At 55.7% G+C, this 129493-nt stretch overlaps 38 protein-coding genes across 38 annotated transcripts in view; 21 read left to right on the top strand and 17 right to left on the bottom strand.

The window, feature by feature from the left end:
- Positions 1 to 449, top strand: part of B0T15DRAFT_253067 (peptidase S8/S53 domain-containing protein) — a 2593-nt gene extending 2144 nt beyond the window's left edge. Inside the window, exon 2 of the mRNA XM_062863206.1 lies at positions 1 to 449. This exon is cut by the window's left edge and continues 782 nt beyond it. Coding sequence (XP_062720565.1) covers positions 1 to 150 — 150 coding nt within the window. The 3' untranslated portion in view covers positions 151 to 449.
- Positions 450 to 471: 22 nt separating this feature from the next.
- Positions 472 to 1600, top strand: B0T15DRAFT_419157 (uncharacterized protein). The gene is made up of 2 exons (XM_062865524.1): positions 472 to 782; positions 874 to 1600. Exons 1-2 carry the CDS (start codon positions 670 to 672, stop codon positions 1199 to 1201), a joined length of 441 nt encoding a protein of 146 aa, XP_062720564.1. The 5' UTR covers positions 472 to 669; the 3' UTR covers positions 1202 to 1600.
- A 217-nt stretch (positions 1601 to 1817) lies between these two features.
- B0T15DRAFT_558784 (uncharacterized protein) lies at positions 1818 to 3497 on the top strand (the record flags this gene model as incomplete). Its single annotated transcript, XM_062870485.1, has 4 exons — positions 1818 to 2348; positions 2384 to 2459; positions 3195 to 3258; positions 3424 to 3497. Exons 1-4 carry the CDS (start codon positions 1915 to 1917, stop codon positions 3495 to 3497), a joined length of 648 nt encoding a protein of 215 aa, XP_062720563.1. The 5' UTR covers positions 1818 to 1914.
- A 6855-nt stretch (positions 3498 to 10352) lies between these two features.
- On the top strand, positions 10353 to 10975 carry B0T15DRAFT_495219 (uncharacterized protein; the record flags this gene model as incomplete). The annotated part of the gene is made up of 4 exons (XM_062867083.1): positions 10353 to 10365; positions 10445 to 10554; positions 10668 to 10757; positions 10787 to 10975. 4 exons carry the CDS (start codon positions 10353 to 10355, stop codon positions 10973 to 10975), a joined length of 402 nt encoding a protein of 133 aa, XP_062720562.1.
- A 2117-nt stretch (positions 10976 to 13092) lies between these two features.
- B0T15DRAFT_486297 (general substrate transporter) lies at positions 13093 to 14986 on the top strand (the record flags this gene model as incomplete). The annotated part of the gene is made up of 4 exons (XM_062866345.1): positions 13093 to 13109; positions 13166 to 13414; positions 13480 to 14507; positions 14580 to 14986. 4 exons carry the CDS (start codon positions 13093 to 13095, stop codon positions 14984 to 14986), a joined length of 1701 nt encoding a protein of 566 aa, XP_062720561.1.
- Positions 14987 to 17733: 2747 nt separating this feature from the next.
- B0T15DRAFT_400428 (uncharacterized protein) lies at positions 17734 to 20721 on the bottom strand (the record flags this gene model as incomplete). The annotated part of the gene is made up of 2 exons (XM_062865059.1): positions 17734 to 20542; positions 20618 to 20721. The coding sequence occupies 2 exons, from the start codon at positions 20719 to 20721 to the stop codon at positions 17734 to 17736; spliced, it is 2913 nt and encodes a 970-aa protein (XP_062720560.1).
- Positions 20722 to 22597: 1876 nt separating this feature from the next.
- B0T15DRAFT_252969 (Dip2/Utp12 family-domain-containing protein) lies at positions 22598 to 24048 on the top strand. The gene has a single exon (XM_062863205.1). The coding sequence runs from the start codon at positions 22687 to 22689 to the stop codon at positions 23920 to 23922; it is 1236 nt and encodes a 411-aa protein (XP_062720559.1). The 5' UTR covers positions 22598 to 22686; the 3' UTR covers positions 23923 to 24048.
- Positions 24049 to 26807: 2759 nt separating this feature from the next.
- On the top strand, positions 26808 to 28284 carry B0T15DRAFT_537571 (uncharacterized protein). Its single transcript, XM_062869630.1, has 3 exons — positions 26808 to 27365; positions 27516 to 27903; positions 28002 to 28284. Exons 1-3 carry the CDS (start codon positions 27206 to 27208, stop codon positions 28186 to 28188), a joined length of 735 nt encoding a protein of 244 aa, XP_062720558.1. The 5' UTR covers positions 26808 to 27205; the 3' UTR covers positions 28189 to 28284.
- Positions 28285 to 32236: 3952 nt separating this feature from the next.
- Positions 32237 to 33078, bottom strand: B0T15DRAFT_537564 (uncharacterized protein). The gene is made up of 2 exons (XM_062869629.1): positions 32681 to 33078; positions 32237 to 32628 (listed from the first exon to the last, which is right to left on the bottom strand). The coding sequence occupies exons 1-2, from the start codon at positions 32953 to 32955 to the stop codon at positions 32589 to 32591; spliced, it is 315 nt and encodes a 104-aa protein (XP_062720557.1). The 5' UTR covers positions 32956 to 33078; the 3' UTR covers positions 32237 to 32588.
- Positions 33079 to 34333: 1255 nt separating this feature from the next.
- Positions 34334 to 35850, bottom strand: B0T15DRAFT_537561 (uncharacterized protein). The gene has a single exon (XM_062869628.1). The coding sequence runs from the start codon at positions 35741 to 35743 to the stop codon at positions 34379 to 34381; it is 1365 nt and encodes a 454-aa protein (XP_062720556.1). The 5' UTR covers positions 35744 to 35850; the 3' UTR covers positions 34334 to 34378.
- Positions 35851 to 41320: 5470 nt separating this feature from the next.
- Positions 41321 to 42216, top strand: B0T15DRAFT_495212 (uncharacterized protein; the record flags this gene model as incomplete). Its single annotated transcript, XM_062867082.1, has 2 exons — positions 41321 to 41680; positions 41779 to 42216. 2 exons carry the CDS (start codon positions 41321 to 41323, stop codon positions 42214 to 42216), a joined length of 798 nt encoding a protein of 265 aa, XP_062720555.1.
- A 483-nt stretch (positions 42217 to 42699) lies between these two features.
- B0T15DRAFT_252848 (inorganic pyrophosphatase) lies at positions 42700 to 44212 on the bottom strand. Its single transcript, XM_062863204.1, has 5 exons — positions 43885 to 44212; positions 43677 to 43796; positions 43202 to 43545; positions 43045 to 43128; positions 42700 to 42985 (listed from the first exon to the last, which is right to left on the bottom strand). The coding sequence occupies exons 1-5, from the start codon at positions 44101 to 44103 to the stop codon at positions 42790 to 42792; spliced, it is 963 nt and encodes a 320-aa protein (XP_062720554.1). The 5' UTR covers positions 44104 to 44212; the 3' UTR covers positions 42700 to 42789.
- Positions 44213 to 44950: 738 nt separating this feature from the next.
- On the top strand, positions 44951 to 47145 carry B0T15DRAFT_537550 (uncharacterized protein). The gene is made up of 3 exons (XM_062869627.1): positions 44951 to 46155; positions 46220 to 46415; positions 46484 to 47145. Exons 1-3 carry the CDS (start codon positions 45302 to 45304, stop codon positions 46997 to 46999), a joined length of 1566 nt encoding a protein of 521 aa, XP_062720553.1. The 5' UTR covers positions 44951 to 45301; the 3' UTR covers positions 47000 to 47145.
- Positions 47146 to 47271: 126 nt separating this feature from the next.
- On the bottom strand, positions 47272 to 48069 carry B0T15DRAFT_558763 (uncharacterized protein; the record flags this gene model as incomplete). Its single annotated transcript, XM_062870484.1, has 1 exon — positions 47272 to 48069. The coding sequence occupies one exon, from the start codon at positions 48067 to 48069 to the stop codon at positions 47272 to 47274; it is 798 nt and encodes a 265-aa protein (XP_062720552.1).
- A 4014-nt stretch (positions 48070 to 52083) lies between these two features.
- Positions 52084 to 54026, top strand: B0T15DRAFT_537544 (permease for cytosine/purines, uracil, thiamine, allantoin-domain-containing protein). Its single transcript, XM_062869626.1, has one exon. It carries the CDS (start codon positions 52306 to 52308, stop codon positions 53878 to 53880), a length of 1575 nt encoding a protein of 524 aa, XP_062720551.1. The 5' UTR covers positions 52084 to 52305; the 3' UTR covers positions 53881 to 54026.
- Positions 54027 to 54444: 418 nt separating this feature from the next.
- On the bottom strand, positions 54445 to 55147 carry B0T15DRAFT_252826 (uncharacterized protein). The gene is made up of 2 exons (XM_062863203.1): positions 54632 to 55147; positions 54445 to 54556 (listed from the first exon to the last, which is right to left on the bottom strand). The coding sequence occupies exon 1, from the start codon at positions 55054 to 55056 to the stop codon at positions 54655 to 54657; it is 402 nt and encodes a 133-aa protein (XP_062720550.1). The 5' UTR covers positions 55057 to 55147; the 3' UTR covers positions 54445 to 54556; positions 54632 to 54654.
- Positions 55148 to 55623: 476 nt separating this feature from the next.
- On the top strand, positions 55624 to 58306 carry B0T15DRAFT_419132 (uncharacterized protein). Its single transcript, XM_062865523.1, has 3 exons — positions 55624 to 55869; positions 55947 to 56641; positions 56736 to 58306. The coding sequence occupies exons 1-3, from the start codon at positions 55746 to 55748 to the stop codon at positions 58083 to 58085; spliced, it is 2169 nt and encodes a 722-aa protein (XP_062720549.1). The 5' UTR covers positions 55624 to 55745; the 3' UTR covers positions 58086 to 58306.
- Positions 58307 to 58935: 629 nt separating this feature from the next.
- B0T15DRAFT_252813 (CLN3 protein-domain-containing protein) lies at positions 58936 to 60682 on the bottom strand. The gene is made up of 2 exons (XM_062863202.1): positions 60377 to 60682; positions 58936 to 60303 (listed from the first exon to the last, which is right to left on the bottom strand). Exons 1-2 carry the CDS (start codon positions 60513 to 60515, stop codon positions 59027 to 59029), a joined length of 1416 nt encoding a protein of 471 aa, XP_062720548.1. The 5' UTR covers positions 60516 to 60682; the 3' UTR covers positions 58936 to 59026.
- An 8210-nt stretch (positions 60683 to 68892) lies between these two features.
- B0T15DRAFT_537528 (NmrA family protein) lies at positions 68893 to 70751 on the top strand. The gene is made up of 4 exons (XM_062869625.1): positions 68893 to 69050; positions 69129 to 69381; positions 69449 to 69943; positions 70034 to 70751. The coding sequence occupies exons 2-4, from the start codon at positions 69315 to 69317 to the stop codon at positions 70531 to 70533; spliced, it is 1062 nt and encodes a 353-aa protein (XP_062720547.1). The 5' UTR covers positions 68893 to 69050; positions 69129 to 69314; the 3' UTR covers positions 70534 to 70751.
- A 2945-nt stretch (positions 70752 to 73696) lies between these two features.
- On the top strand, positions 73697 to 76037 carry B0T15DRAFT_252683 (uncharacterized protein). The gene has a single exon (XM_062863200.1). The coding sequence runs from the start codon at positions 73816 to 73818 to the stop codon at positions 75859 to 75861; it is 2046 nt and encodes a 681-aa protein (XP_062720546.1). The 5' UTR covers positions 73697 to 73815; the 3' UTR covers positions 75862 to 76037.
- A 2013-nt stretch (positions 76038 to 78050) lies between these two features.
- B0T15DRAFT_558738 (uncharacterized protein) lies at positions 78051 to 80283 on the top strand (the record flags this gene model as incomplete). Its single annotated transcript, XM_062870483.1, has 5 exons — positions 78051 to 78092; positions 78139 to 78345; positions 78413 to 78772; positions 78834 to 79177; positions 79232 to 80283. The coding sequence occupies 5 exons, from the start codon at positions 78051 to 78053 to the stop codon at positions 80265 to 80267; spliced, it is 1989 nt and encodes a 662-aa protein (XP_062720545.1). The 3' UTR covers positions 80268 to 80283.
- A 289-nt stretch (positions 80284 to 80572) lies between these two features.
- Positions 80573 to 82277, top strand: B0T15DRAFT_537517 (uncharacterized protein). The gene is made up of 2 exons (XM_062869624.1): positions 80573 to 81764; positions 81840 to 82277. The coding sequence occupies exons 1-2, from the start codon at positions 80981 to 80983 to the stop codon at positions 81875 to 81877; spliced, it is 822 nt and encodes a 273-aa protein (XP_062720544.1). The 5' UTR covers positions 80573 to 80980; the 3' UTR covers positions 81878 to 82277.
- Positions 82278 to 82495: 218 nt separating this feature from the next.
- B0T15DRAFT_537515 (uncharacterized protein) lies at positions 82496 to 84596 on the bottom strand. Its single transcript, XM_062869623.1, has one exon. It carries the CDS (start codon positions 84455 to 84457, stop codon positions 82697 to 82699), a length of 1761 nt encoding a protein of 586 aa, XP_062720543.1. The 5' UTR covers positions 84458 to 84596; the 3' UTR covers positions 82496 to 82696.
- A 3029-nt stretch (positions 84597 to 87625) lies between these two features.
- On the bottom strand, positions 87626 to 88233 carry B0T15DRAFT_252660 (uncharacterized protein). Its single transcript, XM_062863199.1, has one exon. The coding sequence runs from the start codon at positions 88081 to 88083 to the stop codon at positions 87727 to 87729; it is 357 nt and encodes a 118-aa protein (XP_062720542.1). The 5' UTR covers positions 88084 to 88233; the 3' UTR covers positions 87626 to 87726.
- B0T15DRAFT_252645 (uncharacterized protein) lies at positions 87992 to 89263 on the bottom strand. Its single transcript, XM_062863198.1, has 3 exons — positions 88851 to 89263; positions 88380 to 88736; positions 87992 to 88319 (listed from the first exon to the last, which is right to left on the bottom strand). Exons 1-3 carry the CDS (start codon positions 89091 to 89093, stop codon positions 88152 to 88154), a joined length of 768 nt encoding a protein of 255 aa, XP_062720541.1. The 5' UTR covers positions 89094 to 89263; the 3' UTR covers positions 87992 to 88151.
- A 4464-nt stretch (positions 89264 to 93727) lies between these two features.
- On the bottom strand, positions 93728 to 95474 carry B0T15DRAFT_252523 (uncharacterized protein). Its single transcript, XM_062863197.1, has 2 exons — positions 94668 to 95474; positions 93728 to 94609 (listed from the first exon to the last, which is right to left on the bottom strand). Exons 1-2 carry the CDS (start codon positions 95282 to 95284, stop codon positions 93817 to 93819), a joined length of 1410 nt encoding a protein of 469 aa, XP_062720540.1. The 5' UTR covers positions 95285 to 95474; the 3' UTR covers positions 93728 to 93816.
- Positions 95475 to 95758: 284 nt separating this feature from the next.
- B0T15DRAFT_537509 (uncharacterized protein) lies at positions 95759 to 96699 on the bottom strand. The gene is made up of 5 exons (XM_062869622.1): positions 96596 to 96699; positions 96506 to 96531; positions 96325 to 96435; positions 96030 to 96248; positions 95759 to 95946 (listed from the first exon to the last, which is right to left on the bottom strand). The coding sequence occupies exons 4-5, from the start codon at positions 96233 to 96235 to the stop codon at positions 95844 to 95846; spliced, it is 309 nt and encodes a 102-aa protein (XP_062720539.1). The 5' UTR covers positions 96236 to 96248; positions 96325 to 96435; positions 96506 to 96531; positions 96596 to 96699; the 3' UTR covers positions 95759 to 95843.
- Positions 96700 to 97016: 317 nt separating this feature from the next.
- On the top strand, positions 97017 to 98231 carry B0T15DRAFT_537498 (uncharacterized protein). Its single transcript, XM_062869621.1, has one exon. The coding sequence runs from the start codon at positions 97193 to 97195 to the stop codon at positions 97928 to 97930; it is 738 nt and encodes a 245-aa protein (XP_062720538.1). The 5' UTR covers positions 97017 to 97192; the 3' UTR covers positions 97931 to 98231.
- Positions 98232 to 98436: 205 nt separating this feature from the next.
- Positions 98437 to 99738, bottom strand: B0T15DRAFT_486278 (uncharacterized protein; the record flags this gene model as incomplete). The annotated part of the gene is made up of 8 exons (XM_062866344.1): positions 98437 to 98486; positions 98558 to 98660; positions 98703 to 98784; positions 98924 to 98985; positions 99036 to 99200; positions 99285 to 99367; positions 99403 to 99499; positions 99529 to 99738. 8 exons carry the CDS (start codon positions 99736 to 99738, stop codon positions 98437 to 98439), a joined length of 852 nt encoding a protein of 283 aa, XP_062720537.1.
- A 1035-nt stretch (positions 99739 to 100773) lies between these two features.
- B0T15DRAFT_385150 (heterokaryon incompatibility protein-domain-containing protein) lies at positions 100774 to 102216 on the top strand (the record flags this gene model as incomplete). The annotated part of the gene is made up of 3 exons (XM_062864272.1): positions 100774 to 101394; positions 101485 to 101813; positions 101892 to 102216. Coding segments are annotated over 3 exons (1275 nt in total), but the record flags the coding sequence as incomplete, so codon positions are not given.
- B0T15DRAFT_419101 (uncharacterized protein) lies at positions 101868 to 107316 on the bottom strand. The gene is made up of 2 exons (XM_062865522.1): positions 103953 to 107316; positions 101868 to 102534 (listed from the first exon to the last, which is right to left on the bottom strand). The coding sequence occupies exons 1-2, from the start codon at positions 107011 to 107013 to the stop codon at positions 102218 to 102220; spliced, it is 3378 nt and encodes a 1125-aa protein (XP_062720535.1). The 5' UTR covers positions 107014 to 107316; the 3' UTR covers positions 101868 to 102217.
- Positions 107317 to 108043: 727 nt separating this feature from the next.
- B0T15DRAFT_537489 (pyridoxal phosphate-dependent transferase) lies at positions 108044 to 111267 on the bottom strand. Its single transcript, XM_062869620.1, has 4 exons — positions 110894 to 111267; positions 110647 to 110743; positions 109162 to 110579; positions 108044 to 109076 (listed from the first exon to the last, which is right to left on the bottom strand). The coding sequence occupies exons 1-4, from the start codon at positions 111091 to 111093 to the stop codon at positions 108227 to 108229; spliced, it is 2565 nt and encodes an 854-aa protein (XP_062720534.1). The 5' UTR covers positions 111094 to 111267; the 3' UTR covers positions 108044 to 108226.
- Positions 111268 to 111294: 27 nt separating this feature from the next.
- Positions 111295 to 113382, top strand: B0T15DRAFT_568493 (pyridoxal phosphate-dependent transferase). Its single transcript, XM_062870767.1, has 4 exons — positions 111295 to 112038; positions 112084 to 112398; positions 112499 to 112963; positions 113267 to 113382. The coding sequence occupies exons 1-4, from the start codon at positions 111513 to 111515 to the stop codon at positions 113287 to 113289; spliced, it is 1329 nt and encodes a 442-aa protein (XP_062720533.1). The 5' UTR covers positions 111295 to 111512; the 3' UTR covers positions 113290 to 113382.
- Positions 113383 to 113646: 264 nt separating this feature from the next.
- On the top strand, positions 113647 to 115099 carry B0T15DRAFT_558718 (uncharacterized protein; the record flags this gene model as incomplete). The annotated part of the gene is made up of 2 exons (XM_062870482.1): positions 113647 to 113664; positions 113707 to 115099. 2 exons carry the CDS (start codon positions 113647 to 113649, stop codon positions 115096 to 115098), a joined length of 1410 nt encoding a protein of 469 aa, XP_062720532.1.
- Positions 115100 to 115609: 510 nt separating this feature from the next.
- On the top strand, positions 115610 to 117058 carry B0T15DRAFT_252406 (uncharacterized protein). Its single transcript, XM_062863196.1, has one exon. It carries the CDS (start codon positions 115846 to 115848, stop codon positions 116893 to 116895), a length of 1050 nt encoding a protein of 349 aa, XP_062720531.1. The 5' UTR covers positions 115610 to 115845; the 3' UTR covers positions 116896 to 117058.
- A 526-nt stretch (positions 117059 to 117584) lies between these two features.
- On the top strand, positions 117585 to 119859 carry B0T15DRAFT_537475 (cytochrome P450). The gene is made up of 5 exons (XM_062869619.1): positions 117585 to 117927; positions 117998 to 118421; positions 118519 to 118937; positions 119016 to 119037; positions 119160 to 119859. The coding sequence occupies exons 1-5, from the start codon at positions 117772 to 117774 to the stop codon at positions 119753 to 119755; spliced, it is 1617 nt and encodes a 538-aa protein (XP_062720530.1). The 5' UTR covers positions 117585 to 117771; the 3' UTR covers positions 119756 to 119859.
- B0T15DRAFT_537473 (uncharacterized protein) lies at positions 119860 to 121616 on the bottom strand. Its single transcript, XM_062869618.1, has one exon. The coding sequence runs from the start codon at positions 121371 to 121373 to the stop codon at positions 119922 to 119924; it is 1452 nt and encodes a 483-aa protein (XP_062720529.1). The 5' UTR covers positions 121374 to 121616; the 3' UTR covers positions 119860 to 119921.
- A 1972-nt stretch (positions 121617 to 123588) lies between these two features.
- B0T15DRAFT_512861 (uncharacterized protein) lies at positions 123589 to 128059 on the bottom strand (the record flags this gene model as incomplete). The annotated part of the gene is made up of 8 exons (XM_062868009.1): positions 123589 to 124227; positions 124282 to 124355; positions 124407 to 124637; positions 124688 to 124817; positions 125529 to 125656; positions 125714 to 125918; positions 125973 to 126827; positions 126917 to 128059. 8 exons carry the CDS (start codon positions 128057 to 128059, stop codon positions 123589 to 123591), a joined length of 3405 nt encoding a protein of 1134 aa, XP_062720528.1.
- Positions 128060 to 129493: the final 1434 nt, after the last annotated feature.

Here is a 129493-nt window from a genome sequence, read left to right as displayed (position 1 = left end):
TCCTCTTTCGGGTGCTACGGCGCGGCTGAGTTTGGCGGGTTTGGCGCGGCTTGGAACGCGACCAAGGGATGGGACCCCGTGACGGGGCTCGGTACGCCCCTGTTCGACAAGTTGTTGGAGTTGGCTGCGCCGGGGACGAAGAACGCTTAGCCGTGAGCCTGCGTGGTGAGCCATATTGTGGGGGAGGATTAGGGATGTGGAAGCTCATGTGTTGATACATCGAGTGACGTTGTGGTTCCAAGGAGCATAGTACCTACACTATTACGGCATCGGGTATGATCGGGATAGAGGTCAACCAGAGGTTATCACGGTGACAACGGCACATCGACGTTATCTAGGTATCTTACCAAGCTCAATCAAGCTCAATTTACTACACTAGGCCTGAGATGCTGAGTTGCAGTTGTCTCAGTTTACCTCCTTCGGTGATAACGGATTCTCAGCCTTGATCGGCATATGATCTTGCCGAGCGCCCGACGTACGGTGGAACACAACGCAGTCAGCAGCTGCTGTGTTACACCTTCTCCCATCCGAGTGCCAAGGTTTGCGACTGGGAGTTTGTCCATCACGTGGCATATCACAACCCCTCAACATCCACGTTTTGGCGTTTAATCTTTTTGTCCGTCTTCCGACGGCCGAAGCCGAAAAACACCGAGCTACCTCAGTCCCAATATGCTCGGCAAGATCCTCCTCACCATTGACGCTCTGGGCCTCCTTCTAGGCGCGCCCATCGCCGACTACAACCACACGCACATCTTCAACCCGCGCTGGCCGCCACACGCAAAGTTGGTTCATCCCAACATCTCCTACCTACCTTGCCGCCCCCCTCCAAGCAGACTAATAACTCACACCTCTTTTATTTCATAAAATAATTAGATTCCACGGCGCGCAAACAATCACCCTCTCCGTCGTCCTCGGCCTCGCCACGCTATACTACACCTGGCGCCCATCCTTACCCTTACCTTTTCTTCTTCCTCCCAAGCAAACCCGATCCGTGCCCGCCCAGCGCGAGCGCGACTCCCTCGGCGTGGCCGTCTTCACGGGCACCGTCTACTGGCTGGCGGGGCTCGCGGCGATCCTGTACCCGGGCACGGACGGGATCGATCCGGAGTTTGGGCCGGCGGGCTCGTTCCCGCAGCGGAATGTGTTTGGCGCGTTTGCGGGATTGGCGGTGCTTGGGTGGCTTGTTGAGATCTGGGGTTGATTTCTTACCGTGCTTACATACGGTAGATGGTAGGTCAAGGGTTCCGGTAGGGGTGGGGTGAAGACTAAGGTACGGACTACTGTACTGTGTCGAGTGCGTGAGAGCGGCTAGGGTAATGGTTTTGATTAAGTACCTATGGTTGTCGGTTGACTGTTGGCGGGGTTTCTGTAGAATGTTGGGAAGCTAATGAGGGTAGTCTCAGATGCTCGGACTAGCTATGGCGCAGCCCTGGAGGCACGCCGCTCACCACAACCAATGAAGGCTAACCAAGTTCCTCCATGTTATGAGCCAGGCTCCCCGCGCGCAAGAAAGAAACACGGTGCGGCAGAATTCAATTTCTCAGTCAGATTAGATACAGGGCACGGAGTGAAACTTTACAGGCCACGGAGTGGAACACCTTTTTTTTTTTTTTTTTTTTTCCCTTTCTTTTTCCTTTTTTTTTAGCGGGCGGGGAGCCTGGATCTCGGGTTTGTCCGCCACTCGCTCAGCTCACCCAGATCAGCCGTTATGGTTCAGATCAACCGACCCGAGGCGGCTAGTCGGATTGGGCGTTTTGGGAGCCACGACGAGTAGGTAAGCGCTGGTAAGCTGTGTGACCTAGACCCAACACGTTGGCGAAAAATGTTATCCATTTTTTTGCCACTCGCACCAGGACCTACGCCAAAAAGACTCGTTAAGCCCAGCCTCTATCCTCGCGCGTCTGCAGTCCTAGCATGACCACTCCTAATCCTACTCGGCAGCTGAATTGGAAAACCGACACCGTCGAGCTTGAAAAGTCCCTTGCGTTCATTGACTGGGAGGCCCTCGAACAGTATGCAGGCAAGGCTCGACGGGAACTTGAGGGGGCTGATTGTTCATGCCGGCTTTCTCTCGAATACAACGTGGGCGGGTTGCACGTTGTGAGGCGGGTCGTCTTCAACGACGGCTACCAATGGCTGGCCAGGCTTCAGTTCGAGCCACCGACGCCAGAGCCCTGCCAACGTCTGCGGAACGAAGTTGGTACCATGGCGGCCGTCAGATCGCGATCCAACATTCCCGTCCCACGTGTTTTTGCCTACGACGTGAGCGAGGCCAGCGGCGTCGGCGCTGCCCTCATGCTGATGGAGTTCATTCCCGGTGACACGGCTATGGATTCTTTTGTCGGTTGGTAGGTCCACAAAGGAGAGACGCCGCGCTGTTCAGGGACAAGTTCTACGCCGCCCTGGCCGATATCCAGGTCGAGATGGCGGTGGTGCCCTTCCCCAAAATCGGGACAATCGTTTGCAGTGGTGGACGGTTTGAAGTCGGGCCCATCCCTGGCATTGGGGCCCGTTCGACACTGCAGCACATACTTCGAGGCGTGGGCAAAAACGGCAAAATTTCCTTACAAGGAGGCAACTATACGGCCCCGAACCCCAGCACACCTGGCCGATAAGGTCCTTGCAGCATCCGTTCGTTTCCGTCAGCAATTCGAGATCTAGTTGAGTGGTTTCCTTTCCAGGACGGCCCTTTCCCGCTCATCCACACCGACCTCTACAGCTGCAATAATCATTATTGACGAAAAACTACTACAGAGTTCTCGGGCTCTTGGACCACAGGCACGTCCCACGGGCACAACCCGAATGACGCCCTTTCGTGCGTCAATGTGGGTTTTGCATCTTCCACGCGAATTGAACACGGCACGCGGGCGTCGGATTGTTTGACCGGCGATTGGGCCCTGTGCCTTCTGAGCCTCAAGATGCGACTCCCGAACTTCAACTTGCAGGCTGTCCACCCGTATACTCTTATTATACCTCCGATGTAGTCCTTTCTGCCCAGGCTGTTCAGGCATCAGTCTGGTCAGAGACGGTTGAACCTGCAACGCCTGCATGCCATGATCCTACACTGCACACATTCGTATATGAAGAGGGAGGATGTCGTAGCACTCCTCGCACTGATGCGAACCCCCGCGTGACCTCCAGGCCCCGTGCTCGCACTCATGATTTAGCATCAAGTTCTGACGCTCCCTCTCCAGCCGGTTCGCCCGTTCCATATCGTCAAGCCGCCCGGCATCGATATTACGATTAACGATGGTATCTGTACGAGCAAGGAGGCGCTCTTTACTCTATTGTTTATTGCCGCACGTCCTCTAGACTAATCCATAGGCATAATAGAACTAAGCTCCGTAGCGACATGCTAAATTATATATTAATATAAGAATCGTATAAGTCTAATGTCATGAATTAACCTGCAAAGGCCGGTAGGGGCCGACCTGCATGGTCCGCAGGCAACGCCCGCGTCCAATGATTACAAGCCAGAAAGGACCAATGAGGATTAAAGGTTTGGAACGTCGTTCGGCATCGACGTTCCTAGGGAACGGTGCTCGGCATCGTCGTTCCCTTGGAAGGATGTGGGGCATGTGCCCAGTGTAGAAGGTGGGGCACCGACCAGGTTGACCAATCATGCATGCATGCGCTTAAACCGGGCACATGACTAAGCAATGGCCTGTGCTATGGTACGGTGGGTTCTACGATTACTGATTCAGGCAATGATACCCGCTTATTTCTACACTAAATATACCAAACCACTAGCTAGTATTTTGTATGCATCCCGTTGGCTGCAATAACAGCTTTGCAGCGCTCTGGCATTGAGGCCAACAGCTGCTTCAAGTAGTCGTCCGGCAATGCCTCCCAAGCCTCCTTAACATATTCGCGAAGCTTGTCATACGAGGGCATTTCTTCAAGACCATACCGGTCTTCAATCCAGTCCTTCATCCAATTCCAACAGGACTCGATTGGGTTCAAGTCTGGCGAGAAAGGTGGCCACTCCATCACAACAATGCCTCTCTCCCTGAGATCCTCCTTCGTCTCTGCAGCTATATGCCCTGGAGCACTATCTTGCATCAAGATTAGATCTTCACCAAGCTATGCCTTATACATCTGTATCCAGCCATGAATGACAGGGACAGTTCGTACGCGGTACGTCTTAGCGTTGATCTTCCCCCAGTCCTTTTCCCAAAAGAGTCCAGGGCCTTTATCCAAGCCAGAGAAGCAACCCTAGAACATCCAGCCTCCTTTACGTTAATGCTTTTCCACAATACAAGTAGGATCCTACTCTTCACCTTGCCGCCGGGTAACATATTGCTTCCGATGTGGCCCGCCAGTAACCCAAGTCTTATCGGTCCAAAGGATCTTTGCCCATTGTTCAAGGGTCCAATATTCATGCTCTTACGCCCAAGCTAAACAGAGTTGCCGGGTTCGTTCGGTAATCGGTGGCTTCTTACGAGTAACTCGCCGGCGGAAGCCGAGTCGATAAAGGGCATGCTTGATCACCCAAACGCCGAAGACCCTAGCGAAGATGATAGCCGAGAGTTCGAGGAAGCCCATTCGACGAGTCTTTTTGCTGGAACAAACAAACTGAATAAGCTCTTCTTCTTGCTCCGGCGTTAATGTCCGAGGCCGGCCAGTACTCCGGTAAGCAGTTGCATCAGGAGCGCGAATCGCAGTCCGGATCTGGGCCTTAGTATAGCCAGTGATACGATAGATCTTAGCTTGGCTTTTGGCTATATCGAAGTATAAGACTCGAACGCGTTGGCGTTGTTCGGTAGTCAACTGTTTCGTACCACTTGACCCTTGTGGCCGTGCCATTGTATTGCTGAATTGCGTTGACTGCGTTGAGTGCGTTTAACGAGAACGAGATGGCTGTCGAAAAAACAGGGGGCTCGATAAGTTCAACTGATTGGTCAAAACGTGTCGAGTGTTGTGACCCACAGGTACTTGACTAGGGGGTTTTCTTTATGCACGCGACCACAGTATATGATCCCTGCGGCACTCCGGCCCGACTGTCGATTTCCAGGGCATGTTGGCCGTCGAATAGGAGTGTAGCCTTCCGGCCCGTTAGCTACGACCGTAGCCAACCTACTAGCCACTATAGGAGCCCGAGGTCCCGGATTATAGCTAGTAGCCGGGCATGACCAAGGGTCCCCCTTCGCTTGTGCCGGGTCCCCTTGCTTGCGGTTTCGGTTGTCTCACTACACTTGCAGGATCCATCCATGATAGTAGATGCTAAGCCCTGTATGACAACTCCACCTTCGAAGAAGTAAGCACCGACCACATATAGCTGAAACACCTTGCTGTGCCTTACAGTAGACCATCCACTTAGATTGAAAAACGAGTAGTGGAGAAGAAACCTATCTCGCTGGTAAGGTTGGTAGAGATGTATATTTTTCAACTTCAACTTTATACACCCCGACTCTCTAGTAGGTCTCTAGGCAAGCCTAGACCCTGTAGCAGTGTAAAATCAGCACCGTATCACTGTCTATCCTCAATTGAAATTGCCAAGTTGACGAATGATAATAATGGCAACTATGACGCACAACTAAAACAACTAACTCGATCCCTTAGCAACTCCTGGACCCAGCTTCAAGAAAGTGTCAAGATCGTGCCTGAAGAGGAATGCTGACTTTGGCACACGATAGTGGCCTGTATCCATTTTGAGAAGCCCTTGTTCTATCTTACCTTAGCATTGCGTCAATGTTGGGATATTCATACACGAACGCGACCGCGTCCCTGCTCCGGTGGGCACGTGCCCGGGTCCGGGTGACCCACCATCTGTATTTAACCTTGCAACCACTCTCTGGCTTGCACTCTCTCTTTTCACCACCCACCAAGGTACCTACCGAGGTAGCCAATATACCCGTCAATCCTCGCAACCCTCGATTGCCTGTTTGACTATGTCAGAACAATTGCTGAGTTGTTAACTGCGCTCAACTGAGATCCAGAAAGTACGCCATTGAACCGTGTCACGTGTGTTCTATATAGGGTTGCTTGCATTTTATCTAACACTACCTAGCCACAACACAGAAATTCAAGGTACAGTACCTCTAGGTACCTAGGCATGTTAGTATCGCCTTCCATTTCTCTATGTCATCTACTAAGCTGCTCTAATACTTCTACGGTGATGACAACGGATGGAGAAGGTTCCACTAGCAGAGATTCATCGCGCTGGCGTAGGGCCTGGAGAGCGGGAGGGAGCATTGGTAAGGTACCTACTAGGTACCTATGTACCACCGTAAGCGGAACGACGTCTTCCACCGCGTGGCCTCGTCCAACCTGAGCCTCGACCTCTTTCGACTTGGCATTTACAGACGTCATTCAATGCCGCGAGGACGTCTGCGAACTCGCAGCGTGAATCCTTTGACGTGCGGTCACGGGCAGACAGTAATACGGCCTTTAGATTGAAGCTCATATACAACGTCGACGGCAACGGTATTAGTAGGCGCTTCGTTAAGTTGCTCTCCTCCCACCCCACTATATTCAAGTTTAATTTCTCTACCTTCCCGTGGGCCAAGGCTTTGGCGAGCTGCCAGAGCCGGTAACGTGGTTGACCGGAACAGAAGAAGGGAGAACGAGAGCGAGGGCAGTGGGGGAACGGGAAAGAGAGTGGGCAGTGAGGTCGATGAGGGACGAAGATAGGGCGGTGTATGCGTATAGGCTTTTGTTAGAGCTTCCCAGGGCGCAGGATCCGGAAAGGGAGACCATGTGAGAGGAAGTGCTGTGTTTGATCTGGGCGTACTGACGCACGCGGCACGACTGCATCACCTTCAACAAAACAATTCCGATCGGAGTCATGCCGGAGGCCGGTCGCATCACAGTCTGTCCGGACCCGGCCTATGCTAATGGAACACGCATCAGCGGGCGCGATCTGCCACATGATCCCCCGGAGATCCACGCCTGGTACTATAGCCTCCGGTGAAAGGCAGTCAAGGGCATCTTCGTGCTGTCCTGCGTGACCGTGCGATGCCGCGCTCATGGACCGCAAATGGGATACCACTCATGTTGCCATCTTTTCGCAGCTCCGAAACCAACCTGGGCCAAGACCTTGCTTGAGCTTGATGCATCGCGCGTTTTAGTTTTAGATAAGGACCCTTTTGGAGGCTTCATTTAGTGCCGACAATTGGGCCTCACTCGTGGTGCTGGTGCGCCGTGGTCGCCGTGGTTGCCGTGGTCGGTAGGATTCATCCTGAGATCCTCAGATTCTTCACCGGTGTCAGGCAGCAGTTTCAACACAGATCTCTTCGGGGCTCGGACCAGCGTCCGACGACCTCGTCCGTGGCATCCAGGGCGCGATGGATCACAGGCCCCGGCATCGCCCAAGGCTCAGGGAGTTGGCAATGAGTTGGCCCTGCGCTCTCACGAGACATGGAAAGTGAAGCTCGTCGGTGTATAAATCAAAGCTGCTCCCCTCGTCTTCGTCAACCATCCGTGGCATCATCACAAAGCATCATAGCATTACAATCCAATCGAAAGCATCTAACTCACTCAACTTGAACCTTCCAACTCTTCTCGTCGTACGCTTATCCATATCCCCTTGCCTATGGAATAGATACTGACCATTTCTCATCGCAACAACAGAGAAGTTATCAAAAATGTGCAACAGCGAGTATACTGTCCGTTGGGCGTGCGGGTGCCAGACCACCCACCGTTCCGGCTTCTGCGAGGGTTACCCTGGTAAAGGATGCAGAGGAGTTGCGCATAGGTCGCCGCCAAGGCGCGAAGCCCAGACTTGCCCCGATTCCCGTAACGGCCTGGGCTGTCCCTTGAAGCAGAGCTCCAAGAAGAAGTGGGACCAGAGCGGCGGCACAGCGCGCTAGGCAGTTGAAGGATGGTCTGAACTCTGAAGCATCGACAACGAGCGCGAAGGAGAGGAAGACCCCTAGTGGGCTCAGAAGGGAGCATTCCGTGGCTGGTACACCTTGGTTAGATATACCTCGGTCACCTCGCAGGCGAGGCTAAATTATTATACTTGGCTACCGTATAATCCCTTTGTTTCTGGCAACAACCTTGACAATGTTCTTTGTGACGAGCCGGTGTCCGGTAGTCAACCATGCGCAAGGCTCTGGTAGATGACTAACTCTATTGCTGAACATAGTAAGGTTGCGGAAGGTGAAAGGAAACAGTCCTCGAAATGCAAAGAAGGAAGGCTAAATACAGGAAGTGCGGCACAAAGGCCGAAAGTAGAGCCCCGGATGTAGAGCACCGGGTTGGAGCCAGTGCCCCACTATTAAGGCCGAATGCCGGGACCGGTCCATTCTATCGTCACATAGGTAGGTAGATCCTAACCCCCGGATCACAACCCCACCCTCAAAGAAATACTAGGCAACGACCACATTGAGACGAAACAACTTGCTGTGCCTTATAGCAGAGGGACTGAAACCCATCATTCCACCGGTGACGTGGTTAGGGGATGTATAATTTCGAACTTTATACACACCGATTACCTGGTAGGTTGTCCAGGCACACCCGAGATCAAACAGAACTCCACACTTAAAAAAAAAAATGCACTTGGTAAGTTGATTGATGAATGGCAATGGCAACTATGACGCACTGCTGAAACAACCAACTCAATCCCTTGGCAGCTCCTAGAGTTAGTTTTTACTAAGTATAAAGATCGAGTCTGAGGGAAGCAGAGCTTGCCCACGATAGTGGCCCCTATCTACCTCTGGTTTGAGAAGACCCTGTTCCATATCGCTGCGCCGATGTTGGAACAATTGTCTACCTTAATCACATCCAAGGCGGCAGATTATAGCGCTCCTCGAACAATTGCCACCGTTTCAAACCAGCTTCACTGAGTACGGCTGCGTGTTCTATAGGGTCGTGTTTTGTTCAATCCAGTCATACTGCGGAAGCCGATATAGGGTGCCTGTGCTAGTATCGCGTTCTATCCCCCTACGTTATCAAAGGCACTGAGCTGCTCTATAATTTACCTTAGTCAATCGCCTTGTATTATGAAGTCTGGGATTCAGAATCATGCTGCCCTATCCCGCGAATGCCCCCTCGAGCCCCCTCCCTTCACATTGGCAGCGGCCCTCTTCCAGGTACCCGCGACTTCCTTCCTCGAGTGGTATCTCGGTTCCTCCCCCGCGCCTAGTCAAGTCTTCTCAGGCCGCAGCTGGCCTTACCCATCCCCTTGCGTCTCGTTCGCCCGCCGTCTGCCGACACAACGAGGACGACGACCGGCTGAGCCAGACCGTCAGAGTACGACCAAGATCGGTGAGTGGGACGGTAAATACGGAACTGTTAACCGTATAGTCGCGATTAGCTCGATGAAACGGGCACCACGAGGGGCCGAGCTTGTCTCCGACTCTCCGGACTTTCGGGGACCTAATCGTTTGGAACTACAAGAAATAGCATCCTCGACACACTATCGCCTCTGCTCGGGCTTCAATTCAATCCGTTGATGAAGCTGTTTATACAATGTGATGGGGAGCTACCTCGGCGTTGACCCGACCTACATCCTGACCTCGGTCGGCTTCGTCTGAGCGGTGAATAAGCTCTGGGGACAGCTATACGGGAGCTTCTACGCCTTGGCCTAGCAATACTTTATGGCCAACATCGAAGTGAGCGGCACCGACGATATTTACTACCATATAATGAAGTGGCTTGTATCGCACCCAAATATAGCCGATTCGCGCTCTTTTACCGCCGAGACAGCTTCCAAGGGTGTATGGGAAGAGGAAGACGAGTCCGAACTTATGACGACCCGTATATTGCCCGACAGTTCTGGCGTCTACCTTAACTTTTCCTACTAAGAGGCCAAGGGTACTCCCCGCTTTATTCCGGCTATGGGCCAGCATAGCTTCTGGTTCAGAGGGCGCTACTTTAGGCTATATAGAGAAAACAAGAGTCGCTGTTTAATCCCAAGGGTGCTTCCTAGGGCATGCCCTAGTTCAAGGACACGGAGTTCCTTGTACTCTTATGCTTTAGCCGGTCCCTTAAGCCTATTAAGCTGTTGCTATAGCATGCTAAAGAGTAGTACTACCTCAACCACCGGGCCAAGACGATTATCCGGCGCCTGTCCGGCCAGGTAATGCGCTATTACGGCAATCGGCACTTATGGTAGTAGGTCGCTAGCCGGCTAGTCCGTCCTATAACGACGGTGGTCCTCGACGATAAATAGAAGATACGTATTCTCTCCGATATAAACGAGTACCTCTACCTGGCCATATTACGTTGGTACGGGGACCGTGGTATTCTTTTTCGGCGAGGGTATCTCTTCCATGGTCCGCCGGGAACGGGTAAAACGTCGCTGTCTTTTGTGCTTGCTGGGGTGTTCGGCCTTGATATCTATATTATCTCGCTCCTGGACCTATACTAACCGAGGAAGACCTGCTGGCACTCTTTACTTCGCTGCCATGCCGCTGCGTGGTTCTGCTTAAGGATATTGATACCGCGGGGCTCAAACGTACCGAGGAATCCCCTTTTTCTGAAACTAACAAGAGCTTAGAAAACCGGGATGGGGATGGGACCAACGATAAGGACGCCAAGTCCAAGAAGAGCAGAAAGGGGCGCGATGAGGACGTGTCGGAGCTGGCCTGCAAGCTAAAGCGCCACGGCGTAGAGACTCGAACGAAAAGAAGGGCATCTCTCTATCCGGCCTTCTTAATGCAATTAACGGCGTCGCCTTGTACGAGGGGCGTGTGCTTATTATAACGACTAATAAGCCCGAGGCGCTCGACGAAGCGCTGATCTGCCCGGGCTATGTCGACCTGCAAATATCTTTCACCAACGCTATGCAAGAACAGGCGCGGGAGCTCTTCGTGCGCATGTACGAACCTGACAGCAGCAGCGCCAGCAGCAGCAGCAGCAGCAGTTCGCCGCTAAGATCCCCGCTGGCCAGTTCTCTCCCGCCGAGCTCCAAGGGTTCCTGTTGAAGCGCAAGAAGACGCCGTGGCGGGCGCTTGCCGAGGTGGAAGGGTGGGTGGCGGGTATGGTGGCGCAGAAGGCCAAGCGGGGAAGGGTGTTGGCTGTTCAGTGAGTGAGCTATTATGGGCAATCCAATAGGGGAGGGGCAAAGGCTAGTAGGGTGAGTGGGGAGAACAGAAGTTCGGGAAAGAGGGATGGTGGGTGGTAGGGGACAGATTGCATGTCGCCGTTTTCCTTTGCTCATTCTTTTTGTCTCTTCGGTTATCTCGGTGGCATAGGGACTCTTGGAGGGGAACGAACGGAAGGTGTGCTGAGCCGGTATGACAGGGTGCCTTTGGGTTTGGCTTGCAAGATACGAGGGTAGGTTGTTTTATAAGACCAGCTAGGCATCTTAGAAGTTAGAGCCCTATTAGGAATGACCGTTTAAGATTATAAAGACATTATCATACATAGTAATACTAAAACTACCAGCAAATATAAAGGTATTCAATATATTCCATAACGTTATATCTATAGTTAGATCCTATAACCAGAAAGGGCTCCCGGGGCAGGAAGAAACGTAATAAGATGTCCGCGTAAACCGTGGCAGGGTCATTACGAGAACCGACGACGGCCAGGAGGTTTAGGAATGGCGCCTCGAGGGGTTTCTAGACTATGGCAAGGCTAACAATGGTCGCTAGCAATACCTGGTTAAGTAGGAGGGTTTTAATGACTCGACCTAGCAACTAGCCACGGACCTGCGCGGCTATAATGACGCGATCTGGGCCTTTTATGACGCCTACTCTGATAAACCAGGTCCACTAGCATGGGTATCGAGACGCAATACCCCGAGAGCATCGCGAGAAGCGCTGGCGTAGGAAGAGCAACGAACGCCGGCGCCCGTCACACCGACTCAGACAAGTATAAATTCCGCAAAACGAACTAATAGATACTGTGGTTACGCAGGGGGGAATAATACAGGTAACAAGGGCATTGTGAAAACAAGGGAGGCGCATTGTATGGTCAGGAGAAACAAACCGGCCCGGCGAATCCGTTGGGCCAGAAAAAGTTGGGGGGGGGGGACTTTGTTTGGAGGACGGGGTAGTGTCACGGGCATGGCCCGTGCCATGACGCGGAGAAGGGTTAGGGTTAGTCAGTAGTGCACGAGGGCTGTGGAGCCCTGATTGGGTCCATAGGAGTGGTCTGTGCGTAGTGGGCCACACACAGGGTATTTCTCTGGACCACTGTGGCTTGCAACTTCATCTCTCTCTACAACCACACAACTCTTAGGTTACCCCCTACTTGCAGACGTGATACTGTGAAACAACAAAGAATTTGGTTCCTAGGCTTTCCTGTTGGAACTAATAGCTGGTGGGAGCAGCTTACTTCTGGTAGAGCTTACAGAATCAGCGAGCATCAAAAAGGATTCACCTCGTGACCCATGACGGACGCCTAGGTACATACTGGTTAGAGCAAAGCCCTGATTGAGGACGCTGACGGCGCCAAGAAGGCAAGGCAGCTAGATGTACAGTGTTTCGCGACAGTCCAATGTTCAGCTATGCGGTATAGAGTGGAGCAAAACGAGCGTCGATTGATATCTGGCCATGAAACTTGTCTCTTTCACATTCTTCTTTCACATTCACGGCATTATCTTTCCTTCCTACTTCATTTCTTCCGTTACGATATGGTATGTTTCTCATCTTAAGCCAAGTGTGTAGCGTTTAGCACTGTGCCACTATCACCTATCAAAGTTTTAGGCGCGGCTAACCCCGGATTTCCAACGAGTCGGCAACGGTGGGCCCGGGTTGGTGTGATTGCGTCACTGGGCGGCGGCCCCCGACCGCTATTGGCAGAGCCAAGCGGTCGCCTCTTTGATCGACTTCGGTCTTCAAGAGTTCAATTCTTGGTCTTGCCGCAGGGCCGGTCAGGCTGAGAGGCAGACACAGCCGGACATGCCGCTTTTCACGCCGGGGCAGACCCTAGTCCGAGGTTTGTTTGTCACTGGGCATCGCAATGCCTTCATCGGCCAGTGACATCATTGGGTCCCTGGTCTGGGTGGGAGAGGGGAGAGGGGGGAAGAGAGATACATTCTTCGATGGTAACCTGGAAGATATATAGATCTTGACGATCAAGCTGTGGGTTGGAATGCAAACCCACAGGCTCCCACCTACGCATGTGTCTCATTTCCACTCGAAGCGAGCGATCCTGGTTGCTTAATTATTATTAGAGATTGACCTGACACCTTTCGGGATGGTGCTGGGCAAGAAGTAAGTAAACATTACCGCCATATCACACCATTGCCAAGGCAACCAACCGTGACTAGATCCATCCGCATCAATGGTGCCGACTGCGGTGTGGAGGCACTCATACTTGGGGTCGTCACCTCCATAGGTGGCTTCCTCTTTGGCTATGACACGGGCCAGATCTCGGGGATGCTGCTCTTCCGAGACTTCAAGAACCGGTTCGGCCAGGTGGATACCCCTGACGGCAGAGAGTTCGAGGCCATCACGCAGTCATTGATCGTGTCCCTGATGAGCATCGGGACACTCATCGGAGCACTCACGGCGTCATAGTAGGTCCACCGTTGCAGAGTCCAGTCGCCTCGTAGATGCAGTTCGCTTACCGCTGAATGCTTAGCACTGCCGACTGGTGGGGGCGCAGAAAGAGTCTCAGCTTCGGCGTCATCATGTTCATCGCCGGATGCGTTATTCAGATCACGGCCATGGATTCGTGGGTGCACCTCATGATGGGCCGCTTCACGGCTGGCCTGGGCATCGGCAACCTGTCGGTCGGCGTGCCCATGTTCCAGTCCGAGTCCTCGCCGCGCGAGATCCGCGGCGCCGTCGTGGCCTCCTATCAGCTGCTCATCACCTTCGGCATCCTAGTGTCGAACTGTGTCAACTACGGCCTGCGCGAGATCCAAGACTCGTCCGCCTCGTGGCGCATCGTCATCGGCCTGGGCATCGTCTTCTCGATTCCGCTCGGCCTGGGCGTCCTCATGGTCCCCGAATCGCCGCGATGGCTCGCCTCGCGCTCCCGATGGGACGACGCGCGCACGTCGATGGCCCGGCTGCGCGGCATGAAGAACGATCGGCACCACGAGCTCGTCGAGGACGACATGCGCGAGATGCGCGAGATCCTCGAGAAGGAGCGCTCCGTGGGCGTCGGCAACTGGACCGAGTGCTTCATCCCGCGCCGCAACGGCGTGCCCAAGCAGGTCTACCGCACCATCCTCGGCATTTCGATCCACTTCCTGCAGCAGTGGACAGGCGTCAACTACTTCTTCTACTACGGCGCCACCATCTTCCAGTCGGCCGGCATCGACGACCCGATCCAGACCCAGCTGATCCTCGGCGCCGTCAACGTAGCCATGACCTTCTTCGGCCTGTACGTGGTCGAGAGGTTCGGCCGGCGCTGGCCGCTGCTGATCGGCGCCGTGTGGCAGGCCGCATGGCTGGCCGTGTTCTCGTCCATGGGCACCGCCCTGAACCCCGAGGGCAACCGCGTGTCGGGCATCATCATGATCGTGTCGGCCGCCATGTTCATCGCCTCCTTCGCCATGACCTGGGGCCCCATCTGCTGGGTCGTCATCGGCGAGACCTTCCCCTTGCGCACCCGTGCCAAGCAGGCGTCGCTCGCCACGGCGGGCAACTGGCTGGGAAACTGTGAGTCTTCTTCACCTTCCCTCCTCTTCCAGCTTTCATCAAAATTAACCACCCGTGTCCTCGTCCAAACAGTCCTCATCTCTTTCCTCACCCCGCTCGCCACCGACGGAATCCACTACAGCTATGGCTTCGTCTTCGTCGGCACCAACCTCGTAGCCTGCCTGGTCGTCTATTTCTTCTTGTACGAGTCGGTCTCGCTCTCGCTCGAGAACGTTGACGCCATGTACGGCCAGCCGCAGCTCAAGGCCTGGACCAGCCACAAGTGGATGCCCGAGGGCTACGTCACGCGCATGCAGCGCGACGACAGCTACTTCCACAGGCCGCAACATGAGCATGGTGCGGGTGCTGTGGGAGATCTGGATGACCGCAGCACGGCGGTGCCGAGCCGCGGGACGGACGCGGAGAAGAAGCGGTCTGACGATAGCATTGCGTTTCAGGGGAGAGAGGAGAGGGAAGAGCATGTGCATAGGGCTGTGTGAGCAACGTTGTGGGAAGCGGGTGAGCCTTGTAAGATACGTCGGTGGGCTTTTTTGGGAGATATCCAGGTTGGGTTTTCTTGGTACGTATCTAAGCGCATATGCTTTTGTTTTGAACAAGCTATGGGGGGGATCCTTTGCAATTACCTGGTGTTCTTGGGACATAGGTACTTTGGCGCATTTGCCTGTGTATCATCAGTTCTTGATGTATGCATGACATAGGGACTTGGGGGTTATGACTGCTATGCAACGTCGATACCTAAGGAAGTGCCTGGTGGAAGTCCTACTGATCCAATAAATGAATCGCCTAGACCGGTTCACTTGGCAGCTTGCACAGACCTACCACCATTCTGCTTGTGGAATGGAATACTTCGTCCCCCCTTACCATCAGTGAGCGTGGGTATTTAGAGGAGGTGAAACACTATAATTTGAGTTGGGACTTGTATGGTCAATATTGGGTTGGACAGATGCCCGAGATGAAGCTTCATCCAATGCCCTGTCCTTGGGGGTAAATAGCGTCATGGATTTGTGGCCTCAGGCCATGGCCGATAGGCCCTTATTACCTAGGGGCTCCACTGTCATAGGCGCCAACCAAGCCCCTTAAGGCGAAACTTTTGCCGCCCACAACTTGGAAGCTGGCCCGCGACTGATAACTACCCCGAGGTCAGCACACCTACCTCACCCATCATCACTTCAACCCCTCTCTCATATTCTCCTCGCTACTCCCGTCAACAGCTTCGATGCCTGATTGAACTCGTCTCTTTCCGTCACCGTGTCCCCTTCTCACTTTCTACTTGGCGGTTCTTCCGGTCCGCGCAATGCCTTTGTCTCCGGTGCCTGCCGAGGCAACAGGCAGCATCAAACGCTGACACGGCACTCTTCCGATAAACCCCCAACTCCCATCGAGGGGGGAACACCTACTTGGTAAGTATGTGCAAACCAGACTACCCTTTTGGAAATCTTCTATACCCTTCCTGACCACTTTTTTCTGCCCTCAGGTTTTTGCGTTCTAGCCATCCCTCCACATCGCTCCACACCGCAGGAAGACGCACCCACTGCCCATCCAGCATCCGCGGTTCGGGAGGGGCCATGCCATGCCATGCGTGCCGAGGAAGATCCCCCCGTTCCCCCCCGATCGGGGCAGCGAAAAGACCCATTCTCGACGGTCACGATAACAGAGACGACAAGGAGGATATGGCACAAACCAGCTTTTTGATGGAGACAGATCAGGGGTCATGACAACCCAACTATCTCTGCCCGGTCGTGGTGATCCTTGGTCACAATCTGCCGAGCACCGACCTGTCCGGTCCTCCCAGATCCCTCCTAGTTGGAGAAGCCATCCGGCAAGAACCGCGCTAGACGCTGCCGTGACGCCTGGGACAACTGAGCCATCATACCACGGATATCACAGTACGATGTACTCAACGCTTTCCCTCAGCAACGCCGTCCATCACGGTTTGATGAGTCAGACCATCCGTGCGGGACGGATCTGCTACCTAGTCCGCGAGTAAGCGGGACGGGCCGGAATCGGTGGGCCCTGCTTTCAGTTCCTTCAACTTCCTTGGGGGATATCGACATCGTCGGTTTACACAGCCACACATCGCATTATCACCGGGTCACATCATCAAGGCAGGCATTCCATCATTTCACAGGCGACGGCCGACCAAGGCGGAAAAGGAATACGCATAGGGAAGCAAGTGCTCCCACTCCCTGAGAATTTCCCCTTTTATTCAGGCTATCTGGGCTACTCCGCTCCGCTGGGGGTTCCTGCTCCGCTGCTAGCTTGGTTTCCTTCGGACCAACTACCTCCCCGTCAGGGGCTGCCAGCAAACACACACACACACACACGCCCTGTGTGTGAGAAAGCCCGTGCGCCGTTTGCAAGTGCAAAAGCGTTGCCAGTCGCCAACCTGAGATCTGAGACCTCTACCCGGAAGCGCTGAAAGAAAAGAAGAGCGGAGGGGGGAAAAAACGGAAGACTAAAAAGATAATAAGAAAGGAGAAACGCCATGGTCATGAATGACGAGAGCGAGGTAAACCTGGCTCAGACCCCCCTTGGCTAACTACAGATACTCGAACATCCATTCATCCCATCGCAACTCAGGGGCCGCGCGAGCTGGGCATTTTCATCGTCTCAAGGCCCTCACCCATCCGCCCTCGTTGTTGTCCGACGTATGTCCGACGTATGTCCATGCGGGCAAGTGGGTCTTCCGGTTCTGGCAAAGCAAAGCAAAGTCAGAACCCAACTTGCTAAAGTTGCAAGCATACTCGCTGTCGCCGCGGAGGCTTGATGGAGGCGGAATCGGTTTAGGAGTGCACCGACTGCAAGTGCAAAGGCAGCGCCAGAGACGCTGAAAAAGTAATTATGGATGGGGGGTGATGGGCTTATGTTTGCCCCTTCCTTTCCGTGAGCCAGGCCCTTTCTTTGGAGATCCCCGATCCATAAATTTTGTTGATCCTTTGTGTTGACGGTAAGGGAGCTTGGCACTCCGATCGTCGTGATCAACCCATCTCGCCAATGGAATGGATGGCCTTCCTTGAGGTGCCCGAAACTGAATGGACTCCTGCGGCTGGCAAGATCATTTCGGGCACCTGAATCGGAAAGCTCTGATATGATACACGCAATTATTCCTACAGATAAAGAAGAAGAGCAGGGCGAAAGTTTCGGAGTTGTTCAGTTTGCTGAACGTGTTGCGGCTGAAGGGAGGTGGCATCTCCGAGGAATCAAGCCGAGGCAGAATTGATTCCGCCTAGTCTTCCTCCGAGTCAACCTCGTCTTCGCTGTCCTGCTCAGGCTGGTTGATGGCCTCGTGGCCGTTGCCCTCAATCGACTCCAAGGGCTCCTGACTACCGGAGCCTTGTCGAGCCGCCTGAGCGCGGAGCTCGTTGAGCTGCTGGATGCGGCGCTCCTGCTCGCTCTTGCTCATTGGCTTATTCTTCTTGGACTTGGCACCTGACCTCGCTCCGGCGGCGGCGGGCTCAGGTGCCGCGGGTGCCGCCTGGTTCCCATAACGCTCTCTCTCCTTCTCGGCACGCACATTCGGGAATGCCTTGATGGCGATGTCATAGAGCTTCTGTAGGGCTTCGTCGGAAAGGACCTCGATGTCAAGTTCCAATTCGCCCGCATCGTTCTCTCCCTGGCCGGTGTCTTTCTTGATAATGTCAATAGCCCGCTCCAGCAGCTGGCCCTCCAGGTTCCCTATGGCGTCCGTAACAATATCTTTCTCGAGCTGGCCGATCTTTTTCTTGGCTGTCTTCTTGGTCCCACTCTTCTTGGGCGCCGCCCCAGCGACCGCAGCCTTTTTACCGGTGATGCCTCCCGCGCCACCGGCCTTCTTGGATTTGGATGGCTTGGGCTTGCTAGGCTTCTTCGCCGGGAGGTTGGCAAGCTTAGCGCGCTCCTGCATCATGTTCTTCTGAAGCAAGGCCACGACAGACTGTGAGATTTCAACGTCCGCAATCTGTGACGTGCCGGAATTGAGCATCTCATTAATCTTCTTCTGTTCCTGGTCCAGCCGCTTTTGGAGCGTAACCAAACGTTGCTGGACCAGCTTGCGCTCTTCGTCTTGTTCAGGATCGGCCTCGGAATCCGCTTCCTCCGAATCTGAGTCGTCATGCAGATGAGGGCTTGCGGCAGCGCGGGACGGTGCGGCCGGAGCATGTCTGGCCATCCACTCGTCCTTCTTGGACATCTCTGCGCGGTAAAGGTCTTGCAGACGGCGCGCCTGACCATAGACGATGTGGTCTTCGCCATTGAACAGCCTGCAGTTCTTGATGATTAGATCGAAGTCTTTCTCAAACTCCTTAAGGGACGTGTAGTCGCCTCCCGCCAGCTTTTCAGCCATCGTGGAGAGGTCCATCGGTTTCTTGATGACTTTGTGGTATGTGGGGATGTTCAGGGCGACGGGATCAACAGGCTGAAGGAAGGCCGCGTTGATGTCATAGTGCTTGCTCTTGCGGAGTTCGGTGAGAACCTCGTCGCAGAAGCGGAGTTCCAAGGGCAGCTTCTTCTTGCGCTTCGTGTCGTAGACCAGGTCTTTGGGGTGGGCCGGCTTCACTGGCCGCTTGGCGCGGCCGTCAACCTTGGTCGAGTCACGCCGAATCAGAGGCACGCCGTTGCTGTTGGGAGGAAGGGCGAATGCAGGTGACTCGGGGACTGGGTTCCGTGTCTGGGAAGGGCTGGCCGCACCTCCCTTAGCGGGACGGCCTACAACGGCTTCTGGGGCGACGGAAACGGCGGTGGCTGCGCGAGGCTCAACATGTCTCGTGCTGTGCGCTTTAGCGGATTCCTTCCGCTCGGGCTTCGCAGGTTCGGTGGCTGGCTGCAACGCCATCCGGCCGAGGATCGCTTCGCGGCACGCTTTCGCCTGGAGCGTCACGTCGTGGGCCTCGCCGTTGAAAGTGACCGAGTTCTGCACCATCAAGTCTAGGTCTTGCTTGAACTCACCCATGGTCTCATAGCGTGGCCCATCGCCGCGGAGACGTTTCTCCATCGAGCTGATGTCAACAGGGTTGGAAACCTTGGCTGAGTACTCGGCCCACAGCTGGGGCCAGAGCTGCGCAACTGGGAGTCGGAAAATCGCTCCTACTTTTGTCTTCTTGACCCCCGCTAGGACTTGCCGGATCTGCTTGTTTTGCCACTCCGTAATTGGGCTGTCGTTGAGCGCGTCGTCACTCAGATTCTTGGCCTGTCCACTCTCATTCGCAGCCGGCTGATCGACCGCCATGCTCTCTCCATCTGCTTCGCGCTTCTCCCGTGTTTGACCCTCCGTCGCGTGATCAACCTTGGTTCGCTTCGCGACGGGCTCATCTTCACTATCGATATCGCGTTCCCTTGAGAACTTTGTAGACGGTTCCGCGGGCTCGGATACGATTGGCTGAGCCAGTTCTGTATTGATTGCAGAAGCAGTGAGGCGAGCATCCGCCGACTCGGTGTGGTTAGGCCGAGAATCGTCAACCGCGCCCTTGGGGCTAACAGGCGAAACGTCGCGCAGTCCGTTTGCTCCTGTACCTTCTGAAGCACCCTTGACCACCGAAACTTCATTCTCTGGAGCCGCGTCCGCCATTGCGACATCCTCTTTCTCGTCGCGGGGCGCTAAATCATCAGGCGCGCCAGCCGCATCAGCAGCATTCTCGGGTTGCAATTCTTGCTCCTCACCCATGTCCGCCGCTTCGGTCTTCACCTCCGACTTCGGTGACGCTGCCTCCGACACTTTCTCTCCGGGCGCCTGATTGGCGGGCGCATCAGGCATGTCGGTGTCTGCAGGAGTTGTTTCGTTCTCCGTTTCCTGTCTAGCATCCATGTCCCTTAGTTTAGGTGCGTCTTCTTCGACGTCTTCAAGATGTTTTGCCGTTTCCTCCTCTCGGCTCTCCCCTTGAATATCTGGCCGAGCTGACGTCGCCGTTTCATCTGCGTTCTTAATCTCGTTGGTAATACTGTCGTTGGGAAGGAATGCGTCCTGGTTCTGTGGGGTGTCAAGACTGGCAGAACGCATTTCACCGTTCTGATCCTGCTTTGGAGGAGAAGAGGAAGGAGATTCGCGGCGCGGAGAGGCGTGGCTGTTGCGGGAAGAAATCAGCATGCGATTGCGACAACTCAGGCGCGACCGACTGAAGAGAAAACTTAGAACTTACCCATTTACCTCTAGGTTGCCGTTGAGGCCTTCCTTATTCATGGGGATCGTGCGCTCGAGGGGCTTCTCGTTGAGAAGTCCACCTTCCGATTGTTGGGTGGTCATGATTGCCATGCGATAGCTGTGCGGTTTCAAGTTCGACGCGCATCAAATCGGCTGCCCCGGGTATCGGTTAGCGCAATGTATGTATTATTAGAAGATCGCTCGTCAATTGCGCAATCGCGAAATTCGCGAAATCCTAAATGCGAAGTCGCCAGGAAATGATTTCGCAGGTGATGCAGCGCGATGTGGCGTTGAATGCGGTGCACGCCACCATAAAGTGGCGATCTTGACCTTGGTGATACTTTTGGAAAGAGGAGGGCGATGTTTGGCGGGGCAGTATGGAATGGAGGGACGTGCACGCGCGTTGGATCGCGACTGAAAATGCGAAAGAAGGAAAAAGAATGGGAACCACTCACAAGGTCCGCGAAATGGCTCCGGAGAGGAAGGCTGAGATTATAGACTTTCCCGCGCCAGCCTCGTGAAATTCGCGCTGCTCGCTCGGGAAGGAAAAACTCGGTCGGTACGAAGAACGAACCAAATCCGGTTCAGGCGTTGATGTCTGTGCACCGTGTTCTGGTTGGCTGCGTCGGTTTGGACTGGGGGGGTTGTTTTTGTATCGTGACGGCAGCGTCGAAAAGTCTGGGTTAAAAACACATGTTCAGTCACGGTCGGACCCTCGTGGCTATTTATCAAACGCCCTAGCTCCAGCATCTGGCCTTTGACTCCGCCTCTGAGTGGCTCACTGGGCTTATCAAAGCCGCTTTGCCGCCTCTGATTGGTTACTAACAGGCGTGGTGGCCAATGCGCAGGAACACTGGGCCACAAAGTGGCGTCCCGTCCCGTACCACGAACGGCAAGGAGAGAATCGATGCGTTTGTATCTTTACAATATCAGTTAGGATATGCTTGATGCAGAACTTCGATACTTGACAGAATTGCTACCAGGCAGGGTCTACACTAAAGCATCTTGCTGTAATGTCGATCTCCACATTCCACAAGGGAGAAGGTGACTTTAACATGCGAGACGCGCCAAGAAACCAACGGCAGTTCTACCAGGAGCGTTCGTGCAAACCTTTCCGAATTGTAGTTTACTTACATAGAGAGGCAGTTTGCATTGAAGCAAAGCGAACAGTCTGGCAAGAACTCTCAAGTTCCATTATCGGTATTTGAGTGCTCCTCGTAAACACTAAGAGCTAGGTACCGTAGTCGAGGATGTGGCAGCTGTGTCGGCATTCGCAACACAGTCGTTCGTCGCACAGTGCGGGAGACACCACGGTACGCGAGAATGACGCGCAAAGCTTCGAACTCCGCAATTCATCAGGCACATTGCATACCGATACCACAGTAAACGTCGCTACCAATAACTATCCTCTTGACTAGAATAGCATCGCTGCAATTGTCCCCCATGAAGGGTGCAAGCTCTCCAGAGACCGAGATGCAGCTTGGCTCTAACAGCATACCTTGAGGTCAACGTTTCTTGAGCGTAGCTAGGTATATCGTGTTTTCACGGAGACGATTTCCACTCGTCTTGACAAGTGTTATGTCAAGTTCCAACCTCCAAACTTTTCCCCCAATGAGCTTCCTACCTCAATCTTGCCTAGCGCATCATGTTGTCGATCAAATGACTCATCTAACTCGGAATGGTTAGGCCACAGAGTCACATGATTGAGCGGGCCGTTCTACGTATCGATATCTCTAAGCCTCAGCCTACCCACCACGGCTTGGCACGGCCCGTGTGGCTGTGGCTGATGCTGGTTAACGTTATCGTTATCGGATTTGCCAAGCCATACTGTAAAAAAGATTTGGCTGATGAGTTCCCCGAAATTTTTGCTGGAGTCGGTCCCATATGAGTTAAGGCGCATTCCCTCTCTTCTCAAGCATACGCAATCCGTTTGATCCGAAGCTGTCTGACAACCTTACCGGGCATAATCTGCTTGCAATTGACAGTCAAGCTAGAGAGTCACAGTTCTTGCTACCCAGCAGCATTCAGCTGCCCCGTCGACACAACCGCTGCTTAATCAACTCAACAATGTCAACCAAACGGAAATCTGCGACGACAATCGCCAAGCCGGTGGTGAGGCAGAGTGCAAAGGCGCCAATAAAGAGCAAGATCGACGAGACCAGGACTGCGGTGTCGACTGGATTGACGTCTAAATCGACAACAGAGCCAGCCGAGATCGCTAGTGATGCTCCCATCCCATACGGCTCCTCTGACGACGAGGAGGGACCGAGTGACGATGAGAGCAAGATGCCGAACCAAAAGCACAACTCGGCCGATTCACCCAGGCTAAAAAGAGGTCAAGGCGAAGGAGATGTGGATGCGGTGATGCAGGAGGGGGTTGACAGCGCCGATGGCGAGCCGACGCCACCGACATTCGGTGACCTTGTCCGCGGAAACTCAACCATCGATGTTCCCGCATCTCTAGCGGCGCAGGCCGCCGCGGCACAAACGTCCCGGCTTGAGGTCCAACAACGGCCGACCGCCCCGATCAGTGCGACCTCGCTTGGCACAGTGCTGAACCAGGCGCTCCGGTCCGACGACTCCGATCTTCTCGAATCCTGTCTTCAAACCACCGATGTGAAGATAATAGAGAATACCATCAACCGCATGGACTCGGCGCTCGCCGGCACTCTCCTTTCCAAGCTCTCGGCCCGCATGCACCGTCGGCCGGGCCGTGCATTTGGACTGATGAGGTGGATGCAGTGGACGCTGGTTGCTCACGGAGGGGCCCTCGTCACACAACCGGATCTTGTCGCCCGGCTGAGCGAGCTCAATCGTGTTCTAGAGGAGCGCTCGAGGGGCCTTCCGAGTCTGTTGGCGCTCAAGGGGAAGCTGGATATGTTGGATTCGCAGATGAAGTTCCGGAAGTCCATCAAGGCGGCCAATGCCAGCCGAACTCGCGGTGGCGATGAGGAGCAGTCCACTGAGGAGGACGAAGATGCGGACGAGCCGGGCGTTGTCTACGTGGAAGGCCAGGAAGGCCTTGGCAAGACGCTCACCAACGGTACCGCCGGGGGGGATGCCGAGGATGACGAAGACGACTTCCCCGCTGGGGCAACGGTCGTCTCTGATTCCGAGGAGGAGTCGGACGAGGAATACGACGAGGAATCAGATGAAGAGGTGGCAGGTGCTGAGTCAATGGACGAGGATGAGGTCGACCACAACGATGTGGAGGAGGATGAGGAGGAAGAAAGCGAGGGCGAAGACTCACGGCCGCCAGCAAAGGTCCGGAGAGTGTCGGAGAGGATCTCCAAACGAAAGTAGGCGATTGATAGATGGGGATCTCTGGGAAATCGGCAATGTATGAGCAATGGACTAGACGGCAGCAGCCGTGCAATGGTACTGCGATATGTCTAGTCGTGGATAGCAGTTCGGAGGTGGCACTTCACGGCGAGACTCGTTGCTTCTGTCGAATGCTGCGCTGCCGGGCTTATCTTACACAAGGCTAAGGGAAGCATCCCCTCAGGGTTGTATTAGAGTACATTCATCCAAGCTCGAGGCAACCACCAGGTCCCCATGAGCTCTATAGGATATGTCGGGAAGAGGATCTCACCGAGGAGGCTTATGGTGAAAATCTGGAAGACCAATCTGCCTGGCTATGCCCACGAGCACGGCATAAGCATTTTCTACTACCTGGCAACCGAACCACATAGCCAGCTGTGCTACGATATGAACAAGCTACCACATCTTGGTCAACAAAGCCACTGGTCTGGGGTTCATCCCAAAGGGCTGCCAGCTGGGACCCAAAGCGATTTCCCAACCCCCGCTCGCCGTCAATCCCAACCAATGACTTTCACGCTGCATCACCGTATTCGGAGTGAGGTTGCAATGCTCTGCTCTGTTCCTAGCCTTCCTTGATCTTGGCTTGTGAGGCGGACTTGCATAGCCCGGCACATTTCGCGAATCAGCGGGCTGCCAGTGACGAGGACCCAAACAAATGGGTGCCTCCGGCGGCGTCTGTGATGACGAAGACGAGACTATCCTGCACGGTGCCGCGCGAGAACTCTGGGAGGAGGCCAGTCTTCACGCAGCTCGGGTTGGCGGGCTCGTTGGGCGACCCATACTTCTTCACGTTCAGTGATGAGAAGAACGTATGTCAGTTCAACTTCACCTTAAATCTGACGACGGATAGAGCGGCCGCCCGTCGGTCGTGAGGCTAGGCTTGAGGAGCATCAACAGTTTGCCTGGGAGACTGAAGCTGAGGTCAAGGGCAAGGAAGGCTGTTGACATCGACTTGGAATTTACGAGGCAAGAGGTCAGGCAAACAGCGCTACTGGCATTTGACTACATTAAGGAGGAGGGAAGGCTGGACGAAACTATCCCGGCAAAGACATACGCACCTAGAGCGCGGCCTTCTCGAATAACGATCTAAGCTTACACTGTCAAATACCTCATTCCGAGCAAGCATATCCATCGCCTGTCCCTTCATCAAGCCATGAACATAACATGCGCCAACAAGCAAGTAACGCTGCTACCCAACAGAACACACACCAGAGTTGATGGCAACGTCGTCTTTCAACGGAGCACTCTGCTTTCATGGGTGCAATGGGAGTATTGAAATAGTACGGCTATCCTCCTGTGATTGATACTGGTATTGAGCCTTGCTCATCGGGTTCTGAGCTGACTTCGGGTCGAGGAGTTTGCTGCGCGACCGACGACTAGAATGAGCCGTACTGCGCTTTGACAGCTCGGTGAGGTACGTAGATTGCTCGTTACTGCCGTGGCGTTGCCCGCTTTATCACCAGTCTGGGACAATAGCCGTCTAGTATGTAGGAAATATGCGTTACTCGCTTTGGGTGTCACATATCGTGGCAAGGGCATTGCTGTATGATGTTTCATCGGAGCCGATGTGCTGCTGAATACCTACCTATCTCTTCGCTGTGTAAGGACTGTCCACAGCCACAGCCACCTACCCAGCAGGCTAGCACCCCGCATTCCGCATAGTCATAGTTCCCGCCGTGTCGAGCCTTCATCTGTAGCCATGGCGGGAGTCCATTGCACCAAGCCAGTTGCTTGTCGACAGGGTGAACTGCGGTCAAGGCGATAGAAATTCCGCACTCGATGTTGCAGGCCCTTTTCGCTGTGGCAGGCCAATCACCAGCCCACCGGCGTTCTTAAAACCCCTGAGGTTATCAAAAGCCCTGGATCACCTTTTTCCTCGAGGCTCTTCACAGTTAGCTGGATCCGGGCCAGGCGCTACCAAGGCCTCAACGCCGGTAGCTTCAACCCCGGACTCTGTCTGCATCCAAAATGACACTGTATTCCAGTATAGAAACACCGGGACGCAAAAGCTATTTAAAGCCTTCGCGGAGGCCGCCGGGCCGAAGTGCGAGGAGTTGCCGAATCGAATGAAGGTCCAGGGAGTCCTGCAGATCAGATCGAAAGAGCATGGCTCGCTGGTGACAAAGCTCAACGGCATCGCAGGAACCGCGGAAGTCATCGGATGAGACTGCTGGGGCCGATGGGAACTGCTTTTTGAGAAACCTAGTCCCCGCATTTCAGCCGGCGACCTTCTCCAGGTCACCTCGCCTTCAACCGACTCTTCCCAGTTCTGTTAATCGAGAGTTCTTGTGAGGAATAGGCTGTTCCCTTTGCCCCGAGGGTGTTTGCAGACGGCATCATGCCTTCTTCCTCCACCACACAGCATGCATATCAATGGAAGGCCATTCGCCCTCACAACAGCGTGCCTCTTTAGCATAGAGATCCGGAGTGGGTATTCTGTATACTCGACTTGATCAGCCGGTCATGTTCATGAGTCCGAAACTGAGGCTGGACAGATGGCAGGAACGCCTTCTTAGGTACAAAGAGTCGGAGTACAGCAGTCGATAAGCCGAGACGTGGCCACAAGGAACTTCGATTTGTTGTTTTGCCGGCGCGCGGATTGGGCTGATGCTGCAGGGATTCGAAGTTCGGACCGCAGGATTCCCATACGTACACTAGCGCAGTAGAGGGGGAAAGGCGTTGGTTCTGCATGTTCATTCAATGAACGGCCCCCACGTCGTACGGCAGCATGCGATGCAACGTCGTTGGTCTTCCAAGGTCTGCGCATAGGTAGTCATCTCTGCAGAAAAAGATCAGGAGGCGAGCATCCAGCCAATCACCCCTGACGAAGACTGCTTGCCGAGGACGCAGGACATAGGGGAACCATGCCTCGCTCGCTACTCCATACCAAACTCCAACAACCCTAACGTTAAAAATGTTAATGCTTGGCCCTTTTGCATTGCCACCGGGGGTGAAGGGTCCTGTCGCTGCGCGGCACAGGGTTGCAGTTACGACTCCGGACCCATCGGGGTGGTTCAGATACGGAGATCTCGGTTTCCCAAGCAAGGCGGGGATGCTTGGAAAAGCGCTTGTCGAGTGAGGGGTCCATGGCCCCTCGTTAGCAGGCTGGAAGTGGTGGATTGGTATTGTACATAAATAGGGGGGCTGGCACCTTGGTGTTTTGCATGGCACCCCGCTAGATTCTCCCCTCAGCTTATGCCCCTTGACGCCCTGGTTCCTTGTTGATATCTGGCCACTCAAGTACGGCTTACCTGAGATCACCACCATGGCCACTGTTGAGGCGCAAAATGCCGCCGCCGAGGCACCTGCTCCGGTGTTGCCAGACTACGTTCTAGATGAGGATGCCGTGCTCAAGGACACCGACGTCAGGTGGCGCTACGGCCGGGCGCCCGACTACAGCAAGACGCGTAAGATGTACTCCGAAAGTAAGCATGGCCGTCTCCTTTCCCCTTACTACTATCATAGAAGTGCGCCAAAGAAGAAGGAGGGAGAACGACCGCAAGAGAAAATGAAGAGAAAGGGAAATGGAAAGATCAAAGGGAAAAGAACTGACTAACGCTACCCACCCGGACCAGCCAAGCGCTGCTCCCACCAAGCAGGCTCCCTCCCGGACCTGGTCGAGAAGCTGGTCAAGAACTGGGAGATCGAGGCGAGCCACAAAACCGACCTGGCCGACTGGCGCACCATCGAGTCGCCCTCGTCCTACACCTTCTCAGTCAACGGAGGCCCCCCGCAGACGGCCGAGCACATGCTGACGGTCGGCACGTACAACGCCGTCATCGGGTCAGGCAACGAGTACTACTGCCCGATGCGGTCGAGCTTCGACGACTCGCACAAGACCTTCAAGCGCATGATGCCCAGCTTCGCGTGGGAGGTGCTCGAGGTGTACTCGGGCCCGCCCAAGGTGGCCTTCCGCTGGCGGCATTGGGGGGTCATGAAGGAGGATTATACGGGAGTAAACAGGTAGGTAATGTCCTCTTGCTTCATCGAAGAAAGCTACCGCCCTCAGTTCGCGATGCTGCGGGCATGATTGCTGATGGTGGCGGTTTTGCTGTTGCCAGCAAGGGCGAAAAGGTCACGATCAAGGCACACGGCGGGCCAATTGAGATCGAGGGTGTCACCGTGGGTGAAGTGAACGATCAGTTGCAGCTTCGCAAAGTCGACGTCTTCTTCGATCCGATGCAATTGTTCCGGCAGATGGTGCCGGATGGGGAGATGGGGGTAATCAAACGCACGGTTGATGCGTAGATAGGGACCATGTTTTATACTATTAATATTACCTATTAACGTACACGATAAGCGAATGACACAGACAAGCGAATGACATACAAAATCGAACCTTCGCAACCAAATCTCTATCTGTCCCACCACAATAGCTCAAAACAATTGAAACTACTTAGACTCATCTTCTTCAGATGTTTCCACAACTATCTGACAGGTGCGCACATTGTGGCCGGGCTCCCCGCAGTTGCCATAACGCCGCGCGTGCGTCTCGGTCCTTGGCTTCCGACCACTACCCGCCTGCGTTTCCTCCTTGATCTGCACCTCTACCTCTCTCTGGCCCTGCAAATCCTATGTATCCTATATACTAAGCGATCTTCCTTGTCGGAACCGTTGTTTCTTGGCCCTCCGGCGCTTGCTTAGGGCTTTATTTGCCGTCTATAAGTCCTAGATCTCCGCTTATATCAACGCCATCTTATATATAATCTTTTTGGTACCTTTCGCAAGGAGATCAACAGCTCTTAAAATCTCAGTTAGAAAGCTATTTCGATGCCGGGCAATCCGAGTTTTAATTAGATTTGTCTATAAGAAAGCTTCAGTTGTATTTTTTGGCGTCTTAGAAACCTAGGTATAGGTACTACTAGGCCGAGAGTTCGAGGGTGATAGCGTCTTAAGCCAGATGTCAAGCTAGGAGATCAACTTCTCGGGGTTAAAAGGAACAAGTCTGGCGCCTCGGAAACCTCCTTGAATGTTTTTGCATATTATCGCCGCCCGGTAAGCTATAAAGAAGGCGGGAAAGAAGTCCTCCTTAGTGATATAGATTATACCAGCCTATATTATCTCCTTAATCTGCTTGCTGTATGCCACCTTTAGTAGGCTGAAATACCTAATATTAGCTAGCTAGAGGATATAAGATAAGTAGGGAGGTATATAGGGAGTTATAATGTTATTCTCCTTATAGTAGACCTCGAAGTCGGTCGAGTAGTGGCTATTATAGCCGTTGAGGATGAGAAGGCGATAAACCCCGGCTGTTCGAGCTCTAGTATGCTTACCGAAGTATTGAATCTATTCAAGGCCTCTCTCCTTAGTCGTCTAACCATTCTCAGATATTACAATAACCTAGTCCTTTAGCAATAAGCTATTCTTGTACTAAAAGGAGAGGTAATATTTGCCCTAGATGATAATAAATGGTAGGACCACCTAGCTAGTTGTATTAATGCCCTAGATTACTATTGCCTACTCCCGATTGCTAGGCTGCTTCGACTTTGCCCTGCCATGCCGTTCAGAGCTTATAACAACTATTACGGTTGAGATAATACCCATCTGAAACCCGGTCTTGTCGAAGTTATAGATATCTGCCTCCTAGATACTATACTTCACGATTATATTCTATACAAGTGCGAACTAGCTATAAATGATTTCCGGATCTTTATATTTAGCCCTCTAGTAATCGTATTGCCAATTAAAGCGTATAGTAAGTTATAGTTGCCGTTTAATAAAGTTATAAGCCTAACGCGTCCTAATGCGTCCTATATTGCGTTCGGCAAATAGTCAGTTGGCTATAACGTATCTTATAAGCGAGCTGGCCATATAAGCGAGCCGGCCACTTTACCCGCGACGCGTCACTTCCGCGCTTAAAACCAGATTTTCTTTACAACCTAACATGTCTTCTTCTTCGTACGAGGCTAGGATAAACCTAGCCCTCGAAGCGATACAAAAAGACCAAAAACTAAGCATAAGGGCTGCAGCGAAGTACTACGACGTTCGACGAACAACCTTGCAAGACCGACTAGCGGGCCGGCCTATACGACGCGACACTACGCCCAACTTGCGCCGGCTCACCGATTCCGAAGAGAGGGCTCTTGTTCAGTATATAATTGAGCTATCTAAGCGAGCTTTTCCGCCGAGACTGCGTAGTGTAGAAGATATAGCCAACCAACTGCTACGCGTATGCGATACGCCCCCTGTCGGCAAGCTCTGGGCGTATAACTTCGTTAAACGCCAGCCAGAGCTCCGGATACGTTATACGTATAGATACGACTACTAGAGGGCCAAGTACGAGGATCCAAAGGTTATTGGCGAATGGTTTGCCCTTGTACAGAATGTTAAGGCCAAGTATGGCATTGTAGATGATGATATCTACAACTTCAATAAGACTAGGTTTATAATGGGTATTATCTTCCCGGGTATAGTAGTTACAACCTCGGATGGCCATAGTAAGGCGAAGCTAGCCCAGCCTGGCAACCGCGAATAGGCGATAGTAATCTAAGGCGTCAATGCCCTTGGCTGGGCTATCCCTCCGTTTATCATCTTAGCGGCGCAGTACTATCTCGCCAACTGGTATCAAGAGTGCAACCTCCCGGCCGACTGGCGTATTGCAACCACCGAGAATGGCTGGACTACTAATGCAGCAGGCCTTGATTAGATTAAGCACTTCGACTACCATATAGTGCTTCGGACAAAGGGTAAATACTGGTTGTTGATCCTCGATGGCCATGAAAGCCACCACTCGACCGAGTTCGAGCTCTATTGCTAGTAGAACAACATTATTACGCTCTATATGCCTCTATATTCCTCCTACCTCCTCTAGCCACTTAATGTTGGCTGCTTTAGGCCGTTAAAGCAAGCGTATGGTCGCCAGATTAAGGACTTAGTACGTGCGTATATCAACCATAAAAGCAAGCTCGAGTTCCTTTGTGCCTTTCGCACGGCCTTCTTTACCTCTATTACCAAGAGGAATATACAGGGCGGTTTTGCAGGGGCTGGCCTTATGCTATACAATCCAGAGAGGGTGCTTTCGAAGCTAGATATCAAGCTTCGTACACCAACACCCCTAACCTCACGGCCGGGCACTGTATAATCTTGGGTCTTCCAGACACCATACAACCCTCGAGAAGCCGAGTCACAGTCAACGCTTATCAAGACTCGCATTGCCAACCATCAAAATAGCTCCCCGACTTCAATGTTGGCTGCTATAGACCAGCTTACCAAGGGTACGATGGCTATAATGCACCAGGTGGCCCTCCTTCAGGCAGAGGTGTCTTCGCTCCGCAAGGCTAACGAGGCGCTAAGCAAGCGCCGGAGAGCCAAAAAAACACGTGTGCGGCTTGGAGGATCACTTACTGTGCAGGAGGCACAGGAGGTGGTAAGCTAGGGGGCTGTAGGTAGGGAGGAAATGCAAGAAATACAGCTGGATGGTAGTGGTGCTGGGGGGGGTCATACGAAGGTTCGGTGCTGTGGTGTGTGCGGCAAGCCTGGCCATAATGCCCGCACTTGCCAGGAGGGTGCAGAAGGGTCTGATTCATCTGTTTCTGATGTAATTATTGTTAGTTCCTAGTGTTGTTGTTTTGTGATTGAGGATATTGTTGGTAGTGTAGTGGAGAGTGGCCGGCTCGCTTATATGGCCGGCTCGCTTATATGGCCGGCTCGCTTATAAGATACGTTATCTTCTATACTAGACAAGCGGGGAGGAAATCCTTTTATATCTAGGTCGAGGATATATTAAATAATTGTTGATTCTTCTAAGTCAGTCAACTTCTATAAGTTAGCTGGAATATCGCGTTATAATTTTATATCGCGTTTACAATGACTTATTTTTTAGTGATCTATATTGTAGATCTTGCCAGTAGCTCGAGCGCTTAGATTCGGGTTATTTTACATTATCTGAATAGATAAGATCAACTGGCCATCGTCGTTTTTGCGATGCATGTTTATATTATAAAGAGAATCAAGGAAGAAGCTGGGAGATACGTAAGTCCGATGTCGTATGTCATTCGCTTGCCTATGTCATTCGCTTGCCTATGTCATTCGCTTGCCTATGTCATTCGCTTGCCTATGTCATTCGCTTGCCTATGTTCATTCGCTTATCGTATACGTTATCTCTTTAAGTCTAATGATAATTAAATATCACGGTCGATACGGGTATCGCCCCAGATGGGAGTCGAACCCACGACCTTCCTAGTGGAACGGACGAAGTGGGCCAGAGGTCACGTGACCCACAAATGGGGAAATATCTTCATGTAATTCTGGACCAATCGACCCAGAACCTTTCCTTTCCTTCTTCAAGCTTAGTTTAATGGAATTGAGTGTCACGAACAGCCGGCTTGACCCTGTTGAATGCACCATACCGTCATACTACCTATCCGCCGTTGCTATAAGACTCTAGCCTAGAATCCACCCTAGAAAGAGATACTAAAGTAGATAGAAACGTTATCGTAACGTTCGAGGAATGGCTCCTTAGGAACGCTGTCCTCAAATACGTTATGATATACGGTTCGTCGCCTACCTTTATAGTATAGTTCACCTAGAACCTGTATACAAGCTATGGAAGAGAGCACGGGATTATAGAGGATCGAAGCTCCGCTCCCTCTGCCTAGAAGCAGAGCCCGGCGAGATAAAGGAGCATACAGTCCCCGAAGCCCGAGAACCTACCGGCCAACTCGAAAGTCGACTTCAACTTCGGGGAGGGTAAGATATATACCAGAGGACGATACCAAGATCCGTTAGCTAAAGGAGCAAGGGCTGTCTTGACTCGCGATCGCCAAGCATCTCCCGGGGCGTACCGCCGGCGCTATTAGGACGAGGTATCACGCCAAGCTCAGGACCGTTGACGCCACTCAAAACGGAGCTCGGCAATGGCAGGAAGAGTGGGAGGCAGAGGAAATCTGCGGCCACAGGAAGCTGAATAACGGCAGCGTGAAAGTGCTTGTGAAGTGGAAAGGCGGGGAGGAGACATGGGAGCCCTACGAGAATGTGGCCGAGACGGAGGCGCTGGACAGGTATGAGCGCCTTCATGGCCAGGTTAGTGCAGATTTTGTCTGAGATTAGCGGAGATTTAACTGCGGCTGGGTATTGCCCCTGATCCCGAATTTATCTTTTATTTCTTTTCGTCTTTCACATAGTCTCCATAGCTTGGACAGGATTAGCATTCTACGGGTCATAAAGATATCTTAGCAACATTTAGTAAGTCAAAGCCCTATAGCAGATATTTCGTAATGTTCCTGTGACCATTGTCTCTTGACTCTGTTTCCTCTCCACAACCCGCCTTCAGCTGCCACTACCGACTCTTCTTGATCAACCACATTCGACAGTGACGATGAATTACAGTGATAGTATCGAGATGGTCAACAAACAAAATGCCTACGACCAGCCGAAGACCAACCTCTGGAAAGACATCCGGGACTTGCCAAGGTCCAATAACATCATGGCGCGGCGAGAGCCTGCGCCGGTCGTAGTATGCCCGATTTGCCACGACCAGCTTATCGTCTCCTGTCTCTCATGCCCGAACTTCACCGACGACAGCGACATGCCCAACCGCTGCGGCGCCAGACTCTTTGTATACGGACACCTGGTATACAACAACTGCTATCCGAGAGTCGTTGAATCTTGTTACCATAATCCACAGGAGGTACTAAAATGTCCCGTCTGCCGCTACGAGCCTTACTTTCCCGCTGAGGACAGCCGGCATATGCTGAGAGCCCTTCATATCCCCATACGACGAAGCGGACCGCGGTTACTTCCGGCATATACCTCGCACAATCGCTAAAGGCGGACGGCACCCAGAGCGATGCAACGCATGCTCTGGCGAGCGGTATATGGCCACGGTGGAGGCGGCAGCGGAGCGGCTCGGCGTTTCCCCCCTTCTATGGACCGATCTGCTGCGGGGGAGAGGGGACCAGTTGGCTCGGGGGCTGACCCCTGAGGAGTCGAGCGCCCTCGAGAGCCTGCGGTTGATGTGGAGGGGGCGGCAGGACGGCTGGTCGGATGAGTGGAGTGTGCCTGGGTTGGGGTTGGCTGGGGACGTGTGAGGAAGGGCGGGGCGGCGGACTCTTGGTGGTTTACTTTGCGGTAGCGGAGACTTTGGAGGAGAGAGCTGGGCTTCCGGCAGGTGGGCGAACCGCTTGGCGTGTTTTACAGGGCCCTCGCTTCGGGAGGGTTGGGCGAACCAAGGTCCCTTGTTTTGATTCATTTCCCTCCGGCCCCGGCGCGCCACAAACTCACCAGCTTATGCTCCAGACTGGCGCAGACGATATGTTGCGGGCAACAGCTCAACGAGAAGAATGTGGTGGTGTTATGCTTGGTTGTGTGGTCGCCTGCGAGCGTGGGAATGTGCCTGGCAAAATCGCTGGGCGGTCTGCAGGTCACGGAAAGCGAGTCATGTGGCTCATCGACGGTTGGCTGAAACGGCGGGAGACGACGATCCTTGCAGTGTATCTAACTATCTTGTTTTTATCGCCTGGATTGCCGTCGTCCAGGCTTCGTGACTGCCCCCAACATCAAAACAATCTTCAAATTCCTCTCCATTTTCATGTTCCACTCGGCACAATAAGGCAAGCCCCCCTGCAGTGCATGATTTTATGGATAACCCAAGCCTTGGGAGATGATCACGAATTAGAGCGAACAAAGACCTCAAGTGGCCAATTCCACCCGAAACTCCTACTCGGACCAAAGTAACGCTTTGGAGTGTTGCTCTGTGCCTCGAGATAAAATCTCCAAGACCCTGTACGCTACAAGATGCCTTGTAGAGCCCTAGGCATTGTAAATTCGGTATTTGAAGCCTCGGTGCGAGCTGTTTCAATCGGTCAACGCGCGGGCCGAAGTCGACCGGTCTGATGACCAGATCCAGTTGTGTCAGTTGTTGAAACATCCCGATAAATGCCGATACGTCGTCCGCCCATCGGTCCTCAGCGCGCCTCGCTGCCTCCGCGGATACATTTAGTGTGAGCTCCGTAAGGCTTGGAGGGAGGTTCTTGTAGTATTGGAGATGCGACTCCGAGGGTCTGAGAATGTCTGGCACAATCGCCTCCCTAGGGAGGCCAGCTGTGATAGCAAGGCTGCTAAGAGCGGCACCACTCGTAGCGATGGCTGTAAGGGTAATGCGGAGGACTTGGCCCAGAAACGGAACCTCGGCATAATCGTCCAGGACGTTCGTCGGCGGTAACCCTGTTTGTCGGCCATGCGCTAGTGCACCCCAGGGCCGGTGCATGTTGCTAATGACGACAGACTCGATGTTGGCAAGAGAAATCAGCGCCTGCGTGATGTAGGCTTGCGCAAGGCCGGACGTGATTATGTTTTCCTGCTCCTCCCACAGTGACGTATAAGCCGTCTTATCCAAAAACGCCCCTTCCGAGTCCTGAAACGAGAGATTCCCTTCATCGGTCTCCAGACTTTCCTCCCCAGCGCTTTGGTCCTCCTCCTCATCGGTGGATGAGTGTGCATCATCTATGCTGCCCACTGAAACTGCGGGAGGGTATCGACCTTCTTGTATGGCCAGTAATATATCGCCTTCATGCCGTGCAGTATGAAAGCTTGGAGATGGGAACTCCACAAAATGATCCGTACAGAGTTCTAGTGTTCTCACAGCAGGGCCAAAGTCCGGATGTCGCGCAATCTCCAGGAAGTTTTCGAGGCTTAGCCTTGAGAACATTATATAGCGGGTCTGGAAGTATCGCCTGATGAAAGCCGGCAACGTAGCCAATTTTGCATATTTGGACGTCAACCGCAGGGCGGAGAAGCCTTGGGCGTCTAGCCGGCCAAATATAAGAGCCAGCAACTCGTTAGGAAGCTGAAGAAGTCCCACCATTGTATCTGAGAGGATCCTTGAAGGTATGTTCGAGTAGAATGGAGCTTCCAGCAATGCAAGCTTTGAGGGCAGTATATTGTAATGGGTTGAATGGTACGGAGTATATCGGCTGAGCTTTGGGCGGGGTAAGGCAGCGTTGTCTGCCGAGTCTGCCTAACTTTTGACCGGCTCAACTTCGGATCTGCCACGGGAATTTCCGGTCCATCACGTAGGTCTTGTCTCAACGCCGCACCCATCAATATGTATGTTCGGCTGACCGACCATGGTGCCCGTCACAGGATTAAAGACTAGCCAGCCAAGTAGTAGAGGGGTTAGCATGCAAATCCTATATAGCAAACCCACTCTCGTATCAACATTTCCTAACGTAAAGTACAGCTAAGTTCCTCCAGGTTCCTTTGGCGTGCCCTTTGCCGGCACGGTCACTCCTGTTTAGGACGACTGGGTTACAAGAAATGTCAGGGTCACGGGATGGATGGATGGATTTTATTTCGCCGCGAGGCACTGAGCCTGAATGGCCTTGGCACGCTAACTACTCCGGATCATCCCTTTTTGCCTTGGTCTCGGACAAGCCCCTACGGTTCTCTTCCATCAACGCCACCCCATGCCTCTTCTCGGTTGTGAGCAGATCTACTTGAAGGCTACGTTCTCCAAGCGCAATACCACCTCGCCAACTGGTATCAAGAGTGCAACCTCCCGGCCGACTGGCGTATCGCGACCACCGAGAACGGCTAGACCACCAATGCCGTAGGCCTCGATTGGATCAAGCACTTTGACTTCTATACAGCACCCCGTACAAAGGGCAAATATCGGTTATTGATCCTCGACGGCCATAAGAGCCACCACTCGACCGAATTCGAGGTCTATTGCTAGGAGCATTATATTATTATACTCTATATGCCTCCGTATTCCTCTGTCACGAGGGCCGTCGTTCAAGGCCAGGGTCAAGCCTCTGGTGGTAAACTGACTGCATTGCAAGAATATTGAACTTGCAGGAGGAAAGGAATCCTCGAAGACTGCAAGGTGCGAAGAAGTCTAATTACAGGATGTGGAGCATGTGCCCAGATGTGGAATGTGGGGCACCAACCAGGTTGACCAATCAATGGCCTGTGCCATGGTACGGTGGGTTCCACCGTCACAACCCCCCCCGGAACAGAAGACTCGCCTCGAGTCTTCCAATACAGCCGAATCCACCAAGTACATCATCCACACATACTAATCAATCGTACAAATCGCCGTTGTCATCGCCAGAGTCCTCCTCCAGAGCCTTCTTCATCGACCGGGGCTCAGGGACCATACCATACCTCGGCATATCCATAGCTGCAATGTCCACCGTGTTCAAATCCATCGGTTCACCCTTGTTGTGATTGGCATTGAAGGGCTTGGGGTTACCGGAACCGTGGTAACGTGTGTTGAGCTTCTGGAGCATTGCGACAAAGCCGTTGTAATCGTCGGGTACGATGACCTGGGCATCGAGCCGGGAGCGGGCTGATTTGTTCAAGCCACGACGAAGCATAGCGATCTTGGTATTGTCGGGCCATGTGTTCGCCTTAGCCGCGTAAAGTAGCCGTTCGAACCGGGCCAGGAAAACCGGAAGCGAATCGTCGTCGGCTTGTTTTAAGGCTTGTAGTTTGTCTTCGGCATCGCGCACCTTATTGGGGTCATCGAACAAACGGGCTAGTTGATTGAGCAGGTTCTGGGGGTCGTACTGCTTCGTGTCTTCGGCAACGGCCAACTGCGGTGTAACGAGCGCCTGAACCTTGCTATCAAGACGACCGTACACATAGAAAAACTGGGCTTCCGGAGCTCCTATAGCTTGACCGTCGATACGGAGCTTGGCTTGAATAGCCGGAAACCAGGTATCCCAATGGTAGGTGCCAGAGAATTTGTCGGGGTTGGGGAGGCTCGGCTTGGGCTTGCGGGCCGACTTGGTCCTCAAGTCGGTAAGCTCCTTTGTCAAGGCTTGAATCTGGGCTTCGTGGTTCTGAATAACCTGCTGCATGTGCTGAAGGGGGTCCATCTTGCAGGTCGGTTGTTGTTCGTGTTCGTTGTTGAATGCAGGTGCGAGAAAAAGAGGGCTCTTGCAATTCGGGATTCAGCCGGTCGGTCCATATACTTCTAATTACCACACAACCCATATGCAGGGAAAGAAGGTCGGAAACTGCCGCGCTTGCAATGAATACCGAAGACCCTTGAAGAAATGGCACTTCCAATTACCACCGTAACCCTTTAGTGCTAGGGAAGGAAGGCCCGAAGTGATGAATAAGGTGAAAAAATTCCGGGTGCCGACGGGGGGCTCTAGGTGCAGGCTCCGTAGTTGTTCGAATACGTGGTCAGGCCTCCGCTAAGACGATGTACTACGTGCTCGGTCGACTAGGCACGGGTCGGTTCGGAAGGTCGTAGCCGTTACGATGAATTGCCTGGCTAGGTACGCAATCCAAAGGAAGTTCAATATTGTCACGAGGGCCGTCGTTCAAGGCCAGGGTCAAGCCTCTGGTGGTAAACTGACTGCATTGCAAGAATATTGAACTTGCAGGAGGAAAGGAATCCTCGAAGACTGCAAGGTGCGAAGAAGTCTAATTACAGGATGTGGAGCATGTGCCCAGATGTGGAATGTGGGGCACCAACCAGGTTGACCAATCAATGGCCTGTGCCATGGTACGGTGGGTTCCACCGTCACATCCTCCTACCTTCTCTAGCCACTCGATATTGGCTGCTTTGGGCCGCTGAAGCAGGCGTACGGTCGTCAGGTCGAGGACTTAATACGCATGCATATCAACCACATAAGCAAGCTCGAGTTCCTCTATGCCTTCCGCGAGGCCTTCTTCGCTTCTATAATAGAGAAGAATATACAGGGTGGCTTTATAGGTGCTGGCCTTATGCCGTACGATCCAGAGAGGGTACTTTCTAAGCTGGATATCAAGCTTCGTACACTAACACCCCCAACCTTACGGCCTAGCACTGCATAGTCTTAGGTCTTCCAGACACCATACAACTCCCGGGAAGCCAATGCGCAGTCTACACTCATCAAGACTCGTATTCTAGAGAGGATGATATCCAAGTTACATATAAAGCTTTATATACCAACGCCCTTGAACTCGCGAGCCGACACACTATAACCTTGGGTCTTCCAGATACCATATAACTCTCGAGAAGCAACCTCGCAGTCAACGCTTCTCAAGACTCGCATTGCCAACTATCAAAACAGCTCTCTAACTTCGATGTTAACTGCGGTGGACCAGCTTGCCAAGGGTACAATAGCTATAATACACGAGGTGGCTCTTCTTTGATTAGAGGTCTCTTCGCTCCGCAAGGCGAATGAGGCACTTAGTAAGTGCCAGAGAGCTAAAAGAACACGTGTGCAGCTTGGAGGATCACTTACAGTGCAAGATGCAAAGGATCTACTGAACCAGAAGGCCGTGGTTAGGGAGGTAGTACAAGAAACGCAGCCGGATAGTAGTGGTGCAGAGGGGGCTCGTATAAAGGTTCGGGGCTGTAGTGTGTGCGGCAAGCCTGGCCATAACGTACGTACGTGCCAGGAGGTTGCAGAAGGTTCTAATTCGTATATTTCCGATGTAATTATAGTTGGTTCCTAGTGTTGATGTGTTGCAATTAAGGATAGTTGTGGTAGGATAGTAGAAAATGATCCGCTCGCTTATCTGATCTGCTCGCTTATCTGATCCGCTCGCTTATCTGATCCGCTCGCTTATTATGCACGTTATTATAAGAGGCGGCTTATTCTATAAGTCGATCTATACTTTATAACGTATATTATCAGCGAGTGACCCATATCAGCGAGTGACCCAGCTTAACGAATTTAGCAGGGCTGCAGGCCAAACCTTGATAAGAAAATTGTTAGGAGCGATATCAATATCTTATCGTACATTTGGATGCAGCCCTGCTAAATTTGTTAAGCTGGGTCACTCGCTGATATGGGTCACTCGCTGATATGGGTCACTCGCTGATATGGGTCACTCGCTGATAATATACGTTATCTCTCTCTTGTATAGGGTAAGAGATCTCTCTGAACAAGATTATTGTTAACGGTCGTCTTAAAATCATTAAAGCCATTCTAGTCTATATACCTCCTTCGGTCTATAGCTATCCTTTTTCTACCTATCTTTAATTATAGTATTACTTAATATGACCTCAGGCCGTAAGCTATAGAAGCAAGAATCTCAGAATGCCAAGGGGGATAAGAGAAACCGATTGGGGGATTTAAAGGTGTCAGAGAGCAGTTACTAGTCTCTAGAAAAGAGTATTAGGTATAGTTATAAGGCTAAAGGTTAAACGGGTAATGGCAAAACTTAGGAGGGTAAAATAGGGGATATCAACTAAGCTTTTATCGGCCGCTCCTCGCCTTAGACTACCCGGCCTAGGTAATAAAAAATTAACGCCTTACTACCTCACGAAGAGTTTCCATCTAGATTTCCTTTGGACTCCACCGACTTATAAAGCACCGCCTTATCCTAAGCCGTTTCCGAATGCTCTCCTGAGCGGTCCTGAGCAGCCCCTGACGGGACCTGAGCAAAAGCGGCGAGGGGTGTTGGGGGCGGCCGGGGGCTGACGAGGGCAACTTTTGGGTAATGCAATAGCCAATGATCATTGTGAGAAGCGCAATGTCGCCACAGCATACCTGGTAGCTATGGCCGCAGGCTACCCTCACCAGCCCACCTGCACGTGCATCCCCGATTCCCCATCGTCAGCACAGTAGATGCGTCACGTGTAAGAGTCACGCAGGTTTGTTACCCTTGAGCACTGATCCCGAGTTACTTGGAACGCACCATCTTGACGTCAGCAGGTGCAGCATACTGGAGCAAAGCAGAGATAAGATGAGAAACATTGACCCAATGGACGAATGTCGCACGTGGCATTTACCCGGCACGATCTCGTCCCTTCGCTATTGTAAGACGCAGGTGCGGACATACAGTGGTAATTGCCATATTTGGCTGGAGGGGTTCTTTGGCCGGGTTTATCTACGGCTTCGGCCAGCCCGCCCACTCTTAGAAAAATCAACGATCTTTACTCCCATTTTTCACCATTCTGGCCCGTAGAAATCTTAACACTTAACTCCTTGCCGCCGGCCTAAAGGAGAACCATAATAGTGAATTGGAAGCCGACATCACCGCGGCATCCTCGCCGAACGGGGAATAGCGACATCATGCACTATTTCGGCTCTTGGTGTCTAGCCTGTCTTGGCGAAGAGGGTGTTTCTCAGCCCATTGGGCGCCGCAGACGCCACGTCTCGGTATTTGATCCTCTCAGAGGCCCGGAAGGTTGGATCACGGCATCTTCCAGAGTGGATGGAAAGATGAAGAGTCATGGGGCTGAGGGCCGAGACCCGTGGGCTGGGTCGGTCAGGCACTCACTGTCCTCTGATAACCGCCGTGGGCTTCCCACTACTGCTATATGTTCCCCCAAGCCCAGCTGCCCATCATCGACAGCGCGCGTCTTGCTCACCGAGGATTCTCATGGCAACTTTGTAAATGACTAGTAGTGTGGTAACCGAGGGGCCAACGACGAGGCGCGTCAACAAACCTCCCTATTCCTCTAGTTCTGGGTTCCAATATCGACAACATGATGGCTAGAAGAAGCACGCGGGCCACACTGCTGGCCCAGCTTCTTCTCTTGCCCGCCGTCCTCGCAGCAGTCTCCTTCGCCAACACGGACTACTACGTCTACCCGACCGTGCCGTTCACCATCACCTGGACCGACGCCAGGGGCCCCGTCAACATCACGCTCATGAACGGACCGGACGAGTACCTGAAGGACGTCCTTCTCATCGTCACAGCGTTTGCGGGAGCGGAGGACTACACCTGGACGCCGCCGCCAACGGTGCCGCCCGACTCATACATCCTCCGGATCGAGGATGGCGGCAGCACCGACTACTCGCCGCGGTTCGTGTATCCGGGCCCTGTACTGACTACGACTGCCACCCGCGTAAGATCCAGTAGACCTTCTCACCCTTCTTCCACCCTACCAATCCCGAATAGTACCTGACTAATACCAACACCCGCCTCCTTATTCCGGATATATAGTCCCCATCCGCCACATCCGCCTCGCCAGCAACCACATCCATAACATCAACATCAACAAACACCGCCCAACAACAACCCCAGTCACAGAACAACAACGAACTCCTCTCCACCCCGGCCAAAGCAGTCATCGCAACGCTAGGCTCTCTCCTCCTCGTCATCCTCCTGGCTAGCCTCCTGAGGTATTATTGTCTGTGCAGCAAGCGACGCCGCCGTCAGCTGCGAGAAGCGGAGCGGGCAGCAGCAGCAGCAACAGCAGCGAGTCACGAGCTGCCCCCCCTGAGTCCGCGAAGTGGTGATGATGCCGAGACGATACACTTGCATGGTAACATGATGATAAAGGCTGAGGGCCAGGAAGGGAACGTAGTGGAGCTGCCGGTTAGGGGGTGGGGGGAGATGGTGGAGCTGAGTGCGGACTCGAATCGGAAACCTGCGCGTTAATAAGGGGTAGTGAAACTATTAAGTAAGGATAGGTATTGTAGGAACGGGGGGAAGGATGACTTGTGGGTGGTAGGGAGCCGTTGGCTGGTCCATCGCTCTAGGGGTGCTGCTTCGATCCAGGTACGTTGTGAGGGTGAGAGAGAGGAGAACAGGCATTGTACAGCCGTCCGGAGATGAGCACTTAGCGTTGGGAAGCTGGGTTTCTGTGGATGTACTCTATGTAGAGTACGAGATGCGTGAACGATCATGATCCTACTAGTACTAGTATCTTCCGCTTCTGTTCAACCCAGCATTGGGCAACCCGCTGCCAGACCCGTATGCTGTTTTCTTCACCACATACTGGGTGCACACATGGTAGGTGTCGCCAACAACATCAATAGCCTTCGGGACCATTAAGAGTGTATTAGTGCGTGAAGAATAATGTCAAGAACTGAGGTGCCTAGCCAAGCCGGGAAAGTTGCTTATACGTGGGAGGGTTTGAACGGAACCGTGAGCATAAAGACCAAAAGGGCCTTCATAGTGTTCCAATACCGTTCTATGCCTCAGACGTGCTGCTTCTATGTCCAACCACCATCAAGTGACATTCAACGAAATGCTGAGGGCACACCCATCAAAGACCTTTCCCCTATCATCGATGGATTCGCGGTCGATGTAAACCCACTCCTCAAGATCGTCCTTGATCGGCGCCGGAGCCAAGTCCTCGTCAGAGGGCAACTTGACCTTGTCCGGATTCAGCTTGCCCGGTGTGTCGGACAGTGTAGTGTTGTCTCTGCGATCCTGTCAGCATGTGTACTTCGACATGCTCCATCCAGAAGGATATCATCTCACAGAGAAATATCTCCCCGTTTGGCCTCGCCCTGGACCAACTTCTTCCAAGCCTCGGCACACTCTTTAATAATCTTCTCCGTGTACCTGAAAGCAATCCATCAGTCAGTACTCGCCTTCCCCCTCCACCACCCCACCCATAAACAGGAAATAAACTCACCTAGCCCCCTTCCACTCCCCCCCAAAAGCATATTCGTTCCCCGGCTCGCCGTCAGGGATCTTATAGATCCGAAACCAGTCCCTCGTCGCGTCCAGCAGTCCCGGCAGGTACTTCTCGACATCCGCGATATCCCGCAGCTTGTCGGCCAGGGGGTCGCGCACGTCGATGACCAGCACCTTCCAGTCGGTCTCGCCGCCGTCGAGCAGGCCCAGGATGCCGAGTGCTCTCACCTGCTTCACGTCTCCCGTCCGGGCGACGGCGCGGCCGATCTCGCATGCGTCGAGCGGGTCGTTGTCCCCCCTGCGGTGCGTGTCTGGGTTTTTCGTGGTTGGGTCTTCCCAGGTCTGTTACTTGAATTGTGTTAGTACCTTTCCTTAGTTAATGCTATGTGAAGAGCTGCTTATTATGGATGTGTGGATGGTTGGTGAGGTGGTGAGGTGATGAGAAGGGAGACTGAAAATCGAGTGGGTCGTACCTGAGGGAGGGCGCCGTAGTTCCAGATGTATCCCTTGTACGGGAAACAGTTCTTGACGAAGCGCGGGTTGTCGTCCAAGATATCTTGGTGGATAGGGTTGAGACTCTCGTTTCTGATGATCTGAGGGCGGGTGTAGTTAGCATGGGTTATTCCGATTCCAGGAAACGGTTGGGTTGAATAATTGATGTTGCTCATACGGTGTACTCACCTCAAACTTCGCGTTGCTCCACCGCGGAATCTCAACCACCATGTTCAAAACGCCCTTCTCCTTGTCATGGTAGAGCGGGATGTCGTGGAAGGGAGACACGGGGACCTTGTCCTTTGCCCGCTCAAAGTAGACTCTGTAGTCCTTTGTGAACGGGCGGCCGGACCTCCTCACCGAGTATTCACTCCTGTGAGCGCTGTCGTCTAATCGTGCCGTTGCCATGTTGGCATGTTGGGAGATTGAGGAGCGGTTGCCAGGAGATCCCTGGAAAGTGGTGATTTAAACAGGTACACTTCTGACTTGGTGGAGGTTTTACACGTGTACATGTACAGGTGGGAGCGCATGTTGTGTGGGATGATAGTCAAGAGTCTGACGTCACTGCTCGTCGTGGCAGGCATCGCTACCGTGTGGTATTCAGTGTATATGTGCGACCACAATTGATGAATGCTAGGGTTATAATAACATGGATTCCTCGAGCGCTGTGCCAACATTCGATTGGACGTTGCTTGACTTTCAAACATCCAAGTCCGGCTTGCTTAGACTCAACGCTGTTGCAAAGAGTTGTGCTAGAAAGGTACCCGGACAAGCAATGCAGTCATCGGAATTCGACTTACATCTTCTATTCGCTTGAGGGTAACTGTCGGTGTGGATGGAGTCTTCGATGATCTCCGGGTGTTCGGTTCTCGCCGTGCTAATTATAGGAGACGAGTAGTAGTTGATAACAAATTAACAATGATCCTAGGCGCACAGGCTCTCGCTCTCTTGCGTCGATAGCGCAAGCAGCAACCAAGAACTCGTCAGCATTGCCCAGCCGGGCTTTCTCCAGGATGAGCAGGTGGACAGTCGGTCGCTCTGCTTAGCATTCCGCAATCGCTGCGGAGTCTGGAAGTTGCGCCATGGAAAGCACAATTTGGTTATCTTCAGCTTTGCGATCTATTTGGAGGCCAGACATCATCCGGACGGCCGCCAAGCAACCCCGCGCCGGTCCAGTGCAGCGGCTTTCACCAACTTTATGCAGGCCAAGCAAAGCGCCGCTGGGACCTGCCGTAGCAGATCTAGCGCCGGGACTCGGGAGCACGCGACAGGGTTCGACAGGAGCTGAGCACAGTTCGGCCCGGCATGGCGCTTTTACTGGAGCAGGCAGTTGGTCTTCTGGGCCGTGCAACAGCTGCCGCAATGGGGAGCTGCGCCCAGACGCGATTGAGCTGCCAAAATGGCGTTTCCAGAAGGCACGAAGGCGTCGAGATTCCGAGGTTACCACGCCAAGAGATCAGCATGCTGCGCAATGTGCGGAGGCTGGTCGCAGGTCGGATGGACAGGTCCGCGGGGCGAACGCGATAATCATATTTAATCTCGGCCGTCTCGCGCCTCCGTTTCCTCGGCACCTTAGCCATACCTGTCTACGACTACTACTTTCAAGATGAGGACCACGGCCACCTGTCTCCTCGCCCTGGCCCTCCCGGCACTGGCCACCACCGCCGCCAATGCTGGAGCAGCCAACGGACATGACGGGCCCGGTGGGCATCACGGACCCGGCAAGCCCGACTACAACAACAAGAAGCCGCTCGTGAGCTCGGCCAAGCTGCAGTCGCTGATCAAGACCAAGGACCTGCTCGCGGGCTCGCAGAAGCTGCAGGACTTCGCCGACGCACACGGCGGCAACCGGGCGTTCGGCGGCGGCGGGCACAACGCCACGGTCGACTACCTCTACAAGACGCTGAAGTCGCTCAACTACTACAACGTGGCCAAGCAGCCCTTCACCGAGATCTACTCGGAGGGCACGGGGTCGCTTAGCGTCGACGACGCCGCCATCGCGGCCGAGATCCTGACCTACACGCCGGGCGGCGAAGCCACGGCACCGCTGGTCGCCGTCGCCAACCTCGGCTGCGACGCCGCCGACTACCCCGCCACCGTGGCCGGCAACATCGCGCTCATCTCGCGCGGCACGTGCCCCTTCAGCCAGAAGTCGGTCAACGCCAAGGCCGCGGGCGCCGTCGCGGCCGTCATCTACAACAACGCGCCGGGTTCGCTGTCGGGCACGCTGGGCACGCCGTTCCTGGAGTATGCCCCCGTCGTGGGCATCAGTCAGGAGGACGGCGCGGCGCTGCTGGCCAAGCTTGCCGCCGGCGCCGTGACGGCTACGTTCAAGGTTGATGCCGTGGTGGAGGAGCGTGTTAGCTATAATGTCATTGCCGAGACTAAGGAGGGTGATCACGATAATGTGCTTGTTGTGGGCGGCCACTCGGATTCAGTGCCTGCCGGGCCGGGGGTGAAGTGAGTTTCTACTTTCCCTCTCTCTATATCTATATTAGAGTTGTATGCTAACAACTTCTCCCAGCGACGACGGCTCCGGCATCATCGGCATTCTGAACGTTGCCAAAGCACTCACCAAGTTCCGCGTCAAGAACGCCGTACGCTTCGCCTTCTGGAGCGCCGAGGAGTTCGGCCTGCTCGGGTCGTACCACTACGTGAAGTCGATCAACAGCTCCGAGGCCGAACTAAGCAAGATCCGAGCCTACCTCAACTTTGACATGGTCTGTATCCCCCCATTCCCTCCCCTCTTCATCTCCCCATCTCAGACTAACCCCCGGTAACATAACAGATCGCAAGCCCGAACTACATCTACGCCATCTACGACGGCGACGGCAGCGCCTTCAACCTGACAGGCCCCGCCGGCTCGGACGTGATCGAGGCCGACTTCGCCTCCTTCTTCACCTCGCGCAAGGTCCCCTCCGTCCCGACGGAATTCAACGGCCGGTCCGACTACGCCGCCTTCATCGAGAACGGCATCCCGTCGGGAGGCCTGTTCACGGGCGCCGAGGGCCTCAAGACGGCCGAGGAGGCCGCGCTGTTTGGCGGCGAGGCGGGAGTCGCGTACGACGTCAACTACCACAAGAAGGGCGACACCGTCGATAACCTGGCCCTGGATGCGTTCCTGTTGAATACCCAGGCCATTGCCCACTCGGTGGCTAAGTATGCGACGAGTTGGGAGAGTCTGCCGGCGGTGGATAGGAAGACGCGCCGGTGGGATGGTGACAGGGCGAGGATGATGAAGAGGGCTACGAGCAGCCATGGGCATTCGCATGCCGGGCCTTGTGGGGGGAATCGCAGTATCTAGAACGGGTGTGTTCTGGTTGATTAGAGTGTGGGGCACGGGGGTGTATTTATAAGCAGTAGTATAAGTACTAGTATGAGATAAAAGGAAGCTGGAGGGGTCTGTATTGGGAGGACGGGGTTGACCTGAATGAAAAGCATGAATCACTACTACTAGTACTACTAGTAATACCTCCAGCCGTGGACCATACACACCCCCCCAGACCCCCATCTCCCCGTCACCATAAGCAAAATTCCTGGGACCAGAACCCCAACACTCTGTCTCAAACATAAGTCTCAAGCAGCGCACTTCTCCCAGTCATAACTCACGCCCTGCTGAACACCATAGTACTCCTTCCCCTTCCCCTCCCGCTCATACGCCTCCGACGCCACAACCCCCCTAGCCCCGCTCTTCGTAGCCTTCACCGTCAGCTCGGTGCGGTACTTGATAATCCCCTCCCCACACTCCGGCAGCGGGTACTGCACCAACCCCCCCTCTACAGAAACATCGGTATACGTCCCCGCAGCACGCGGACCAGCCACGGTGATCGTATCCACAATGGGCTCCTTCTTCAGCTTCTCGGTTTCCCCATCATCCCGGTCCGTAGTAGGGTGGTAGTACGTAAAAGTCCACTTCGCCTCGACCCCAGCATCCAACTCATACGCAGCAATCATGGCCGTGCCGTTCTTGTGCAGCCGCAGCCGGTACTCGGGCACCGCAGGCGGTGCGGCGCCCGTTTTGGTCAGCTCGGTGTACCGCAGGGTTGTCTCGCACCAGATCGAAGACGATGACGACGACGACGACGACGACGACGCCTCCACGGCGAGGCGCATGTGCGGGTAGGCAAAGTGCCAGTAGTAGATCTCGGAGCCGTCGACCGTGTTGGAGCCGAAGGTCGGCCGGGTGTGGTAGTAGTCCTCGGGCGAGTTGGGGCCGGCGTCCGGGCAGCCGGGCCCTTGGAGGGCGATGATCTCGTATTTCCAGTTGTAGGGGAGGATGCGTACCGGGTTCGAGGGGAGGGGAGGGGTGGGATTGGGACGGGCAAGTGCTGTGGTGCCCAGCAGGGCGGCAAATACCTTGATGCTGGACGGCATGGTGCTGTGGTGTTCGCGTTTCAAACTGGGAGAGTGAATAGATGTAAGTTGTGATAATGGGTGGTTATGGCTGTGGAGGTGGGAACAACGGCGGAACGAAGGAAAGGGGACCACTTTATACTAGCAGACGGTAAGGTTATGCTTCATCATCGGCTGCCGATCGGAGATGCCGTAGATGCTTAATCTACATGCCGTCCAGATCCTTCCCGTCGCAGACTTCACAGCAAGGTATGTATGCGTTGCTGGTACCCGTAGCCAGATCTTTGACAGAGATGTTTCCTGCAAGCCCCGGAGACCCATCGCCCGAACCTGTATGGATTTGTCATATTTGCTCATGGGAACGGCATCTACATCCCTCAAAACACCCAAAGGGATTCAGCCATTGGTCTACCTTAACCTATGGTGTTGTGTCAATAAATGTCCCGTCATATACGGCGTCTCTCCGCAGCGTTGCATCGGCTACTGCATTGGCGGCTTCGGGGCCGAGCTGGGTGTAGGTCCGAGAGCAATGACTTGTCCTATAGGGATGATCTCCGCCATCAAAGTTGACCGACGCGACGGGCGCCGGTTAAAATGAAAGTTCCTGCAGCAAAGATCCACGAGCAACATTCACAGAGTAGTAACCAAAAGAGGCCGGATCTGGGAAGATTGAACCGACCACCTGGTACTCACGGACTAAGTACAGATCATGTGGATGTCCGTAGCAAAACGGCGTAGGAAATGCCGTGCTGTCGTGGTCCCTGCTGTGTCAGTCTAATAGAGAACCTGAGTGATGGGTAGGCGTGCCGGTCTGCGCTAGAGAGGATGATTACAAAATACTAAGGTTTGGATTAGATCTTCGACATCCTCATCTGGATTGCTCGCTCAATCATTCAAGTAGCCTAATTTTGTCTCTAAGGCATTTTGGTGGTCTGGTGTGCTTCAACGTAGACTCTCTAAACTAAGACTGTCTGATCACATAGTACTTGCTGGGGCGGCTCCATGTTCATGCTGTATGCATATTGCATTTGTCTAGTAGTACCTCTATATCCCAACGCCAATCTAACCCGAATCCAAGCATGGCAAGGCGCATTGACGTGTAAGCCTGATCGGCGGGATGTGAAAAAGTTTCTCTATACTAGTTCCGTTCGAAGCTGAGGTGGATGCTGCATCTCTATCGTGCTAGGGTAGAACAGATCAGAGAGAGAATTTATTGGGTGAGTAATGTTCCGCAGGTGCTGGCGGATATCGTCTTTGACTTTTCAGAGTATAGACTCGGCTGAACTCAGCTGAACAGCCCCAACGCTGAGACAGCAACACACTCATGATTCGCCAAGAACCGACTGCTGTGGTGAAAAGACGGCAAAAACGTCGGGAGGGTGGTATTGCACTTGATAGCCCTCGAAGATCTTGCAGCACGGTCGGAGAAGACGCAAATTAGTCGTGGATATAAGCTTATTAATCCGTGCCATTCCCACGGGACCCATCCACCACCTTGGCTGGGACCCTATGCCTGGGCCAAGCAAGAGATGCGTGGCGACCAGTGGACTGTGGAACTGCTGCAGCTGTTGCGTCGAGAGCAGAATTAGAGTTGTGTGTATAAGGAGGTCGGTTGTTGGCCAGACAGCGTAGAGATAGATACCAGACGGAGACTCTACGTGACGTGGCAGGGGAGATGGGCAGATTAGGATTAGTCGCATAAATTTAGTGTTGTGACAACATGATTGCTTGGATGACGCCCTTGCCACCGCTCTACGGTCTTGCTCTTGCCATCCACCGTCTGTCGAAATCTTAGGTACTGTACCTAGGCCCATAGTTTGATTATTACCCGCTTCGACGTTCGCGCTAACGTATCTTATAAGCGAGTGACCCATATAAGCGAATGACCCACTTTCTACGCGACGCGACACCTCTACCCTCAACAACACATTTTCTCTACCATTGAGGATGCCCGCTACTTTGAAAGAGGATAGGTTAAACTTGGCTCTCCAAGTTCTTTAAAACGATAAAAATCTAAGCGAACGAGCCGCAGCCAAGATCTATGGGGTCGACCGTAGAACCCTAGCGCGTCAACGCGCCGGAAAGCCTGCACGATGCGACACCACGCCCAACTTGCGCCGGCTTACCGATTCCGAAGAGGAGGCGCTTGTTCGATATATAATTGAGCTCTCCGAGCGAGCTTTTCCGCTCAGGTTATATAGTGTAGAAGATATGGCCAACCAACTTCTATGCATACACAACGCGCCCCCTGTTGGCAAGCTCTGGGCATATAACTTCGTCCAACGTAAGGAAGGGATCCGAACGCGCTAGGCGTATAGATACAACTACCAGAGGGCCAAGTGCAAGGACCCAAAGGTCATTGGCGATTGGTTTGCCCTCGTATAGAATATCAAGGCCAAGTATGGCATTATAGATGACGATATCTACAACTTTGACAAGACTGGGTTTATAATGGGCATCATCTATGTAGGTATGGTTGTTACAACCTCTGACGGCAGGAGCAAGGCAAAGCTAGTTCAGCCTGGCAACCGCGAATGGGCGACAGTTATCCAGGGAGTCAATGCCCTCGGCTGGACCATCCCTCCATTCATCATCTTGGCCGCACAGTACCACCTCGCTAACTGGTACACCAAGTGTGACCTCCCGGCCAACTGGCGCATTGCAACCACCGATAATGGCTGGACTACTAATGCCATGGGCCTAGATTGGATCAAGCACTTCGACTACCATACGGCGTCCCGGGCAAAGGGCAAGTACCGGCTATTGATCCTCGATGGCCATAAGAGCCACTACTCCACCGAATTCGAGTTCTATTGCCAGCAGAATAACATTATTACGCTCTATATACCTCCGCATTCCTCGTACCTCCTCCAGCCACTTGATATCGGCTGCTTTAGGCCGCTGAAGAAGGCGTATAGTCGCCAGATTAAGCACTTGATACAGATGCATATCACCCACATAAGCAAGCTCGAGTTCCTCTATGCCTTCCGTGAGGCCTTCTTCGCCTCCATGACGGAGAAGAATACCCAGGGTGGCTTTGCAGGTGCTGGCCTTATGCCGTACAATCCAGAGAGGGTGCTATCCAAGCTGGATATAAGGCTTCATACACCAACACCCCTGAACTCGCGGGCCGGCATACTACAACCTTGGATCTTCCAGACACCATATAACCCTCGAGAAGCGACCTCGCAGTCAACACTCATCAAGACTCGCATTGCCAACCATCAAAATAGTTCCCCAACCTCGATGTTGGCTGCTGTAGACCAGCTTGCTAAGAGTACAACGGCGGTAATACACCATATGGCTCTCCTTCGTGCAGAGAACGCTTCGCTCCGCAAGGCCAACGAGGCACTAAGCAAGCGCCGGAGAGCAAAAAGAACACGCATGCAGCTTGGAGGATCGCTTGCAGTACATGATGCAAAGGATCAACTAGGCCAGAAGGCCGTGGTTAGGGAGGTGGCGCAAGAAAAGGAGCAGGATAGTGGTGGTGCAGGGGGGGGTCGTACGAAGGTTCGGTGCTGTGGTGTGTGCGGCAAGCCTGGCCATAATGCCCGCACTTGCCAGGAGGTTGTAGAAGCATCTGATTCAGCTGTTTCCGATGTAATTATAGTTGGTTCCTAGTATTATTGTGGTATAATCGAGGATAGTTGTTAAAGTTTGGCAGGGGGGTGGGTCATTCGCTTATATGGGTCACTCGCTTATAAGATACGTTAGCTGTCTTCTGACTGTTACTAACAACCTGCAATGAATGTTTCTCGTGGGACTTTATTGCAGAAACGTTCCCTTCCATGCGGCATGAATGGTATGTCGTATTGTATTGTACATATAAGCTGATCGTTAGCGACCACTTTACCTCAGGCCCACGTCTTCTTGTCAGTTATTTTTCCCTATCAGACCGAAGCCCTCGATGTTCATGTTATCGGGGCGTGCGGAGGCCTTCCACGGATAGGCTGCCATGTGATTGTCCGGACCCAATGGGGCGATAGGATTTCCAGATGAAAAATCATGAAATGCTCTCTTCTCAACCAAAGTGGAGCATCGTGGAAAAGAAGGTGGGCCCATGCGGTTCATGCCCGTTGAAACCGCCACTCGAGATAAGTTAGAGGAGGTACCTCCGTATGGATATCCCCGAGATAAGCCGGCACCACGGGAAGATAGGGAAAAACTAGCGGCATATTTACCGAGTCACTTGTTACAATCTCCATCATCTCATCCCAGACGCTACATACCTAAATCAACAAATGATCGACCGCCAAGATGATACCTCCAGACGACATCGAAAAGGGCCGTGACGCGGCCGCAGACGAACAAGTCGTCGCCGACGTGTCCGACTCATCACATGACAACAACAAAAACAAAAACAACAACATCAACTACAGCAATGGCAGCGGCGGCCTCCTCTCCAAACTGCGCGCCCTGGAGTCGGCGATGGACCGCAAACTCGGCGTAGAGAGCGCCGCCATCGACCGGAAGACGGCGTCGGACAAGACGCGCGCGCCATGGCACGAGCAGCTGACCATGGCGCTGCTGTGGGCCAGCGGGACGATGAACGTCAGCTGCTTCGCGACGGGCTTCCTGGGGTGGGAGTTCGGGCTCAGCCTGCGGCAGAGCATCCTGCTGTGCGTGTTCGGGTCGCTGCTCGGCGGCGCCGTGACGGGCTTCTGCGCGACCTTTGGCGCGCCGACGGGTCTGCGCCAGATCTCGGTCGGCCGCTTCAGCTTCGGCTGGTGGCCCAACAAGCTGGTCGCGCTGCTCAACACGGTGCAGCAGATCGGCTGGAGTTCTGTTGGGTGTATTACCGGGGGGCTGGCGCTCGAGGCCGTGGCGGACGGGCGCATCAGCATTGCCGTCGGCGTGGCTGTGATTGCGGTCGTGTCGCTCCTGGTCAGCTTCGTCGGGCTGCGCGCCATCCTGGTGTATGAGCGGTACGCGTGGTTTGTGTACCTCGTTATCTTCCTCATCATCTTCGGCATGACGGGCCCGTACGCCGACAACACCACCCCCGCCGCGGGATCGGCCGCCGACGTCTCGGGCAACGTGCTCAGCCTGCTCGCCATCGTGTACGGGTCGTCGGCCAGCTGGGCGACCATTGCGTCGGACTACTACGTGCACTACCCCGTCGACACGTCGCGCGCGAAGGTGTTCGTCATGACCACGCTGGGCGTGTCGGTGCCCACGGCGATCGGGATGGTGGCCGGCTGCGTGGTATCGTCGGCACTCAACCGCCGCGCCGACTGGAAGGCGGCCTACGAGGAGGGTATCGGCTACCTGATCCAGGACATGCTGCACCCGCACGGCTTCGCCAAGTTCTTGCTGGTCCTGCTCGTCCTGTCGGGCATCAACTGCAACATCCTCAACACGTACAGCGCCGCGCTCAGCTGCCAGCAGTTTGCGCGGCCGTTTGCGCGCGTGCCGCGCTTCCTGTGGACCGTCGCCTGCTTCGCCGTCATCCTGGTGCTGGCCATGGTCGGCCGCGACCACCTCAACGCCTACCTGCAGAACTTCCTGTCGCTGCTGGGCTACTGGTGCACCAGCTACGCCGTGGTCCTGTGGATCGAGCACTACCTCTTCCGCCGCGGCAGCTTTGCGCGCTACGACCTCGACGGCTGGAACGACCCGGCGCGGCTGCCGCACGGCGTCGGCGCGGCGGTTGCTTTTGGCCTGGGCGTTGTCGCCTGGGTCATGGGCATGGTCCAGACGTGGTATGTCGGGCCGCTGGGCAGGCTCATTGGCTCGTATGGGGGCGATGTCTCGAATGAGTTTACCTTGGTGGTGACGGTGCTGGCATATATCCCGGCAAGGTTTGCCGAGTTGAAGTATTTTGGGAGGTGACGTCCTTTTCTGAGATAGAGTATAATACCCTGTGTAGCTTGAAAACTAAAGCCGGCTAAATAATAAGCAAGAACATAAGGAACCCATGAGACACCGAGGTACCTAACTTAGGTAAATTCGACCACCATAGCAACGGTTTGTGGTTGGCATCATTTGAGCCCAGTAGCGGCTACACCTGTCCCTGCAGCTTCCTACGTAAGTATGGGGTCGGGTACCTTGCTGATGATCACCCACCCCGTGTTCCCTTTCTCCGGAGCCAAGTACGGATTAGACGCGGCATGAACAGCAAGACGGCTAAGAGACAGGACCCGAGAAAAGGACAGGCTTTGCATTGTAGTTGGAGCAGTTGGAAGGCAAACATCTTACCTAAGATGTCGTCTGAACTGCCCACTTGTATTGTTGACAATCTCGGTTGCTGTTGGGACTTTGTCGGCGATGAAGCCTCAACACCTGATTACTCAACATTTGTTGACTTATCATCAATACGAGTTGTTGCCCCTCCCCACATGTGTATTCAACGTGAAATATGATACCTCTGCATGACTTCGTGAAGGTTTGGGATGGTCTCCTAGTATAACTGGTTTAGGTAGTTCGTCCTTACATTCAGTTGCCACACTGGGCAAATACGCTTCGAGGCTCCATCGTCGAGCCTTCGTCTCATCTCATGGGCCAGTCACTAGACCATGTCAGCGTGACAACAAACTCGAAAGATTCCAAGCTACCAGTCGCTTGAGTGAGTCCAGGCACGCACCGTGTTGTCCTAAACGCGAAACGTCAACCCCAACGCGCTTCAGCAGTCGAATTTCTCCAAGTATTATTCGATGACCGCGACAGCCCAACCTCTCTTTTCGTTCCAGAATTCAGATACGGACAGGAATGAGATGAACAACCCGTAACTTGCGATGCATCGGACAGGTGACCCAAAGAAGGAATTCTTCCTACCTTACCTACTAGAGAAGTAAAAGAGAAAAAAAAAAAGAAAAAAAGAAAAAAAACCCGGGAAATGGCAGACCAGGCGCAGTGGCCCCTAGTCCCTTGGCAAAGAAGCTTATCCCCACAAGCCATAGCTCCTACCCAAGACGACCACGCCACGAGGCCGGCGGTCAACACCAACCAAACTGCCGGAAACGGCTCGGGATGGGGCATCCCATCCCATCCCATCCCATCCCATCCCATCCCATCTTCCCCGGCATCCCAAGCCACCGATAACTTTCGTTCTATTGAAAAAGCTTGACTCCCGAATTAGCACCCAAAGGACTGGGTATGCTGGCGTGTCACTGTACGATGTATCGCTCCACCCGCTCTTCCGCAGAGTCTTCGAGTCTCTAGGTGTCCATCACGCCAACTACTAGTATGTATTAATCATCACTGGTGCCAGAATAGCAAGATGCCGAAAAGTATCCGCGCCAAGATAGGTAGGTAGACCCTGGAAATGCGGCTGCCTTGAGAGGGCACTGAATGTTGTAATGTTTGCAGGGCCCCCTCGTGCTGGGAATGGATCGTGCGAACCCTGATGCGGGTCCATCCTCGATTCCTCGTCTTGTTGTCAACTGGAGCCGGACTTGGCATCCATGCGTCCTCGATCCCTCCTCGCCACCATCGCCAATCAAAGCTGCGGACCTGGGTCGCCGTCGGGAGGCTGAGCGGCATCACGCCCGCCTGCTAACCCCGGTTTCCCGCCTAGGGCTGGGCTTGGCAGACGCTTTAGTGGCTTGGAGCATCTTGTTTACTTCTTTTGAGATGCACGGCCCATCGTTGCGCCTGGTGGTAGACGGGGAGATTTCCCCCCATATCCCGTCACGATAACCGTGGATTTTTTTCTTTTTCTTTTTTTCCTTTTCTTTGCCTAACCATCAGCCGTCAAGATGGGCCAGTGGCACAGCCAGCCGACGTGCTTGACGCCGGCATGCATCCATGCGGCGTCCCATATCCTCCAGAACCTGGCGCCGAACTGGGCCGAGATGGACCCGTGCACCCAGTTCGACAAGAGTGAGTACTCAGACTAGACTATCGTGAATGCTACTAGTCAGTAATAAACAGTGCCAGGACTAACTCTTGTGTGTTAGTGGTCTGCTACGGGTACCCGGAGCACAAGCACGGCGAGAACGCAGACTTCTTCTCGGCGGTCGGCGAGCGCAACCTGAACATCCTGAAGCGGATCCTCGACAGCGCCAGCGACGCTGAGGCCGACAGCGTCGTGTCCACGCTGCTCACGACGCGCAGCAGCGGCAGCAGCTACGACGAGTACAACTTCGACCTGCTGAAGACGGGCTACCAGGCGTGCATGGACACCGACACCATCGCGGCGGCCGGGGTCAAGCCGCTGCAGGGGCTGGTCAGCCGCCTGAACGAGATCTGGCCGCTGCAGCTGCCGGGCGACCTCAACACCACCATCAGCAGCGCGGGCGACTACGACGGCTTGCACGGGGCCGTGGCCTTCCTCGAGCAGTTCGGCGTCAAGACGGTCACCAGCCAGTGCTTCGAGGACACGCTGGTGATGCCGGACCTGCTGGACTCCAAGGTCAGCCGCGTGTGCTTCAACGTGCCGGATCCCGTGCCGACGAACTACTCCATCTACGCCGACGCGGGCGCGCTGAAGCGCTACATCACCGGCGTGGCCCAGGCCCTGTACCTGGCCTACGAGGAGCTGGACGAGGCCGGCGCCACGGCGCTTGCCGCGGCCGTGGTCACTTTCGAGAGCGACCTGCTGCAGCTCGAGGTTCCGTACCTGCAGGCCGTGGAGGAGGACGGCGATTATTGGGTATGTGATGCTACTACTACTACCACTACTACTACTAGTATTCTGCTTGTAAGCTTGAAAATGTGACTGACTGGCTGACTGATTGTGCGCCCAGAACTTCATCAAGACCGTCTCCGTGGCCGACGTCGCAAAGGCCGCCCCCGCCGTGGGCCTGGACAAGCTGGTCGCCGCACTCACGCCGGCCGACAGCACGCCGACCGACATCCTTCTCGTGGTGCCGGATTTCTGGGCCGAGTTCTCGACCCTGCTCGAGAGCCACTCCAAGGCGGCCGTGCAGGGCTTTTTGGTGTGGAAGGCCATCAACGAGGTGGCGCCGTACATCATGGAGGAGCACCTCGCCGCGGCAGTCGGCTACGAGGACCCGCGCGAGCGGTGGCAGACGTGCGTGGCCGCGGCCGACACGATGCTGCGGCACATCCTGGACCACTACTTCGTGCAGGCGACCTACCCGAACCTGACCCTCCAAGCCGCCGACCGCATGACGACGGACCTGCGCGCCGCCTTCAAGAAGCGGCTGGGCGAGCTGGACTGGATGAGCGCCGAGTCCCGCGCGCGCGCCATCAAGAAGGTCGAGAACATGAACCAGAACATCGGCTACCCGACCGCCGACCCGGACCTGACGTCGCCGCAGTCGCTCGCCGCCTACTACGACGGCCTCAACTTCACCGCCACCTCCTACTTCGCCAACATGCTCGCCGCGCGGCGCCACACAACCCTCAAAGCCTACGCTGAGGTGGCCCGCCCGCCCAACCGCGTCTCCTTCTCGGGCTCCGTCACCACCGTCAACGCCTGGTACCACCCGCTCACTAACTCCATGATCATCCCCGCCGGCATCAGCCAGCTGCCCCTCTTCCACTACCACCTGCCCGACTACGCCCTCTACGGCGGCCTCGGCTCCGTCATCGGCCACGAAATCACCCACGGCTTTGACAACAACGGCCGCCTGTGGAACGAAAACGCCGAGCACAGAGCCTGGTGGGATAACTCCACCATCAGCTCCTTCCAGTCCCGCGCGCAATGCTTCGTCGATCAATACTCCCAATTCTCCGTCCCCATCCCCGCCTCCGACTCCGGCAGCGGGTCATCACAGTCACAATCAGTACAAAAGGGCCAAGTCTCGGGCGAGCTCACCCTCCCCGAAAACCTGGCTGACTCGGGCGGGCTGCGAGCCGCGTACGACGCGTGGGTGGCCGACCGCAAGAACATGCCCGAGGCGTGGGACCAGGACCTACCGGGCTTAGACGAGTTCACGCACGAGCAGCTTTTCTTTATTTTCTGGGGCAACCTGTGGTGCGACTACTCGACGCCCGAGCGGAACGAGCTGGTGCTGCAGGACGTGCATGCGCCGCATAGTGCCCGGATCCTGGGTATGGCGGCCAATTCGAGGGCGTTTAGGGAGGCGTGGAACTGTCCTGTGAAGGAGCCCGTTTGTGAGCTGTTTTAGATTTTTTTTTTTCTTTCTTTTTATATACTGCAGTACCTAGATATGAAAAAGGTAATAGGGGTGGGGGTTGGGTTGGGTTTGAAGCATGGCGTTTGGGCGGTTTGTACTAGATCTGGAGCATGGATTATGCATTTGGATGGTACTATATATCCATCTGTAGATGAAGACGACATGGTAATTAGACGATACCGTTGACAAGATTCCAACAACAGTCTCGCATCGATCACAATGAGATATCGGCTATAGTGAAAGCAAAATATTGGACTACTACTACTTTAAACCTTTGAGTCAAGATGAAAGGTAGTCCATCATGCCAGTGCTCCTTACTAATAATCAATGTCCTCGACCATTTGGTGCCATAAATCCTGCCCCGGCTCTTGGTCTTCTACAGATACCGCAAATAGACCCACCAAAGTCGGTGGCATAGACCGAAGGATCAGGGATGTGAGACGTTCATACCCGTCGGTGTCTCAGCAAAGGTGCTTCAGCAAGACAGAGATTCTTGACAACCTGTACTTGACGATATCATAGTCTGTCTGCACCGAAAACGTCTCACAAGTCCGCCTCCCTACCTTCTCCTCACACATGGACCGGCATGCTTGACAGCAGCGACCCCATTCCACACCCCGATTGAGCACGGTCAGCAATGCGAGACGCGGCTTGCTGTATGTATGGCACCACCCGTCCCTCACTCCGCAGTTTTGCCACGCGCTCTGCCGAGAGCGCAAGCTCAATGCCGGTGGCAGGTCCGCAGTCCATTCCCTTTTGGGTCGTCCTTGAGTCCGTAGCACCGCCTCAGGCACCACATGGCCATGACGAACTGAGCCTTGCCCTGCAGCGTGTGCTCATCACGGGAGCTTGCGTGGTGCACCAGTCCTTCACCACCAGCCGATTGTGGTCCCTCACGACAAGCTTATCTCCAATATTCGAGAGAACCCGACTCAGCTCGCCTCGATGCGCCGGCAGTAGTCCCGCCCGTGACGCACCTGCCATCCGCACAGCCACACTTCCATGGCCATGCCCAGAAACCCGGCGATGCAGATGCCGCCGCTGTCGCTGACCGACGTCGCCCCGAGGCTGAACTCGCGGTCCTCCGCCGGCACCTTCTCCATGATCTCGGCAAACGTGTTGACATAGACCGCCCCGCCCAGCAAACCCTCCCAGAAGACGACGACAAACACCAGATAGACGGACGGGATGAAGTTCAGCAGCGCGTGCAGCGTCAGCAGCATGAGGTTGGCCACCTGCAGCAGCGACGGGAAGTACAGGTGGTGGATACGCACGAAGGGAGTCGACGAGCGCGAGATGAACACGCCCAGCTGGTAGAGGAAACCGTAGAACGGGTAGAACGCCCGGAACTCGGAGAAGGGCGACTGCTCGAGCGGGAACAGCAGCGTCGGCGCCACGCCCTGGTTGATGGTGTACTCGGCCACGTACACAAGCAGCAGCGGCAGCATGTAAGGGAAGAATAGCGCCCTCGCCCGGCGCAGATTCGCCGCGAACGAGCCCTTCCCTCCCCCACTGCCATACGCCGAGGCAGCCACCGACGGCCCCGGCGCAAGCAGGCTCGCCGACGCCGCCCCGGCCGGCACATCCTCAAACCCGTCCTCCTCCTCCTCGTCCCGCTCCCGCCTCTCCCTCCCCACCGCTGCCACAGACCCATTGACATTATCCCCCTCCCGCAAGGGCTCATACTCCCCGCGCCATCCCTCCAACCTCCGCCTCGGCAACACCCCAAAGAACGCAACCAGCATGATACCCGGCAGCACCGCACCCACCAGCAAACTCTCCTTCACCCCCAACCCAATCCACCCGGTCAGAACCACATACAGCCCAGCACCAATCAAGCCCGCGCCGCCCGTGCCACTGCCCCACGCGGCCAGGCTGAGGTGGCCATAGTAGTGCGTCAGGCCCAAGAAGCTCAGCTCGCCGCCGCCGGACGAGAGACTGGCGAGCACGACGCCGAGCATTTTGGCGCTGACCGACCCCGTAGTAGCGGGTGTGAACGCCACCAGTAGCATCCCCGCGCTCGAGAGGGTCACAAAGACACATATCCGTAAAGAGTAAGGCACGCGGTGGATGAAGTAGGGCGCGACGAGCTTGGTGAGGAAGGAGGGCATCACGTCGGCGAGGAGGACGACGCCTTTTGGGACGGAGGTGCCGACTAGGTCTTGTGCGGCGGAGAGGAGGATCACGTAGAGGACGTTGTTTATTAGGCCTGGGAGGTTTGGAGTTGTTAGTTTCCGTGGAGGGAGATAAAACGAGGGGAGAGAGGAAGGGAGGGGACGAACCGAATAGCCAGAAAGCGACCAGCACTGAGACCTCGGTGTTGCGGAACACAGCGGCTATGCGGGCGCGGTAGAGCGCCCAGGAGGAGGAGGGCGCGCCGGGGAGCGGGAGCAGCCCCGACGCCGAGGGCGAGCGGTTCATGTTGCAACTAGACGGATGAATGGAATTGAGGTTAGTGTATGGTGGGCCGCATTGAATGGATTCTATCTCAGGAAAAGAGTCGCCATCGGACTTTGCGTTGCGCCGCGGCAGGTTGTTGCCGCTACTTCTGGGTTGCGCGTGGTTGCGGTGAGGGAGCTGAAAGTTGGATGCACGCGACTGCCCGAGGCGCATCAGCTGCCACAACTTTGAACTGTGTGGGGTCAAGTCGAGTCTCACCCTAACCCTGGCTGTGATGGTCCTAACTCAGCATGCATCGCCAGAGATGAGACATATCGTGAGCACTGCAAGTTTACAAAAGAAGCATGGTAGTTCCAGGTATCAGCTAGCATAAAATACATAAGGTACTGCCGAAGAACAACAACAGGGCCCAACCACCGCCGACACTCGTGGCAAACACGCATAACAGGGAATACACGGTGCTACGGGCACGCTCATCGCCTTCTCGCGCGAAACAAAATAAGCAGCATAGAACGCAAACAGATATTACAACTCTATACCTAAACATACGCAAAGAGAATCCTCGCAGCGCTATGCTTTATACCGTATATGCCATGACAAACAACAGACACGACTCTCGACACACCAGTCAATCCTTTCCTCGTTCCCAGGCACTCATCAACACCTTCGTCAACCCAAGCTTATCACAGTAGGCCGGCAGATAAGAGTGCCTCTGCGGTATGTCTGTATGAGGGGAGGTGAGGTGTTCAAGGCATGACCCCACGCCTCCAGCGCTCAACCATATCCATATGCCCTGCCTGCCCAGCACCTCCACCGAGAGTAGCATTCCCCTGCTGTAACGGCAGCGCACTGACACTCATGCTCGCCGCCAGCCCACCGCTCGAGTACACACCAGGCACAGCGAGCAGATTCGGCGTCGACCCGCCATACGCCCCCGCTGCTCCCACCAGCCCTCCTCCTCCTCCTCCTAGGAGGGTACTCCCCCTCTGCTGCCCTCCAGACATTGGATACCCCAACCCGGACTGCAGTCCCGTGCCACCAAGCCCATCATTGAACCGTCCCCCCATGTAACCCCCGGTGGGCGCGCCGACACTCGTCCGGGAGAGGGTAGTCGGCATCTGGGCCCTCAGCAGGGCCATCTTGGCCTCCGTCTCGCGCCGGTGCCTCGCCGCTTCGGCTTCGCGGCGCAGGCGCTCCTGCTCGCGCGGGTCCATCATACTTGTCATGGTCATGGGGCGAGTAGCAGCCCCCAAAACGTCGGCCATCGGCATAGGGCCAGTACCAGTACTGGGACGTAGGGAGGTACGATTTGGGGCAATATTTTTAAGGCTGGCGTTGGGAGTGAGGCCAAGCGGCGTAGCGGCGCGGTTGAGCGTACTGAACGCCATTTCGCGTTCGCGGGCCTCGCGCTCGCGCTGGAGGCGGGCCCGGCGCTGGCCGAGCGTTTCCTCTTCCTCCGGCACGACGGGACCGGGCGGGGTATTTTCCTTGCCCAGAGCGCTGATCGTCGAGACGTTGCGGCTGTGAGCCGGGGTTTTGCCTTTGCTCTTGGCGTCTTCGTCCACGCCTAGTACGCTGAGCAGCTCGGACGAGAAGGCGGCGCTGACGGGGCGGGCGCGCGGGAGCGGGTTCTCGGCTGCCAGACGCGCCTTGCGCGCGGCGAGCGTCTCGCCCTCGTGTTCGGGCTCGCTCTCTTCTGTGTTCGGAATGTTGTTGTTGTTGTCGCCTGCGATGGAACCGGGGCGGGAACGCCCGCCGGGAGGGACGGGGAGTGTGAGACGGTTGGTGGTCGGCATGTGGCTCAGGCGTTTTTGAAGTGCGGTCAACGGGGTCGGCAGTGTCTGCGTCACCTTGCCCTGCAGCCTGTCGCGACGGCGACTCAGCGGCTCGTTCTCCTCCATCTCGCGGCGCTCCATCAGGCCCAGCGGGCGGTGCACCTCGCTCATAATCGCGCTGATGTCCATGGTCGACGGGTTCGCGGCCCCGGCGGCCTTGGCAGCGTAGAGCACGCCGAGCGGAACTTCCTCGTCGTCGTCACTTTCCGGATGCGCAGCAGCCGCCGGATCCTCCCAGGCGAGCGTAACGCGCTTGCCGAGCCGGGCCTTGCGCTCGACTTCAGCGACCGCTTCGAGCTCGAGCAGCGTGCTGCGCATACCCTCGGGATACGCCTGCTGGGGCGGCCGAGTGCGCATCTTGTTCTGCTGCTTGCGCAGCTGCAACTCAGCGAGCAAGGTAGTCGGCGGGCCTTGGTAGACCGGCTCCTCCTCTTCACTCTCCTCCTCCGTTTCTTCGTCGGCTTCTGGCGCCTCCCGATCGGGCGATACGCTCCTGCGGGATCGAGCGTCGTCACCCGCAGCGCTATGCCGGGCGCTCCTAGCGTCGTCGTCGTCGGAATCGTTCTTGTCAGCATGTTTCGAACCGAACAGCGAGAAACGACTGGCGCGCTTCTTCTCCGTGTTCGGATCGAGCAGGTTCGCGGCCGAATTCCTCTTGACAAGTGTCTTCCGCTTGGGCTTCTCCTCGGCATTGTCACCGAGCAGGTTGCCGCTAGAATTTCTCTTCACAAGGGTCTTGCGCTTGGCGGCCTTCTCTTCGGGCGCAACCTCAGGCGCAGTCGCTGACTTCTTGATCTTCTTCTTCTTACCGTAGACTTCGGCGCCCAACTTGCCCGCAAAAACGTGATCGGTGAATGCACTGACAGGGGCCTTGGTCGACGCGTCGAGGAGGCTGTCAAGTGTGTCCATGGCGGAGCCGTCCTTGACTTCGATCTTGTGCGCCTCCGGAGGCAAATCAAAGAAGGCGCTTGCCCGCAGCTGCGGCGGCATGCCATCGGCATTTATCGAGTGAGACTTGCGGTCCCCAGCCTCCGCCAGCCGCTGGGGCCCACGGGTTTCCCGCTGTGTTTCTGGAGGAGGTTGGATGGTGCGGACGGTTGCCTCGGACGTGTGCCTGGCATGCGACGGCTGGATCGGCGCTCCACCCTCCATTCCAGTTCCAGACGGCTGCGGAGCGGTGTGCAAGCTGGATCCATTTTCACTACCGAGAAATTCAGGCATAAAGGGAGCGTCGTCATGGCTCCGACGCAAACCCTCGGTAGGGTCCGGCAGCCAAACATTGGACTCGCGGGACACCCTTGGCCGCGCGCCGGCGACCAGTGAGCGACGTGGGTCCTGGGCTACAGCTTTAGGTTTCTTCGACAGCTTGGGAGGAAGGTTGAGCATCGCCGGTACAGGGGCTGGGTAGTACAGCATGTGCTGGCCTGTGGCTGGGTCGATGTAGGATGTGGCTCGCGGGGCTTGCGCCGCGTGAGGCCGTGCTGGTGAGCCATGGTCTTGGGGCTCCGGTTGAGGGCCGAAGCGGTCAGCCTCTGGATCGCAGTGCACGCCGTCAAAGTCACCGAAGGCTGCCTGTGCCTGCTCAAATGTTGTGCCAGAACCTGATGTCGTCGGCCTCTCTTCGTCGCGACGGTTTGGCTGGTAGGGCGTAACCTGGTAGGGCTGATACCCGTAGTCGACCGGCTGGTGCAGCTGCAGCCGCGGGGCCGGTTCGGCATGCGATTCAGTGGCCACGGGCTGCGTGGGCCCGACATCGTTGGCGAATTCCGCCTCAATAAACTGATAGGCACTAGCTCGAATATCATCTTCTTCGACCAGACGCTTCCCAGCTGCCGCAGCGCGGTCTGCCTCGTCGAGCACCTCCTTTGTGAGGGAGCTCGGAGGCTCAAGCTCGGCAATCTGCACAAGCGACAGCTTACTGGCGACACTCCTGGTCGATGCCTTTCCCGGCCCGTGCCGCGGGAGGAATCTGAATTCCTGAGCGTGGTCAGCATCCCCTGTGGGTCCGGCTATGTCTGCATTCTCGGGAATGTGCGACGGCATGCCGATGGAGCTCGCCTTGCTGCCCGAGCGGAGACGACCCGATGCGGCGGACGTGGAACGATTGGGACTCATCACAAAACCTCCGGGCGAGTAACCGCCAGTCCTCGCCGCGCTATTGGTTCCCAAAATGGAGTTCTGTCTGTCCACGGACAGCTGCGACTGGTTGGATGTCGATGCTGCTCTGGCACGGCTTTGCAAAACAGACGACCGCCGGCTCTCGCTACGCTTGAGTTCGTTGTGCTCCTCGCGGATGGCGTCCTCGATGCTACTTGTCATGGATAGCCTCTCGGCCGTGGCCTCAAGCGCCGCGATGTTGCCGAGAAACCCTCCGGTGAGGGACAGTCTGTTGGGGTCGGGGCGTGGATGACTGATCGTCAGGCTTGCTGTCGACGCGGTCCGCGGTCGGCTCGGATTAGAGGTCGCACGGCTCCGTTCCTGTGGTTGGCTCGCCGAGGGGACCGGTCGGATCAAGGTGGTGTCGGCGGCGACGGTCGTGGGAGCACAATCGGGAGCGGATGAGGCGGGGTGAAGCAGTTCAGGAGCATCGTTTGCTTGGGAAGCAATCGAAGTTGGCGCTGGCGGGTCAGGATTCTGCGTTGGAGCGGTCGTCTGCGGCACAGTGGTATTTTCCGTGCGGGCTGCAACGGCTGTCTCGTGCTCTGCAGCGCCAAGACCGGGCTCCGTCGTCGACTGCACGTTTTCAACCGGCGCTTTGCCGACCGGAGATGGCGACGGCGAGCGCGACAGCGTTGGCGCAGGCGACACGAGACCTGCCGGGCGCTGCGAACCCTGGCTCGCCTGGCTTTTTGTCCGGAGCAGCTCGTATCCCAGGTTAGCCGTGGCATTTTTGGCCTGCAGCGCCTCGAACGACTCGACCCTGGCGCTCACGAGCGTGGCGCCACGGCCCGCCGCGGATGCAACTGGAGCCGTGGTGCTCGTGCTGCTGCTGCGGCTGAGGTTCCCGTCGCGTCTCAGCTGTTCTATACTTTTCGCCCTGCTCAACAACTTCTGCGCTTCTTGCACACCCGGCGATTTGCTTTTCCCCGCTGCATTATTGTTATGGACATTCGACAAATCGAAATCGCCGGTGTCTAAGGACAGCGGAGTGAATGTCTGCTCGGCCAGCGTCACGAACGGAAGGGGTGAGGTCGATGAAGACGCGGGCGATGCCATGGTGCTCGACGTAATCTCGGAGTTTGGCGACAGTGGCGATACAGAATCTGGGAGAAAGGGGGTGGTGGCCTCCGCGTGGGAACCGTCGTCGGCCTGCTCGGCGGCGCTATATTTCAACGCCATGACAGCTGTGTGAGCGGCGTGCGATGCGGAAACGACATCGAGCGGTTTTCCGACATGGACAGACCGCTCCCCTTTCTATCTACCGTAGTAAGGCGTTGTGCCACTCCCTAAATCGTGGCAGGTCCAGTTGTCGACCGCCGACTTCGAAGACCCGCTTGATCAACCGTCACTTTCCCAGGTTCGAAATGCGTGTGGGTACCGGCTAACGTTATCGATGGGCGAAAATCAAGTCTAGGCCGGGGCTAGCCCCGGTTGGCTGTTGCTTGGCGGGCTGTTGGACGCGGGACGTAATCTGCAACTGAGCAACAGCACTGCAGATATCAAAGCCGAGAAGATAAAGATAAAGGCCTGCTTCTGTCTCATGGCCGAGCCCCGACTTGAGCCTGTCTATCGCATCTCACTTGGTCTTTACTATAGTTTCTTGTTTGGTAGCCATACCCTGGCTCATGACGTGTGACACTGCAGGAACTCAACGGGAGGTGGGGCCATGCAACGATTGCACCCATTTCATTTCCACTTCAGTGTTGGGTGCACCTTCCCAAGTCTGACCTGCTGAGGACGGACACCGCCAAAGCGTGGGGGCGAGCTCAGTTTCAACTGCAGTGAGCGAAAAGCATGACGGCGGTCTAAGAATCCATATCCGTACACCCGTCACTATCCTCATTCTTCAGCCTTTGATATTGTGGTCTCAGCTTGAACTGGCGTATGCAGCTCCCAATTTCAGCCTCCTATGCCAGGGTCTGGCGGCCCAAGGGCGCGCCTTGCAGGCCCCGTTTCCAGATATTCGATCCAGCGTAGCAATCGGCCATCGAACTGGGAACGACTGGGTTTGTACCCTTCAGGCCAAAAGCCCGATTTCTCAAGAGTCAAGTCGTGCACGAGCATTCGGTCGCCGATTGGTGGTAACCATTCGTGCGCCGCAAACTGGTGGATCGATCATGTCCTCGTCATACCGCCGTAAGCCTCTGATCGGCTCGTCAGCGAGAGGAGGTCGTACCTGCGGGTAATCTGCAACCCCCAACTCATTTGCTGGGCAGCTGTGCGATAGAAGGACAGTTACATAGTACTGTAGCTGAGAAACCAAGGTGAGAAACTGAGTCAGGTCTTGCGTCCATGCTCGGATCCTCTTCAACCCAAGTAACGGTCGACCCAGCTGTCTTGTGCGGCTGTTTCAGCCGGCGAGGATCTCCCTTGATGATCGCGAGATTGCCTGCCATTCGGCAATCAGCCCCCTTATAGGGCTGTACTATGAGTTAACATACTCTACCTAAAAAAAGTCCCTACCTACTTAGGTAACTAACTAGGCATAGGGTCTAGTAAGGTCACGTCACCTTCTAGAACCCCGTCAGCTTCCCTTCGTAGATTCTTGCCTTAGCACGCACGTTTTCGGCCAAGGCTTGGTCTGCTTCGTTGGATGAACTTGCAGAACACAGCGTTGCACTCATGCGGGCTGACCGGCTAGTACATTCTCCGTAAGCTGACCGCGATCTCGTCGGAAATAAACCCCGCATGTATGATGGCAAGTCGCTTCCAAGTTCTCAACTGGCGCTTGTAAGCTGCACTAATCCAACTCTCTCACCTGCTAATTGCCGCTTCTTCAGGTGCTCGGCTCAATTATTTGAACACTGCTTCTCTTCTTGGTCTGCCGTGGCACCGGGGAACAGCCCGTACGACAAGACGAAAGGCGGGGGGGATCGGGAATGGGAAGAGGCCGAGATCATCTCGGCGAGATGAGAGATGGATACATCTTCAGATGAGAGGGGCAGCGTTCGGGTACCTGCATTTCCGCCTACCACGTCTACGGCATCTGCCACTGCATGGCATATTATCGTCGTGACGGCCGAAGCTAACACCTGAGGTCCTCTACAAAGGCTCGAGCGTATAGACATAAGTGAATTAGGGATGCCTTGGTCCTGTATCTTTTGGAGTCGGATTTGGTCCAATGGAGCAGGCCGAGACGAGTCAGAGTCGAATACCCGCACGAATAACAAGTACCTCTACTGGTGTTGCATACTTCGTACAGGTAGTTTTGTCAGGACAAACTAAAACGAATCAGTTTCCATTGTTGCATGCCTGCCCTGTTCCACCCATCCAGCGACGAGAGACGGGCCACGGCATTAGTCGTAGGAACAGTCGACAGTAGGCGCTATGTAACCCTATGCGAAACTTGTAGGGTGTTGCGAGTAATTCGACGTTGAACGTTGTCATAAATTAGACTGCCCTTAATGTAACACATCTATATCATCGGACCGGCCACGCTTCGTTCGTGCAACACATAGAACGATCCGTTTGCTGTCAGATTACCATCAGTTTCCACGTCTCACTCCAACTACCCACGCCGTCTACTACAGAGCCGCCGTCTCTATGTCCTCGAGGTGTTCGAGCTCGGCTGGTAGCAGTGTGCCGAGGTGCGTGCGAGCCTCCGGTCTAGGAAACTGCAGGATCGGGTGGTTGGCCGGATCATCGTGAGCTCGATGGAGCGGATCAACAAGATGGGCCTTATCTGGTACTGTACATGATGACAGGATACCTGTAACAGGTGCTGTTCACTTACAGTCCACTACCTACCGGCCAGAGGTTGTCATGCTTCTCGGTTGGGGAGCCCGTCGCCTGTCAGGTGATGTATTGTAACGCTTACCTTCCAGGTCTTCGTCATTTCTATAGGTAGAAAAGTGACACTCCCATACTGCCGGGCAGTGAGCGCACAATCTCGTCGCCGCGTATAACCACGATGACTCGAAGATCGAGTTTCTGGTCATCAACATCAGTAATCAGTCTTACATTCCACCCCGGGCCAGCCTCAGCATGAATCCCGACTCCAATACTTTGTGAATGAGTGAGGGCTCTTATACATGTAGGTGATTCGTCAACTTCACCAAGACAAGGACAAAGCATGATCGGAAAGCCTCTGGAGTCGGCGATATGGTAACCTCAGTCCCCACTCTATCTAGAAGCCTACACAGCAGGGATTCACTTCCGTTCACGAGCTCGCCAAAGGAATGTGGGTGAAGTGCTGTGTTGATAGTTAGATGCTCAAGTGGCAGAGCCGGGCATGTTCTCGCCATTGAGCAAGCTCACTGTAGTGACTGCACCAGGTCCAGTACTGGGAGACTTGATGAAGAAAGTGGTTTGGACTCTTTGACGTCAGCAGCTCTGAGGGGTAAACCGTAGAACCCTCCGACTCCTCTGGGGTACCCAATCTGAACGTCTCCATCAACACATGCCAATCATCGATCAAGTTCATTTCAGTCATTGTACTCTTGTTGGGTGCAAGTGACATGACACCGCATTCGCATTCGCATTTCGCATTTCGCACTCGCTAATAAACATTGAGATGAGGTCTCCGGGCTCTGGCACTCCGACTAGGTACTGGTCCGATCAGGTATGCGCAGCAATTAATCTGATGAGCTCTCTCGATCAGTAATCGTTCCCAACGCCGATCGCTGATAAATCACTTTAGACTCAACTCCAGAGCCTGGGCTTAGAAATCTAAGCCTTGTAGTGCTCTTGCAACGTCTATATTACAGAGAACAATCAAAACGAACTAAACCCATGTTTCCACAAGCTGCCTCTCAAGTCAACCGACATCATAACTCGCCAGCCAAAAGAAAAAGAAAAGCCATAACCTTCAAGACGACGTCCTACAATGGCAGATCTCAAAGAGATACTTGTGATCGGCGGCACGGGCGCTCAAGGCATGCCCGTTGTCAAAGGTATGGCTTAGCGGGAGCTAACAAAAACTCTTGCTCAGAGACTTCTGCTGACTCTCAAGAACCTCAGCCCTGTCCCAGAGCGGACAGTACCGTGTCCGGGTCCTGACCCGCAACGCCGAGTCCACCCGGGCCAAGCAGCTCGCCGCGCTCCCAAACGTGAGCCTGATCCAAGGCACCCAGGACAGCCAGCAGGATCTGCACAGGGCGTTCCGCGGTGTGTACGGCGCCTGGGTCAACACGGACGGCTTCACGCTGGGAGAGAAGAACGAACTCTTCTACGGCTTCCGCGCGTACGAGATTGCTCGAGCTGAAGGGGTGCAGCACTATGTCTGGGCAAACATCGAGTATGCGTTGGAGATTGCGGGGTTTGACGAGAGTTACCACTGCGGCCATATGGATGCCAAGGGCAGGATCGGGAAGTTCATTCTTGCGCAGGGGCAGGATCAGATGATGAAGAGCTCTCTCCTGAGCACCGGTCCGTACATGGAGATGCTTCTGGACGGAATGTTCGTACCGGCCGAGCAGGAAGACGGGTCGTTTGTGTGGGCGAACCCAGCTACTAGTGAGTGAGCTTTATGATTTTATCTTCCCCACTTCCTTTCGTTATTGTCTGCTCCCATAAGTATTGCTGTGCTAATTCCCGAGCAAAAAGAGGACGCAAAACTGCCTCTGATCGCGCTCGACGACGTGGGCGTCTACAGCCTCTGGCTCTTCGACAACCCCGGCGAGTCGGCGGGTCTAGACCTCTCCGTCGTGACAGACTGGGTCAGCTTCGGCGACATCGCAAAGACCTTCACCGAAGTCACGGGTAAACGGGGCGTGCACAAGTCTATCCCCTGGGAAGCCTACGCGGCCGCTGCGGAGCCGTACCCGGGCGCCTATGTCAACTGGTCCCTCGGCCCCGATGCGGGCCGAGACGAGTCGGTCATGAAGTGGACGGACAACTTCGGGGCCTGGTGGAAGTACTGGGCCGGTGGGCTCAGCCCGCCGCGGGACCTGGCCCTCCTGGATCGCATCCATCCTCGGCGGATCAGGAGCTTGGCTGAGTGGATGAAGCGCGTCGGCTATGATGGGAAGCCGGGGAGTGTCTTGAAGATGGTCGAAGACTGGCGCAAGCAAGGAGGGAGCATCGGCAGAGAAGTGATGGGATGAGGCAGCATGATGGATGACAGCTTGTAGTGGCAAGGACCGCTTAGTTGTAGGCATCGCAGCTTTCCTTTGCACAGGGTAGGAGCTAGATTTCCTTGCGAGTGTTACTCAAGCCGTTTGTTCTTGTCGAAGGGCTTTTTCACCGGTGGTTGTATCCAAGCTAGCGTGCTTTGCTTCGTAAGTACTAGTACCTTCTTACCTTGTCAATGTCCCGTAAATAAGTGTACAAAGTACACTGTAGTATCTACTCGGGACTTGAGATGGGCTTAAATCTTCAACTTGTTCAAGGCGTAAGTTGGGGTTGGAACCACACGAAGGGGGTCGGAGAGTTCTGTTGCTATACCCATCCGCATGACTGGCTTTGCCCCTGCTGCGGAAGAACATAGGATGCCGGTGTTTGTGAGCACTTGAGAGATGGGACAGCGGTCTGGTTCTAGTTCGCCTCGAAGTGAGCCGTAGCCGTCACCGCCGTCCTCCTAGCAGAGCAGGGGTCGGAAGCGGAGACGTGGCTCGCATGTTCTAGATCCTTTTGGGTCCCGTGGTCCAGTTCATCCGGCAGGGAGGGTATCGACAAGCCGCAGGAACAGTGTATGAACTGCCAAGAGATCGAGACTTGTGAACTTTCAAACGGTGGGTTTCCCCTGTGCCGCGGTTGGGATAGGACCCTTCCCCACCAGCGGGAAGGGCCAAGAATCCGGGGTAAAGTCATCGGCAGGTGGTTGGTGATTGCGCCTCGGCCCGGTATCAACCGTAATCCGTTCACTGACTCTACCAAGTGTAAGGAAACGGTGGTGTAAGATTAGACATACCAAATGTCCCGTTCCAGAAATTGCTCAGATGACCGATTTCCGTATCTGGGGCAGCTGCAAGCGATGATGGGCAAAGGGGATTGATGATTCATCCAGTAACTAGATAATACCGCTCCCTACATAGCTGCTGGGCGGGCGGGAGCTTCTCCAACCCGCGCCCATCATTGATCGCATTCGGGCCCATTGCCGATGGTGGGTGTTGGAATGCGAGGGAGATAAGCGGTCAGCGGGCGGGAGGGGTTGTTCAAGTGTCGGACGCCGGGCGGGCGCGGAAACCTGTCCTGATATGCTGGCCTCGGTCCAATGAGGAAGACGGGCAATGCTACCACTGCGTATCACGAGGGAACCTGCCGCTGCGTGTGGCTTACAGATCGTTGCCCGATCTCACAGTTGGCGGCCAACAGGCAACGTTAGCGGTTGGCAGTGGAACACCGTAAACTCGTGTGGAAGCCGGCCGGTGGTACATGTACACTGGAGTTTGGATATGGAAAGCTGGCGACATGACCTCGGAGCAAAGCCTGTCTTCTGCTACACCATGGACGTTTTTTTTCCTGGCCACGTCAAGAGCTTCCTGCCGATAGTCAATGGTGTCATCTAGGGGGGAACGTACCTTAGCGGTGAACACGGCATGTGTGGGGTTACAATGACCCCGGCATCAGCTTCCGGAACCCCGCGCCGGTCGGGGTGCGGCGACGCTCCCATCCAATCCCTCGGAAGCGTGACATGTGTCTGCACTGTGTACTTCGTACGAATGCTGAGGCCAGGGAGCGCCACGAGGCTTAAAAATGAACGTAGAAGATGTAGCATTGCGGAGGGGAGAGTTGCGTGATTTTGAGAGCTGAGGCTGAACATGAGAAAAGTGGCCTGCCATGTTAGCGACTGATGTTTAAGCAATATTGGACCGGCGCCGGGCCTAATAATTCCCTGAACCGAAGGTTAGTGGATTGAGGCCTAACCAAGGTGGCTTGTTACGCCGAGAACGCTGCCATGTTGCAATGGCGTGTTCGTGCCCGTGTTGACATGACGAATCCCATTGAGTCGGGATGGCCAAGTATCGCATACCTTACCTGGTGCTGAGAAATTCGCTTAAACGGCCGTCCCTGTTTTCGGGCAAAGCAATGTGATTTACGAACTGAATATCCGTACATACTACACATGCTAAGGTACTCACTCATAAGTGAGCCCCTGATTGCGTCCCCACCAGACCCGGATTCCGGGACCCTGAGATTGTTGTTTCGATTTCGTAAAGACACAACGCTTTTGCACAAAGCCAGGCAAATGTCACTTGATTGGGAGATGTTCAAGATGACAGAAAGAACCGACCCGGGGTGGTTCGTGGGCCCGGCACACACTTTTAATAAAGTGAAGACCCCTAATAGGGTTGAGGTTAAGTGCACTACTGGCCAACGTCTTTGCTCTTGCCAAAACTTTGAGAAACAAAGACCCCTAAAGCAGATGACAAGCCATCAAACTTTCTAGCATACACAACCTTGACAACCCCGCAGTTGAGCAGACTGATCTTCATAGGCCTGTGATCTGGAGGTGTTACGGAGTATGTACTACTAATATCGGGGTCGGGCAACAAAACGTTGTAACACAGTGTGCACGATGATGTCAGGGCGGCAGCAGCACGCCTTGACCGGTGGCCTTGCCGTGAGTTGACAGGTCGTGTTGAAAATGGCGGGTCCGCACTAGCCAAATACGGCAGTCGAGACAGCGACACAGACACTCGGGGTGGAATGTTGCGAATGCGAGCGGAGGTCAGAGCAAAGAGAGCACCAAGCCGAAATGCCCCGGGTACGGATACTGTACAATACATACAATGTACATACTTGTACTTGTACAATCCATAAGCACCTGAGCATGAATGGGCAAGGCAACCCGGGATGAGTCAATGCTATGATGCTGTTGAGGCCCAGCTCGGATTCCGATAGAATTGCTCAGATACATACGAAGAGTCTTGGGCTTTATTACGTGCCTTTGTTTGTCCTTTGCCGGTGCCTTCCCTCGACACGAGACAAATAGATCACGCGGGACTCCAGGTCGGAGTCAGGAACACGACTCCGCACTGTCTGCACACGGTGCAGTACTTCGGCCAGAACCCCACCAACGATGCCCTTGAATCCCGGATGGCGGCGGCGGTCAAAAGTCAAGCATGGCGTTGGCACATGTTGCTGCATGTTGCGGTACTCGCCTCAGCTCTTGTGACCGAACCCTCCGGACACCCCACTCCATGAATCCATGGTTCCCGGAGAGTCGGTGAAGCTACAAAACCGCACAGAAATTCCAAGACGTGGTTGTGCAACCGGCACGTTCCGTTGGCGCCCGATAGACCGAAAGTCTGCGCCGGAAGCAGGTCGAGTGACTACGACAAAAATTCCTTCGGGCGGATTATACCAGCGACCTGCCAACACAATACTCGATCCCATCTTTGCATGGTGTAACCAGGAGACAACACATCAGAGGCTTGCGCGGGATGGCCAGCACCAAGGACCGACCGCGGGCGCGGTTTGCTCCCATACCCATCGAGACGACGTTCGAGCGATACCGCAAGACATTACCGCCAGGCGAGCCAACACCGAGCCCGTCTCCGCGTTCACCGTCCCCGCCGCCGAGAGAGAAGCGCCGGTTTGCGCCCCAGCTAGTCGAATCCTCGGTGCGCCGTTCCAGACGAGCCGGAGACGAGGGGCCCGCGACCAAGCCCACAGATAAGACCGACATCACACCGTACACAAATCACATCTATGCGCCCAAAGCACGGAAGCGGTTCGGCAATGGAGAGACGTTGCCGGCGCAAAAGGGGCATGGGCGCCGGGAGTCGTGTGACGACGAGATTGCCGGCGGTCACTTCGACCTGGTTGCCCGCGATGCGCAGCAAAGGAAGCTCCAAGAGGTGGCCATGAGTGCCTTCCCAAACAGCGGGCAGAGGATAGGCGGCGCCGAGCACTTCTATGTGCGCGAGGGATCTGAGGATGACGGTCCCCGGGGACGGCCATTGACGAGAGGGCCATGGAATCCGCTACAGTCACGGCGGAACTCGTCCGAGGAGGACATCAGCTGGGCCTTCAAAGAGATGCAGGAGCATGCTCAGATGGTCCTCAGGGCGAGGTCTAGGAGCCGCATAGACTCGATCGACCTCGATAACATGAGCATTGACGGCCCGCCGAGCGATGCCATGGGCCTTACGAGCAGACAGAGGTCCTCGATAGCCAGCTCTCCGCTATGGACATCCCGAAGACCGTCTTCGGGCTCCCTGGCCCCGATTGGGGAGTCACACATGCCACTTCTCCGTGCGGAATCACCACTTGCTACCATTGGCGAGTCCACGATGCCGTACATCCCTCCCGAGTCGCCGCCGCTCCGACGTATCGGCGAGGGCCACATGCCTTACATCCCCTCCGCTCCCACCGGCCAAGCTGGCGACATGCCGTATGCGCCGGCCTCGCGAATCCCCGCTGAGACCAGCTTCGGACACCACGCCGCCTTCCTGCCTCCCACCTATGGCCTACAAGAACGCGACATGTCCCTCGAACTTGCGCGCCAGCAACACCGCCTCCGTCTGAAATCGTCCCCGCCCATGCTCGGCACGGACCTCACCTTCCGCATGTGCCCTTCGCCGAAGCAAACCAAGCTCGAGCCAAACCATCTCTGGGACGTAGCGATGGGCACCACCAAGGACGACCACAACCGCGATCCGACCGAGCAGCACGGCCTCTGGCACGGCTACTGCTACGCCAATACCCAGAACGGGGACCTCGTACGCATTGATCGTCCCCAGATGATCATCACCCCGTTACCGTCCAGCAGCCCCAAGGACCACGACCCCTTCGCGCACGCCTTCGGCGGCATGACGCCCTCCCTCACCGATGAGCCCAGCAGCACGCTGGACGGCACCACCCGCGCCGCAAGCCTGGCCTCGCAGCCGGGAGGAGGAGGAGGAGGAGGAGGAGGAGGAGGCGGCGTGATGATGCCGGAGCATCGCACCAAGTCGCACGAGCCCAAGGGCCTGCACATGCTGCACAACCTGCACAACCTGGACGAGAAGCTGCGGCGCGAGAAGGAGGCCGCCGAGCTGGAAGAGAAGATCGCGGCCGAGTTCGACGACCACTTCGTCACGCAGGTGTACAATTACCTGTCGCTGGGCTACCCGGCCACGGCGCGGCAGTACGACGAGGAGCTGAGCAAGATCAGCCGGATCGGCGTGGAGGAGCTGGAGCGCGATGACGAGGCCATCATGGAGGGTCTCTGGGGCCAGGAGGAGCCCGGAGTTGACAGCGAAAACGGAAACGAAACAACCGGGGAGCCGAAGGATGCGGATGCGAGGAATAAGAAGGTGAAAGCTACGGGCCATATCATGCTCGACAGCGAGGCCAAGGACGGCGTGCGGGAGGAGGACCGCTGCTCCCGCTGGAAGGCGCTCAAGCTGTATATCTACGAGTGGGCGCGTCAGCATCCCGACCTCAATGCCATCAGCCCGCTGGCGTGGGGCGTGCAGGAGCGGAAGGGCAGTTGGGGCGTCTGAGCTCCGCTTTTCGTTTTCTTTCCTCTTCCTTTTCCCTCTGCTGGGCGTGGATTGCTTCTGGCGCGGCGGGGCATTGGGGCAAGATACTCGACGTGAACCTGGTCTTAAACATAACATAGCGAGGACTGATTGCTTGGTCCTTTCGACCGCCTTTTATTTTCTTTTCTTTTTTTCTTCTCCAACATCGCGAACACAGGACCTGTCATTGAGCGAGCGAGCTTGCGGTTTGGTTCAACTTTACCTCTTTTTATATTTTTCCGCATATTTCGGCGAGACATGCGTGGGCATTCATCGGACGATATCATGATCCTTTTCCTTTTCGTATTTTCTTTTCATGAATTCGAGACTCACTTATGCGGACATGTCGTCCCGTTTGGGTTTGGCGCATGGCATCAGATGGAAACTCTTTTCAGCTGCGATGGAAGCGATTATTACTTGATTTTTTGACATGGCAGAGGGGGCGAGATAGGGCGAGATAGGGCGGACGATAGGTACAGAAAAGGTGGGGTCAAAAGGAGTTTCCCTTTCAAGAAAGTTAGTTGCTGCAGAGCTTTTGCGAAAGACAGATTTGGGACGACACAGATCTAACGATTCCGGAGCTGGGGCAAGAAAGTGAGGAGTCAAATTCCTGTTTTTGTGGCGATACATATGTGTAAGGTACGTACAGCGAAGATTACCTGGTAGGTAGGTAGTTTTCGGTCTCGGATGGCGTATGGGTTTTCGGTACGGGTCCCTGCGGTTTAACTTGCCTAGTATCATGAACATGCGTGTGGTTCACAAGCGACCTGAATGCAATGGATGAACTCTTGTTACTTAATACCGGACATCCAATGAGGACCCCAAACCAGCCAGATCCGAGGGGAACGGGAACTTGGTATAATCCTTGATCATCCATCGCCTCGACTCGGGAAGAGATATATATTATTGGCTCTGTTCTCACGCCTATTAGCCTCCTGCAGTTCTCGGGGCACTTCGTCACCCGAAAGTCAAGTTCGCACGTAGATGCTCTCTACGTACAAGTTTTCAAACGACTTCAGAACACGATAGCCGAGAGTCCTGGATTACATCTCGTCTGGTGCTATGATCGAGCCACTGCCGCATTATCTTTTAAGCTGGGCTTTTTGGAAGGTTCACCTGCCGCCTCATAACCCTCATCGTCTTTGGGCTGTCGGACTTGTCCTCTCTTACCCGTTCCTTACTTGTCACCGATCCGATTTCCTTCTGGCGCAGAGGGAGAATTCTCATCCCGCCCTCTCCGCATGTCTCATACGCGGAGTTCAAAAACTTCATCAAGCACTTTCAGACGGGAATTGGGGAGGTCGTCTCTCCTCGTTAGGAATTCGGCCAGTTTCGCCTTACGCGGTAAACAAGGTACCTAGGCTGTCAGGCTCCTTCAGCCCAGGGCCACCAACAAGGCCAGACAATTTTGCGCAGACTCTATTAACAAGAACCATACCGGCATATGGGTTAGTTTCTTCAGGCGTTTGGAGCACCAGGTTGTCTTTATCTTTGCTTCAATCTCGTTGATCTTTGTCCGCTATGCAGGTGGTGCTCGCTGAGTTGCTGTGCAGCTTGGAGATTCTTGGCATGCCTTGGATGCACAAAGAGTCGTGGCTGGCATGTGACAGTCGAAGTTGGGCACTGCCTGACATGAGCAGCTAACATACACGTGTAGTGAGTGATCTGACAACTTAGGGAATTGGTTCAAGTAACCATGCATATGGTGATTTTCTTGATTACTTCCCCTAGGTACGCTTTTAGGAACATCGAGTTCACTGCACCCTCCGTCCGTGTAACTCACTGTGCCCGGTGACTGTGGAACCCCATCTGCGCACGGTGTCTTGGCGGCCGTTATCGCTATCGATGGCTCGACTCGGCCTCTCTTTCTGGACACAAGCTCCGTCGCAAACACATGTATCCCACCTCGATCTCGACAATCCGCGGCCTTCCCACATGGAGCCGTCTCCTCTCACTCACCAGCCTCGACCAGAGGTCTTTCAGCCCAAGATAGTGCGCTTGTATGAAGCATTGTTCAAGGTCTGAACTGATTTCCTTCACGTTTACGTCCATCTCCGGGAAAGCCTTGCCAGATTCCGACACCACGCGGCTTGCGCAAGGGGCTCTAGTTACAGAGTTGGTTGCTGACATGTTGGGATTGTTATCAAACAGGTTGGTGCTCCTGCCCCGCAATGCCGTACGGAAGCAGGCGCAACGCCACTGGGCGCAGCGCCGTTCAGGACGAACCGACAGCTAATAGGCGACACGACGGGAGAGTAGGACGAGTCGGAAGAGATTGAGAAATCAGAGGGCTTCTGGAAAGAATTCTTCCTCCTCCGACCTGACCGGTCATCGCTTCGCCGAATCCTCGACGACATAGGGCCAAACGACCTGCTCCAGCTTCACGAACAGACAAGACAACTGTTTGCGCAGACCATCGCCGCGCTGAAGAACCCTTATGGCGTTGCAGACCTTCATGCGCTCGATGTGAGAATATACGCTACTTTGGGCTATGGTTTCGTCTCCGCGGTTTCTGACAAGCATTGTGGGGCAGACTCTGAGCACCTTCATGGTCGCGGTGCTGGCCAAGAAGTACACGAATCCGAGTTCCGACATCATCGAGCTTCTCGCAGGCCTGGACCACGTCGATGCCGTCTTCACTGAGTTTGTTGGCGCACTCGAGTCGCTCATCCGGAATGGGAGAAGCAGTGCGCGCGAGTGCTGCCCGAACGGCGTCGGCCATGTCGGCCAGGAGGAGTCGCGGTCCGTAGGCGGCAACAGGGCAGGGTGTACGTACACGGCAGACCTGCAGCAGCGGGCGGTGGAGGTTGCGCTTGCTGTCACGTCGGGTGCCTATCAGACCAGCCTGCTCACCTACTTCATCCAGAGGGACTTGTTCCCGGCCATAATAAATGTCAGTCTGGAAGGGTTTTGCATGGTTGGTTATTCTGGTCGCCGGAGCTGACAGCCGGTAGTGCATTCAGTCCGAAATCGCGTCGACGGCACCTAGGATAACATCGCCATTCATGCTCCTCGGTCTACTGGCGAACTACAACAAATTCGAGTTCCAAAACCCCTACCAGATGCGGCTCAACGATTTCGTTAACGAGCGCGTCATCCGGGGCATCGTCAGGAGCGTCGGCCAAACGTGCCAGAGGTTACGGAATCAGTACGTGGACGTGCAGGACGACCTCCCAGAGGGGTGGACGCTTGCAGGCACACTGAACAAGATCGGGCTAGGCGCCATTGCCCCGGGGGGAAGGCCCTCGCCAAAGCCTGTCTATGATGCTGAGACAGCAAAGAGGATGTTTGCCGAGCTGTAAGTGGTGACGAGTCCTGGGCGTGAGCTCGCTCGCTGACTGAAATGTTGCAGGCCAGGGCAAGAAGCAGCAGTTCTCCTCGCCACCTACGACTTCACACACGCCAACAAGCTCTTTAGTCTCGAGCTCGTCGCTTGGACCCCGGACAAGGGCGAAGAACAGCCCTTTGCCAGCTTCATCTCCCTCGCCTCCTACCTCCTCCAACACGCCCACCTCTCGCAACGCACCACGCTCTACTGCCACCTCAACCTCATGGTTTTCCGCCTCCTTATCGAGGATCCTATCCTCTGTAAACGGATCTGCAGCGAGGACAGCAAAGTCCCCGTTCGCCTCTGCCGCCAACGGTCTCCTTACCTCCCGCTCGTCCGCGGCGACCGCATCCTCGCGACCGCCGTCCTGGACACCATGGTCGACGCCATCAACCACAACCTCCGCCGCCGCCTCGACGTCGGCCTCTACACGCTCTGCGTCGGCATCCTCCTGCGCATCATCAGCTACATGTCGCGGTCGCGCACGCGCCTGCAGTACCACTGGGCCGAGCTGTTCCGCTCGCTGCTGTCGCTGATCCGCTTCCTCACGACATACGCCGCCGACTTCAAAGCCCTGCCGCACATCGACACTCTGTTGGACCACGTCGTCAACCTGATCGCCTTGGGCCTCTCGGCGGGCGAGACCTTCCTCCCCACGCCGGCCGCGTATGACGATCTGTTCTACAAGGTTGTCGAGACCGGGGAGGTGCTGGTCAAATTCAGAGGGACATACGCCCTAGCCAATCGGCCGAGCAACTCCATTGATACCTTGGTCAATGTTAGCACGCACTACAAGGAAATGCTCGCCGAGGGCGGCGGCGGCGGCGGGAAAGGCGATGGGGGGAATGCGAAAGGGGGAGCAGGAGGTAGGAAGGCCGGGTCTCAGTTGACCAGCTTGCAGGTGGCCGAGGTCATCAAGCAGGGGTATGAGACGCTGAGTATCCAGGCGAAGGAGGGGCTGGACAGTTGGGAGAAGTACAGAGAGGCCGATGAGAGGACACTGCTGAAGAAGATGGCCAGGGCGGCGGTGGCGGATGTCAGGGCCATGGTTGCCGAATAATGTCGTAGAATGGTCGAAGCTTCAACTGGGCTCAGGTTCCCGCGAAGGATGGTCGAGCGGAGTGGTTTGTTTGTGCAAGTAACTCAAACATTAGCGGATTAATGATACCAGCATGGTTCACTTGCTGTAATTGTTGGGCAAAAAGAAAAAAACATACAACACCGAGGATTCCCCAGTGGTCACCCACCTGAGTACTGGTTCGGCCCTTGGTAGCTTGACTATGGGAGAGCGGACGGGATCCCGTATTTTCTACCAGGTATGGTCGTATGTGTTAGTCAAGTCAGAAACAAAGCATTATCTTTCACGGCGATCCGCCTCACGCGCCTCTAACGCGCCGCCTCATTTCCCCGCGGCTCTTCCTCGAGCAACTTACGCTGCTTGATGCGTTGCTCCCAATGCTGCATGTTTATCCCTGGCTTGTTCTTGATATCGCTAGCAGTGTCGGTACGGATTGAGCCTGAGGCTCAGGGTCCACTCACATAGCCGTTGGCCCGAGCGGCGATTCCTAATGCCCACATGCTGATTGGTCAGCCCTTCTTGCGGCGGAATCCGGGATACGCCGAGCCTTGGCATCATGTCATACCGTGGAATTGAGCGGCTTTCGCTGTTTGTCAACGAGGCACGACAAATCTGCAGCAAAAACATCTAAGAACCAACGACAGTGACTTTGTTCCCGACGTTAACTGCCTTGGAATCCACGACACCCCGCCACAATGAATGCGCCCAGCTTCCTTACGAAGAGGACGGTCTCCATCTGCCTCTCGTGTCGCCGAAATCTCCTGCGACAGCGCCAGTTCTCGACGACGCCAGCTTCGCTTGTCGCCGCCTTCCAAGCCTACACGCTGCCGTCTCAACCGCCGCCGGCACCGCGCAATGCCTCCGTGCCCGACACCTCCATCGCGCACCCGGTTCAGGCGCCAACCCTGCCCAGGGTACACGAGACAAGGCCACCGAAGCAGCCATCCGAGCGGGTAGACCCGACAAACCAGCCGTCGCCAGTCTCGATCCCCGAGCAGGAAGCACAGCAGTCCAAGCCAGCCTTCACCGCGACGACCTCTATCTCCAACCCGACAACGAGACCATCTCCATCAACAGAGCCACAACAACAGACCCCTCCGGCGCAGACACCCACCACAGTAGCAGCAGCAGCAGCAGCAGCCAAGCAGGCTCCTTCGCCCTCGGCGCGCCCGCGCTCCAAGCTACGCGCCCGCAAGGCCGCGATCCAGCTCACGCCCGCGGCGGTGGAGCACCTGCGCGCGCTGCTGGACCAGCCGGACCCGAAGCTGATCAAGGTGGGCGTGCGCAACCGCGGCTGCTCCGGGCTGGCCTACCACCTGGAGTATGTTGACAAGCCGGGGGCGTTCGACGAGGCGGTGGAGCAGGACGGCGTCAAGGTGCTGATCGACAGCAAGGCGCTGTTTAGCATCATTGGCAGCGAGATGGATTGGGTTGAGGATAAGCTGAGCCAGCGGTTCGTGTTTCGGAATCCGAATATTAGTGAGTTTCTTTTCCTTTGTATGCTTGATTGGATTTTGAATTGGCGGGATGATATGCTGACATTGGTGGTAACAGAGGAGCAGTGCGGGTGTGGTGAATCGTTTATGGTATGATTGGCTGGGTTGGGGGTGGTTGATTCGGAGTGGTGGGTTATGAGGCGGTTTCAACTGCGGTGCTACAACCCCCGAATCGCTGTCCCACAATTGGGGAGGGTGGTTGAATCAGCTGGTATATGGTACTCGGTGGGCTTAATGAGACGCATCTGGTCTTGCTCTGGGGCATGGCATGGTGCTTGCAGCATTAGAGCGGCGTTGTTATAGGTACTGCTTCCCGAACTGGCAATTAAGCTGGATGACACGGGGCTGGATGACACCTGTTCTTACCAGTAGACTTCTACATTCCTCTTTGGGGGAAACTGAATGATACCTTTTTGTCACCAAGTCACCCACATCTGCAGTTATAGCCAAGTACGAACAGGCACAAATGACCAAAGTATCTCAATTTACTACTCACGAGTGCGTTCTGATAGGATCCCACGGGATGGGTTGAAATAAGTCTCCGCTGCTCATACGGTCTGACTGACGAGGTACACGATATTCTACTGTGCCTGTTCCATGCTGGCTTCTGCCATTTCTGAGACATGGCAAGAGTTCAGATTCAATACTGGATACCCACCGCGGTTACGGTAGTCGAGCGGCACAGGGGAGTCGTGACACCTGACTCATGCATGGAGCGATTCATGATGCGAACATCAACAGTGTTCGGGTTCTATTCCACCACTTCAGGTAGCCAGTCATGTCTCTATGAAAGCCAATACGCCAACCCTGCATGCATCCAGATACCAAACCACCATTTTTTGCCTGTGCCAAATACCTAACCACTTAGTACAGCATGTATGTATCCTACACTTCGACCGCAATGGCCCCCTTTCATCACCTCCCAACATCCTGCGCCTCTTCCATCTCAACATCGGGATCCACCTCCAACCCCAAATCTCTATCCTCCAAAAACCTCCTGCCGAGCAATTGCTCCGGCAGATAGTCCTGCTTGACCCTCCCACCCCGATAATTCGGCGGGTACTTGTACTCTTTCCCATAGCCCATCTCCCTCATCAACCGGGTGGGCGCATTCCTCAGGTGCACGGGCACCGGCAAGGCCGCGACCCCGGGCTCCTGCAGCGCCGAGAGCGCGTTGTTGAGCCCCCTGTAGGCGCGCGTGCTCTTGGGCGCGAGGCAGAGCGCCACGGCGCAGTGGGCGAGCGGGATGCGTGCCTCGGGCATGCCGATCTGCTGCGTGGCCGTGTAGGTGGCCGTGGCGAGCGGCAGCAGCGTGTTGTCGGCCAGCCCGACGTCCTCGGACGCGATCACCACCATGCGCCGTGCGATGAAGAGCGGGTCCTCGCCCGACTGCAGCATGCGCGCGAGGTAGTAGAGCGCCGCGTCCGGGTCGGAGCCGCGCACGGACTTGTGGAAGGCCGAGATCGTGTCGTAGTGCTGGTCGCCTGCGCGGTCGTAGACGAGCGTCTTGGTCAGGGCGGCCTTGATGGCTTCTTTCGTGAGCGGCTCGGAGGAGTCGGATGATGGGCGGTTGGTGAGTGAGAGAGCGAGTTCGAGGAGGTTGAGCGCCGTGCGGGCATCGCCGTCGGCGAAGGCTGCGAGGTAGCGGAGGAGTTCTTCGTCGATTAGTGGGCTGAGTGTAAGGCCTTCATGTTCGACTTCTTGTTGGAGGGCGCGGAGAAGGATGCGCTGGATGTCTTCTTCCGTGAGCGACTGGAGAGTGAATGTCCTGCACCGGCTGAGCAACGCTGATTGGACTCTGAAGCTAGGGTTTTCCGTCGTGGCACCTATGAGCGTGATAGTCCCCGCCTCGACAGGCTTCAGAAATACATCCTGTTGCGACTTGCTGAAGCGGTGGATCTCGTCGCAGAAGATGATGGTCCTCCGCCCCGTCAGAGCCAGCTCGTTGGCCGCCTCGCCGAACAGCTTCTTGCACTCGGCCACTCCCGTGCTCGTAGCGTTCAACTCGATGAATCGGCTCCCCACCCGCCGTGCAATGCACCGTGCGATGGTCGTCTTGCCAGTGCCCGACCCTCCCCAGAGAATCATGCTCGGGAGGCGATTTGACTCTATTAGAGAGCGCAGCACCCCGTTAGGGCCCACGAGGTCTTGACCAAATACATCATCCAGTGTGTCCGGCCGCATGCGCTCGGCGAGGGGTGCATTTCTGGTGGTCTTGGATCGTTTTGCCAGCGGTCGGTCCGGGCTGTCCGCAGCGTCGTTAGGTTGCCGTGCGTCTGCCGGTGCTGGCGCCGCGCCGTCTTTGTTTTCTCCTGTACCGTTCGTGGTGGAAGGTGCGTCTACAGCCGGGCCCTTAAAACCTGGGCCGTCATCGTAGCTCCGCTTGACCCCAGCCTTGGTGCCTCCAACCCCGTTTGTCTGCGGCGGCGCCGAGGTTCTGGCAGGGGCGATTGCCTGTCGCTTCGCCGTGGGCGTCTGGAAGAATGCTGCCGCGGATCGCTTTTTCTGCGTCGAACTTGGTGGTTGGCTCTGGGTGTTGCTCTGCGTGCCGTTCGGCGGGGACGATGTCGCCTGCTCTTTGCTGTCGTCGACGATGAATGTTTGGCAGCCCGAGTCGATATGGCTGTTGATTTCAGAGGCTTTCACGCCCTTGTTGCAAATGGGACAAACGACCATGGCAAACGCTCTAAACACTTGGATGATCAAGAGCTGTCCAAAATAGTGCAAGCGACGCCCAGAGTTTGTTTAGTTGCTGTTCACTGTTGATATGGAAGATGTGGGAGACGCGTTGATGCCCAGAGGACTGCGCTCGTTAATTGATTTCGAGACGCGATTCCTTGCTCCACAGTGGAGTCGCGGCTGAACCCGCTGCCGTGGTTCAAAGAGCAGGGGTCATAACGTGTGGGGCATGCGGGGCCGTATTGACATAGGGAATGTATTACCTAGAATGTATAATCCATACAGACAGTTTCCTTACCAAAGTACATAATAAAGGTGTGGGCGGCTTGTCAATCGCTAGCAGAAGTCAGCTTATTGCTGTGGGCGAATATATCCGGGCGTGTGGTACTACGCTAAGTACCTGGCGTACTAACGTCTCCAAACAGGGATCCCGGTCATGTATGAATCCCGGCCACAAACAGCTATAACCCTAAAATGAGCTCGTAAAGTCAGGGTTATAGGTGTTTGTAGCCGGGCTCCATACACGACCGGTATCTATGAGCCAGACGTTAGTACTCCAAGAGTGAAAACGCAATGTGTTATGATGTGGGAGTCGTGGACCGCCAATATTCCTCAATCCCATTCAATCACGTCCCGTCGAAATATCTCTTATTAACAATGGCGCCACACCAATGGCCCCGAAGCGTGGAACAAAGGAATGCGTTAAAACTAATGACCTCGATCCTTTAAGAATAAACATCGAATTAAATAGATCAAGATATTGCTTAATGAGACATAGCCTGCTCATCGCTCGATGTTGTTGCTTCAGGTTATAGTCGTAACAATCTACCAGGTACTTCTTTCAAACAGTACTCCTTTCCAACAGTCCCCGGTCAGCATCACAGCCATCACCACCATCACCGAGTGACATTCTGTGTGTTGTACCGCGCAAATGCTGCATCTTTTCGATTCGACAGAACAGTCTCCCCATTCCCTTTTTAATAGCGAGTAATTAATCCGAATTAGGATCAGCCCGCCACTCCAGGCAGTTGTTGTTGACTCTGCCTCCCTATATATGTACCATGCAAAGTCAGCAAGACCATCACCACCACATTTCTAACTCCCCCCAAATCGAAATGTCATTTTCTGTCATTGCAATGGATAGGGTATGCGTATGTATGTGTGTGCAACTTGGGGGTACAAAAAAACAGCGAAAAGAAAAGAAGAAGAAAAAGAAAAGCTCACCTGCTTCCCATAATCCCATTCACCCCTCCACAATTACACGATATCAACCGCCACCTCCATATACCGATGATCACACACCACAGCAGTCACATCGCGATTCTTGCCTCCGCCGTCACAGATAATTCTTCTCCCCCTGAGACCGTTAAAATTTATTATTTACAAATTATTTTTCTACGACCTCGACGCCAACCAGACAAAACCCCGTCGCCATTGTTACCACCCTCTCTGCGCCTCCAAGATGGCGCAGCCAACCGAACCGGCCCCGCGACGAGTTCCGCAGATGGACAATGGCCAGAGGGTTCCGTGGCTGGCACCACGAGCGCAGAGTGCCCGGCCGACCTGGGGCCAGCTCGTGAACGACTGCGCGGCCTGTTACGACTGGAGGTGGCTAACATGCAGCCCACAGACGAACAGGTACACGGCCTGTTTCACCCGCAGCACTGGTCGTCGTCTGGTTGCCACGCTCTGTTATAGAGTTGCGGCCCGGACAACCCTTACGTTCTTCACAGCACCATCCCAAGAGTGTCAGGACATGGTCTGATGAGGGAGTACGGGGGACATATTCGCACGACTGTGGTGGGAAGCACCAACCGCCCCAGGGCCAGCAATAGCATGTCTGGCGCACATCGTACATAGAATCAGGACTTAAATATATTCATCTGTTTTCCCAATCCTGTCCTTTTCCATTTCGCGTATTTCTCGAGAATCTACGTAACCGCCCAGAGTTCAACAAAGGACCCGCGCCGCTTAACTCCTTACTAAGTGTCCGCATGACTTCCAATCGTCCCGTCCCTCTCCACACCTCGTCCATCCACTCCCACCATGACACCACTAATCACACCTGGCTGCTCCCGGCCGCCCTCTCCATCTCCTCCATTCCTCCTCAGGCACCACATCCAAGCTCTCCGGACCCGGCCAAACAACCATCAGCTTCGTGTCCTCCTTCAACGGAATAAGATCCTGCAAATCCCCGCCCGCCACCAAGATCTCCCCCTCCTCGTCATCCCCTTTGCTAGCAGGGTGGTGAGGGTTGAGGTGTGCATTGCAGGGGTCAGGGGATCCCGACTCTCCAGACGTACCACGTGCCCACAAGCAAATGTAAACAGACTTGGAGAGCTTAGGCATTTTGGCGCAGTGTCTGCTGCTGTCTGCAACGGTTTTGTATCAGGAAATCTAGCACTTAGGCCTTGAATAAGACTAAATCAACACGACTAAACCTAGAGCATCTTGTTACGGACTTTTAGAATGGAGTGGTTGTTTAGGTATAGTACCTAACTACCTGATATCATTTCTCTGTCCATTTGAAGTACCTGCGCCATGTCAGCCAAGATGTGACGCCCTCCAAGTAGAGATAAACGAGTCCTCAACCAACGCCATCGGATCAACCTTACCATGTGTGTTTCCCACGGCCGCTCCCCCGAGACTATCCTTAGGCACACCAACACATCCGCAATCAAGCATGGCTCCGCCAGCCAATCCGTCTCGTCCTCCGTGTACCACACACCCGTGAGATCCCTGAAAACACTACATCAACACAGCCGTAAACGTAAACGGTCCCGTTGTCGCCATGACGTACTCAAACGTGATCCCTTCCCCGGGCTGCTTCCGCCCTAATACCAGCCGCAAGTTCTGCGCCACCTGGTCCACCCAGCACCCTCAGCCGCGAGGTCCCGGGGATGGGAGCCTTGGTGGTCAGCCATGGCATTATCCTGCCAATGGCCGGGGTGCGGGTGCTGCTGGCCTTGTTGGGGTGCTGGCGGAGATGCCCGGGAAAGAACCTCAAGAGATGCAGGGCTGGTATCCTGATGGTAACCGTGCGTACGAGTACGGCTTAAATTTTGCGGCTGGGAGGAAGGTATCAAGTGGTTAGGGCTGAAACAGCTGAGTTGCCTGTCTCTCCTAAGCTGGTGATGGATGGCGAGGATATTATACGGATGACATCGGAGAATTACACCTTTCGGTACAGTAGTTACAAACTGATATCACAGAATGGTTGGCATTGTTGACAGCGTGCCCCTTGATTCGCCTTCTGTTCCTCCTGTCTACTGCGAATCGTGAGAAATCTTGAAGCCCCCTTCCACCGACATGTGCGCCTTCATACCAGAGAACCAGAAAACCAGGGTCCCAGCCATTGTATAATGCATCCATTCATCCCCGTCGTCCAGGGGCCCATCAACTCGGATCTTAACCTGATACAAAGATGCGCCAGAGTTGACAAAGGCGATAGATGACGGCCTCGTGAAGGTTTCACAGTGATCCACCATAATGCGGCATTCGCCTACTGCCCTTTGGCCGCCGTTATTGTATTCAAGTACCATGCCCTTGCAATGGATGCCGCCTTTATGGTAGAAGATGCGGATCTGACTGACGTTCTCCAACGGAGCGTAGGAGGTTCGCATCCACGATCCCAGGCCCTCGGGGGGGTAGTATGAAGGCAAGACGAACTCCCGCTATAACACGGATCATCCTACGTTGCAACGGCGGTAATGGAGGTCTTCGGCCCCAAGAATCTTTTACGATATACCAGGGTTGTCACGGGTCGATCAGGTGGACCGAGTAGGGAAGCACATCTCTCCGGGTCAAAGTTGTAGTTGTTTCGCCCAATAACAATCTCCCCAGATAGTCGTGTCCAGAACTTGCACAAATTAGATTTCAGGCTACGGAAGGTTCGGACAGTGGGTCAGTGTGAGCTTACCATGAAGGCACTCATTCCTTTCTCAATTCTGAGACTGTCTCGAGTTACCAAAGGGCCACAGCGGAGGATTGTGTCATGTGGAGGCAACGGCATGTAAATCCAGTCTGCACCATCGCGGTCGTAACGTTTATCACAACCGGGGTGAGTCCTAGAATGCGCGTATATGGCGACCAGGCCATCATATTCGACAAAGGTAAGGCCCGTGGCCGTACCGAGATCGATCGTATAGAAGCGCTGGCCGTACCAATCTCCGGGTGGCTGACGAAGCCATCTCGTAAGGGTAGGAGGTGTTGAGGTGTCCCATACCGAAAAGCCTGGCTCTTTCATATCCTCGAGTATGAATAACTGGCAGAGGCCGTTGTGTGAAAAGTTAGAATGGGATGCTATTTACCGCCAAATCAAGGTCCAGGCCTTGAAATGCAGCGGTGCGGGAGATTTATTATGCAGGAATAGCGGTTGGTTATTACTCACCTTGAAATGTGCAAGAGTGGCTCCAAAGCTGACTTCTTCCTCAATGACGAAAGACCGGTCATCAAAACGTTCCCGGCTGAACGGGGGACGCTCTTTCAACCTCTCGATGCTCTTGAGACCGTCAACATCAACAGTCAGGCGAATGAGTGAATGCCGTCGCTCGGTTGACTCCTCTGCTGCAAGCATGGGAAGCCCCCCTCGCTCCCAGGACAGGAGGTTTCGAGGCTTCTGCGCAGGTACCATTTGCCGATTACTAAATGACCGCCCACTTTGTCCCGAATTCGGAGAAAGCGTTCGATGAAGCCCACTTCAAAGGCAGTTGAGCTTGCGTTTCCGGCAAGTGTAGTTTTGTTTCCCGTCAGTGGCGAGCAAAAGGACAAGTTGCGTATTCGATGAACCCTTACATGCTACCTCCGGCTGGAACCAGGGGAGCGCCATAATCTGCTCACAAATGTTGCAAAATAGGACATCGTCGTTATGGCCGGTTCCTTCTATGCTGAAGCGATGCCAGCGAACATGGTGAGAATGTAGACCGCTTCGCTCTGCCATGGCGTAGGCGAGCGGATTCCTGGCATCTAGGGCTGTTCTCGATGCAGTCAGATCGCCTTGTGCATCCAAGGGTAAGAAGGTCAATTGCGTCAAGAAAGAGGAAACGTTAGATACCTTTTAACCACAGCTAGCCCTTGGGAAAGAGATGGGAGAAAGTCCGGGTCGTGTGGGCACAGTAGATGTCAATTGTGCTGCAGCAACGTCCGAGTCGGGCAAAGTCGGTCGCGACCAGTCACACGGTCACACACGCAGCGCTCCCAACTATGATATGCATTTTAACAAGGCATATACTTCAATCGTCGTTTTGGTACTATGTTGCGTTTAGTGCTACGTCCATTTTCTAGTTGTGATATGCCAGGGTTAGGGGAATATATGGGGCGAGTACGGAAAACGCTTTACAACGCAACGGAAATCAACGCAAAGGTGCCCGTTCCTCGTAACGTAACGTAAAGTGAAGGCCTGCCTTTGCGTTGTCCAATAAATAAATCTCAGAGCCTAGGAAATTGGCCAAAGTAAGTGGGAAAATGGCGTACTCCGTAATGGTAGGAGTATTGCAGGGGCTAACCTCTTGGCAAAGGGTTGTAAAGCCGGCTTGGCTCGTTGGCGTTGATAAATTCGGGTGTCGTCTTTACGTTGTTTGGAGCGCTGGTCACACGTGACACGACAGACCATGATCCCACCACCAGGGTGGTTCCTTCCATCAACTGGTATCCGGTAACTTAGACGTTCAGCTGCCCGTACCTTGGACTGCACATCCATATTCTCCAAGCACAATGAAAGCCGTACTAGATGAAGTATACTGAGTACTGGCCCTCGACAGTCGACAGCTCCTGCCTCTGGACCGCCCACCGACTAGCACCATAGTCGGCGGCCCTCGAAGCCCCACCCGGATTTAATCAGCTGCGGATCTGCATCCTAGATAAACAGCCTGGGATACCCGGAGCACAAGCACCAATAAGTACGTTATATGAGCCAGAGATGATTCTACACGCCCCAAGACTTTCACCGAGCCTACTTTGTATCCTCATAGGCTCATACGACCCGGGCCCGCACAAGAGCACTTCTAAATTCGACCGAACGATTTGTAAACATATAATACTCAACATACACCAGGACAGCTCTGCCGACTCACTTGTCCGCGCCTGCGCAGGGCGTCTTGGCACAAGACCGCTCGCATTTCACCCAAGTCGATCGGATAGCCACGAAGCTAAATGTTTCTCCGACTACTAGTATATACTAGTCTATTTTGGTTATCGAGGTCTTTCGAGCTTGTAAGCCTATGTCAGCTTAACACTTATGCTTCTACGTACCCTGTGCTGAAATCAGGTGCAGAAACCGCAAGCTACCTAGGGATGGTACTGGAAGTACCGATACGGCAGGAACAGGGGCATAAGACTGGGAAACAGGCTCTCCATGTAGTACTTAAGGAACCAAGGTCCCCCAGAGTCTCAGAAAATCAAGCAAGCAATACAACTTGTGTGAACCCCTAAGTTCAACACCCTGTAGCTAATAAGATGCTGTCTAGAGAGAAAAACCGAGAAAACAAAAACGAAGATTGGGCGGGGGTGCTAGTTAATAATCTAAATGAATCATAGCAACATGCGAAACGGTGTGCCCCAGCCTAGCCCACTCACTCAACAAACATATACTCATAGGAGAAGCAATGAGGTCTTCGGTTTACCGACCTGTCTTGTTCAATCCAGCAGTCAAACTTGCCCGAACTAAGGCCCCTTACAGGGGCTCAGACAAACGGGAAAACGGCATCGCTGCCACCGTTACCACAGGCGTAAGATAAAACACGTTGCTAGGTGGTTAGCCCTTTGCTAACGACGGCATAGCCATTTGCGAAATTAGGCCTTAGTCCTATACGGCTTTGTATTCTCGATATTAAAAGCCGACCTGACACTTGCGAACTGCGGGAGATGGAGAGAGGTGAACGCGAGCTGGGAAGAAGGTTGCTGAAGTTCTGGTACATCTGCAGGATGTGCTAATAAAGGAGCTGGATGGGTGGGCAACCCCTGAAGATGTGTTGTCCCACACCGAGGTGTACTCGGCGGCTGCTACACGCTCCTCGGGTCCCTTAGATATTATTTATCGTAGTCCCGACCATATATATCCCTTCTCAAGTCCGACGAGACATCCCGGACCCCGCCGCAGCACTGTGGGCACAAAGCCGCATGGATGTTCCTTCGCGCGGCTGGACTCTAATTCGATAGAATAAGATGGCCGTACTTGGCCAGGTCGATACTCTATGTCTCTTAGTGGTTCTGGCTTCCCTGCAGAGTCGGCGGGAAGTCCTCTTCGGGGCGGTCATATAGCTAATACGGGAAGCTATTCTCGGTGTACAGGATACGGGTGCCGGAGCCCCGCCCTATAGTAGATTACCATCTCGGCTCCGCACTGAGAACTTTCTCTGCCTCTTCTCGGCATTGCGCCGACGCGCAGTGGGGCCCACAGCGGCGGGGAGTGGACTCCGGCACATTATACTCCGGACCATCCCATTTCCCATACATATCCCTATGCGACGGGCGGTTGGGTCGTGATACCCCTCCAGGAGCACATCAAATAGCGCGACGAGTACTTGGTTCGACCGTCCAAGGTGAAGGGCAACTCACAACAAGGACTTGTCCAGCGCCGTCGCGGCGACGTCGTCGCCCCCGAGCACCCCTCCGCTAAGCACACAAATGTACCTCGCCGCGGCGGCCAGCGTCGTCGACTACGGAGTCATTGACCCGCCGAAGGACATTCAACATGGTTATCGGCATCCATCGATTCCTGCCTCGCAATCAGCATCATGGCCCTCAATCACCCTGCGCCACTGGTCCATCGTATGACGTCCACGCTGCCTGCGCGCCCGCTAGCAGATCCCGAAGGCAGGCCACACTTCCCGTCTAGCGACGCGCGTTGCGCGGCATTCAGTGCCGCGACCTGCCACATCGCCGCATTTATATGATTGCGCCAAGCACAGCCATCTCGGCCCGCTTTGCTGCCTCGGCGAAGCAGCGTGGAGTCCTTGAGATAAGCCGCGGTCGAGGGTGCGTTGACTGGCTTAGGCACTGGCGGCACAACATTGCTGGTCGCTGTGAATGTGCTCATGCAACGCCCCAGATCTCGACGGGGCAGCGTGGCAATACGACGATGATCGCAAATAGACTCAATACGAGGAGCTCACCAAGTTCCCTAGGGGGGGCACTGGGAGGACAACGAAGTCATCCCGTTGCGCTTCCGTAGTCAGTCAAAAGTCGGCGTTGAACAACCGCGCTATACGCCTGGTTCAAAGAGCTGTTCGCCAAACAGCGTGGCTGCAATTGAGGCGACCAAAGAGAGTCGAAAGTAATCAAATCAGATTCCTTCTACCCCTTCAGTCCAGCTAATCTCCATCCTTCGCTAGACAAAACATCCGAGCCAACTCGCATCAAGAAACCAGCTTGTCATACCACTTCACGAGAATGCTGCGTCTATAATCTTTAGAGCCTTACCATGGTCTGGATGTGGTCTCGTTGCCGGTGGCCCTCTACGTGGTGTTCGAGCTGCCCGTCGTTTTCGACGTTCCCAAAGATTCGCTGCCGAGCTCTGTCCGGAAAGAACTCGCTCGTCCCTAAGCGACCGAAAAGGCTACATCGCCGCGGTTGCCTTGTGGCGGCGGCCATCGCCAATGCTACATAGATTCGAAGGCTGCTTGGGCCAGGGCAGCCACAGCGAGGGCAACAATCCCAAGTCCGCCTTGGACGTGGTTAACCTCCCTAGCGATCCAGACGAACGGCACTAGGTTGCATGACGATTCCCGTCAACTCTGTAGAAAGACAAAAGAGGATCTTACGTTTACGTTATAGCGATGACAACCTCTCCAGCCAATTCAACCGCTCTTCTTTACCATACATAGATAGGGTGGGATATTCGAAACGTACGTAGCGGCGCGAGACAGACCATTCCACCAGCATAAGATGGAGAAGGAGGCGGGGGGGGGGATCTTGCTTTTTGCCCAACTATATGCGAAAGACATAGGAAGGGAGTGTGTCGTAAAATTGTCGAATACAGAACATCCACCTCGACAGACTCATCAACATGTCCGAAGACAAAGTGATTTATTGGAGTCTACATAACATGGCACATGGTCTGAAGGGGTGCCCACTTGATGACGCAGGATATGAAAGAGTAAGGGGACGCGGTGGGGGGGAGGGGGGGTTATTTCAGGTTTCAACGCCGCGAGCTCGAGGGTCCTTTGCCCGCGTCGAGTGAATCACCTAGGTAGAATGTGAAAGAAACTGTAAGGACCGGCACCAATCATTGATGTGGACGATATGCTTCCTGCACGGTTAGCAGCCGGAGTGCGGCGCAACAGCAAACTGGCCGCTTATAATCTCATTAGCACTATCCGTATTAGTTCAGGGGCTGTCTCTCCCCAGGCTGTGCCCCGTCACAGCTCAAACAAAAGCAGCCCTGGCCGGACCGGCGACACGTTAAAGCAAAGCCGCCGCGCATTGGTAGGCTCCTTGTCGAACGCCTCGGCCGGGAACATCCACATACCAATAGCTAGACACGGCAGCCTCTCCATCCTCTCAAACGTCTCGGCATCTAGTATATCGCCGTGCCTGGGCGTTATGGGCTTTTCGGGAAAGGAGTGCACCATGGTCTCATGTAAGAAGCTGCGATCGCGTAGCCAGTTCTCGTCTTCTTCGCGCAGGTGCCTCGCCAACTCCACTCGCCACGGCGCCCCCTCACCGTTCTCATCCTCATCCCTCTCGTACTCTGGCCAGCGGATCCGGGGGCAGACGTAGAGACGCGGCCCTGCGGGCCTGGTGACGCCAAAGGCTTCCTCCAGCTCCGTCCAGCCGCGGACGAGCAGGCGCGGGTCCTCGCCGAGGGGCAGGTCCTGGATGTCGATGTCGACGCCGGGTCGCGGGTCGACCTCGAGCCAGCGCAAGGCGCCGGCGGGGTGGTCCCGTCGGGCGAGTGGGATGGTCTGGGCGAAATGGAGGGCAAACGCTCGGCTCGGTGGGAACTCGCCCTGGCCTCGGTAGCACGACCGGAAGCGGAAGGCAAAAAGCACGGAGCGGAGTCTGCGCTGCAGGATGTCGGTCATCGACGCCGCCGCCGCCGGGTGGAGGTCTGAGGGGGTCAATTCGAAGTGCTCGGAGTATACTATCGAATCCCCGACGATCGTGTGTTCGCACGAGAAGAATCCATGGTTCAATGCGAGATGAGCAATGCTATTGTGGGTTGGGACTTAGTACTCGGTCAGGATCACGGAAGAATCTGCAAACTTACCCTTGATTCCTGGGGTCGTAGGCCTTGACGTCGTGTAGGAAGTCGGCTAGCAGGGTGGGAAGATGAGGATTAGGGGGTGTGGTGCGGCTTTCGTCCTGCCGGGGCTGGATCGAGACGATATCATAGTCTGGGTTCAGGTACAGGACCTGCTCTCTCTGCAGCCCAAAGAAGGGCAGATGCACGCGATAGAACCCTAACGTGGCCCGTCTCGATTCGTGGTTCACCCATAACAACGGGCTAAAGGATCCGGCAGGGCCTTGTTCGCGGCGGCCGCTCCAGCTCAGGACATAGCCCCGACCGCTGACGACGTTGCCGAGCTTGTTGCGGTTGGTGTAGGTGTAGTACGGGAACTGGGAGTCATGGTCTGGGTAGGTGGTATCGGTCACATCCTCCTCAGCGGCGGGCCAGATGTCGAGCTCAATCATGCGGTGCCGCCGGAGGCATGCCTGCCAAACGTACAGGCGCAGTTCCGCCGGGAGACGAGAAAACGGAGCCCATGTTGTGTCGCGCGGCGCTGGCGGTTCCCAGCGTTCGAAATGCACATCGTTGAAGAGCCTGGGCAGCGTCGACCCGGACGTCTGCGTGTCCGTCTGGGTTGCAGCAGAAGTGTTGTCCATGATCAAGTAAGATGCGGCGGTATAACAAACTTATGGGCCTGGTCCACGTCACACGTGTTTGACAATTGAGATGAGGTTAGGGCGACCGATTTGTCCTGGGGCGGGGGTCTTTTGTAGCTGTGCCGCCAACGCCGCCTGGACCCTCGCCACTGATATGGTGGGGGTTGTACTCCGTATTGCAGTACAACTAGTACTTGATACCTGATAAGATTGGTTACTGTAGTAAACAGATAATAGTGTCAGTTGAAGGATTCAGGGGTGTATAATCGGGCAAGGAAGGAAGCAGGGGGAGCCTCGCAGTGCAGTCGCCGTTTTGTGGTCTGTGCGTCACAGCGTATACAGTACCCGAACGATACTGCTTCATCTCCATTGCATGTAATCTTAGTGTGTGACTGCTAAGGACTTAGCTCGCTTATTACCGCCCGCAATTGGGACTGCGCAACCTCGGAGTGCGGAACGCATTTGATTTCCTCGAGGCAACAACGCCAAAATCAGACGACGAATTTCAACATCCTGCATCGATGTCCTTTGGGGCGGCAAATTCCGACTCCTTAAGCACCTAGTGGACATCAAACATGGAGGCGACACGGCGGTCACCTGGCATCCTACATTTGCCACATGTGCGTGCGCCATCCAGAAGACCAGAACCAGAACCTCCAGAAGTCAGTGGCCGCCCGCTATGGCGCCCGGTGTCCGGTGATGCACTTCGAGGATCCGCGACTTGAATGTTGATTATCCTACCAAGGTGCCACCCACACGACGACGCTTGTGTACCTTAGAACCGCGCCCCAAAATAACTCTGTCACCTGTGCCCTGGCGTTTGGTTACACGACCTACCTGAAGGCTGAGCCAGCTCGGATTTTGCGGACGCGTGTGGTCCCACGGCCCCCAAACGTGCTGTTGCGCATTTGCGCATCGCCACATCTGCCAGGTGCAACAAAGGATCCGCATCTGTTACAAAGACGTAAGTATGTTGTGTAAGATGGCAAAGCACGGCCGGCCCTTGGGATTAGGTCCGGCCACACCTAATGCAGGCACAGTCCCAAGAATCTGGTCCGTGATTTTCACCTTCTCACACACGATATTCCTACTGAGAAGATATCACATCCGGCATGACTTACGTGAGAGATGGGTGTCTCAAACCTGCCCGGGTAACTTTGACCTTGGTTACTTGGTATGGACTTGCAAAAATAGCTGCTGACTTCAACTTCTCTCACTCAGAACCGTACCTAGGTACAGGTATCTAGGTAGTTACCATGCCCAGGGTGCCGTAACCAGTCTAGGCCACAAGCAGCTGATCCATCCTTCTAGCGTCCTTTTCTTTTCACCTTCTTCTGCCGCTTTCTCGCTCTTCCTTTTTTATCAGGCAATAAGCACAAGCTGAAGAAGAAAAGGAAACAGAAAGATGAAGTTGGAAAGGTATTACAAACTGTTCCCATCCGCGCAGTCTCACGGCCCTTTAAACCGGCCCGCCCTCTCCCTCTGCTGACCAGCGCCCTCGGAACCTGACGGCGGCGTTGCGCGGCTGCTCCGACCTGCTCTGGATCTCTCGACCATGGCGGTTGACACCGAGACGGCCATGAAGCGTTTTGCCTTCTTGCCAAGTTCCCCGGCCAAGGGGCAGGGACCCCGCGTACAGTAGCATGAGATACCGTGACGCAGAAGCCATTGTCGAGGCTCGCTACCAAGGCTTGTGATAGATATAAATGGCGACGCCATGTCGAGTATCCAGCCCTCAGATCACAGACAACCTCGCATCAACGCCTCAAAGCACACGAAACATCGTATCTATTCCATCTTCATCCATCCCTGCCATCTTGAGTTTGCTATCTTCCTTGATACCTTCTCATCTCAGACGTTCAACATCTTCGCATCATTCTCCCCAACCGTTAGATAGACCCTTTTGCAATGGCTACTACTATCCCTGTCCCCATGAATGGGTGCGAACACGCCTACGCTAGCCAGACTCTGACGACCTCCGGGCTCGATACATGTATCGGCGTTGTCGCGTATGGGCTCCCGGCAGCCCCAGGAGGCATCAACAAGGTCATGGCACACTGTGCGACTGGCCGTGCCGCTGCGGTCATTGGTGGCAGCTTTCTCACAAAGGTGCGGAACTCGCGTATGCAGGTCGTGGGCATCTGCATGAGCGTCCCGAGCGTGGACCGCAATGACAACGGTCCCGGGAGAATCGACGACAACGTCATCAGACAAAGCCTTGCCACATCGAGGAACATTCACCCAAGTCAAGTCACGCAGCAGATGATCAACACATTCAGGACTGGGCTCCGCAATGCCTTGGCACAAGCCGAGCAGGACGCCAGGACTTACTGCATGCAACTCGGCGTCTCAATCCAGACTTTCCGTCGGAACAACGCTCACGTCCGTGACCCACCCCCGTACGGCACGATGGTGGCCACCAGGAGCCCACGCGGCGAAGTCCGCGCCGATACCAGCAAGATGGCTGACATCCCGGATCCCGTGGCGCAGCCTGCCGCTCCCGCCGCCGGCAGGGGCGCCTCGTCGTCTGGACCTGGGCGAGGCGGCTACTCTGCCTCGTCTTCCAGGCCCAGCGGCGCCAGCAGCGGTGCTATGACGTCCGGCAGCGCTGGCAAGAACCTTCGTGGTGCTACTAGGAAGCCGTGAATGTTACCTAGGGAGTATGTTACGAAGCAAGAGGGGGGGGGAGATGGGGAGAGGAAGTGAGGTTGCTTAGGTACCGTACACGGCGCTGGACTCGCTGTGGGGAGAGGGGATGAAGACTACAAGCTCCTGCCGGTCAGGGGTCGGCTTTGGTCGAGGTGTTAGGCGTTTGGCGTTTGGCGTTGGATGCTAGTATCGATGCACTAGCGGGTTCTAGAGCATCTGTCGTTGCCTTTTAGCTTTGATTAGGTCAGGTACCTATTCAAATCGCAGTTCTACCCACTGCATGTTCAAACGAAAAGAATCGTGCGAACAGGTTGATCTCCTCGTTTGGACCTTTGCCCTAACGGTGGCATCAGGGTCAACGTCGAGGTCCGCCCCTTACTGATACTCCCCAGCTGTGTTGTGTAAATTCAGAGGTCGAAGGTTTGTAATCTAGGTAGGTGACATGCCCTTACCGCCACAGACCACGACAACGCGCTTCGGACGCATGCAAGGTGACCTCCCTTCTATAGCTTCGATTTCTCCGGCAACAGGGGATATCCCCGCGGATATGACTCTGCGAAATGAATTAGCCAGGCAACCTAGGCTTTTCGCCATAGTACAACGGCATTACTAGGAGCAACTCACCCAGCGCAGTCCTGTCTATCTGGTCTACACTCTGGAAACCAGCAACATTGAGCAGGATATCGAAATCGGCGAGCAGGCTCTTCATAACATGGCGGACGCCGTGCTCGTCCATGATGGCTAGGCCCTAAATCCACAACCGACCCACGAAGACGAACTTTGCACCCAGCGCAAGGGCTTTGAAGACGTCCGAAGCGCCACGAATGCCCGAAATCGAATATGATGTATGTCTTGTCGCCGACAGCTACCACGCCAAACGTCAGCGCGAACCCAACAAAGCAGACAATCCCCAGGAGCCCAAGGACAAGTTGGTACCATACCATCCACAACTCTCTGCAGTGCGTCCAGGCTGGCACAAGCACCACCCACCTGCCAGCATGGTTGCTAACCACTATGCCATCGCATCCAATCTCCACCGCTCGCTTCGCATCCTTGACGTCTTCAGGGGCAAACGGCTTCCCGCCGGAGAGCTCCTTCATACGCCCATGACCCACTTGACCTTCTCCCACGTGTGGGCGCGGCCGTGCCAGACATTGTCGATCCACAGCGCGCCTGCCTCGTCCGGCTGCTTGACGGGATCGATGCTCTTCTCCTTGAGCCGCTTCTGGAAGACGGGGTCGCTAAGGCCGAGTTCGGCTCCGATGCCCTAGAATGATGAATAAAGAAAGAGCCATAAGCATAACATAAGAACTCCAACAACCAGCAAAGACCCAGCACAAACTCAACTCACATGATAAAAAGCATAATTGCTCGTCGCAACATCATCATGCCTCCAGCCCAACTGCCACGTATCCACCGTCAAGAAAAGCACCCCTGAAATCCGCTCGCAACGGCCCTCTTCAACAAACTAACCGTCAGCTCGTCATCATGGGGCATATACAGCTGAAAGAACCGGACGCCACCGCTGGCGCCGGCCCCATTCGCCTCCGGAACGCTCTCAATCGGCTGGCTGCCCGCTGTTGCTCAGGCAGTACGGCAAGTTTCAGCTCGGCCCGCGGCGCGCGCGCCACGGCCAGCTTGCCGTGGCGGGGTGGTAGATCTTGTTGATGGCCCACGTGCGCGAAGCCGATGGGCGCCGCCACCACCTTGTGACTGTGACTGTGACCTCTGTGTTTTTGGGTGCCGCCGAAGAAGAGGGTCGTGGTGGCGGTGGCCGTGTCGCGCGCGTTGGTGTCGACCAGCATGGCGCGGCACGATGCGGTGCCCGGTAGAAGGTCCTGCCGGTTGGCCGTGTTGCGTGTGCGACTGCCCTGCGTTGGAGCTCGGGATCTCATGTCGTCTTGCACTACCTGGTCCATGTCTTCCATATCCGGGAAGGCGCAAGGGCATTCCGTGGCCTGCCTTCAAGCGTGCGACGAACGACTGTCTCGAGGCTGCTAGTGATGCAGCATTGGAGTTTAGACGCAAGCGATGTAGAATAGTACAGCGGCTACCGGTCCATTATACCTCATCATTCCTATAATATGTTCAACGTCCATATGTCGAGCGGAACCATGAATACCTTACCTTCCTAGTCATATATCGACTTCATCTTTTCTCCTATTACGTTGAAACTACAGGACTGATCACATGCCTAGGCAGCATTCGCCTAGGAGTTACTACCATAGGATACGACATAGTATACACTATCTGAGTCAGGAGTCAGACTATACTATCCGTTATACAGTACTAATACTAGCAGTACCTGTAGTCTTGGATCTTGGCAGCGGTCGGGCTAACCTTTGCCCGTATGACACTAGTCCGACAAATATGATATATCCGCCTCCATCTCTCCGCCTTAACACAGTATTTTTCTTTGTCCCACAGGTCAGTCATCAGCAAAGCCAACATGTGGCCCATGCCGCACTCGTTTGGCGGCTTCGACCGGTGCAGGGGCTGCGACCACCCGCGGCCGCGCTACACGGGCGGCTACGCGTCGGTGCGCTCCAGCCTGGGCACCATGCTGTCTATGGCGCGGTACACGGGCTGCGAGGTGTGCGCGGTCCTGTCGGACGGCATCCTGAAGTTCCTGTCCGATGAGTCGTGTGGGATATCGCGCGCCGACGTGGACCAGCTGCAGATCGACTTCAACCTGGCCGGGTCGAGGCGGAGCCTGGAAGTCAGGGTGCTGAACACGAGTACCAAGCTGTGTTTCTTCGCTTTGGAGAGTGAGTTCCGTCGGCTGCTGACCACCCGTATCCGAGGGTAAGGGGAACAAAAGGTACGGGTGCTTACTAGCCTTGACCACAGCGACACCATGGCTCACCGAGACCATCCCGGATCTACCTCTAGGGAGGGATGTGCCCCAGACCACCTCGTCCGAGGAGAGTCTTTCCTGGGCGATGCAGCAGCTCGAGACCTGCAAGCAATCCCACAAGAACTGCAACACCAATTACTACTCCGCCTCACCCCTCCCCAGCCGAGTCCTCGACGTGTTCGCCGCGGACACGGGAGACGGCGGCGTACGGCTGCACGAGCCGGAACCCGACCAACAAGCGGCGCCGTACGTCGCGCTGAGCCACTGCTGGGGCCGGCAGCCGTTCCTGCGCACGCTGTCGGGCAGCCTGGACGCGCACCGGTCGGAGGGCATCGCGTGGGCGCGGCTGCCGCAGACCTTCCGCGACGCCGTCGAGGTCACGCGCAGCCTGGGCGTCCGCTACCTGTGGATCGACAGCCTGTGCATCGTGCAGGACGACGAGCACGACTGGCGCCGCGAGGCCGCGCGCATGGCCTCTGTCTATCAGAACGCGGTGCTTGTCATCTCCGCGGCGAAGTCGCAGGGTGCGTACGGCGGGTTGTACGCTGATCTGCCGGACAGGCATAGGGTTTACACGGTTAAGCATACGCCGAGAAGGAATACCGTCTCACGGACTCCGTCTCCTACTACCCCTTCCGATGACGATGGTACCGCCTCACCACCAGACAACAACCCAATAAACGTTCAAGAAGAGACGATCCACCTTCGCCAATCCCTAACCCACCCCTACCGCTTACTATCCCCCTACCATTCCACCTCTTCCTCCTCCACCCTCCCCGTCTTCACCCGCGGCTGGATCCTACAAGAGCGCTTTCTCTCGCGCCGCATCCTGCACTTCGGGCCCGAGGAGCTCGCCTTTGAGTGTCTCGAGTCCAGCACCTGCCAATGCAGCCCCATCACCATCACCACCACCACCACCACTACTAGTACTGATCAACTCGGGGCACCGGCGTGGTACAGAAACACGCTTGACCGCACCGCCCGCCCGAAGTACTACTACGCCTTGTCCACCTGGCAGGCCTGGTTGCGCCCAAGGAGTACCACCACCACCACCACCACCACCACTACTACTACTATCACTACTAGTACTAGTAGTGAGAGCGAGGGGGAGAGGGAGCTACGGGTGTGCTGGCGCAGGCTAGTAGAGGATTACACGCGGCTGCAGCTCACTTTCGAGAAGGATATCTTCCCCGCTATCGCCGGGATGGCGCAGCTGATGGGGAAGGTTAGGAATGGCTCAAAGTATGTGGCTGGCTTGTGGGAGGATAGCTTGGTGAAAGGGGATCTGCTGTGGCATGTGCAGTTGCCGCCGTCCTCGCCGACCGGGGACGATGATACTACTACCAGTATTAGTGAGGGCGGGTTGGAAAAAACCTGGATGGTCCGCCCGACCAAGTGGCGCGCGCCGTCGTGGTCGTGGGCGAGCGTCAAGGCGCCGGTCGAGTTTGTCCACAACGAGCACGGGTTTGAGTCCGAGTGTGAGGTCGTTGATGTACGGTGTGAGGCGGCCGGCCCGGATCCGATGGGAGAGTTGGCTGAGGGAGGAGCAAGCTATCTTGTTCTGAGGGGCCGCTTGATTCCGGCGTTGCTGCGGTTGAAGGAGCGGAACAACGAGGCGCCGCAGCCGTGGAATCTGATCGATTTGGATATTCTGGACGGGGGTTTCTGTAAGAATCTGTGGGCCGACGACGACTGCAAGAGCCTCGTGACGGCGGCCGGAGCCGAGCAGCCGAGGGTGTATTGCCTCATCGTGGCTCGCAAGCTGCCACGGAGGGAGGTCATTTGCTTGGTGCTTACGGGAGTCAACGGGGATGAGCATCTGTACCGGCGCATCGGCTTGCTAGAAATCTGGGGGGCTCCATCCAGCTATGTGAACAGCGCGGACTGGGCATGGCTGCGTGATCTCCGCGAAAAGGGAGAGGACGCCGTGGTGCGCATTGTCTAGGCGGAACTGTGTTGTCTAAGGTAGACTGTCACTGCATGGAATCGGCTGGACGAGACTGGCGACAGGCCCGCGGTCTGAGAAAGGACTCATATCGAGATAAACAATCTGGGCGCGTTCGTCCCCTGTGGTCCGGCTCTATTTCCGTGACTCGTTACTTTAGGCTTGTTTGTATTGTTGGTAAACTCCGGGGACGGGGCACCTTGTGTACAACTTTATTCGACCCCGGACGGCCGGGGACCAGATACTTGTACTACTCCTACGGATAGTACAGATCCGTACATACTAGTACAAACACACCGCTCATGCTATACCGTCTTCGAATACCTCCTTGCCATCCGCCTACTGCAGTAATGCTTCCAGCTCGACCGGATACCTGACCACGCCGACCAGGACTTCAAGAATCGATGCAGATATATATACCAGGTACCGAATGCCTTTGCAAAGCTGCTGAATACCCGCTGTGCTCGAGCAAGACAAAATAGATACTTTGCCGAGCCAATAGTGCTCCACGCACCCTATACGTATGTCGTATAGTAGTAGTAGTAACCAACCCTCTCCCAAACGCCGTTCGTCCCGCCTTGTTTTCTCTCGCCATCCATACGCTCCCACCCAAACACACTCACCGCTTTCAGCCGCTATCCTGCCGTGCGCCTATCTTGTCTTCAAAGCATCCGCTGAGTTCCGAGCCTTGTCCTTAAAACCCATAATAACTATGTTGTTCCACCACGCTGCAGGCCAGGCAAATGCCCACCTACTACCTACCTAACCAACCTATGGTAGGTAGTTATTGCCCCCCAATCAGCACCCCTCCGAGCTCCTCGTGCGGAACGTCAGCGCAGGCGCCAATGAAGCAGACCTGTCCCCGCTCCCACAACTCCCACCACCACTACCACCAGCCGCAACAATCTCCTCCGCCTCGGCCTCCTCCCCTTCCAAGACTGGCGAGCACGGACCCCAACCCATCATCTGCTGCTGTTGTTGCCCTTGACCAGGGGATGGAACCTGCGGCGGTAAGAAAAGCGAGTGCGGTCGCTGCGGAAGCGGCGACGCAACAACCCCGTGCAACGGCGTGCCGCTACCACCACCACTCCCATTCAAAACCGCACCCGCGCTCCCCGGCCGCGGGGGCATGCCGGGGAACGACATCCCCATGGTAGTACTAGTGCCCACACCAAAAGCAGCAGGAGGAGGATGCGGGAGGGAGCCCATAGCGGGACTAGCAGCACGACTCCCACCCTGCTGCGGCTGCGGCTGCTGTTCCTGCTGCTCTTCGGCCGCCTCCGAACAGCTCCACAGCGACAAGCCCGAATTGACCCTCACATGCCCCGCCAGATGCGCCGGCACCGTGCCATACGGCGAGTCCGCCCTCTCCGAGCGCGGACTGCCGCCCTCGCGCGACGAACTGACCAAACTCGCCTGTGACCCGCCCCAGGCTTTGCTGCGCAGCTTCATCAGCGCCGACAGCGTCATGTGGCTGTCCGCCGCGGCAGCGTCGTCCGACATGAGGCTGGCCAGCTGCGCCAGCCCGGGGCTTGTCATGGCGGAGGCCGAGTTGCGGCTGCCCGCCACCCCGCTCCCTTCGCTAGTTATGGCCGGCGGGAGGGTGAAGCTCATGACCGAGTTGCGGTTGGAGTACTCGGAGCGCTCGGTGATCGGCGTGAGGTTGGGTTCGCGGCAGACCACGCGGCCCGAGGCGCTGCGGCCGAAGGCGGCGCCCGTGGGGCCGAAGTAGCCGCCGTTGGCGTATTGGAAGACCGTTTCGGTGGTCTGCGCACCCCCTGATGAGGAGGCTGAGGATTGGTGATGGCTGTTGTAGTAAGAGGACGGTTGGTGCTGCGGGATCGGGGCCGAGTAGAAGCCGAATTCCTGTCCATAGAAGCCGTCTGCGTCGTTGGCGAGCGCGCTGGCGTTGGCTTCGGCTATGATGGCTTCGTCGTCAAAGTCGAAGTCGTCAAAGTCGTTCGTAAAGGCGTCATCATCGTAATCATTGATGTACGATTCCGCAGTGTCGTTCAGGGGCGTCTCGGCGAGCCCGGCAAGCACATCGGGCGAAGAGGTTCTACGGAACTTCCCGGATGCTGCTGCCTTCTGTGCAGCTTCAGCAAGCGCAGCCTGGTAGGCTAGATCCTGAGCCGGCATGTCCATCATAGTCGCCATGGCCTCGGGGTGGTCAGCCTTCGAGGAAGACTGATCCGCGTCAGGCGGTTGCTGAAGGACGGCACTCGGTGACGTATGGCCGGTGGATTGTGCGAGCCCTGACTGAGCGGACGCACTAGATGTCATGTCAGAATCGCGCTTAGCAGGCTGCTGCTGCTGCTGCTGTTGGGCAGTCTGCATGGCCTCCTTTGCTTGCGCGAAAGCCCCCGGTATTGGCCTGCCGAACTGGTCCGTGTCATTGATGTCAAAGATTGACTCATCAAAGGGTGCGCCGTCATGCTCAAAGTCCAGCTCGTCAGCCAGGCCATCATCGATAAACAGAAAATCGTCTGCCCGAGGAGGCGGTTGCGATGGACGATATATCGATTGCGGAGCTCCATTGGTACTAGCTGCCTCCAACCCCTGAATGCCAAGACCCGACATGTCGTCCTGCTTGGACAGACGTAGAGGATTGGGATGCACGGGAGAGTCTGCGGTCGGCAGCTCCGAGGTGGTCCCGTAAGTCATGGCGAAGCCGATGGGTTGCCCATTTGCATCTCGCGGCGTCGCTAGCATGGCTGGCGTATGCGGACTTACCAGCGACGATGCAGGGTTCGAGCGCTGGAATGTGAAGCCGGCAAAGTTCTCCTGGTCGTTATCCGGGTCCATGGCAGCTTCCAGGTCTTCTTCCTCGTCGTAATCAGCGTTGACACCCGGTATCCGCTCCTCCAGCCCGTCGTCGTCCATCATCGCGTCATAGTCAAAATCATCATCAAAGTCGTCAAACCTCGTATCAAGATCGGCCGGGTCGTCCGACGTTTTCTTTTCTTGTTGCCGAAGCCGGTGGCGCTCCTCCAACAGCCTCTCCTGCTTGGCAGCTCCGATCATATCGAAGCTGAACCTGGATGACGTGCTCTTCATATGTCTCGGGATGGCAGACGCGGCAGAATCCCGCCTCGAGACCTCCGACACGGATAGCTGGCGAGATGCAACGGACCTCATAGACACTGATGCGAGCGCCGGCAGGGGCCCAACCTGCGTGGCCCGGGAAGCGGCCGAGGATGAGGTGCGGAGGCTGCTGCTGGACTCGTCCTTGGGCGGGACCTGTGGCACAGGCGCAGACTGCTCCGGTGGTATGCCATGCGAAGGGAGCGCTTTGCTTTCTTGTACCCCCTGTTTCTCGTCGCTAGTCGCGTCAACATCACCGCTGAACGGTTCCGGTGAGTGGGGCGACAGCGGTACGACCGGAAGGGGAGCCGCCGCCTTCTCTCCGCCCTCTGACAAGCTACCGACAGTTGGAGCCACTTCGGGATTTGCAGCTCCTGCAATATCGTTGCTTGGTATCGCCTTCTTCGGCCGCGGCGCGCTAAAGTCATGCACCCTGGTGCCCTTGATGCGCGGGTCGTAGCTGGGTGCGGGTTGGGCGTCGGCCACAGTCTGAGCTGTCTTCCTCCTCGACAGGAGAGATGACATTGGGTTCTTCAGAAACGGCAAGCCCTTCTTCGCCTTCTGCGGTTCGGAGGCCACGCTGGCTGCCGGCGCAGTTGCCAACCGCGTGCCGCCGGGCCGCTGCTTGCCGGCGGCTCCTCCAGACGCCTGAGCCTCAATTGGCGCTGAAAACCACGAAGACCTCGTCTGCTTGTTCCCTACCAATGCTGGTCGAGCGGAATATCCCGCCCCTGTGTCGATCGGGGGTGGGGGAGGCTTCGACCTCGAGAGCTGGCTCTCTGGAAGCGGAAGCGGGGTCGCCATGGCTGCAGCAGGCTCGGGAGGCTGCAATTGCTCTACTGCCTTGCGATAGTTTTGCAGCGCCACTCCGCCGATGAAGCCAGAATTGGTCTCCTCGTCGTAGGCACGGCGAGCCGGGGGGTTGCCGGGGTTTTGCGGGGAGGGCTGGGCATCGTCGCGTAGGCCAAACGAGCGATCGGAGCCGGTCGACGCCACGCGGGCAATTGGCGGCAATATGGGCGGCATTTGCGAGGAACCGGGTGATCGGGGGCGTGCATCGGTGCGCGGTGCGACATCTCGCGCCGACGGCGGATGCTCACGTTGCGCAGCAGTGTCGCAGGCGTGGGACTGGTCTGGAAGAGGTGACGTCGGATTCGACGGGGCGCGTCGATGGAGTCGGAGGTGAGACAACATTTTTCAAGCCGGCCTACAACGCCACAAGTGTTCCCAACAGTGTTATACGATACACGGGTTTGTGTGAACGCCCCGGGCAACAAGCGAGGCGCAGGAGCAGCATCGAGTCGCAAAGCCCGCTGACGCGGTCCCCTCGGTGGGGCGCGGTACGATCTGTCGTCGCCTTAGGGATGTCAAAACAGTAGATACGTGGCGGTGAAGTTCGGGCGGAAATGACGGCAAGCTATTGACAACGCAGTCGGCATGACGTTCGTCGAAAATTAAACAGCAGCTTGCATAGATCCAAACCAGCAAAGGCTGTGCGGCCCAGGTCGTTAACATCGAAGCATATCATGGCCCGTGCGCCCCGCATCCAATTTCCATGCAAGTTCGTCCCGCTGTGGGTCCGCGCTAACGCTGACTTAGGGTACGGATTGCCGGTAACACCTGCCCGATCTCCTTGAAATGTTCTTTTCGATTCTTCTTGTATATTTTCTCTTTTTCGATCTTCTTCGACTGAGGTTTTTTTGGTTTGCCTTGGGTGCCACTGAGAGGCCTTGATCAGTCCATAGGCCCGGGACCCGCACCCGGACTGAAGCTGATCAGGCTGCAAGGTCCCGAGGCTTGCCCCACCAAGACAATTTCCGAGTCGAGACACCACCGCGAGTCTAATAATATCCGCAAAAGTTCGGGTTAGGGCGTCCCAAGTTCGATCACCATGGCCTTGCGACAGCAGGTTTTCGAATACGAAGGTTTAGGGGGCCGCCCAGAAACAGACGCCAGGTGCTTCTAGGTTCCTATCCGAACTCTGCTGCAGTCTATACCAGTTTAACCAAGGCAGCGCCCGGGTTCTGGCCAAGACCAGGCAAGGAGAATACAAGAATGTTCTTAGGTCGAGGATTAGGTGTCCTGCTCGAGATGGGGCAGGTTTCCGTTTCATCCTATACCAAGCGGTTGCCGGTCGTTGGGTGCACGACACCATTCCTAAATTGAGCCTCATATCCTGTTTACAATTTACATCTTCCGAGAGGTCAGGTAGTCTGTACACTACGCCTCGAACTCAGGGTACGTATCGTCAGACTTCAGGAAATCAAAGAAGTTTCCCTCTTGTCTCAGCTCCCCGAACGCACATGCCGACTACCATCCAGCAGCTCCGCCCAGTCCGGTTGCTAGTCCCTATAATCTCCGAATTCACAGTGTACGTCACCCACCCACAGTCTGCTAGGAGGAAGTGCTAGGGTCCGTTACAAGCCTTCTCCAACACCTCACGCAGCAGGCTTTCTACCCCCTTAACAGTCTCCTCAGTTGTCCTCTGGCCGGTCATCAGATACAGTGTGTTGCCCAGCACCCGACTGTGCACGTTCCACCGCGACTGAGATTGGTCGCTGGGGCCATAGGAGTGGACACGTCCCCGAAGCAACGCAGCGTGAACCGCCCTCGCGGCACTGCCCTTGTATCCCGTGCTGCCATCGACGCTGGTGAGCCGAATAGCTAGGACAGATCCGAGCGCCCACACGCCGCCGACGAAGCGTGTCGGTAGCGCACCGACCCACGACAGAAACTCCGGACTCCAGACAGACCAGGCAAGGCATTCTGTCGCGTGGTTTGTTGCCGATGGATCTCGATGAGAATCAGTTCGCTCGTGCGCAGCGCGAGCCCAGTCCCAGTCCCCTCGCGCCTCCATTCTCTGCATCTCCCGGAGGCTCGCAAGCGCCACCTGGCATCCGACGGGGTGCGCCGTGTAACTGTGGCCGTGCAGCAGGGCGTCGCTCTTGTCGTCGCTCGCGAAGGCTCGGAAGATGCTATCGGACGCGGCGGTCACGCTGAGCGGCACCAGCCCGCCCGTTAGCAGCTTGGCGTGCACCGAGATGTCCGGGTGGACGCCGAGGAAGGACGCGGCGCTGAAGCGGCCGAACCGGTACAGTCCCGTGAATACCTCGTCGAAGATCACGGGGAGGCCCGTCCATGTTTGGTTGTGTTCAGCCACTGGTACTGGGTTGATGGTGGTGCTAGGTGTGGTTCGGCCGAAGAGATGTGCGGACTGTCGGACGGTGCTGACGAGGGTCCGCTGGAATAGGGGGTCGCTAAAAGTCTATCCGTCAGTTTTTGCATCTCGAGTACCATCGGATGAACCGTGAGGGCTGTAAGCCAACGCTTTGAGCAACTTACACCAGCAACATGCCGCCCGCGCCGAGGACGACGGGCTCAATGATGAGAGCCCCGAACTTCCGCCCCTGGGCAGCCAGTCTCTCAAGCGTGGTGCGGATGAACCGTCCATAAAGCCGGCCTTCACCCGCTGCCTCCCGGCGTTCGACATCAAAAATGGCAGAGAGATGAGGATAGGCGGCGCCAGGCGTTGATGTCCCATCACCACCAAACTCCCGCATCCCGTCCGGCATTTTGATCCTCCACGCACCCTGACTACACTCAACAGTCGGATACTCGAACCAGAACCCCTTGCCTTCATACCACTCCACCTTCTCGTTATACACGCTCGGCTCGGAGCAGTCCATGGCCCCAATGGTGTCGCCGTGGTAACTGCCCTGGAGACCCAGCACGCCCAGCACCTCCTCATCCCCATCCCCATCCCCATCCCGGCCTGGTCCCGTTCCACTTTCCCAGCCATACCGCAGCCTCGCAGCACGAAGCGCCATCTTGACCGCGACCTCGACGCCCGTGCTCCCGTTATCCGAGAAGAACACGCGCGAGAGCCGCGGGTTGTCCAGGCCCGCCAGCAGCGTCTCGGCCAACGCGAGCGCCGGCTCGTGGATGGCCTCGGCGAACATGACGTGGCCGTAGCGCCCGGCGGCGTAGGCGGCTGCGAGGGTGAGGTGCGGGTTGCCGTGGCCCAGGCCTTGCGTCCACCACGAGGCGGAGCCGTCGAAAAATGGCTGCAATAACGCATCGGGATCATCTAGATTTGTTGGTGTGGTAGTGCTAGTGCTAGTGGTGGTGGCTTTGGACTGGAGAGTGTGGAAAAAGTCCCCCCTTGCCGAGTCGATGACGACGATCTTCTCCGGCGTGAGGTCCTTCTGCTGCGTGAAGGGATACCAGATCTTCTCGGACGCTGCGGCGCTCATGGACCCCAGACGCGAGACACGCGCGTCGTGGCGAGCGGACAGGTGGCTGAGGGTGTCTTGTACTTCACGACTCTGGCTGCAGTCGTCGTAGTAGCGGGACAACCGCGCAGCATCCGAAACCGCGTCGTCGTCCTCCAAAGGCTTGGGCGGCGGCTCCGGCACCGTCCTGACCGGGATCTCGTGCCGCTGTGCAAAGTAATGGGCCAGATACGAGTGATTGTTGTACGTGGCTTCTCGGAAGAGCAGAACTGTCTCGACATCGTAGCCGCGGATCTTGAGCGATTCAAATGCTGAGATGGTCTGCGAGATGCCCCCGAGCTTGCTGTCGCCGATCAGAATGACAGGCAGCCGTAGCGGCATGTACAGATCTGCTTGCGTGGAACCGGACGGGGACGGCGAGTGGACGCCCCCTGCTGTCTCGACGAAGAGCCATCCTGGGCCGTGATGCGCCTGCTGGGCAGCGTAGCTTGAGATTTCGGCGAGGAGGGCATCGTCTGGAGGGATGGACTTGGGGAAGTTAAGTTTTAGGATCTTCCCGTCTACTGATGAGGGACGACATAGTTCGGAGACTCACTTTGTTCGAGGAGCGAGCCGCAATGTGGGGGCTGACGGCGAGGTCGTACTGGAAGAGCGTCTTTGCAGCGATCTCTGGTGCGAACCTTCGAACGTGTCTTCGGGTGGGGTGTCAGTGGTATGGAATACTCGGCTGAGTTCTTTCATGAAAAGAGTCATCAATCATCTACATGTTTCAGAGCATCCGAAGTCTAGTTAGCCACGAGACCGTTAATGATAATCAAGAGTAAACAAAGGCGGCCCTACACCGGTCATCTGCAACCTCATCAGGACCGGTCGAAACCGGTTTGAGATAGGTGGTGCGTTGACTCGGCCATAGCCCGCGAGCAGCTTTGCAGAGGATGGTAGCGATGATGGTCTTGCCAACGTCGGTGTTGGCACCGTAGACTTGGTACACCCGGAGCGAACGCCACAGCAGCGAGCTGACTGGTGCCGGCATTCGAACCATTTTCTTTTTCTCTGCCTTTGTTTTGGAAGATGATTCCTCAATGTCACGAAGTCCTCTACGGCGGCTTAAAGAATCCGTGATTGTGACTCAGTTTGTGGACGCCCCCCGACTCGGGGCCTGCGGAGAAACGAGGGGATGCGATCCTCGGGAGCCGAAGGCTAAATTCCATTCCCAATACGGCAATCGCGAACCAATCGACCATGCATGATGCAGGCACGCTGTGCGACATTTTTACACAGCTCCCAATGATCAAGATCTGCGTACGGCGTACCGACAGTTTGATAAGCACGGCATGAGTCACGGTGTGCGCTTCGTGGATCTAGCTGAGTTTAGCAGTAGACCGACTTGTCAAGGGGGTTAGAATGGTCGTGGATGATAAAACATCTTGAACCAGACCACCAAGCCACTCTATCCCCAACATGTCCCAAAAAGGAAGTCGGCTGGGTGACGTGCTCGCCCACATCCTCGACCGTCGACGATCGCGCAACCAACTGCGAAGCCTGACGACCGTCCCTCAGGGCACAGTCGACTTCTCCTCCAACGACTACCTCTCCCTGTCCTCTCAACCCACCATACAACGAACGTTCCTGGCCCGACTGCATGCAACAGTCGACTCCAACTCCAACTCCAACTCCAACCCTAACTCTAACTCAAGAGTCAATGGCATGTCCCCGCTCTTAGGCTCGGGCGGCTCCCGCCTGCTAGACGGCAACTCCCCGCTCGCCGAGTCCCTCGAGCGCACCATCGCCGCCTTCCACCGCGCCCCGGCCGGCCTACTGTTCAACTCGGCCATGGACGCCAACGTGGGCCTGTTCGCCTGCGTCCCGCAGCCGGGGGATGTGGTTGTGTACGACGAGCTGATCCACGCCAGCGTGCATGACGGCATGCGGCTGAGCCGGGCGGGCGGGAGGATTCCGTTTGCACACAGTTGCGTTTGGGAAGAGGGTTCGGAATCGGATGGCAGAGGTGGCGCTTCGAGTGGAAACACAGGGACGTCGCTGGAGGCCGTGTTGCAGTCTCTATTGCAGGGCCCCGGGGGGGATCTGTTCCGATCCGGTGCGAGGAATGTCTTCGTGGCTGTCGAGGGCCTGTACAGCATGGACGGCGACGTGGCTCCGCTGGCGGAGATCGTCGACTGTGTTGAGAGGAGTCTACCCGGTGGCAATGGGTACATCATTGTCGACGAGGCGCATTCCACCGGGATCTTTGGCGACCGTGGTCGCGGGATCGTCTGCGAGCTGGGCCTGGAGGAGCGCGTGTGGGCGCGCGTTCTCGGTTTTGGCAAGGCCATGGGTTGTGCAGGAGGTAAGGTAGCTGGCATCCAAGCTCCCTTCCTGCTGCCTCCTTCTCAAATCCACACGTACTGCTCGAAACAATTACTACTAGTACACTAACAAACATCCAGGAATCATCCTCTGCTCACCCACCACCCGCACGTACCTTATCAACTACGCCCGCACACTCATCTACACCACCGCCATGGCCTTCCCCTCCCTTGCGGGCATCGAAACGACGTACAAGTTCCTCACGGCTGGACACGCCGAGCCCTTACAGAACCACTTACATCACTTGATCCAGGAGACACACAAGCTCCTCCGCGCACTGTGCTTCTCCCGCAATCCGCCGCCAGACCTGCTCCGCGTCGCTGCGCCGGCCGCAGTAGAGCCTCGGTCGCCCATCATCCCCGTATTCACCTCCCTCCCGCGTAGCTTAGCCCAGCACTGCCAGCAGAGCGGGTTCATGGTGCGGCCCATTGTCGCGCCGACTGTGCCGAGGGGGAGCGAGAGGATAAGGGTTTGTCTTCATGCCGGGAACACGGTGGAGCAGGTACGGGGCCTGGTTGCGGCGGTTGAGGCGTGGCTTGTTGCATGTGAGAATGGGGTTGTAAGGAGGGGGATGGAGGAGTTGGGTGACGGTGATGTGGGGCGGGGCGTTCAAATGAGAATTAAGGGGAAGCTTTAGATGCATCAAGGCGCTTATTTCGAATTGGCGGGGATATATTCGCCCAAAATGTGAGTGGCTTTGCGTTTCTGGTGCTCGGGCCGCCCCTGAAGAAGTGTACGCGGTGTACGTGAGTCCGATTTATAAGTCATTATGCAAACGCGATCCTCTAAGTCGAAACCCAGCTCGCTTCCACTCCTGAACCTAACACTTGTACACAAACATACCTTAGTTCTAGTTATCTCCATATCCTAGAGCTAAAGACCGTCGGGATCACTGGGACCACTCGAGGTACCCGGTACCTGAGGCAAGAAGGACCTAATCCCCGGTTACGACTGCCCTAACGAGTCGCCTTCCAGATTTTATTTCCTGCACCTTCCTCTCCTGACACCCATCAAAGGATATAGCAATGCCCAAGTTCAAGTCATACACCCTCACTTGTCATCCGATCGCTTGCCCTCTACATCAATACCCCTCTCTGCTATGTGAAAGCTGACAGACATTACTCCAGCCTCACGAGCATACATGGAATACATTCGATACTGCATCACCCTAGTATTAATCTGCATCAGCCATTCCCTCCGCCTTCACAGACTCCTCATCGGCGCTCCAATGGCGGCACCACCCTCCGTACAACAACGCAAGGTCATCGTGCTCTGCGACGGCACCTAGTGCGGCCGCGAGACCAAGACCAAAAGCAATATCAACTACCTCGCGCGCATGATGGGCATCGACCTAGAGCATGGCGTCACAGAGTACCACTCGCCCCAGGACGGCATCCACGCCAAATACTTCGATGGCTCCGGCCTGGGCGGCGATTTCATGCGCTACCTTTGGGACGGGGCGCTGGCGACGCACGCCAAGGAAGAATGCAGCGCGGTCTACGACTTCATCGTACAGTACTCCGACTGGGATCATGACCGGGTCAGCACGGAGGTGTGGATGTTCGGGATCAGCCGCGGGGCCTACATCGTCCGGTCCGTCGCGGGGATGATCAACAACTGTGGCATCATCCGAGACATCCCCCACAAGGCCAAGCTGATCGAGGACAAGATGATCTACGACATCTACCGCAACCCGCACCCGGTGCACCACCCTTCCTCGCCCGAGATGCGCGACTTCCGGGACAAGGCCAGCTACGCAGTGCGCACGCCGGTCAAGTTCATGGGCCTGTTCGACACGGTCGGCAGCCGGGGCGTGCCGCGGCTCAACTACGACTCCGGCACGGGTTTCGAGTGGCCCGAGTTCTACGACGCCTGCGTCTCGACGGCCGTCGAGAAGGTCTACCACGCCGTATCGATCCACGACCGCTTCTGGGGGTTCCAGCCGTGCCTGGCCTCGCGGGCCCCGCCCAGTAAGAATAACGATAACAGGGCTACTACTATTACTAGTACTAGTAATAACAACCTCAAGATCCGCCAGAAGTGGTTCCCCGGGTGCCACTACGATCTCGCGCGGCAGGAGTTCCAGTTCCTGCGGGAGGGGGCGAGCTGGAAGGAAAGGTTAGTCTTCTGGCTGTTGAACCCGCTCAGCAAGACCGTCTGGCCCAACCACAAGCTGGCCGATCTGGCGCTGCTCTGGATTCTGCAGGGCATCGAGCGCGAAGGGGGCGGCGCCTTGGTCCGGAAGGAGCTGGACGGGCGGACGGACAGCGACATCGGCGCGGCCATCGTCCAGACGCGGCAAAGGATCCTCCACCTCGCGGGGGATAGGAAACATTTGATTGGCACGGGCGACGTGTACGACGACATCCTCAGCTACCTCCCCGGCGGGCGGCTGCTGTCGGCGCCGATACGCTGGGCCAAGCGGATGAACGAGACGGCGTATGCCGTTCTGTTCAAGGGGGTGGAGAGGGTGATCCCGGACCCGGGGATTGGCACGGATGCGGAGGACGCGCCGGTCTGGAATGAGGTGTATGACTACACCGTCCCGGACACGGATGGCCTGGGAGCTCTTGGGGTTGCGGCGATCAGGGACCTTGCGGGGGTCAATGAGAAGCGGTATCCGTCGAGGACGTTTCAGAAGTATCGCGTGTATATGCAGACAGTTCAGCGGCAGCCGTAGGGGGAGTGAGGGTGGGAGGATAATGGAAAGGAAGGCCTGTGGGGGCTTTTGTTGTTGTTCTTGGTTCTGGAAAGCTGGCGGATGACGATGATAACGACGTGGGATTCGTATCCATGGGGCGGTTGGCAAGGAGGATTGGCTCAGGGCTGATCTGATAGCGGTTTGGACTCTCTTTGGGCAAGGACTGTATACTTGGGAAGTAGCTAGCGTATTCGAGTATCATTACATACCCGATAGTTACCTGGTAATTAGCGTTTGTTCTACTGCTGTCTGTCATCTGGCATCGCCTCCTTTCGTGTCTTTCTTCTAGACCACCCAAGGGCCCATGTATGATGCGTCTGGAAGAGTCTGCCTTGTATAGGCTCAGGGATGTGCACGCTGGCCGTATCTTTGTGTCCTCGGTACGGAAGTAAGCGAAGCAGTTGAAAAGAGCAGTTGTTCCCAACTCTAGAATACCGTACAACCCTCTGTGTCTCACCCTCTGTGTCTCACACGTTGGTTGAGATAGACCCACCACATGGCAAACTTTCGACCTGTGTTACTGTGTACCGTGACATGAACAACTGTAGTGTCTTGCATTTCGGGGGTTGGGGTTGAAATTGGGCTGCCGTGAGGAGGGGAAGTGCCATCAACTTTGGTTGAATCCAAGCTTAACTCAACTCTCATCAAGCACTTCACTTCCCTACTACCTGGGCACCTAGGCACTTTCCAATCGACTCCCATTTCAAACAACCCACAACCCACAACATGCCTCTCCCAACCGAACCACCCATCAACGTCCTAATCACCGGCGCCGCCGGCCTCGTCGGCCCGCTCCTCGTGACCCGCCTCCTCAATGCCCCGCAGTACCGCGTGCTGCTCACCGACCTAGCTGACCCGATCGTCCCGGACGGCGTCGCCCACCCGCACCACGCCACCACGCTGAAAGGCGACATCACCAGCCCGGACTTCGTCTCCGCCCTGCTCACACACCCGGCCGTCCAACCCCTGCACGCCGTCTGCCTCTTCCACGGGATCATGTCGGCCGCCGCCGAGCGCGACTACGACGCCTCGCTGCGCGTGAACGTCGACTCGGTCCGTCTTATAGCCGAAACCCTACGGAAACAGCACGGAGTGAGACCGCCGGTGCGGCTGATCTACGCCAGTTCGCTGGCCGTGTTCGGCCCGCCGTTTCCCAACCCCAACCACCCCAACCCAACTGACTCCTCCTCCTCTACCTCCAACCTCAAAATCCCCGAGCGATGGATCCCCACGCCGCAGAGCACGTACGGCGCGCACAAGCTGATGACCGAGACGTACCTGAACGAGGTGCACCGGCGCGGGTGGCTGGACGTGTTTGTCGCGCGCTTCCCGACCATCGCGGTGCGGCCGGGCAAGCCGACGGGCGCGGCGTCGAGCTTCTGGAGCGGCATCGTGCGCGAGCCGATGAATGGCGTGGAGTGCGTGGTACCAATTCGGGATCGCGGGTTCCGGGCGTTCCTGACGGCGCCGAGCACGGTCGCGGAGAATCTGGTCAGGGTGCTGCATTGGGAGAGTGGGATGTTACCCGGACATGTGCGGCAGGTTACGTTTCCTGGTATTGCGGTGAGTGTTCAGGAGTTGAGGGACGCGCTGGCTAAGTATGGTGGGGAGGAGAGGCTGCGGTTGATTAGGGAGGAGCCGGACGAGCGGTTGGAGAGGATCCTGCGCAGCTGGCCGCCGGATTTCGATATCACCACGCCGTTGCGGCTGGGGCTGGTCGTGGACCGGAGTGCGGATGACTTGGTGAGGGAGTATGTTGAGGGGTTGAAGAAGTAATAAGCGGGGATTTGTTGTATCCTTGGCTCTAGGTGCTGGCATGGTTAGAATGTGGCGGTGACGAGATCTTTGATACTGTCGAGATGCAGAGTCAATACTGGGCTCGGGAGATAGGGTTGTTACTACAAGAGATGGAGTATCTCCTAATATAAGGTAGGTACCTAGGTATTTACCCTAACTAGGACCTCACGTGGCTAAGCTTTCCTTCCTAGACACCCACCCGCCAACAGATGTAGCGCTAGTCCCCTATCCCGCGCCCTACCCTACATACATATTCGAACCGCTTAAGAAGACAGCCGGATGGTGCCGATGCTGCTGAGTCTGGAGATGGCATATGACTACGTAATCTCTCCTTGCAATGCCCATTTTCCTGCTCTCTATCTCCCTCCGCCCGGAACGGCAAAAGGAATGGGAAAGAAAAGAAGAGGAGGCAGGACATCAGACAGAAAAAGGATCCGGTTTTATATTACTTATTAGCGTATTGCCCTCTTCATCGCAGAGCAGACAGCGCCTTTGACCGCTCACTGGACGTCCCATGTTAGTGACATAAATACCGTACAAAGGTTAGCAATGATCTGCAATCTGGACGTGATAAGCGCGGCTGGCGATGACGCTTACTAACCTGCATAGTCCTTCGCGGGGTTAAAAGGTGCGCTCAACGAATTGCACCCAACCAAACTCAAGGTTAGGCGGGATCGTGTCAGCAATTCCAAATAAAAGATCTGCATATATATACTGTACCTCGCCAGGCAGCATTCGCGCGATTTCGCGGTCTGGCTCTCGTCTCCCTCTCATAAGACTGCTTGACAGCAAACAAGCCTTACTAGAACTTCTAAAATCTGAAGCTCACCATAATAAGCCAACACAACGAGAACCATGGATGCCGCATCGTACCTCTCGAGGCTCCTCCGCTTCGAGGTGCTGCTGACGCTGCTGGGGGTGTATCTCGCCCCGCTCATAGCCTACAAGGCCTACAAAATCTTCATCTACCCCTACTACATATCACCCCTGAGACAGCTCCCAGGGCCAAAGGTAAATAAAGTAGTGTACCTAAAAGGTACTCACTCCCATAGTAGGTACTAGTACTAACACCCTCCAACAGAACCATCATTTCCTCCTCGGCCACACGCTCCACCAACTCCGCAGCGGCCACCCCAACGAGCCCTACCTCTCCTGGATGCGCCAATGGCCGAACCCGCAGCCCGCGGGACTGATCCGGTACTTTGACGTGGGCAACGCGGACGCGGTGCTGGTCACCAGCCTGGCCGCGCTCAGGGAGATCCTGCACGACAAGTGCTACTCGTTCCAGAAGCCGGCCTTCTTCAAGCGGCTGGTCGCCGACATGGTCGGCTTCGGACTGGTGTTCACCGAGGGCGAGGAGCATAAGAGGCAGCGGAGGCTGTTGGCGGGGCTGTTCTCGCCGGGCAATCTCCGCGAGGCGCTGGTGCCCCTTTTTCGGGACAAGGCTGGGCATATGGTGGAGATGTTGGATCGGGTTGTTGAGGAGGAGGGCGGGGTTGTGGATTGTGAGTGGTGATCTCTTGTTAAATTCTTATTAATGGTTTCTTTTCTTTATATCTTTTGAACTTATTTTATTTTCTGGTTCTGACATACCATGAGCAGTGGTGTCCCTGTACTCCAAGATCATGCTGGATATCATGGGCGTCTTCGCACTGGGCGTGGAACTGGGCAATCTGCAGCAGCCGGCGAACGACGCGGCGGCGGCCGACAACTCGTTCGACCACTGCTACCACGAACTATTCGACCCCGACAGCTGGGGCCAGATTCTGATGGGGCTCAATGCCGTTTTCCCCGTGCGATGGCTGCCCTTCGAGGCCAATCGGCGCTTCAAGCAGGCGTTGCACACGGTGCGCAGCCAGTTGATGGCCATCATCCAGGACAGGATCCGGACCGTGGGCGAATGGAGGGCGGCTGGTGTGGATAGCGACGCGTATAAGGGCAAGGACCTGCTGACGTTTATGGTGGCCGAGAAGTACTACGCGGATAGCGACCGCTGGAGCCAGGAGTATATCATGGAGCAGGTATGTGGAGGTTTACTAGTGTTAGTCCTACTTCTACTTACGAGAGTGAGAGCTGACATGCCGCTTACAACTTGTCAGATCCTTACCTTTCTTGCAGCCGGTAGGCCCTATCCAATATCCATCCATGAAACCCCTTTCATATATTATTCGTATTCCCTCGCGAACCCCACACGGTAGAAAAGAAAAAGAGCAGAAAAGCTGATCTCTTCCCCCTTCTCCCAGGCCACGAAACCACAGCCGCGGGGCTCACATGGGGCACCCAGCTGCTGATCGAGCACCCGGACTCGGCCCACCGTCTCCGAAGCGAGATCGACGCTCTCCTCCGCCGCGAACCCGTGCCCGACCAGCGCAGCATCGAGAGCCTCCCTTACCTGCACAACTTCACGCGCGAGGTGCTGCGCCTCCAGCCCCCCGGCGTCAACGTGGCGCGCGAGGCGGTCGAGGACGTGGTCATACAGAACAAGGTGGTGTTGCCGCGCGGCACTACCGTGCTGGTGCAGCCGGCCGTGCTGAACCGCAACCCGACCATCTGGGGCCCCGACTGCGACGAGTTCCGCCCGGACCGCTGGGACCGGCTCGAGGGCGACGCGGCTGACCCGTGGGCCTTTGCGACCTTCCCGCTCGGTCCGAGGGTGTGCATTGGCAAGGCGATGAGCCTGCTCGAGTTCAAGATGATCTTTGTGGAGCTGGTGTCGAAGTTTGATGTTGAGGGGGTGGTGCCCGGTGCGAAGGTGGGGGATATTAGGCTTATTAACCCGAGCCCGTTGCTGAGGCCTGAGGGTGGGCTTAAGGTGCGCGTGAGGAGGAGGGCGGTGTAGTAGGAGTTTGTTTTGGGGTATGGTTTCTGTACTTTGTAGCAAGGTCTGGATACATAGGGTACGTATTAGCAGTAGTGGTTTCCTAATTCATCGCTTTGTGGCTTCGTAAGTTCCTGGACTTTCTTCGAACACAGTGCCTGCAAACTCTCCGGAGTCCGCTCTCAACTCATCTCACAAGACACCTCTCGATGCGCTCCAACTCGGCCAACACCTCTGACAGCAGCGGTCGGGTCCGCACTTGGTCAAGCAAACCCGGCATGGAATCCGGGCCATCAGGATCCCTTTCCTGCTGATGTTCCCCATGCTGCGATGTTCCCCTCTTAAACAAGAGCAGTTCCTCCATAAACTCCCTTGCGCATGCCAGCTCGCGTCTCCAGAATATCCTCGCCGCATCGCGCGTATCCTCCGCCGTCAACGCCCCCAGATCAGCTTCTGCAACCGCGGGATACAATTTCCCCTGTCTCAGCACCACTCCGGGCCGTCTTCGCGCGCGCCCTCCTTCTTCCCACTCTGGCGCGCCAGCTGTACATGCGCGGATCAACGAACGAAGCGCACCCGGCGGTGTCTGCTTGAACTCCGGAAACGCTCTCGCCTTCCCACATCTTTTCGACTTATAATCCGGATCCGCATCCCGCAGGACCTCGTGGTCGATGCCGCAGCGCACCATGGGCTGGCCCTCGAAGATGCACCACAGCAGCTTCCCCAGCATGAACACTTGCGCCCGCTCCAGCAAGTCCCTGCCCGTGCCGCCGGTTTCCCGCTCTCTCAAAAGCGCCAGCCACGGCCGGCTGAACCCGCCCTCGGCATTGTAATACCGTTGGCGACCGGAATCGCCTGGCGACCAGTCCGGGTCGTCGTCGTAGTATTTCCGCAACTGCTTAACGATTTCGCTCTTCAAACCATTCTCTAGCGGTATGGAATCGGCCGCCGCCACGATCTCCAGGTACTCGACATACGCGACCTCGGGCGGGCTCCACGTAAACCAGCCGCCGCGCTGCTCCAGATCAATCAGCACGGCATCCAGCATCCCCGTGTCCGCCGCAGCGCTCTTCCCCAGCACGATATTATCCGGCTTCAGATCCGGATAGAAGCCGACCCGCCCATCGTCATGCCCGTTCACATGTGCCAGCGCCCGCGCGACCTGCCGCGCCCATCGGATCCTCTGCGCCATCGACGTCGACACGCAATAGTCATCATCCTCCCGCAGCAACCTCTCCCGGAGCGAGCCCAGAGGATACCACGCGAGCAGGAACCCGCACACCCCCCGCCGGTTGCCGAACCGGCCCTTCTTTGTGACCACCCCGAGCGGGCGGGAGATGACATTCTCGTGGTTCCCCAGGAGGAGGAGCATCTTGAGTTCGTTGTACATATACCGCTGCTCGTGCGGGCTCAAGACTGATTTGAACACCACCAGCTTTTCGTCGTCAGTTTCCGCATCCAACCCGTCGACGGCCACCAGGGAAATGACCTCGTGTACCTGCCGCTTGAACCGCAGCCGCTCCCAGTCGACGACCGCCACGCCGTCCCACGACAGCGACTCGGCTTCCCACATCTTCTGGAGGGTCTGCAGGGGGAGCATGCCCTGCTCGACCTTGTAGTCCGGCACGAGACGCACCATCTCCGCCGCGCCGGCGTTGTGGGTGTGGTTATGGTTGTAGTTGACCAGGGTGACAGAGACGGAGATGAACGATCCAAAGGGGAGATCCCACCATTTCTTCTCGAGGCCTCTCTTCTTCTCCTTCTTCTTCTCCTCCGCTCCATCCTCCTCCTCATCCTCATCCACCAGTAACAACAACCCCCTCGCCCACGACCTCAACACCCGCCCAAGCCACCTGCCCACACACAACCCACCAACCACCACCCCTCCCACTCCCACTCCCAGTCCCTGCCTGTAAATAGCCTCCTCCGGCTTGACAACCGCCTTCAACCCGGCCGGCCAGCACTCCGCCGGCGGCAAGTACACATCGACCCTCAGAGGCGGCTTGTCGAGCGCGAAGTTGGGCGTGGCGTAGAACCGCGTTCCGGTCGGGTCGGCGCCATCGATTTGCCAGTGCGTGGCCCAGTCGTCGGATCCTTCTGGGAATGATGATGATGAGGAGGATGGGGATGAGGAGGATGGGGATGAGGAGGGCAGGGGTTCGAGGCTGTCGAGGCGGGATTGTGGGTTTGTGGGGGAGGTTTGCCACTCTGTTAGATCTTCGCATGGACGTTGGGGTGTTTTACCCGTGAAATCGGGAGGTAAAGTTGTCTGGTGGGAGTTGATATCGCTTGCGCTGTCGCTGTCGACCGTCGTGATGGTGGTGGGTGGAGATGGATCGGGGACTGTGTTTCTGTGTGGAGGGAGAAAGGCCGCGATGGGACTGAGGATGGAGGTGAAGACTTCGCTTGTGAGGTCCATTGTGGTGGTTCTTTATGCCTTGAGGGTGACTGGCTGAAATATGCTGCTCTCGGCGGGAGGGCGTGTTCTGCCTGTTTATGCCCGGCTGAAGTGGGCACCTCTTGTAAGTTCTAACAGAGGAAGACGCGGCAGAGAGGTGAAGTGGCCGTTTGAACTAAGCTGCCCCCCTTTCACCCGATAGTAGACCGATTTATGTAGGTCCGAAGTCTCTCGGTTACCACAATTTCTGATGTTCTGAAATCCCATCACAAGCGGACCTGATCCGCATATTAGTAGTCGTAGTTAGTATATCATAATCCCTCATAGCACAACCCGTCAAGACAGCCCACTGTCCTGTACTGCATATCCACCACCTAGCCACAGATTTACAGTTCTCTTACCGATCAGTACCATATTATAATTAGTTCACAGCAACCCACACCCGACATCCCCTCCGTCGGCCCCTACCCCGAGTTACTACTACTACAATAATACATACGTCCTCGGATCGATCGGCAATCCCCCCTGGACGACCCCCCATCCCATCCTGCAAGCCAAGTTTAAACACCCACCACCCACACCCACACCCACACCCACACCTACATACATACACCTCCCCTATTTACACGTCTCCGCTTCTACGCCCCCCCGAACCAGTTACGCTACGGAATACGGATAGCGGGAGTCCAGAATCTAGAGCTGGCGAGATGACTGCAACTCTTCCTTCACTTTGCAATCACCAGAACTTTTCACAAAATGCAGCTGACTGCATGCGTCCTGCATACCTAGGGTAGGGGTCGCTTCCCCGTAGGGCGAGTGATCGGCAAGCGCTAGGCTGTCTGATTCGACGCCGCTGCGGGGAGGGGGGGCCACGACGGTGGCGGCGGCGGCGAACCTGCGCAGTACTAGGTAGTAGTTTAACTAGTGTAGGGGTCCGGTTCAACAAACGCACGACAGCTTCGACAGGGTCTCACACATTGTCTCACTTTTTGCTCAAGGCATGTGCATACACTAGCTCGAGAACTAGTTTATTACTGGAGTGGGGAATGATGCGTGCTTTTGCTTTTGGCGTAGCCCTCAAGCCGAGGAGGGGGGGAGTTCGGACTCGAGATCTGTCGTTATCACCGCAGCATTTAAATGGACTATTTTGGGGTACCCGTAGGCGTCGTAAGAAATAGCAAATGCTGTCACTTTGGGTAAATGCTGAATAAGTAATCAACATAAAACTGGGAATCATCACTGCTAAGGATGCATCTAAGACATGGCAATCGAGAAAGAAATGAGAAAGGATATGGAAATGAAAAGAGAAAATCAATTCCATAGCAAGGGACCAACAGAGCAAGGTATCCGCAGAACGTGAAACCGACCTTTTTCCCCAGCCAGCCCGGAACTCCATCACCGACGTGCCAAAGGCAAAGGCGACCACCCCTTCACCCCAGAGCCTGAAAACCAAAGATCAAGAAGTAAGCCGCTCACTCAGCCGAAACACATCCCTCGGAATGTCCACGATATTCCACTGCTCCCCCAACTCCTCCGACCCACTCCGGTCATAAATCCTGCGGTTCCCATCCCGCAACGGACCCCTCGGCAGATCCCAGCACATCTCCGGGTTCTTCAGCCACATCCTGACAAGATACCTCGGCGCGGCCGCCGAGTCCTCAAACGCCTCCCGTGAGTGCAGCACGCCGTGGTTATTAATAAACAGCAGGTCCCCACGCTGCGCCTCCAGCACGATCTGGTTGCGCCGCGCAATCTCCTCCACTACGTCCAGCGAGCGCCGCTGCTCGTCCGTGAGCGACGGCAGGCTCGGGTTACGGGCGACGCCGTCTAGTCCGAGCAGGGGCTCGCGCGCAAAGTTCATAATGATGCGGCTGGCGTGGTGGTAGAGGAGTGGGCGGGTATTTGAGGGGAGGAACTTGCCGCGGCTATCGAAGGACCAGACTGGCTGGGCGAGCAGCTCTCGGAGCTGCGGGTGACTGCGTGAGATTTCGTTGTATACTGTCCAGGAAGAGGCCAGGAGATTCTTGCCGCCGCTGGAGGCGTTGTTGCGGGTTTGCAGGGCCAAAATGTCGCAGAAAGTGTCAGTGTGGAAGGTCTAGCCTACGGTTAGTGGAGCGCGCTGCGAAGGGGGGAATTCAAGGCGCCTCACCGATGCCCGGGAAGAGTATCTGGTAGGCCGATCTTTCTGCGCCGTCTTGGAGAGCTTCGCATCTCGGATGTGCACTAGAACAGTCAGCTAGTTCCCTTGGCCAGAACAGATCTGCTGGTACATACTCAACATGTTGCCCTCTTCGTCTTGCCGGCCCCGTTGCACGCCGATGTAGCTTGAGATACCGAGAAACACGAGAACATTGTCCTCGGGCGACAATTCGTCTGGCTTCAGGCCCCGGATCACGGCAAACCCCTTCCCGTGGTGGATATCGGCAGCAATCCGCTGCAGCTTTGGGCCGAGTATCGGCAGGGGAAAGGTGTCCGGTGTGACTTCGCTTCCGTACAGTCCGAGGTCTCCTCTCTGTCAGGATATAGCTCTCAAAGCACCATTTTGGGAGACCTACCGTTGAAGTGCTGCAGGCCAAATTTGACCTCGGATATCTCTTGCTCGGTGAGAGTCAGGGTGTAGTCGTCAGGCGATGCAAAGGAGGAAGGGCCCCAAGCGAGATCTCCCTGGACTTCCGCGGGCCAATGCTGGGTGACTGGGACATAACGAAGAGTGCAGCTCCCTCTCAGGGAGCGGTTGAAATCATGGCCCTGCGGCCCGAGGAGGATCGTTTCCGCGCCCATGGTGAGGTTGAAAGTTTATGGAGGGTGGTTTGAGGCTGGAAGTGATATTTGACTTTGCGGGCTTGTCAGAATTGAGCGTCGATATCTCACTCAACCTGCAGATCCGTCACTAGGCGATGAGGATAAGGAGAGAGGAGGAGAGCTGGACCACTGAATATATACTAATAGCCGCCTAGCGGGAGAGAGGTTGCAGCGGGTGAAGCATTTTCTCTGCCCGACAGCAAGAGGCCACATCCGAGTTGTGCAATGCGGCTCAAGCTTCTGCTAGCACGCAAGAAGGGTCCTTTCAGGGTCCTCCGCATTGGATCGGATCGCAGGAGGGGTCACGCAGGGTCTTCGGCACACCCGTGCTAGGATTGCCAATAAGCCTTTCCGCATTCAGAACAGCCCCCAATTCCGACGAGAGTGTGCTGCAGGGTGATAAGAGCCATCCCGCTCATTGGCGGGGGTCGCATTTCGTGTGCTAATCCGACCCAACTCCTGGGGCCGAGACCGTCGTCTCGTCAAAACTGAGGGGTTGCCGCCAGCTCGGTATGGGTGGCACATGGACGTGCTAGCGAGCAGCTTGGCGCCGACAAAGCAAAGCCAGATCAAAAATCAGGCCACTTCTAAGACATTGGCTTCAGCCGGCGGGGCATGTTCTAGCGTGTCGCGTGGCGTCCAGTCCGGGTCGAAGAGCTGGCTTGTGTACCACCACTGCTCGTGATACACATCGCTGTTGTTGATGCTGTGAAAGATGCGAGCTGGTGCGTTGTTGGTCAGATTCAATCCCCCGTGTCACGTCTCCGCGGGGAGCTTACCTTTCTTGACCACGACGTCGCGGCATTGCGCCATGAACTGAGTCTGCTCGAGGTCCAGCCGCGCCATCCTGCGAACCCTCGGGGAGTTCCAGTCAAAGCCCGGCGAGAACAGCTGCTGCCCCTTGTAGCAGTAGTGGAAGTGCGCTAGGATGGTTTTCGCTCCGGAGTTCGTCGCCCGAACAAGTGGCATGTCCAAATATTGCACCTGTGTGGTTTGTCAGAACGGCTTCCGTGTTGCTGGTAGCGGTGTCTTACTCACCCGCGCTCTTCTCCTTGCGGCAAACTGCCTCTGGAACAACATCTGCATCTCGTAGTTTTGCAGGAGAATAAAGGATGTCAGAAACGTAGCGAACCAATCCTTTGGGCTGTGGGTATTAAACGTGCTCTGGAGTTCACGGAGAACGTCCTTTCTAAGGGGGCCGAGGATACGGTGGATGATGATAGAAGCGAGCTGGTAGTCGATGTAGGGAGGCAGCGAGTCGAGATCCCGGTAGAACGGATCCTGTGGGTTCGCCTCCCGGATCTCGCTGTCGGCCCAGCCAGACTCGGCCCAGCATCGCCACTTGGACTCGATAAATCGGCACGCGACCCAAAGGCGCAGCGTCTTTTGTAGCATCTCGTTGGGAACAGGAAACACGGACGCGCGGTAGGCCGCTTCGAAGATGTTCCAGACTAGGGGATCTGTATCGTCGAGGTAGGCTGCCAGGTATGATCTTTTTGCCCGGTCGATGTACTCGGTGATCGCTTCAACGGCAGCCTCGGGATCGGCTATAGCCCAGGGAACGGCATACATGGACCGCCCCTTGAGATCAACGTCGCGGGAGTGCGCAGGTGGAACAAATCTCTTCAATTCGACTTTGAAATGCAAGGAGCCAACCTGGCCCAAGCACAGAAACTTGGACGGGACGTCTAGCCACTGCCGTTCGAGGTGGAAGTCACCGTAATGAGGCCCCACCATCGGATGGTCCCTGTAAAACGGCATGTAGTCCAGCCCCGTTCGAAACAACGTGCTGTCGGTCACCATATACCGAAGGCACGGTAGCCGGCTCATCCGAACAGTCCTCTGCTGGCAGGTCAGGCAGGGACCGCGAGGGTTTGTCGGGTCAGGGATACACTGCAAAGAAATTAGTACCCTGATGGCTCGGTGCAGAACGAAGGTGCCGGGCTAACGACGGCGGAAGAGTCCGCCCGTCAAGATCTTACCCTATTCCTCTGCATCCTACATCTCACGCAGGCGTGGAGCTGGCGTGTGAGATGGGTGTCAATCCTTTTGCTTCCTTCGTAGGGACTACGCTTCTTTTTCACACGGTGAGAACCGCTCTCCGAGGCAGATTGCGAACTGGACTTGGAGAGTCTCGGAGCAATCTTGTAAAAGCGTTTGTTCGCCGAACTGGTGGAAGCTGAGATCGGCGTTAGGCACACCGAGGACTCCGGAGAAGCCGAGACCAAAGCCCAGTCCGTCGACACATCATCCAAGAGACACCCGTCCCCCTGTTCTTGAACGGTATGATCGCTAACATGTGACCCAGAATCGATGTCCATCCGTACCGCGGAGTCGTGTGGTTCCTCCCCGTCCGCCTCGGGATCTGCCGTCGTACGGTCGAAAGCGAAGCTTCCACCAGCGGGCTGGTCGAAGCCTGATAGTGGCACATCGCAGTCATAGCGGGTTGTCTGAGGATTTAGCAGAAAGACTTCCGTTGTGCGGTCCTGGCCGACCAAGACAGGGGATGGAAGCAAAAAGTCGGGCGATTCGAGTCCGGAACCTGATGATTCAAAGTCTCCCAAGTCGACGGTGTCCGAGCCTAGGTCCCGATATGCGAGCTGCTGGCCTGTAGAGGCGCCGTTCTCCCACTGCAACGGCGAGTATCCCCGATGCAGACCTCCCAGCACGGGTTGCTGGAGAGGACTGTTCGTAGCAGTATCGTGTGATCGGGTTCGCCTTCGCTGCAGCAACTCGTCCACAGTGAGGTTCAACAGACCAGCCACGCGCTGGATGTCTTCCAGGTCCTTTCCCGAGAACTGCATGGTGGCATCTGAGGTGGTGCTGGCCATCGTGGATGCATTGAAGAAGGCGAGCCTCTGAGCGAGCGACTCCTCGATATTGATATCCTGCTGCCAGCGGTGACCGTTCCCGGTTCCGCGACCTGGAAAGGCGAGGTGTTGGGGCTCTGCAGTGGGCCAATCATGGCTGATCGGATGCGGCCAGTGAAACCGATCAATGAACGAGCCAACGGCAGTGCGGCTGGAAACCGGTGCGAGCGCACCAAACCGGGCGTGGCTTTGAACTACCACGCTTGGCAAAGGGCCAATCGGACCCCAGCATGCGCAACCAAGCGCGTTGCACATCTCAGGAGACGTAAGATCAGTCAGCTGTGATGGACTAAGACCAATATGCGAGAAAAGCTTGATGTGCTCCTCTTGTGACCTGGAAAAAGCGGGCTTTTTGAGAGTGCGACAGGGCTCCGGCCTCTAAGTGGCCGCTCTGTGGGGGCTCTATTCGGGGCTGAAGCGCTGAAAACAGGCAAGGGGTCAGACGGTCACCCTGTGCTACAGCTTCAACGGTTAGCTAGCGGCAGTGATCGCAAAACCCAGAAGACGAGAGACCTGTGATCATACCTTGGTATCTCTTTACTCGCTTGACTCATTTCAAGCCGTCCCAACCTGGAGAGCCGGAACACGAGGTGCAGGATTCGTCGGTCTATTGCCGGAAGGGAATGCCGCATGTGTCGCCTATCTCCAACGGCCGACACAGCGGGTCTTGCAGGTCATGAACTCATCGGTAGCTAGTCGGTCTTCGGAGTCAGGAGGCGAAGAAGAACGAAGGATAAGGCGAGGGAAGCAGAAAGCGAGGGCAGAGATAGGAAGAGGGCGGCACAGGGGAATGATAAACGGGAACAAAGAACTTGATTGAAATGAGGAGAAAAGGGGTAAAGTAAATAGACGGGGAGCCAAGGGTAGGAAATCCGGACGAGTAAGGGATCGTATGCGAGATCTAGCATACGAAGCTGCGGAAAGTGCCAGCACTCGTTGATTGACTGCCTTGATAGTGCGGTGGAGTCGTTGATGAGAAAATCCTTCCTATGCGTCTCAAAACTAAGCAATTTGACGATGCACCTTTTCTTCGTTCAGGAGACCCGGTGGTGTCCTGGTTGCCAGGTCGCGACGCTTCGCGAATCGTACCCAAAATCCGGGATACGGGTGGCGTCCAATTCCCGGGGACTGAACCGTGCGGGAGCTGTCGAATGTCGAGTGAGTATCGCTACAGAACTCAGTAATACTATCCAAACCGTAGCTGCTGAGTTGCTCACTCACCTGTCTATGTCGCTTCGCCCAGTCAATGAGGGCTGGGTGATGCTGAATTTGGTTCGGACGCTGGTACTTTCGGGTCCGGCCAAGAGCAGACAGGAGACATTCGGCACCGACAGCTATCGTGGGTTTGGGGGACATAAAGTGCTGTCCGCGGTTATGACAAAGCTGAGAATTCCGGTACACCGTACTACTTTGGGGGCGTAAGCCGGCGCGCCGAAGTTAAAGACACCCGCGTGACTGAGCCATACTGCAAGGCAGAGAGATTGGACGGATGCTATTCGCCCACGGATCCATTTCCCGCGAGTTTGTCCGGTGACTTGATCCGACTTCTGACTTTTCCGTGCCTCAAAATCCCATGCTTTCCAAGGCACTTGCCATGTTCGGCAACATCGGTTGATTTCATCCAATCAGCGAGTGTCACCAAATCGCCAGTGGGACCATCCCTGCTGAGAATGACGTAACCGATGCGAG

Source organism: Chaetomium strumarium, assembly GCF_033439665.1.
Source record: "Chaetomium strumarium strain CBS 333.67 chromosome Unknown B0T15scaffold_5, whole genome shotgun sequence".
NCBI lineage: Eukaryota > Fungi > Ascomycota > Sordariomycetes > Sordariales > Chaetomiaceae > Chaetomium > Chaetomium strumarium.
The sequence above is the reverse complement of the archived record's forward strand: the minus strand, read 5'-3'. Positions and strand labels throughout refer to the sequence as shown.

Coding starts and splice junctions, on each gene's coding strand:
- B0T15DRAFT_419157 (XM_062865524.1), top strand. CDS start 670: ATGCTCGGCAAGATCCTCCTCACCATTGACGCTCTGGGCCTCCTTCTA. Junction 783..873: donor CGCTGGCCGCCACACGCAAA/GTTGGTTCATCC, acceptor TAAAATAATTAG/ATTCCACGGCGCGCAAACAA.
- B0T15DRAFT_252969 (XM_062863205.1), top strand. CDS start 22,687: ATGTCAACCAAACGGAAATCTGCGACGACAATCGCCAAGCCGGTGGTG.
- B0T15DRAFT_537571 (XM_062869630.1), top strand. CDS start 27,206: ATGGCCACTGTTGAGGCGCAAAATGCCGCCGCCGAGGCACCTGCTCCG. Junction 27,366..27,515: donor GCGTAAGATGTACTCCGAAA/GTAAGCATGGCC, acceptor CACCCGGACCAG/CCAAGCGCTGCTCCCACCAA. Junction 27,904..28,001: donor GATTATACGGGAGTAAACAG/GTAGGTAATGTC, acceptor TGCTGTTGCCAG/CAAGGGCGAAAAGGTCACGA.
- B0T15DRAFT_537564 (XM_062869629.1), bottom strand. CDS start 32,955: ATGAAGGCGCTCATACCTGTCCAGCGCCTCCGTCTCGGCCACATTCTC. Junction 32,629..32,680: donor GATCGCGAGTCAAGACAGCC/CTTGCTCCTTTA, acceptor TATATATCTTAC/CCTCCCCGAAGTTGAAGTCG.
- B0T15DRAFT_537561 (XM_062869628.1), bottom strand. CDS start 35,743: ATGGTGGGACTTCTTCAGCTTCCTAACGAGTTGCTGGCTCTTATATTT.
- B0T15DRAFT_252848 (XM_062863204.1), bottom strand. CDS start 44,103: ATGGCAACGGCACGATTAGACGACAGCGCTCACAGGAGTGAATACTCG. Junction 43,797..43,884: donor GGAGCAACGCGAAGTTTGAG/GTGAGTACACCG, acceptor ACCCGCCCTCAG/ATCATCAGAAACGAGAGTCT. Junction 43,546..43,676: donor ACTACGGCGCCCTCCCTCAG/GTACGACCCACT, acceptor TTCAAGTAACAG/ACCTGGGAAGACCCAACCAC.
- B0T15DRAFT_537550 (XM_062869627.1), top strand. CDS start 45,302: ATGAGGACCACGGCCACCTGTCTCCTCGCCCTGGCCCTCCCGGCACTG. Junction 46,156..46,219: donor CCTGCCGGGCCGGGGGTGAA/GTGAGTTTCTAC, acceptor AACTTCTCCCAG/CGACGACGGCTCCGGCATCA. Junction 46,416..46,483: donor CCTACCTCAACTTTGACATG/GTCTGTATCCCC, acceptor GTAACATAACAG/ATCGCAAGCCCGAACTACAT.
- B0T15DRAFT_537544 (XM_062869626.1), top strand. CDS start 52,306: ATGATACCTCCAGACGACATCGAAAAGGGCCGTGACGCGGCCGCAGAC.
- B0T15DRAFT_252826 (XM_062863203.1), bottom strand. CDS start 55,056: ATGGGATGGGATGGGATGGGATGGGATGGGATGCCCCATCCCGAGCCG.
- B0T15DRAFT_419132 (XM_062865523.1), top strand. CDS start 55,746: ATGGGCCAGTGGCACAGCCAGCCGACGTGCTTGACGCCGGCATGCATC. Junction 55,870..55,946: donor GTGCACCCAGTTCGACAAGA/GTGAGTACTCAG, acceptor CTTGTGTGTTAG/TGGTCTGCTACGGGTACCCG. Junction 56,642..56,735: donor AGGAGGACGGCGATTATTGG/GTATGTGATGCT, acceptor TTGTGCGCCCAG/AACTTCATCAAGACCGTCTC.
- B0T15DRAFT_252813 (XM_062863202.1), bottom strand. CDS start 60,515: ATGAACCGCTCGCCCTCGGCGTCGGGGCTGCTCCCGCTCCCCGGCGCG. Junction 60,304..60,376: donor GGTCGCTTTCTGGCTATTCG/GTTCGTCCCCTC, acceptor CAAACCTCCCAG/GCCTAATAAACAACGTCCTC.
- B0T15DRAFT_537528 (XM_062869625.1), top strand. CDS start 69,315: ATGGCAGATCTCAAAGAGATACTTGTGATCGGCGGCACGGGCGCTCAA. Junction 69,382..69,448: donor AGGCATGCCCGTTGTCAAAG/GTATGGCTTAGC, acceptor CAAGAACCTCAG/CCCTGTCCCAGAGCGGACAG. Junction 69,944..70,033: donor GTGGGCGAACCCAGCTACTA/GTGAGTGAGCTT, acceptor CCGAGCAAAAAG/AGGACGCAAAACTGCCTCTG.
- B0T15DRAFT_252683 (XM_062863200.1), top strand. CDS start 73,816: ATGGCCAGCACCAAGGACCGACCGCGGGCGCGGTTTGCTCCCATACCC.
- B0T15DRAFT_537517 (XM_062869624.1), top strand. CDS start 80,981: ATGAATGCGCCCAGCTTCCTTACGAAGAGGACGGTCTCCATCTGCCTC. Junction 81,765..81,839: donor GTTTCGGAATCCGAATATTA/GTGAGTTTCTTT, acceptor TGGTGGTAACAG/AGGAGCAGTGCGGGTGTGGT.
- B0T15DRAFT_537515 (XM_062869623.1), bottom strand. CDS start 84,457: ATGGTCGTTTGTCCCATTTGCAACAAGGGCGTGAAAGCCTCTGAAATC.
- B0T15DRAFT_252660 (XM_062863199.1), bottom strand. CDS start 88,083: ATGCGAACCTCCTACGCTCCGTTGGAGAACGTCAGTCAGATCCGCATC.
- B0T15DRAFT_252645 (XM_062863198.1), bottom strand. CDS start 89,093: ATGGTACCTGCGCAGAAGCCTCGAAACCTCCTGTCCTGGGAGCGAGGG. Junction 88,737..88,850: donor CCACTCTTGCACATTTCAAG/GTGAGTAATAAC, acceptor TTTTCACACAAC/GGCCTCTGCCAGTTATTCAT. Junction 88,320..88,379: donor AAGGAATGAGTGCCTTCATG/GTAAGCTCACAC, acceptor AATTTGTGCAAG/TTCTGGACACGACTATCTGG.
- B0T15DRAFT_252523 (XM_062863197.1), bottom strand. CDS start 95,284: ATGGACAACACTTCTGCTGCAACCCAGACGGACACGCAGACGTCCGGG. Junction 94,610..94,667: donor TACGACCCCAGGAATCAAGG/GTAAGTTTGCAG, acceptor AACCCACAATAG/CATTGCTCATCTCGCATTGA.
- B0T15DRAFT_537509 (XM_062869622.1), bottom strand. CDS start 96,235: ATGCGGATCCTTTGTTGCACCTGGCAGATGTGGCGATGCGCAAATGCG. Junction 95,947..96,029: donor CGTCGTCGTGTGGGTGGCAC/CTTGGTAGGATA, acceptor GCGGCCACTGAC/TTCTGGAGGTTCTGGTTCTG.
- B0T15DRAFT_537498 (XM_062869621.1), top strand. CDS start 97,193: ATGGCTACTACTATCCCTGTCCCCATGAATGGGTGCGAACACGCCTAC.
- B0T15DRAFT_419101 (XM_062865522.1), bottom strand. CDS start 107,013: ATGTTGTCTCACCTCCGACTCCATCGACGCGCCCCGTCGAATCCGACG. Junction 102,535..103,952: donor GGGTGGGAGTCGTGCTGCTA/GTCCCGCTATGG, acceptor AGCCACGATGAG/GCAATACACCCTCGGCTGCT.
- B0T15DRAFT_537489 (XM_062869620.1), bottom strand. CDS start 111,093: ATGGTTCGAATGCCGGCACCAGTCAGCTCGCTGCTGTGGCGTTCGCTC. Junction 110,580..110,646: donor CGGCTCGCTCCTCGAACAAA/GTGAGTCTCCGA, acceptor AACTTCCCCAAG/TCCATCCCTCCAGACGATGC. Junction 109,077..109,161: donor GCGGGCGGCATGTTGCTGGT/GTAAGTTGCTCA, acceptor ATAGACTTTTAG/CGACCCCCTATTCCAGCGGA.
- B0T15DRAFT_568493 (XM_062870767.1), top strand. CDS start 111,513: ATGTCCCAAAAAGGAAGTCGGCTGGGTGACGTGCTCGCCCACATCCTC. Junction 112,039..112,083: donor CAGTTGCGTTTGGGAAGAGG/GTTCGGAATCGG, acceptor GTGGAAACACAG/GGACGTCGCTGGAGGCCGTG. Junction 112,399..112,498: donor GGCCATGGGTTGTGCAGGAG/GTAAGGTAGCTG, acceptor ACAAACATCCAG/GAATCATCCTCTGCTCACCC.
- B0T15DRAFT_252406 (XM_062863196.1), top strand. CDS start 115,846: ATGCCTCTCCCAACCGAACCACCCATCAACGTCCTAATCACCGGCGCC.
- B0T15DRAFT_537475 (XM_062869619.1), top strand. CDS start 117,772: ATGGATGCCGCATCGTACCTCTCGAGGCTCCTCCGCTTCGAGGTGCTG. Junction 118,422..118,518: donor GGAGGGCGGGGTTGTGGATT/GTGAGTGGTGAT, acceptor TACCATGAGCAG/TGGTGTCCCTGTACTCCAAG. Junction 118,938..119,015: donor AGGAGTATATCATGGAGCAG/GTATGTGGAGGT, acceptor ACAACTTGTCAG/ATCCTTACCTTTCTTGCAGC.
- B0T15DRAFT_537473 (XM_062869618.1), bottom strand. CDS start 121,373: ATGGTGCGTCTCGTGCCGGACTACAAGGTCGAGCAGGGCATGCTCCCC.